Genomic DNA, 144,179 nt, shown 5'->3' with positions numbered 1-144,179 from the left:
TAACTCTGTCATTAAGGATTTGAATAACAACAAAATATTGCGCCAGTTGGGTTTTATCACGCACAACGCGAAATGTTTCGGCAATTTTCCCTGTTGTGTGTCGCAGTAAGCCTACATCTACTTCAGAGGGAGGTCGGGCGGGTACCACAACACACACAAAATGCTGGTTAACTCGAGTAAGACGCTTTAATGTCGAATACTTAACTTGGATGCAGTACATGTTCATTTGAATGACTATGTTATTATTACTGTCGCTTAGCAAAAGAAAAACGGTTTGTAACGTTGAATAGTACTAATTGACGTATCGGTGTACATCTGGTTATAAACTTCGGTACACAGCTCTGAATAATAATAATACTAGCGCTGTCAAAACTGAGTTGTGATGTTTCTGCTCCCATAATCGGCTATCACGTGGCGTGGCAAGGCCTCCTGTGCTCTGACGTAAGTAGTCTTCCGGCAGTGGCGACATATGGAACCTCTTGAGGGCGTACCTTCGCCGAAGTCTCTAATTCGTGGCTCCTTCTGGCAGCGACTGACTTTAGTTAATGGTTCCGTCGTGAGGTCCTTTCAGAGTATGCTGTTGCGATAGCTCCATACTTAACAATCACATAGAACCGCTCGCTCGACGAAAGACCCGCACCCAAAGACTGGAAAGTTGCACACGTCACACCAGTATTCAAGAGAGGTAATAGGAGCAATCCACTAAACTCCAGGCCCATACTCTTAACGTCGATATGCAGCAGGATTTTGGAACACACATTGTTTTCGAGCATTATGAATTACCTCGAAGAAAACGGTCTCTAGCTCTTTACTCGCACAAAGTGTTGAGTGATATTGACAAGGGATTGCAAATTGATTGCGTATTTTTAGATTTTCAAAAGGCTTTTGGCACTGTACCACACAAGTGCCTAGTAGTGAAATTGCGTGCTTATGGAATACCGTCGCAGTTATGTGACGGGATTTGTTGTTTCCTGTCAGAGAGGTCACAGTTCATAGTAATTGACGGAAAGTCATTAAATAAAACAGAAGTGATTTCTGGCGTTCCCCCAGGTAGTGTTTAGACCCTTTGCTGTTCCTTATCCATATAAACAATTTAGGAGACAATCTCAAAAGTTGTCTCAGGTTGTTTGCACATGGTGCTGTTGTTTATCGTCCAGTAAAGTAATCAGAAGATCAAAATAAACTGCAAAACGATTTAGAAAAGTTATCTTATGGTGCAAAAATTGGCAATTGACCCTAAATAACGAAAAGTGAGGTCATCCACATGAGTGCTAAAAGGAATCCGTTAAACTTCGGTTACACGATAAATCAGTCAAGTCTAAAGGCCGTAAATTCGACTAAATACCTAGGAATTATAATTACGAACAACTTAAATTGGAAGGAACGCACAGAAAATGTTGTGGGGAAGGCTAACCAAAGACTACGTTTTATTGGAAGGACACTTAGAAAATGTAACAGATCTTCTAAAGAGACTGCCTACACTATACTTGTCTGTCCTCTTTTAGACTACTGCTGCGTAGTGTGGGATCCTTACCAGATAGGACAGACGGAGTACATCGAGAAAATTCAAAGAAGGGCAGCACGTTTTATATTATCGCGAAATGGGGAGAGAGTGTTACATGGTACAGAATTTGGGGTGGACATAATTAAAAAGAAGGCGTTTTTCGTTGCGGCAGAATCTTCTTACGAAATTTCAATCACCTACTTTCTCCTCTGAATGCGAAAATATTTTGTTGACGCCGGCCTACATAGGGAGGAACGATTATTTTAATAAAATGAGGGAAACCAGAGCTCCCACGGAAAGATATAGGTGTTCGCTTTTCCGCGCGCTATTCGAGAGTGGAATAACAAAGAAGTATGGTGAAGGTGGTTCGATGAACCCTCTGCCAGGCACTTAAGTTTGACATGCGGAGTATCCATGTAGACGTAGATGTAGATGTAGACATAGATGTACCCAGTGGAGTGGCACAGCAGCTACAGCAGTGGACTTGGATTGGCGACATGTTGGTTCCAATGTCCCGTACCCGATTAAGTCCGCATCACGGTCACAGTCAACACAGAGCAGAGACATACGTCACAGCGTAAGTCCTAACGTTTTTGTGTTATCCTACCAGTGCAGTTACATCCAGAGAATGGAGCAGGTCTGTTGACTGAACTGTTGCGGTATATTTGTTTACTTGTAACACAACACGCAAACACTTCCGGATCTCTGCAGCGACAGACGTCTTTACACTGGTTATGATGGTGACTGTGAAGCGCAACTAAAAATGATTGAGCCTATGTTTGCCTACACATTCTGGCTGTGTGTCTTTACAAAAAGTGTTTGAATTTTAGCAACCTAGCTGGTTTCCTTTATAATGATTTACTGCTTGCATTTACACACATCAAAGGTATCAACATTATCTCTTCTTCAACCAAAACAGTCATCATTCAATACCCTTTAATCTATGCTCTCTGCTGTTAAGTTGTCTGGCCAGAAGAGGTACAGACATTGAAATAGTTGTGAATTGCACTTCTCGAAGGTCGCTGTCGAACATTCTTTTGAAGACTAAATATGCATGCTTCAGTATTCAGATATACTCATGACAACAGTTTCTTTCTATCGTTGTTGTTAGTCTAGCGAATAATCAATTTTCTCAGGAGTCTTCTCGATGTACACTCATCAGAAATGAAAGTCATTGAACTTCTTTATATGTTATAATCGTGTTAGTGCATGGTAGAAGACCAGGTGTGCATTCACTGCCTGACAAAGAAAATGAAGCACGTAGAAGTCACGGTCAGACGTCAAATTACGAGTATTGTCCGTAAAGTAAGGTCTCCAATGCGCTCCTGCCGCGAAGGAGCGAGCTAGCTTAAATTTGACAACGGCGCCATGTTCCTTGCTTCCCACACCACAGCACTATTATCGCCAGTAGAGATGGGCAAACTGAAACACAGAACTGTTTCGAAACAAATGAAACAGTACAATGTAATGTTTCGAAACGCTGTTTCTAAACAGTGAAACAGTTTGTGTTTTGTAATAATATAAGCCTTCACATTATATCATTTTGAGCGTCTACTGTTTAATATTGTCATAAAAACACAAATGAGGTGCGAGACTGCCAATCATATCGCAGAAAGTATGAAACTTTCACTTAGGCGTCTTTGCATATTTCCTGTAGCAAATGCGCTGCTTTCGTGTCATGTGACTTTCATACTTCCCACTTGGCCGAGGTCAGACTAAATATGTTTGACATAACAGATTTTGCCAAACTCGTTTCCCTGTATTCTAGTGCATAATTTTGATAGGTTTTGTAAGCGATAATCTATATGTGCTCTTGAAAAGAGCAAATCATGAGATATAATTTACTGAGATAACATACTGGGAAGCGAGGCACTGAATTAACATTTATGAGTGTGCCACTCACACTTTTACTACTCACAGTTAAATTTTCCATTGTTTGTCACACAGAGCAGGATGCAAAGTGACTGATGCACACAGATCAAAAAATTACCGTAACAGACTGGAGGATATAGCACAATAGTCAAGTATGGCAGTTTCACATCAAACATTCACAAGTTAGCTGGATACATCTCATAGTAAGTACACTTGATAGAATTGGAAAACATTTCAAGGTAACTGAAATGCAGAGAGAGGTATTTTTCTTGAAGTATAAAATTCAGACTAAAATTTAAAACATTTCATACAGTGTAATGCCTTTGTGATACCTATATCATGGCAGATCTGCCTCTACAGCACTTACAGTTAGTTCTTGCTAAATAAGTTTGTTTGAGGTACTGGTACATAGAGTTCCCTAACTTCCCCAGGAAATCAGCGATGAAGTTACGTTGCTGTTGAAATGCAATTATTATCCAAAAGTATCGAAGTACCATTGTTGATTTGCCTGATAATTATTTATCATACACAAGAATCAAGATGCCTAAAGTGTCATAACCAAACACAGAAAATTTACAAAAATCAACACACAAACATATACGTACACAAATCAGATAATTGTTCTCAAACACGTAAATGAATAAATAACATACTCAAAAAAATTAAACTCACTGAATGGTGAGCAAAAACGTGTCTTCTGTGTGCAACAAATTTGAGAAAACATGTACAATTTAGCTAACTAAACAAAATACAATCATATATAAATTCAGTGCACTCGGTCCAGAGAAGAACAAAATCAATTGAAATTTTACTGTTTCACTTCTGAGTAGATATGCTGTACCTATTCTAAGTTGTAGTTTAGAAATATCATTTTTGATACTTTTTCGCTTGAAAGACGGGATCGTCTGTCTGTTATTGTTTGCCCCTGCTTTGGAAATATGCGCTCACATGGAACAGAGGTGGCCATAATACAAAGACGTCGTTTCATTATTTCAAACAGTGTAGGAAACAACACATGATTTTCTTTCCACCACAGCAATGGATCTTGTGATCTGTGTATCAGTGGCATCTTCATATATTTATCAAGCTCAACTATACTTGCAGAACGTGGATTGTCTACACTTTGGATCAAGCCACCTACAGCTTGGTCAAAATCTTACCAAATGTTGCCACTGATAGAGGTGAATGTGCTCACCATAACTGGTTTGGCTGGTGGTGGATTTTCTGTAGAACACAGAGTGGGTTTCTGTCGTACTGCACAGCATTTGTTAATTATGGCATCTTTTGTTTCTTTTAATCGATGCCCAGTTTATGGAAAACCATGCTCCCTGGAGTGAGGATCCAATAATGTTGCTTCACAAGCAATTGATTTATCTGCAAACTTTTGAACGAGGCGGGTACAGATTCCGTCCTCAAGTTTAGCAATTACTGTATTAGTGGCTTCATTGCTGTGATCTGTGTTTTTCAGTCTCAGACAATGACTTCGTAAACCTTTGCTTCATAAGACAACTTTTGACAAAGTTACATTTCTTTCACTGCTAAAGTCTGTTGTGACTTGTTCAAAAGGTGATAGTATTTCACAAGATTTTTCAATAACTGAGCAGTCTTCATTGGACAGTTTTGTTTGTGAATCCACACTGAGGATGGCGAGAGTGCTTTGCAAAGGCTCTTTAATTTTCAAAAGCCTGTCAAACATTTCATACGTGGAATTCCATCTCGTAGGGCAATCTTGTTTCGGTGTTAAAATAGGGAAGCCCATTTGCTTCTGAATATTGTGTAATTTCTCAAGTGCTTAAGTACTTCTTTTGAAAAATTCCACTTTTGACTTCACTTTTGCCCTTGTGTCTTTAATTGGTTCAAGGCTTGCTTGCACAATTAAATTCAGTGTATGTGCAAAACAAGGTACATGCCACCATTTGCACATCATCACTGTCTTCACCATATTAGGTGTAGTGCAAGCTACAATTTTAATGGTAATACCCCAAGTTGAAGTCACATTTTGTACTTCACTGGAAATGTTTTCTGCTGTATGCTTGTCATGGAATTTAACACTAGATAACAAGTATGGCTTCAGACTGCAGTTTTCATCAATGAAGCGAGCAGTCACTGCAATATAATTCTCATTTTTCACAGATGTCCATTCATCAGTTGTAATGGAGATGTAGGACGCAGCTAACACTGCAGTTCTTACTCTCACTAATGTGCTGTCGAACACTTCAGAGAGTAAACTGTGGGAGGGTGTTTTTCTGCTGGGAGGTACACAGTTTTCATTTAATAAATAAGTCATTTTTCTAAACTCTAAACAACATCAAATGGAAGGTATTCTTTAACAACAAGTCTTAAAATCTGTTCGTCTATTTGGGTTCGTTTGGATGAAGTCACTGGTCTTGATGCAAATCCAGTAATCTTTGTTTGTCTTCCACACCTACCCAGAACTGAACTGGTGGAAGTGCTGGGTATTTCTTGCACAGATTGTTCATCTTGACGCACAGGCACTGAAATGGCTGATTCCTGAACAGTTGCTGTGGAAACTGAACTGGCTTCGTCACTGCCCAGATTCATAAAAACTGATTTCGAACGAGTTTCACTTAAATTAACTGTTGGATGCTTATGTCGCAAGTGTCTGTTTAAGCAAGAAGTTGAACTACTTTTAAACGACAACACTGCCGAGCACAAGTTACATATAATTTTCTCAGGATTTATCTTCATAAAATAATCCCACCGGGCTTCGTAATGCCATAGCTGAAGACAGAAGAACCAACACGAACGGTACTGTAGGCGGGAACAAACGGCAGAAACAAAGGATACGCTACTGGGATTCCCACATTTCGTTAGTATGGATAATATATACCCGGCCTGCTAATATACATGCACACAAAATACATCATTGTGGAGAATAGGCACATTGACTATAGACTCATGAATAAAGCCACATAATTTTAAAAAAATAACAAAATATAAGAGAAAACATTTTTGTCCCTCAAGGTGTTTCAAATCATTACTATAAATCCACCATGCTTCCCAGCCCTTCCCGTTCATCATTACATCATCAATGATCCGTCAATCACATTGCTTGAAAGTACATCCAGTTTACGTATATGTCTAAAAACTGCCACTCTACGCCTTTTTTTTATTCAAAATGTTGTAGCTTAACTTGCGTTTTTTAATGTGATGAACAGAGAAGCATATGTTATAGGAGATGTGTAACTTAACTGAATGTTTTTCACACTGTTATTATTTTGAATACGAATGGTGTGCTTTATTTTATTATTTGTTAGTATTTATAAAGCATATATTACGACATTTCGGAATAGAGCAGTCAATTAGAAAAGAAGCTTTATTTTCGGAAATCTTAAGCTTCATGCTGTTATGTGTCAAAAAGATTTCGACACTCTTGAAAGAGTTTGATGAAGTAGTACGTTAAACGTATTTCCGTACCTGTGCCGCGCCCGAATGTCGTCTGAGACAAAGCGAATCGAAACATCACAATTAGTCCGTTCCAAGCACAACTGTACTGAAACAGCGTTATTTTGAAACAACGATACAGTTTCTGTGGCTGGCTCGAGATCGAATCTGGTCCCGTTATCCGACACAGAGCGAAATGAAACACCACTGTTTCGAAACAGTGAAACATAGCAGTTTCGAAACACTGAAACAGTTCCACGTATCGATACACTGTACCGAAACAAAGAAACAGTGGTCATGTCTACTCGCCAGTCCCCACATCTCTGCAACGCTCATTCTTGGTGCAGCAGCCGTTAACAAAGTAAGAGAAAATCGCCCCTGCCGCCAAGTGTGGATTGCGTTCTGTGATTAGATTTCCGTGGTTTAAGGAGTAACCTCTATTGAAATCCATCGCCAGTTGACCGATGGGTACGAAGAAAATACTCTGATCATATACTATTATGATTATCTATTATTATTCGTCTGTTGGCTGATATTCGCAAACCAGACCGAAAAAGTCGATAATATCAAAAGTTCTCCAAAGATCTTTTAAATTCTGATGCTAAGTGATCCCCTATCTCTTGTAAATCGACTCCTGTTTCTTCTTATATCACATCAGACAAATCTTCCCCCTCGTATTCTTTCCACCTATCCGCTCTCTCCTTTGCATTTAACAATGGAATTCCCATTGCATTCTTAATGTTATCAGCCTTGCTTTTAATGTCACCGAAGGCTGTTTTTACTTTCCTGTATGCTGAGTCTGTCCTTCTGACAATCATTTCTTTTTCGTCTTCTTCACATTTCTCATGCAGCCATTTCGTCTTGGCTTTCCTGCACTTCCTATTTATTTCACTCATCAGCGACTTGTATTTCTGTATTCCTGAGTATCCCGGAATATTTTTGTACTTCCTCCTTTCATCGATCAACTGAATTATTTCTTCCGTTACCTGTGGTTTCTCTGCAGTTACCTTCTTTGTACCTATGTTATTCTTTCCAATTTCTATGATTGCTCTTTCAGTGATGTCCATTGCTCTTCAACTGTATTGCCTACTGAGCTATTCCTTATTAGTGTATCTATACACTTAGAGAATTTAAAGTGTATCTCGTCATTCCTTAGTACTTCCGTATCCCACTTCTTTGCATATTGATTCTTCCTGACTAATGTCTTAAAATTCAGCCTACTCTTCATCACTGCTATATTGTGATCTGGGTCTATATCTGCTCCTGGGTACACCTTACAATCCAGTGTCTGATTTCGGAATCTCTCTCTGACCATGATGTAATCTAACTGAAATCTTTCCGTACCACCCGGCCTTTTCCAAAGTATACCTCCTCCTCTTGTGATTCTTGAACATTCGCTGTTACTAACTGAAAGTTGTTACAGAACTCAATTAGTCTATCTCCTCTCTCATTCCTTGTCCCAAGCCCATATTCTCCTCTAACCTTTTCTTCTACTCCTTCCCCTGCAACTGCATTCCAGTCCCCCATGACTATGCCGGCCGCGGTGGCCGAGCGGTTCTAAGCGCTCAGTCCGGAACCGCGCGATTGCTACGGTCGCAGGTTCGAATCCTGCCTCGGGCATGGATGTGTGTGATGTCCTTAGGTTAGTTAGGTTTAAGTAGTTCTAAGTTCTAGGGGACTGATGACCACAGATGTTAAGTCCCATAGTGCTCAGAGCCATTTGAACCCCCATGACTATAGATTTTCCCTTTCAATACCCTCGTACACCTTCTCTATCTCTTCATCTTCATCTTGCGACGTCGGCATGTATACCTGAACTATCGTTGTCGGTGTTGGTTTGCTGTCGATTCTGATGAGAATAACCCTATCACTGAACTGTTCACAGTAACACACTCTCTGCCCTATCTTCCTATTCATAACGAATCCTACTCCCGTTATACCATTTTCGGCTGTTGTTGATATTACCCTATACTCATCTGACCAAAAATCATTGTCTTCTTCCCATTTCACTTCACCGACCCCTACAATATGTAGACTGAGTCTCTGTATTTCCCTTTCCAGATTTTCTAGTTTCCCTACCACGTCCAAGCTTCTGACATTCCGCGCCTCTATTCTTAGAACGTTATCCTTTCGTTGATTATTCAATCTTTACCTCATAGTCACCTCCCCCTTACCAGTCTCCGCCTGGAGATCAGAATGTGGGACTACTCCGGAATCATTTGCCAATGGAGAGATCATCATGACATTTTTTCAATTACAAGCCACATGTACTGCGGATACACGTTACGTGTCTTTAATGCAGTGGTTTCCATCGCCTTCTGCATCCTCATTTCAAAGCCGTGCTCTTGTTAGCAATAGGCCCTCTGGTCGCGTCCCAAAATGAGAAACCACATCTCGAATTGGCTTACGTCCAAGGGGTGAGCATGGAAATAAAATGAACCTAACTAGAAGATACAAATGGCTTGAATAATATCAATAAAATTGAAATGTTTAGAACAGTTGAATTAGTTAGCAACACGCTTGCTTATTTGCGAAATAACAAACGTTTCCGATTTCTTAATCTCGGAATTGTAAGCTGAGGCAAACGAGGCTTCTACAGGAAAATTTCATTCGCAAAACCACGTTTCATCCATATTTTGCCCTCTAGTTCTGTGGAACATAACATTCGCCCATGACAACAACCTCCACTCATGCAGACCAAAAGACAATAATAAAAATAAGTTTTGAAAAGAAAAACGAGAAACAAGAGATTTATATTAGTGTGCAAACACTAGACTAACAGCGAAAAGCTCCAAACTTAACAAGGTGCTATTCTATATATTCATAGCATAGTCTCATAAAGTATCGTTTCAGATCCTAGCGTAAAATTTGAGTTAGATCACTCACATTTATCGTTTCCACTGAAGTTTATGTAAACTAAAAATATCCTTACTGGGCAACGATTACGAAAGCGTTGTTTAGGTGCAAATATTTTTATTCGTAGCGTTCAAATAGTAAATGTTGCAGATCCATTAAACGAGAGCACCGTGTGAAATAGTTGGTCTTAAAGCCTCTAACCAGATGCAGCACCCGGCACGTCGACTTGAGCGATGCGCGGTGCTATCGTTGCTTTCAGCTGGAAGTAATCTACCGAGTGAGTTCCTAGACCCGAGAGAAAGTCTAGGTTAACTATTCCGGAATTATGTTTTGCACGCAAAACAATGCATCCTGCATGAAGACACCGTGCAAACACAGGATACCAAGGCGACGTGCATTTGTTACGTAGATCCGTGTCCGCCAATGCTCTATTCAGCAGAACTAAGAGTTAACTAGGTGTGTACCATCCCCGCGCCGCTCCATACATGCATAACGTCTAATAAAGTGCTGACATTGAGACCGCAGGACCGTAAACAAGGGCACTAGCCGTGTCACACACGCTTCCAAACTGCGTGGGTTATCTTCATCGAACTATTCTTGTTAGCATGAGCCGACTTGCGGGGAATGTAATGACGCAAAGCCACTGGGACGATAACCTGCAGTTGAAGAACTGAGAAACAGGTCAAATCGTTCCGGAGAATTCCTTAGGTTGTTGCTGCCTGTGTTGTAGTGGGGAGTGATCTCAAGGCTGCCGTTATGAACCCTCTTAGATTCTGAAATGAGTTTTCCCATATTTCACGAACACGATTCAGTTATTACGAGGTTCTTGTGGGGACAGTTTGTTTTAAGCTGGTGCGAAAGGGTTTTACAAAAGGTTAAATTAAATACAAGTCATGTACAGATACTTATACAATCTCTGTATTTACTGAATAATATAAAGAGTGTAAATTAAGAACAGCCTTACGTCATGAATAACTATGGGATTACATTACTTATATGTCACGATTTCTTTAATGGGCAGGTTTTTAATACAAACGTCTGGAATTTTTTCCATCGACGACAATATTCATGACGTGCAACGAAACTTGATCGCAGCAGATATCACTTAAAATTACATTGATATAACTGATAATAATATCTAAGACAGTTGTGTTTGCCTAGCTCTGGCGTAATTAATTTATATATCTTTTAATTTGATACATTTACTACAATCCAGAATGCCCAGTACGTTTACCTATTTAGTAGTTATGCATCTTCACCTCTGGACCTCCACTGCCAGAATCTGAACAGATTAAAATTCTAAGAAGTGGAAGAATAATTAATGGAAATATTACACGATTGTTATTGCACGAACATCTGTGCTTTGTGTCAGGTTTGGTACTCCGAGTTTATCGGGGCCTCTCGTACATATCATTGTCACACTGAACCTTTGAGCGTGTCGGGATTTGATACGATAATGCATCTCTATATTACAAAATCTTGACTAATACGCTTTTACGACTCATAGTGTACTTCGGTGTCGCATTTTTCTTCACTGCTGCCATGAATCGTACAGTATTTAATTAAAACAATTTTGTTACATTCATTCGCACTGTCACAAAGTACATCTCACATAGCGTTATGTAACCTGCAGACAACAGACGTTTTTGGAAAAATGGCATTAGTATTTCAAGAGCACTGCAATGGAGATATTCGTGTATTGCCAAAAATTACAAAGGTAATTATTTGTGTTTATGTACGATCCTTGCCGTACTGCTCAGGTGGGCAGTCTTTTTACATTACAGGAGTGACGAATTTTATTTCATTTCTCCAACATGCGGCTCACTGCAAATACTACCCAAATTACTTACTATTGGTGATTAATTATGATTTAAACTAACTGTAGTAATATTGTTGGCTGTTTATTTGCAACACATTACGCACCATATTGTCAAGACAGACACACAGAAACACTTATGTTGCCACCATTATTCTTTCCATGTTGATACAGGGAAGTAACTTTTTGTGGAACGTGTTGACAAATGTAATAAACACGTAGATAATCTATGGAGACACTCTGAAATGTAAAGGATATAATGGCACCGAATGAGACAAAGTATATTAATCATTTTATGTACAGTATTTTAGACACTATCTACACAGTTAACATTTTTTCGTATTTTTATTACATTATTACATGTTTTATAGAAAACTGGAGAAACTCTTGTAAAAGTTTATTGAGTTGGAATCTAATTTAGTATTTACAAATTTTTTCTGACGATTTTTACGATACGTCAGTATTTCAGTTTTTCTTACAACTTCATTAACTCTCGTTTGTTCAACTGGTGGAGTACAACTCAAGTGTTTTGTCCGCCTACATGTACAATACGATGTGAAAAGTAAATTTACTGTCAAATGATTCCAACAAAATCATTTGAGATATGAAGAAACGAAAGGCGCTGGAGATGGCGGTCATTAACAGAAATAATTAAAGTAGGCAGAAAAGTGGAACAAAAGCAATTTGCGAAGTTGTTTATAGACTTCTGCAGAGTGAGACAGTTCCACAGAGCTAGAACAATAGCGCAATCATAACATTTCACAAGAAAGGAGACGATTAGACATAACAAGTTATAGATTTATAAGTATGCTCTCCATATTTTACATAATAGTCAAGAAAATTATCGCGAAGTGCAGAGATAAGCATTGGAGTTTAACTAATCAAAGATAGAAGCTGACCTCAAAAGTGGATATAGTATATTAGACCACTTGTGAGTCGGGGAAGATTTCATAGAACGGAACGATGAATATGAATGAACACTTTGCTTGGAGTTCATAAATTTTGCGGAAGCTTTTGATACCGTCTCAACAGAATCTTAACTAATATTCCTTTACAAACAGTGGACTGATTCTGTTTATGTTACTATACTGAAATGCACAGATCAATGGTACAGATTGAATTAGCGTTCCCCAGGATAATGAGAAGTTCAGAACAGGAAGCGGAATAAGACAAGGAGATTTCATAGCTAGGAGATACTCTATTGGGTTCTAAGAGATAAGAAAGGACAGTGAAGATGACCAAGTAAAAGATGTGGCGGATGACGTTAGAAAAACGCTTTGGTGCGCACAGCTTAATACCGTAATGTCTGGAGGAGAGCGGAAGTAGAACCTCCTTTTACTGTCCTTACACCGTTTAAAATTTGAACAAAAATTTGAGCTACGTAATATTTGTTTGCGTTCTTGCTAAAGCACTGTGAACATTTGTCGGATTCTGGACAAATTTACCCGGACCCAACGGGCATTCCAATTCATCCTAAAGACATTCCATGTCGAAGTCAGGGATTAAATTCTACTTGCTTTTCTTTCAAACGCTATACAATGGTCATTTCTAGAGAGAAACTTAATACTGCTGACGGACCACGCCACGGCTCCAACCTGCAACCATGTTTCAGCGTCTATTTACCCGTCTACTGTGTTTCCACGCGCACCTGTGTCCGTTTTCAGATCGACCAGAACTTGTGGTCAGTTTCCAAACCGGGAGAAACACAAGCAGACCATCGTGCCACCTCCACAGGCGTCACACGTTCTCTGGGAAATACCTTGCGTAAGGTTCACACAAGACCATTTGTGTGCCCCATTGTAATGTGGACTGCACTACATAATGCCTTACAAACTGCATCGTTATTCAGTGCCAGAAATCCGATGTGCCTGACAGTCACGTCGACCTCCTTTACAGTAGCATACGAAATTCAAGTGGTTTAAGTACGACGAGACCATGAAACCAAACACAACATAGCAACTTATCTTAGAACATAGATTAAGGAAAAGCAAACAGACTTCTAGCATTTGTAGACTTAGAGAAAGCTTTTGACAATGTTGACTGGAATACTCTCTTTCAAATTCTAAAGGTGGCAGGGGTAAAATACAGGGAGCGAAAGCCTATTTACAATTTGTACAGAAACCAGATGGCAGTTATAAGAGTCGAGGGGCATGAAAGGGAAGCAGCGGTTGGGAAGGGAGTGAGACAGGGTTGTAGCCTCTCCCCGATGTTATTCAATCTGTATATTGAGCAAGCAGTAAAGGAAACAAAAGAAAAGTTCGGAGTAGCTTTTAAAGTCCATGGAGAAGAAATAAAAACGTTGAGGTTCGCTGATGACATTGTAATTCTGTCAGAGACAGCAAAGGACTTGGAAGAGTAGTTGAACGGAATGGATGGTGTCTTGAAAGGAGGATATAAGATGAACATCAACAAAAGCAAAACCGAGGATAATGGAATGTATTCGAATTAAGTCGGGTGATGCTGAGGGAATTAGATTAGGAAATGAGACACTTAAAGTAGTAAAGGAGTTTTGCTATTTGGGAAGCAAAATAACTGATGATGGTCGAAGTACAGAGGATATAAAATGTAGACTGGCAATGGCAAGGAAAGCGTTTCTGAAGAAGAGAAATTTGTTAACATCGAGTACAGATTTAAGTGTCAGGAAATCGTTTCTGAAAGTTTTTGTATGGAGTGTAGCCACGTATGGAATTGAAACGTAGACGATAAATAGTTTAGACAAGAAGAGAATAGAAGCTTTCGAAATGTGGTGCTACAGAAGAATGCTGAAGATTAGATGGGTAGATCACATAACTGAGGAGGAGGTATTGAATAGAATTGGGGAGAAGAGGAGTTTGTGGCACATCTTGACCAGAAGAAGTGACCGGTTGGTAGGACATGTTCTGATGCATCAAGGGATCACAAATATATAGCATTGGAGGGCAGCGTGGAGGGTAAAAATCGTAGAGGGAGACAAAGAGATGAATACACTAAGCAGATTCAGAAGGATGTAGGTTGCAGTAAGTACTGGGAGATGAAGAAGCTTGCACAGGATAGAGCAGCATGGAGAGCTGCATCAAACCAGTCTCAGGACTGAAGACAACAACAACAACAACAACAACAACAACAAGAAATTGTTGAAAATATTGAAGTCGAGATGTTACAGGTGAGACGTGTACTCTGAAGGAATGAGTCTGACCATGTACACCAGGTGTTCTGTCTTGTCGATGAGTCCACAGTTTTGCAAGAGCACTTCCACCTGCAATGCATCTCGTACGGCGGCTGCGGGGGTTAATTCCTGGACAGCACAGGCGCAGGTGCGAACAGTGGCGCAGTCTGCGGCCGGTTCCCAGCCAGCTCTACTGCTACCATCCCGTTACAAGCCTCCGAATGAAAATGCCATCACTCCGTCACTAGTGTTATTAACACAGCAGTTCCTTAGTGATGGTTTCTTTCTTTGGATATGCGCCCGAAGTGCCGCATCTGTCCGTCGATTACCTGGGGATATATATATGTATATATAAACGGAGTCGTCAACTTTCTTTTTCAGTTGTTGACAGAATTTACACTGGAAGCGGAAAATGCCCAACACATCTGTAAATATTGCATTATACATAAAAAGGAAATGTAACGAACATCTCCGAAAAGATGGAATGTACATAAATAAGAGCACATTCCGTTCTCTATAGATGAACAGAAAACGTTCAGCATTACTTCAGAACGTTAACATATATTCACTAACTGCCCAACATAAACTATGAAATTAACTTTAATCATTAAACTAATTAAAAACAAAAATGTTGTTAGTTTTATAATTTGTGTAAATTTCATATCATATTTAATAGTATACATACTTGTTATCTGCATGTAATTAAATGTAAAATACCAATAACTTGTCACAGGATCCAAGAGGCCACCCACTGCCACAATGTTTACGAATAAATTTCACAGTGCCTATTTTAACGGCACTAAAATATGTCAACGTAATTCACAGAAGAGGTCCCACACGATGGTTCCTGCGACATAACCTACGAAACACAACAATTTTTTTTCATACATCAGTGCAGGAATACTATCACTATAATTCCTCTGAACGTTCAGAAATTCTTCACCTAAGCAGCTACTATAATCATTAGCTGTGAATCACCTTCTCGTCAAAGTAGTATTTATGCCCATGTCGCAGTACGTCAGATGTACAGGTAATAAGACACTCTTTTCGCCTTTTTATACATGTAACTTGATATGTGGATGGTACTTTCCTTCGCACAGTACAGTTTTCTCCTATCTTTAATGGCTACGTTCACGTACCACACCACGCATCAGTTTTTCGGCAAATTCGGAAGACCCTCCATACAACCAGGGCACAAAATTTTTATTAAAGCAACACACGGATGCCGATGTTCCCGTATACACTTTTTAGATTGCAAAACGATAACAGCTCTGTTTTATTAAAATTGATTGAGTAGTTTCTGGTTGCTCTCTTAGTTTCAGTAAGAATTTAACAGTTTTGCGAATCAAGTTTGAAGATCCTTACCGAGCACATTCGGTTAAAAATAGGTTTACAACGTCAGCAGTTGGAGCGGGTAGTACACTGCGCTATCCATACAGCCTATAGTTTGGCTTGATGTTTTATTTCCTCGTTTATAAGCAGCCATATGTGCCTGACCTGAAGAATGTGATTCTGAAAGCGATGTTACAACGTGTACGTCACCTATCTTCCAACACTGTGTAAGTGTCTTTTAAAATGGATCGTGAGTGAGTTACACTAATGAAAAATGAGCACCTTTAAACAATATTCATTTTTAATGGATTCAAATTACACTGGTTGTACCCTCTGTTAATGACACATAACGTGTATGCACAGCTCATGTGGCGTGGGATTGAAAAAATATCATGACGACGCTCCACTGGCACAAGACTGAGGATTACTCTCCCATTCAGATCGCCTGCGGGGGAGGTAACCATGAGCAAAGGACTGAACATCCAACGAAAGTGTGACAGTCTACGAAAGTGTAACACGTCCAAAGTTTGAACGAGGTAGGGAAGATAGAAAATCTGAAAATGAAAATGCAAAGGCTTGATCCAGATAGAAGTGATATGGAAAGAAGATATCGATTTCTGATCAGACGACAAACGCGTAATATCAACAGCAGGCACAAAAGTTAGTTCAAGCATTATAGGGAACTGATATCAAAAATCAACACCTGAAAAGAAAAAAAAGACCGGATGGAAAAATAAATATTAAATACAGTTTCTTTTTCACGAAACTTGATCCAAGAAAGCGAACATGGAAAAAAGAAATAGCAAAGACGCAAAAAAAGTTTTTCCTAAAATAAGTAAAAAAGTATATCTCTGATCGAAAAATGTTAAAGGAGAAAGTTGTAGTGCTTGAAAAGACATATCGATTGTTATTTTATAAGTATAGATTGCTTTGTTATATTTGGAGATATATAGGAAAACCCGTTAAAAATCGCATTCCCTGTTACTCGTTAAAACCCACGTTCCCATACTTGCATTTTCAGCAAGTACATCCCGCGGTGAGTCAAATAAGGACTTGTTTGAAACAATTAAAAAATATCAACTATTTTTCGTAAATATCGAGTTTTTCAAGAAAAGACGCTTACGATAACTGGATAGATCTTCTAGGAGGATGGCCCTGCAACAACGGTTCCAGACTTATTTTCTTCCTACCATGCTATTTTGCTATCATGCTATTTAACGGTTTTTGCGATTTTATTAATTGCAAGGATCAAGAAACTACTTCTAAAAAGCTGCGCTTTTGTTAGGCGTGTTTTTATTAACTAACTGTCTCAGTTTTTATTTTATGAGAATAACTTTTAAAGAAAGAAACTGCTGTCATTTTTTCACAATTTGAGAGAAAAAATAGTTCCTATAGCCTTCTGGAGCTGAGATAACTTGAAAAAAAAATCTAGTGGAAGCAATTAACATTTGACAGGGATGAGCTTAATGAAGGTTAATACACACACCACAAAAGTTTTGCATCACCTCGGTTTCGAGAGTTCAGGTACCTGTACAGGAAATTGGATTAGATCAACATAAACATCATTTCCACCCCTTTTATTGCTCATGGAAATCACACACTGCATGTTTTACCGCCGGCCGGAGTGGCCGTGCGGCTCTAGGTGCTGCAGTCTGGAACCGAGCGACCGCTACGGTCGCAGGTTCGGATCCTGCCTCGGGCATGGATGTGTGCGATGTCCTTAGGTTAGTTAGGTTTAATTAGTTCTAAGTTCTAGGGGACTGATGACCTCAGAAGTTCAGTCACATAGTGCTCAGAGCCATTTGAACCATTTTGAACCATGTTTTACCACCATCCAGCGAATCCTTCATAGGTGGTAGTCCAGACTGCTGTACACACCGGTATCTCTAACACCCAGTAGCAACTCCTATCGCAGTGATGCATACCTGTATCCACAAGGCACTGTTGGTCCAGATCGTCCCACTCCTCAACGGCGATTCTGCGTAGATGCCTCAGACTGGTTGGTGGATCACGTCGACCATAAACAGCCCTTTCAATCTTTCTCAGGCATGTCCGGTAGGGTTCATGTCTGGAGAACATGCTGGCCACTCTAGTCGAGCGATGTCGTTATCCTGAAGGAAGCCATTCACAAGATATGCACGATGGGGGCGCGAATTGTCATCCATGAAGACAAATGCCTCGTCAATGTGCTGCCGATGTGATTGCACTATCGGTCGAAGAATGGCATTCACGTATTGTACAGCCGTTATGGCGCCTTCCATGACCACCAGCGGCGTACGTCGGTCCCAGATAAGGCCACCCCAAAACAGCAGGGAACCTCCACCTTGCTGCACTCGCTGGACAGTGTGTCTAAGGAGTTCAGCCTGACCGGGTTGCCTCCAAACACGTCTCCGACGATTGTCTGGTTGAAGGGATATGCGGCACTCATCGGTGAAGAGAACATGATGCCAATCCTGAGTGGTCCATTCGGCTTGAGGTTAGGCCCACCTGTACCGCGCTGCATGGTGTCGTGGTTACACAGATGGACCTCGCCATGGACGTCGGGAGTGAAATTCCGCATCATGCAGCCTATTGCGTACAGTTTGAGTCGTAACACGACGTCCTGTGGCTGCACGAAAAGCATTATTCAACATGGTGGGGTTGCTGTCAGGGTTCCTCCGAACCATAATCCGTAGGTAGCCCTTGGGTGGCCTCAGCGAGGCATGTCATCGACAATTCCTGTCTCCCTGTATCTCCTCCGCGTCCAAACAACATCGCTTTGATTCACTTCGAGACGCCTGGACACTTCCCTTGTTGAGAGCCGTAACAATGCGGACGCGATCGAACCGCGGTATTGACAGTCTAGGCATGGTTGAACTACAGACAACACGAGCCGTGTACCTCCTTCCGGTGCAATGACTGGAAATGATCGGCTGTCGGATCCCCTCCGTCTAATAGGCGCTGCTCATGCATGGTTGTTTACATCTTTGGCCGGGTTTAGTGACATCTCTGAACAGTTCAAATGGTTTGTAAGTAGGCTGTTTAGGTTTTTTTATTGTTAACGCCACCTCTGTTTGAAAATCACTGGCTGTGCTGTGTGCAGCCTGTGGCTGCTTTGCATTGTTGTAATACTCGCCATTGTAGTGTTAGGCAGCTGGCTGTGAACAGCGCGTAGCGTTGCGCAGTTGGAGGTGAGCCGCCAGCAGTGGTGGATGTGGGGAGAGAGATGGCAGAGTTTTGTAATCTGTCATGAACTGCTATATATATGATGATATCAAGGTAAATACATTGTTTGTTCTCTATTAATATCTTTCATTTGCTAACTATCCCTATCAGTAGTTAGTGCCTTCCATAGTTTGTATCTTTTATTTAGCTGGCAGTAGTGGCGCTCGCTGTATTGCAGTAGCTTGAGCAGCGAAGATTTTTGTGAGGTAAGTGATTTGTGAAAGGTATAGTTTAATGTTAGTCAGGGCCATTCTTTTGTAGGGAATCTTGAAAGTCAGATTGCGTTGCGCTAAAAATATTGTGCGTCAGGTTAAGCACAGTCGTGTAAAATTGTTAAAAGGGGACGTTTCATATGTCGACCCTTAGCCTAGGATACCTCACTGGAATCTTCTGATTTTTTTCTTGTAGTTTGTGTAATTAGTGTAGATTTTGTTTATTGCTAGCGCGTAATTGTAGAGAGAATCTCCATTGTAGTTGTAGTTTTTCATTGTTGTATAGTAAAATAGTTGTGGCATGCATGTAGATTTGCACCAAGTATTTCGCAGCTGCAATTAACTAGATATTATTTTCAGTGTTATGTTAATGTGTTCTCTTATTTTTGCTCTTCAAATTGTGTTTTTCTGTGTTGTCGTGTGAAATACTGTGACAATAATGGCGTGTGAAAAACGTAACACTAGGCTTCAAAGTAAATTGAGAAATGACAGCGAAGACGAAAGCAGTGTGTTAGCGCCACCGTGTAATGAATTAACTAATATTCAAAGTAGTAATTTGGTAACTGTGCATAGGGAAATGGAGCGGGTGGCAAACAATGGTGTAGACAGCGAAACAATTAGAGAACAGGGAAGCATTATCGATCGATCGGTCGGCGACAGCTCGCCTCAGGAATCCGAAATGACAGGAAACAATCTCGGAAATGCTGTGGATTCAGGATTTGGGTCCTCACGGTTTTCTCAAATAAGTCAAGACACATTTTCTGCTTGTCAAAATGTGAATGTTGCCGGTGAAAATGCACTGCCGAAAAGCACTGAGGAACATGTTCCAGACACCAGTGCATTGTTATTACAATTAATACAGCAAATGGGACAAACACAGCAAAAGCTTCAAAAATTAGACACAATTGAACAAAATCAGAAAGAAATGGAACAAAATCAGAGACAAACACAGCAACAGCTACAAAAGTTAGACTCATTGGAACAAACTCTTGAACAAACACGTGAAGATTTAACTACTGAGTTACATAACATTGAATCGAAATGTCAAAAAGCCTGTAATGACGTACAAACACAAATTTGTGAGCATTTTCAACCTATTTTTTCGCGGCATGCAAATGCATTACAGAATCACGAAGCAGCCATAAAAGAACTGCAAACTACTGTTCATGAAAATCATGAGACCTTGCAAGCTAAATTTGACTCAGTTGCATCTACCGATTCGGTTACGCAACTTGCAAAAACTCAGGAAAACTTAAAGGACACAGTAGATACTCTGAAACTTGGTTCAGAAAAACACACTGAGGAAATAAGTACACTATCGGATAAAGTAGCCGAACTTTCAGATCAGTTCACTAACTTATCTACAAAGGTAGATGATGATCTGAATGACACAACACCTGTAGCCTTCACTGACACTGAAGAGTATGAACAAATTAGAAAATTCAAACAAAATCAGAATCAAATTAATACGCAACACCAAAGAGAAATCCGGGAAGTACAAGATCAGCTGACACAGGTAATACAAGAATTACGTATTTCAGAGGACACTCGCGCCCCAACACGGGAAGAGGGACTTAGAAATACGGAAAAGACGCAAAATAATAACACAGGGCATTTCGGAAGTTATGAAAGAAACTGGCAATGTGCACCGAATTTCGAGATGGAACGGCCGACACGACCTAACAATGACCGATATGCGACTCGCCGACATGATGATTTTGACTATAAGCTGTTCATTACTACACGTAAATTCAAAACATTTAAGAATTCTGGCAACGACATTCATCCACAAGCGTGGCTCCATCAATTCTCTCATTGTTTTCCTCCCAACTGGTCGTTAGAACACATTAGAATTTATGTGTGGCTACTTAGAGAATGAACCAGCTGTAAGAATGCGATCGGTCATTCACGATTGCCACAGTGAAGGAGAATTTTATCATGCCTTCCTCTCAGCATATTGGTCTCAAGCTACACAAGACCGAGTAAAACATAGCATCATAATGACGAAACATTTCGAACAATCTGAATTCTCCAGTCTTGTGAAATATTTTGAAGACATGTTGCACAAGAATCAGTACCTCCAAACCCATACAGCCCCTCAGAATTCATCCGCATTTGCTTAATCAAACTGCCTGAACATTTGCGACATATTATTTTGGCAGGACGTTGCAAAGACGACATTGAAGCATTTCAAGGACTCTTACAAGAACTGGAAATTGACACTGACAATCGCGGAACGCACGAGCACAACAATTACAGATCACATCCGTCGCAATTCCGCGATGAAAGAAATAATACACGACAAGGCTATTCTTATAACGTAAATCGTGACCAAAACAGACACCACCCGTATAACAACCGTTGGCAGAGTAGTAGTAATTACAGGGAAAGTTCACCTCTCCGCGGTAATGACTATCACAGAGACAATCAGAGAAACAGGCAATATGGGAACCAAAACAATTATTATTACGAGAGACAGAATAACTTTAGACGCAACGGTCCAGCGCGCAGTTACGATTCAGGGAGAAATTCTCCACCACGTGACGGACAAGGAAGAAACTACGGAACCTACCGACATGACGACAGACGATATATTCGTAACGACAGACCTGAATTGCATCAGAACTGGCGGGATTTAAACACGGCAGGGCCCTCCCGGCAAGGCGAATTTGTAGAAGTTCGGTCTCCGAATCCCATTAACGACGCGCTCCAACATAGGAACAGACAATGACCTGCACCACAGGCAGCCACCTGCGCCGGCTGGCTCCGAGAAAAATAACATAGACGCTAACCTTGAGAAAAATTCCAGTATTCTTTACCGACGTATACGGCATGACAATTGCATTCAAGTTCAAACTCTGAGTACTATGAAGAGTAAAGGATTTCACCACACTTCACATATAAAACCGCTCATTGAGAGATAATCTGCTTTTTAACTTAGTCTTTGCTATAAAATTTTTCACTTTACATTACTAGTACTGCTAATGAGATTTTAATGCAACATTTTGGTTGATTTGAAAATACATTCTGAATTTAAAGTGCTTTCTGAGAGATACTAGATGACACAGTGGTTAGTTTATGTGACAGCTACACGATTTTATCACGACGCTACTAATGAGTGACAATTTACAATGTTGCTTTTGCAGTGTTTCTGTTTTATATCTGCACAGTTTTTCTGAATTCTTCTGGAAAGTAAAACATGTTTTAGTAGTAACTTTTGTGGTATAGCAACAATGAGGCAGCCTTTTCCGTAGCACAACAATACGTTACAGCACAGTACTTTCTTCATCACAACAATAAGCGTAATAACTAAGATATCTATACGCAAAGCATTTCACTTTTGTGTATCATCAGGTAAGTACATTGACTTCTGCAGAACTTAGCTTTCGGAGGACGATAACTACGAGACTTCCACAGAGATTATCTTACAACATGACGCACAGTTTAGCGCTACAGGACACGTATCCTCAGGGGGGTACACACTTACTTTGTGTACCATGTGTTTGGCGAGCACAAGGAGCCCTAGCTAATATGGTATTTGCTTATACAACTTTACACGTCGGTACCATATTTCTCTAACACACAAATTACACAGCTATCCGATTATTTAACAAAGAAACAAACATTTATTTTACCACATCAATGACAGATGTTTACACAATTACGCAGTTGGATACCTTCACACTTATGAAATTGTATTTTGTCTGTACTTTGTGAAATGCTCATATTTTTTCGGAACCATTGTGATACTATGAGAGCGTTGAATGATGTATTTGGTATGGGATCATAATTTTTAAAGTACGTTTGAGGTAGATGACACTATTGAAATGAGCAGAGAATTTTTTTAGGTTTTGAAATTATTGGAGGAAGCTACAACGATTTTGAGAATTGACTGAGATGTTATGATATTTTTACGACGACGATGTGTATTATGCTGCTGAGGTATGTTTATGGTCAAGAAGCTGATGCTATATGAGGAATTTGATTATGCTACGTATTTCATATGATGAATTATTAAAGAAGCGTCGACGAATATATATATGTGTAATAAGGTAAGGAGTAATGAGTAGCGGTTAGGAACTCTGCCTTGTGAAGACGTATGTTGGAAACCGAGAATCGTACTTTTAGAATTATGAAATGTGTGTAAATGCGTGAATGTATCACAATGCTGACGAATATTTTTTTTGGACACTTATATTTATAGGATTTTGTTTCTACAGATTTGCAACGCTAATTCTTGACCTGTGAAATATTTTTATATGAGACTGTCGCTGTAGCGAAAACTGCTGTCGTAAATATTTCGTTAGGAAAGGTAAGTGACCTTGATGTAATGCGTTGTGGCGCGCAGCTGGGCCAGCCGCCCGGAGAAAAAGCCATTAGGTGGAGAAAAAAAGAGGCCATTAACCTCGCTTCTGACATTCCTTTGTAGAAAGCATCGTAAAAACGACACGGTCGAACTTGAAAACATATGATTACACTGGATGCCTAATGAAATGACGAGAAATATTTTTATGTCTATACACCTGATTATGACTACTGTCTCTCTAGTTGATAGATTTTTCTACTAACTTATGAAATGTCACATGACTATTGACTGATATTTTTATGCTTTGCCTTTCATAGTTGCTTATTTCATTTGATATCTAGTTTCCAGCTGTGATGCAGCACGGGTTTTATATAAAAAAAAATAAAAAATAAAAATAAAAAAATTCATTTGCTAATGTGGACACTTTCTGTCAACAGATCTATTAAATAATTATTTTATGACCCACATTCTTCGAAAAAGGAGCTCTTGGAATGGAAAGAACAATAAGAAGGGACTAATAACAGGAACTGCATACATAATTTTCTTTTCAACTACTTGGTAAATTTTTTTTGTAGAGTAAGTTTTTGTGATGCATCACTCTAGTGTTAAGATGTGACATAGGTATTAGACATGGCCATTTTTACTGTAATATTTTTTCTGCTTGAGCTATGTCATGTTTAGGTATAAGTTGCTGCTGTTTGCCAGGCATAGTGTTATTGAATTTGACTTTGTGTTATTCTGTTAAGCCAGTTTTACTAATGATTTATTTTTATTGTTTGCTGCACATTGCCTTAGATTAGTTGTAATATTACAATTGCTTTGCTAATTTCTTAATGCTGCTTGCTTCGCAAATCTGCGTTTTTTTATTGCTGTTTATATTAATTGTTTTATGTGATGCTGCATTGCCTTGTCCCTTAGTTTAGCATCTGAGCTCAGTAGATTTAAGTTAGCTTAAGAGGGGGTAGACTATATAAGAAACTAACTATGATGGATTGGAAGAAATGCATTGAGAAGCTTAAAGAAAATGCTTTGGCCAAAAAAAAGGGTATTTTGAAAGAGGATATGAACCAAAAAAGTAGGGTTTAGGGACAACAGATATAGGTAGGATTTTCTTGGAAATAAATAATGAGTTAAGAAATATGTGAAATAAATACAGAAAGCATGCTTGGATAGGATTTTTTTGGTGGAAGCAAAGGTTGAAATAAGACGAAAGATCTACAGAATGAAGTTTTGCGTTGGACTGCAGTACCAAATGATACACTGGAAACAAACCCTGTCCTTTCCTTTTGTGTTATCCCACTATGTGTTTGTGTACCCTTGTGTATTTGTTTTCTTCCTGTCTTTGTGTAGTTTCATAGAATTTTTTCTGTTCTAGTACTAAGCTACATTCACTATGATGAGGAATACTGTTATCCTCAAATATAATTTGCATTAATAATGTTATTTTCTTTGTAAAAATGTTTATAGACATTATTTATTCTGGTTTGTTGCTCACATGTGAAGGTGATGTTTCAAAAGTTCTTCTGATCTTTATGTGTTTACTTATGTCATAATTCCTGTAACACTGTTGTATATGTTATTTTGATTCTTTTGTAAAGCCTGTACTACAAATGTTATCTGTATTGTTATGTTCTTTAATGATGTATTTTGTATCTTTGTAATTGTATTCTTATGTTATAAAATTGTAATTGACACCAGGTCATCAAATTAAGTAACTTGTAAGTTACATTTCACTGCACACGTTTCTGTTGGTCATAGTATATGGACAATATGTGAGAAGTAGGGACTGTTAGTGTTTGTATGTGTGTTAATAATTCAGCAAGGGACTGGATAACAGCATTGCTGGTTCTAAGGACGATTAAAAAAAAACTTTGTGAGTGCACAAGTGGTGGTTATGGACTTGCTATATTGTCCGCAAGACTCTTCGATGGTGATTGTGCACCTGCACATTTGCAACAGATGGCTGCTGGCCATCTCTACAAGGACTACAGTGGGTCTGCGTCTTTGCTGACTCACCAGTACCATTATTTCTACAAGGACTGCAGTGGGTCTGCGCCTCTGGTGGCCCACCAATACCGTAATCTCCACCAGGACTACAGTGGGTCTGCTCTGTGATGACCTACCAAACGATACTGTTCAAAACGTCGAATGACTCGGCTGTGGGTTTGCTCTGTTGTCGCCCATTACCTGTCAGCATGTCAAGAGTCAGCACTGTCTTTCCGTTGGAAGGGCAACACTACTCCTTCAAGACTGCATGGAAATCCACTACGTCTATGAGCATTGTCTTTTACTGCTCAGACTTTGAGAAAAACACTGATATTTTACTGTGATGAACGATTAGGACTGTCTTTATGGACTGTGAGAAAATTTTAGCTTCTGACCAACATTGTATCAATAAGTGTGTGCATTTGATTTCTTTGTTATTGTAATTATGAAAAATTTTTTCAAATCTGTATTGGGCACTGCCCAAACCAATTTGTAAAATTTTTTGTGGGTAGCATGGGGGCTATGTAAGTAGGCTGTTTAGGTTTTTTTATTGTTAACGCCACCTCTGTTTGAAAATCACTGGCTGTGCTGTGTGCAGCCTGTGGCTGCTTTGCATTGTTGTAATACTCGCCATTGTAGTGTTAGGCAGCTGGCTGTGAACAGCGCGTAGCGTTGCGCAGTTGGAGGTGAGCCGCCAGCAGTGGTGGATGTGGGGAGAGAGATGGCGGAGTTTTGTAATCTGTCATGAACTGCTATATATATGATGATATCAAGGTAAATACATTGTTTGTTCTCTATTAATATCTTTCATTTGCTAACTATCCCTATCAGTAGTTAGTGCCTTCCATAGTTTGTATCTTTTATTTAGCTGGCAGTAGTGGCGCTCGCTGTATTGCAGTAGCTTGAGCAGCGAAGATTTTTGTGAGGTAAGTGATTTGTGAAAGGTATAGTTTAATGTTAGTCAGGGCCATTCTTTTGTAGGGAATCTTGAAAGTCAGATTGCGTTGCGCTAAAAATATTGTGCGTCAGGTTAAGCACAGTCGTGTAAAATTGTTAAAAGGGGACGTTTCAGGTTCAAATGGCTCTTAGCACTATGCGACTTAACTTCTGAGGTCATCAGTCGCCTAGAACTTAGAACTAATTAAATCTAACTAACCTAAGGACATCACACACATCCATGCCCGAGGCAGGATTCGAACCTGCGACCGTAGCGGTCGCTCGGTTCCAGACTGTAGCGCCTAGAACCGCACGGCCACTCCGGCCGGCTCTCTGAAGTGACTGTGTCTGTGATACAATATCCACAGCCAACGTCCATCTTCAGGACTACTGGGAACCGGGGTAATGTAAAACTTTTTTTGATGTGTGTATTAAATGCTTACATTTTCAAGAAAAATTGAGCAGTAAAGTGAAGCGTGCAAGCGAGGATTCCGTCAGCTGGAGCGGGCGGCACAGTGCGGGGAACAAGCGCGCGTTTACCGTGAGAACTAGTTGTATTGTAAACGGCCGCGCTTGCATAATCTGTGATATCTCAGCTTTTGGACCACGAACGTGGAGTAGCTTGACGAGATAAATACTAATGTTACAGTCGATTTAGAAGCTCAGTAGCCCCAGGAATATTTAATTTTTTTGTAATTATATTTTGTTTATGCTTATCGCCAGTTTAATAATTTTTTATTGTTACAAAAATATTTTTCATGCAATACCTTAAATGCTGTGCTTAATAATTGATACTTACGCTATACTTGTTGCTGTTTCTTCAACACTAACTTCGTTACTTCAATGTCTAATTATTTTTTGTAGAAAATTAATTAAATACAACATATGAGGGCAAGTTTTCAAAGAATTTTATTTATTTACACAAATATTTAGTAGTACAACAATCTAAAAAATACGTATAACACCATTCTAATGAATGTCCTATATTGATAAAATCTCAGCAATTTCTTTCTTGAGAATTTATTTTCATAAAATAAAAATTGAGGCAGATAGTTAATTTGAAAAAAACAAGAAAAGTGCAACATTTTAGAAGTTTTTTCTTATCCTTACAATTAATAAAATCGCACAATTAGTAAACAGCATGGTAGCACAATAGCACGTTAGGAAGTAATAAGCCCAAAACGGTTAATGTAGGGCCGTCCGCTGAGAAGGTCTTACCCAGTTATCGAGAGCGCCATTTTTTCAAAAACTCGAGATATCGCGAAAAATAGTTTGTATCTACGGGCTATACTTCTTGTAAATAGTGAGTATGGATGCGGGAATGTGGACGAGTTTTAGAGAACCAGTTCTTCATCGGCTTTTCGATACACTGCATCTCGAAACATAATAAAGAAAACAATCTTATAAAAGAAAGAGTAGTCGATAGATCTTTTTAAGCCCTACAACTTTCCCCTTTAGCATTTTTCGATTGGTACTGTAGTTCTTTACGTATTTAAGGAAAATCCTTTTTGAAACGTTGGGAATTTTTTTGGTCATGTTCGCCATTTTTGATCGAGTTTCATGAAAGAGAAACTCTATTTAAAATTTAATTTCTTATCGGCTCGTATTTTCTGTTTTCGAATAATAATTTTTGTAAATTTAACATTAGACTTTCACAGGACGCTTGGACTAATACGAAGGTAGGGCAGAGAGTGAACTACTGTGAACAGGTCACTGACAGTATTATTCTCATGCGAATCGACTGCAAAACAACAGTTTACCAACAAGAAAATTTCCTATATATGTGGTGACGTCACAAGTGGAAGATGAAGAGATAAAGAAAGTACACGATGATAACAGATTACATCACGGTGAGGTAAAGATTATGAAACGAGATATTGGATTGTAAGAAGTACCCAAAGCAAAAAGAATCAGAACAGATTAGATTAGATAAGATTAGATTAGTTTTTCGTTCCATAGATCCATGCTGAGGAGATCCTCGTGGATGTGAAACATGTCATTTTTTTAAAGCTGAAATAACAATACTATTGGTATGAATATATACAATACATCATTTGTTTCTATTAAAAAATTCGTCAATGGAGTAGGAGTTGGCCACTAGTAAGTCTCTCAGGCTCCTTTTAAACTGATCTTTATTAACTAAATTTTTTGTTTGCTGGCAAATTATTGAAGATGAGTGTTCCTGAGTAGTGGACCCATTTTTGAACTAAAGTAACTGCTTTTAAGTCCTTGTGCAGATCATTTTTGTTCCTGGTATTGTATGTACGAACTGAGCTGTTTGTTGGAAAAAGAGATATATTATTTAAATCATTAAGGAATAAATATACTGAGAGGCAGTAGTTAGTCTACCCAGTTCTTTGAAGAGGTTTCTACAGGACGTCCGTCAATTTACTCCACAAATAATACGTATTACACGCTTTTGGACTCTGAAAACTTTTGTTTGACTTGAAGAGATACCCCAAAATATTATACCATATGACATTATGGAATAAAAGTAGGCAAAGTATGCAGGCTTTTTCATTTTTATGTCGCCTATGTCTGCTAACACTCGAATTGCAAATGCAGATTTATTAAGGCGTTTCTGCAGTTCTGTGGTGTGCTCCTCCCAACTGAATTTATTAACAAGTTGTAATCCCAGGAATTTAAGACTGTCAACCTCTTCTATCTGCTCTTCTTCGTACTTTATGCATATGCTGGGTGGAAACCTCTTACAGGTTCTAAATTGCATATAGTGAGTCCTTTCAAAGTTTAATGTCAGTGAGTTGTCATTAAACCATTTATTAATATCCATGAAAATATCTTTAGCAGATCTTTCTAGAACTACACTCGACATACTATTTATTGCAATACTTGTGTCATCTGCAAACAAAGCGAACTCTGCTTCTGGCAGTGTAACTGATGAGAGATCATTAATGGACACAAGAAAAAGCAATGGCCCTAAGATGGATCCTTGTGGGACACCACATGTAATTTCTTCCTATTCTGATAATGACTGATGACTTAATTCACTAGTCCCTTGCACTGACACCCTTTGTTTCCTGTTAGCGAGGTATGACTTGAACCATTTTGCAGCACTGCCCGTGTCACCATAGAATTCTAATTTATTTAAAAGGATGTTGTGATTCACACAATCAAATGCCTTGGAAAAATCACAGAAAATATCTGCTGCTTGTAATCTGTTATTTAATGAATTAAGTACATTTTCACTGTAGGTGTAAATAGCCTTCTCGATATCAGAACCCTTCAGAAATCCAAACTGTGTTCTTGATAATATGTTATTTGTGGTCAGATGGTTGAGCAGCTGCCTGTACATTACTTTTTCTAAAATTTTTGAGAATGCTGGCAAAAGTGAAATCGGTATGTAGTTTAATGGTATCTCTTTATCTCTTTTCTTGAATAGAGGCTTAACAACTGCATATTTTAGCCAGTCAGGAAATGTCCCAGTTATAATTGACTGGTTACACAAGAAACTTACAATTGTACTAAACTCACAAGAACATGCCTTAATTAACTCTGTTGATATTTCACCATAACCACTAGAATGCTTTGTTTTTAAAGATTTTATTATGGAAATTATTTCTTTTGCTGAAGTGAGTGACATATTCATGTACCTGAAGCTATTTGTAAAGGCTAGTTTCAGATATTCAAGGGCATTATTTACTGATCCTGACAGTCCCATTCTATCAGTAACGGATATAAAGTACTTGTTAAATAGATTTGCCACACTATGCCCATCGGTTACTAATATGTCATCTACCCTTAGTGCTAATTGCTCCTGTCTGGTTCTACAAGTCTCCTCTTTCACTATATCCCATATTGTTTTTATTTTGTTCCCTGACATTGCTATCTTCTTCTCGTAGTGCATTTGTTTAGATGTCTGAATTACTTTTTTTAATATTTTACAGTATTCCCTGTATTTACCTAAATCATCAGCAATGGAGCTATTTTTGGTCAACAGATACATTTTCCTTTTTGTCTTACAGGAAATCTTTATTCCTTGTGTAATCCATGGTTTTATTGTAGTTTAGTAATGATGAAGAGTAGACTGAAGTTCAGGAGAATCATCCGGAAGAACTAAAATGGGAAGAAGTGGGCGAGTGAAGTAATGAAGAATGATCAACTGTGTTTGAAGTTCTCTAATACTGTATATACTGTAGTAATGAACAACACAACAGACAGTAGCTGAAGAGGAATTGACATTTTTAAACGAATCAGTCACGGAAATATTGGCCAAAGGAAGGTAACTGCGAAGAAACGGCCGGTAACAGAAGAAATTTTTCACTTTATTGACGAAAACAGGAAGTAGAAAAATGCTCATCACCAGAAAGGAATACAACTAGGAATTTAGGAATGAAATAAATAGGAAATGAACCAAAACCAAGGCCAAATGGCTGCAGGAAAAAATTCAAAGAAATCTAAACAGGAGTTGTTGTTAGGACGACTGATTCAGCATAAAGAAAAGTTAAAAAAATCTTCGGAGAAATTAAAAGCTAAGGAATAAACATTAAAAGTGGCAGAAGAATTCTGCTGTATACAATACGCAGAGGAGATAGTGGATAGGAGTCACAGAGCCTTGCAACACTTGCGATAAAATAAATCAGGATAGGTAGATAAAATTCCATCGTAATTTCGAAAATCATTGGGTGAAGTGGCAACCAAACGACTATTCAAGTTGGTTCGCAAAGTCTATGAGTCTGGAGACACATCATCAGCCGGCCGTTGTGGCCGAGCGGTTCTAGGCGCTTCAGTCTGGAACTGTGCGACCGTACGGTCGCAGGTTCGAATCTTGCCTCGTGCATGGATGTGTGTGATGTCCTTAAGTTAGTTAGGTTTGAGTAGTTCTAAGTTCTAGGGGACTGATGACCTCAGATGTGAAGTCCCATAGTGCTCAGAGTCATTTGAACATACCATCAGACTTTCGAAAAAATATCAATCCCAAAGACAGCAAGGGCAATAAGTACGAGAATTATCGCAGAGTCAGCTTAAAATCTCACGCATCCAAGTTGCCGACTAGAATAATATACACAATATTGGGAAAGACAATTGAGGCTCTGTCATATGAAGATCAATGTGGCTTTAGCAGAGGCAAAGGCACCAGAGAGGCACTCCTCACGTGGCACGTGATAATAGGAACGAGACTTAAGAAAAATCAAGACAGAACGTAGCATTTTTGGACCTAGGAAAAAAAACGTTTGACAACGAAGAACGTTGTAAGATGTTCGAAATACTTGGGTAAATAGGTGTAAGCTACATGTAAACATGGGTAATACTTAATTTGTACAAGAACCAAGAGGAGAGCCCAAGAACGAAGTGCTCGGATTAAAAATGTTGTGAAGCACGGTAGTAGTATAGTAAGGAGAGAAAGGCCGTGATTTTCTGACGTAATTGATGACGTCATCGGTGCGTCATGGGATCTCCCCATTCCCTCCCTCCTCTGAAAAAGGCCAATTGCCCTCTGCATAAAATGACAGGAAATTCAAGATGACGCATTGTCAAGCTTGCTGATTTAGAATACTGCCCCTGTCTCTATGACAGCGAAAACTGAAATTTGGAATATGAGCACGAGCCTAATTATGACATCCGATTCCAAGATGGCTGACTTGGAATACAAGATGGCGATCTGAAGTGGCGAAAGGGGCATGCTGGCATAGCTCTATGATACACTGGCAAGCGTCAAATAGAACTGCAGGAACAGCGTTGTAACGTTCACCCCTATTTTTAATTCTTTGCTTCCCTCGCGGGTTTTGACGATGGTTTTACCCTTTCAGATGTGGATTGCCGTGTGCTGTCGGGACTCGTCTTTTGACAGAGTTTTCAGATGTCTTACTGACCATCTGCCGGTTCATCCACGATGTTACCAAGGACTGACACGTTTTTATGCGCACTTGCCCCTTGGAATTCGTGTCACTAGAAGTATTGGTTTTATATGACCTGAAGATATACCTCCAGGTTATCAAACTGGTCAACATATAGGGAGAAAAAGAATAAACAGCTATTGCGGATTTGGACTTTCACTCAATATAATATAGATTATTTTACCATCTTCGATTTTAAATTGTTTGAGTGTCCTTCACATTATGTACAAGTTCTTGAGCTGTGGTTGCCCGACCTATAGGCTATTTGTAACTTCGATCATGTTGTGAAGTATTTGTTGGAACACAAAGGTAGCGTTCCTGACTTCTGATCGGTGTCAAATACATATTGTGCTTTGGTTTGGTGACTGTTTTCGTGTTGAAATGTCACTGACAAGAGGGGAACATACTGTTACTACCGTAAGACGTCACTGTTTCGTCACATGCTTTTACCATGCTCGACGATCATTTTACAGGAGATCATGTGAACATACCACTACATCCGAACTATGATCGGATATGAGTTGCGTAAGTAGTTGGTGCTAACAGTTTCGGGAGCCTAAAAATGGGTCAGACAGAACCATTGTTGTGTTTCGTACCAAAGATAGTAATTCCACACCGTTAAAGCTTGCGACTCTAGTGTGCGGCACTCGCTAGCTGGCTGTATGTTTATGGACTGTTGGATGACGTTACATCACAATCAGCGTTTTTGAGTTGTGTTTGTTCTGCATTCCCACCTCGTGTGCAATTTCAAGAAAGACGGAAAAATGGTCTGCTGGTTCAAAAATTCCACTGCTCGTCAGAAGCATTGAAGACCTAAGTAAACATGCCGCCGTCCTGCCCAGAAATTATGGTAATTATCATGACAGTTGTTGCCCATTAATTATGGCAGAAACAAACAAGAAATGCGCCCAGATGAACAGTTTGTTTATACGAATAAAGAAGTTTCTGCGTCAGTATCTTGTTTATTTTGCCACTACGCATTTCGATGGTTCGCACCATCTTTTTCAGGTGGGGAATTGTTTATTTGCATGGCTGGTGCTGGTGAAGAGTTCAGACATCTTTCCACAGTCGCAGACCAAGGGCAGTGTAGGTTATTTTGCGTCTTTTGCTAACGATAATAATTTATTTATTTAGAAAAGACTCTTTAGAGGTTGAGAGAGCATGAATTTATGACAGTGAATTGTACTTACAGAGATGGTAATGTTGTAAAAGGTCTGCATACTGTAGCTTGATATGTGTTCTCTCCTCTGCTCATTGCATTTACATTGTCATTTCAAAGATGTAGTAGATGTTACAGATATGTTTGCTTACATTGGATGCAGAGATGAATGATTAAATGGTTGACATTTAAATAGGTTTTTCATTTTTATAAATATGAGTGGGCTGCACCACAATATTGCCATGTGTGCATCTCGGTTAATATATTAGGTACTTATATACCTTTTTTTGGAAATATGAATGTGCTGCAGCATTGTATACAAAATAATAATAAAATATTATTTAAATGGCTATGTACACAAATATGCTTTCCTTCTGCTTTAAAAACTATGAATGGGCTGCACTTCGATACAGATATGTGCAGACTTCAATTATTATAGTAATTTCTCATATATAAAAAGATTACAACTGATCATGTAAATATATTATAGGTTGGGCTTACAGAAGGATGAATAGAGTTGGTTAGATTAATTGCTGTGCATTGAAAATGAACATTATGAAGATACTTTAAGTACTTTGTCACAGCTTTTGGAAAAGTTGGTTGCGACTTTTCACTGTTGTCATTGAGTAGATGTCCAAATTTCTTTGTGTGTATATAGATTTCAAGCTGTTCATATAGAGACATTCTGGGTCCATTGTCCAGTGCATGTAGTAGTTCACAGTTGCTTTCTACATTGCGAAAAGGATGTACTGTGTCTCTTATATGGGAGGCTATTGCAGATTTTTGTCATGTCTTGTATCGCAAGGCACTGACGTCTTTTTTGAATCTGGTGTGGAAATTACAGCCTTTTCGACCTATATACTGAGCTGGGTATTTACTACGTATGATTTTGTATATGCTAGAGGATGAAAATTTATCTTGATCGCTTTTTTAGTTACGTGGAAGTCTATGGCAAATTTTATTGTTTGTTTGGACACCAATTCTTATTTTGTGTTGCACGAATATACCGGCAATTTTTTGGGAGATGTTGCTGAGGAAGGGGATGCATATTCTTAGCGTATTTTCTTGGTTCTTGGTAGTTATTTTGTTCATTTTAATTTTTATTTTCTAACTAAAATGTCTGTTAGTGTGGATTTGTACCAGTCAGCTGCAGCTATTTGTTTTATGATTTTTATTTCATCCCAGAGGCTCTCAAGACTCATTGGGATTTTTAGAGCTCTGTGGATCAGTGAGCAGTGAACTGCTAGTTTGTACATTCTGGGGTAGCAGGAGGAAGCATGTATTAGTAGTGGGGCACAGTTCTTTCTGGCACATTTTGTTTGTGCAGGTTGCACTTATTCGGGGGACAAGCATACATTCAGTGATTGACTAATGACCTTAGCCTATTGTTATGCTAGTTGATTTATGACTGCCTGGGGATAATCTGTCCTCCTGAGAATCCCCCACCCCTCCCCCTCACAATACAATCACACCTTTGATATCAAATTAATTGACTAATTAATTGAATTTATCATTTAGTTACGCCCTCCCTCTCTCTCCCTTCCACTATCTGGAAATTCGTGGGAAAAAGACTCGATGTGATCTGACACCCAAACCTTCAGATGTCAGACACTCAGATCAGTACCAAATGCTATATGCCGATTGATTATCAAACAAACTTCGATTTTAGTTCATGCGATGTGCTTCCATCCAGCAGAATGGGCATAAAAGTTAATTAAAAGTAACACCAGAACTACAGAATATAACAAAAGAATAACTGTTAGTAACACATACTTACAGATTCTGTGGGGAAGTTGGCAGAGCTCTGGGTCATTGTACCAATGGCCATGGGTTCAAATCCCAATGATGACAATTTTTTACTGTGTTATGCATGAAAGTGTCATATGGGACAATATGTTTATGACATGTAAACAGGCTGTTTGGAGTTTACATCAATTATCGTTTGACAGTCTGCTTTCGCTTCATGTCTTTGAAAGTAGTAAACATTCGTACACTTGTAATTTCACATCATAAACAATCAGAACAGAAAAATAAAGAAACAATTGCATCACATGTGTGGAAGTAGTAATAATAGAAGTACATAACATTCAAAAATCAATGCACTAGCTGCTTCATAATGAGTGGTGTCTGTTCTGTCACACGTGTCTAACAGAACTTTCAACTAACGAAGTGAAAGCAGACTAACAAAAGAATATTGCTACAAAGCCCAAAAGCTCCTTTTGCACGTTCTACCCTACAACAGTTTCACACATAAACAGTTAAAACAAATTGTCATCAGTGGGGTCTGAACCTAAGACCCCACACTTTACCAACTCACCTACACAAGATATGCAAAACAATCACTCACAAATACACTTTTTTCCGTGCTCCATAGTTATGGTGTTACTTTTAATTACCTTTTACATGTGTTCCACTGGTCAACAACACATAGCACAAAGTAGATCAGTGTTTCGGTTGGTAATCTACTTGCAGTGTTTGGTACTGATCTGAGTGACTGCAGTCTGGAGGTTTGGGTGTGAGCTGCTGGGGAAGAAGAATGGAGGGTATTTTATTTTCTTTATTTTGGGCATTACCCAGTTGAAAATTGGTGGGAAAAGCTCAGCCTCCCTCCTCCCATCCCCTCTCCACCTGGAGAAATGTTGAGAAATACACAGTCTGTGCTGAGCTGTTGGACTGGAAAGTGCAAGTATAACCTTGTCTAGCAACTACTACAATGATGCAGATTGAAGGTGTTGTCTTGTCGGATAAGTTTCGTGTGTGTGCCCACCTTGACATGCAGGGATCGACTGAACTAGTGCACAATGCCATCACCAGAGGATGACCCACCCCCAACCTTCGCCACCCCTCAACCAGAAAAAAATGGCGGGAGATTCAAATTTAAGTTGGAAAATAGAGCAACTGGGCTACTTCCACTAACGTAACTCCCCCCCCCCCCCCCACACACTTTTATGACATCACCCACCCCTTATCAGCTGTAACTGGGAGGAAAAATCGCCCAGGAATTGTTGGATTGTTTCACTGAGAGGATCTCATGACAGCAGGCTAATATATCGTCAGTCAAATTACAGTAAGCAATTTAAGGTATTGGAATATATGTTTAAACAATTTTTTGGGATATTGCTTATTTAAATAATTTGCAGAAGCCAAGGCAGTGTGAAATATTGTTTATTTAAAAATCTGCAAACATGCATTTCACGCAGTTCATTTATTTTTAATATCAGAATACAGCTTGGAACTGATGGTGTGTTATCCCCCATGAAAAAAAAATGCACAATATCACTCGAAATTAGGAGCAGCCAGCCTCAAACTGTGCTTAGAGTGCTCCCATCACCTCCAACTCGAAATAAATAAATAAATAAACATCTCTGTAACTCTAAATAGGACGCTCAAGGCTTTTTGAGTTTTAGCTGCTTGTTTAAAGAAATCAGGGATGTTAAAGCACTTATTTTTTATTTTCCTCACTTTCTGAAGCATAATGGTGTCTAATCACAGATGGGAAAGTCAGAACAATTACATATCTAAAAGTTCACGACATACACTCCTGGAAATTGAAATAAGAACACTGTGAATTCATTGTCCCAGGAAGGGGAAACTTTATTGACACATTCCTGGGGTCAGATACATCACATGATCACACTGACAGAACCACAGGCACATAGACACAGGCAACAGAGCATGCACAATGTCGGCACTAGTACAGTGTATATCCACCTTTCGCAGCAATGCAGACTGCTATTCTCCCATGGAGACGATCGTAGAGATGCTGGATGTAGTCCTGTGGAACGGTTTGCCATGCCATTTCCACCTGGCGCCTCAGTTGGACCAGCGTTCGTGCTGGACGTGCAGACCGCGTGAGACGACGCTTCATCCAGTCCCAAACATGCTCAATGGGGGACAGATCCGGAGATCTTGCTGGCCAGGGTAGTTGACTTACACCTTCTAGAGCACGTTGGGTGGCACGGGATACATGCGGACGTGCATTGTCCTGTTGGAACAGCAAGTTCCCTTGCCGGTCTAGGAATGGTAGAACGATGGGTTCGATGACGGTTTGGATGTACCGTGCACTATTCAGTGTCCCCTCGACGATCACCAGTGGTGTACGGCCAGTGTAGGAGATCGCTTCCCACACCATGATGCCGGGTGTTGGCCCTGTGTGCCTCGGTCGTATGCAGTCCTGATTGTGGCGCTCACCTGCACGGCGCCAAACACGCATACGACCATCATTGGCACCAAGGCAGAAGCGACTCTCATCGCTGAAGACGACACGTCTCCATTCGTCCCTCCATTCACGCCTGTCGCGACACCACTGGAGGCGGGCTGCACGATGTTGGGGCGTGAGCGGAAGACGGCCTAACGGTGTGCGGGGCCGTAGCCCAGCTTCATGGAGACGGTTGCGAATGGTCCTCGCCGATACCCCAGGAGCAACAGTGTCCCTAATTTGCTGGGAAGCGGCGGTGCGGTACCCTACGGCACTGCGTAGGATCCTACGGTCTTGGCGTGCATCCGTGCGTCGCTGCGGTCCGGTCCCAGGTCGACGGGCACGTGCACCTTCCGCCGACCACTGGCGACAACATCGATGTACTGTGGAGACTTCACGCCCCACGTGTTGAGCAATTCGGCGGTACGTCCACCCGGCCTCCCGCATGCCCACTATACGCCCTCGCTCAAAGTCCGTCAACTGCACATACGGTTCACGTCCACGCTGTCGCGGCATGCTACCAGTGTTGTTTAAAGACTGCGATGGAGCTCCGTATGCCACGGCAAACTGGCTGACACTGACGGCGGCGGTGCACAAATGCTGCGCAGCTAGCGCCATTCGACGGCCAACACCGCGGGTCCTGGTGTGTCCGCTGTGCCGTGCGTGTGATCACTGCTTGTACAGCCCTCTCGCAGTGTCCGGAGCAAGTATGGTGGGTCTGACACACCGGTGTCAATGTGTTCTTTTTTCCATTTCCAGGAGTGTATAAAGAAGTTCAATGACTTTCATTTCTGATGAGTGTACATCGAGAAGACTCCTGAGAAAATTTATTATTCGCTAGACTAACAACAACGATAGAAAGAAACTGTTGTCATGAGTATATCTGAATACTGAAGCATGCATATTTAGTCTTCAAAAGAATGTTCGACAGCGACCTTCGAGAAGTGCAATTCACAACTATTTCAATGTCTGTACCTCTTCTGGGGAGACCAAAGCACTTAACAGCAGAGAGCATAGATTAAAGGGTATTGAATGATGACTGTTTTGGTTGAAGAAGAGGTAATGTTGATACTTTGGATGTGTGTAAATGGAAGCAGTAAATCATTATAAAGGAAACCAGCTAGGTTGCTAAAATTCAAACACTTTTTGTAAAGAAGCACAGCCAGAATGTGTAAGCAAACATAGGCTCAATCATTTTTAGTTGCGCTTCACAGTCACCATCATAACCAGTGTAAAGGCGTCTGTCGCTGCAGAGATCTGGAAGTGTTTGCGTGTTGTGTTACAAGTAAACAAATATACCGCAACAGTTCAGTCAACAGACCTGCTCCATTCTCTGGATGTAACTGCACTGGTACGACAACACAAAAACGTTAGGACTTACGCTGTGACGTATCTCTCTGCTCTGTGTTGACTGTGACCGTGATGCGGACTTAATCGGGTACGGGACATTGGAACCAACATGTCGCCAATCCAAGTCCACTGCTGTAGCTGCTGTGCCACTCCGCTGGGTACATCTATGTCTACATCTACATCTACGTCTACATGGATACTCCGCATGTCAAACTTAAGTGCCTGGCAGAGGGTTCATCGAACCACCTTCACAATACTTCTTTGTTATTCCACTCTCGAATAGCGCGCGGAAAAGCGAACACCTATATCTTTCCGTGGGAGCTCTGATTTCCCCCATTTTATTAAAATGATCGTTCCTCCCTATGTAGGCCGGCGTCAACAAAATATTTTCTCTTTCAGAGGAGAAAGTAGGTGATTGAAATTTCGTGAGAGGATTCTGCCGCAACGAAAAACGCCTTCTTTTTAATTATGTCCACCCCAAATTCTGTACCATGTAACACTCTCTCCCCATTTCGCGATAATATAAAACGTGCTGCCCTTCTTTGAATTTTCTCGATGTACTCCGTCTGTCCTATCTGGTAAGGATCCCACACTACGCAGCAGTATTCTAAAAGAGGACAGACAAGTATAGTGTAGGCAGTCTCTTTAGTAGGTCTGTTACATTTTCTAAGTGTCCTTCCAATAAAACGTAGTCTTTGGTTAGCATTCCCCACAACATTTTCTGTGCGTTCCTTCCAATTTAAGTTGTTCGTAATTATAATTCCTAGGTATTTAGTTGAATTTACGACCTTTAGATTTGACTGATTTATCGTGTAACCGAAGTTTAACGGATTCCTTTTAGCACTCATGTGGATGACCTCACCTTTCGTTATTTAGGGTCAATTGCCAATTTTTGCACCATAAGATAACTTTTCTAAATCGTTTTGTAGTCGGTTTTGATCTTCTGATTAATTTACTGGACGATAAACGACAGCATCATCTGCAAACAACCTAAGACAACTTTTGAGATTGTCTCCTAAATTGTTTATATGGATAAGGAACAGCAAAGGGTCTATAACACTACCTGGGGGAACGCCAGAAATCACTTCTGTTTTACTCAATGACTTTCCGTCAGTTACTATGAACTGTGACCTCTCTGACAGGAAGTCACAAATCCAGTCACATAACTGCGACAGTATTCCATAAGCACGCAATTTCACTGCTCGTCTGGTGACGCTATAAAACCACAATGGCGAGTGGGGGACAGCAGCCCACCTGTCCCAACCAGAGGAGACTTGTCTGCCTGGACTTTTCTCTGAACACTCTAACGAAGAAGACATCACGTGCCTCTCTGACATCATGGACCTTTTCATAGATACCTTGTTTGCCCCTGTCTGCTTTGAACCAGTCTGTAGAGCCTCCTACACCCCCCACGAAGGATGTTTTGTAAGTCTCTGACGTCATGGAATTTCCTGGGAATGGAGTGTTCTGATCAGGTCTTACTGAATTTACCTGCCAAATTGCAGCTGCTGGTGTGGGAGCAGTGTCCATCACTTTCTACAGATGGACAAATTACGAGAACCTCAGTGGAAAACTATCTTGTACAGATTGAAAAACGTACAGCAATCATATTGCACTTGCAGTTGGTCTACAGATCACGAAATATGAAAAACTATTGCCAAAGACACTTCATCAATTACGCTGCTCTGATACTCTCGAGGAAAGCTTGAATTTTTCGGCGTGAAACCGGTTACCAACCAGGCTATATCACCACAAACTATTTTACCACCATACCATACCACCATAGTAAACAAAATTGGTATCCTGCACCATACAAAATCATCACTTTTGCATCCTGGACATAGCTGTCGACCACCAGACACTCTTACATGTACCGAAAAGACACACAGATTCCAAAGACATAAGCACATGTATCGCATACAGTCACAGCGCTAGATAACCCCCATGAGGTCGGTCGGTCGTCCACTATCGCCAACGGTCAAAAGGCAACGCAAGCTGGCCGGATGCGCTATCCACAGACAGCGGCCACTCTTTGAACTGGTGAGTAATGGCTGGGCTGGTTCCATTGGCACAAAGACGTGCACTTAATGTGCTGCCTCTGTACTGGCCTACTTGCTGCCATTGTTTCTGCAATGAGTTGTGGCCATCTCCAGACTCTGGGATTACAAGAACATTTACTACCTGTGTTCCGTCAATGACAAATGCTTCATCAATCGCGAATTAACTTACCCATCTCGAAACCGCCATCAGCTCCAATATCCGATTTTACAAGCCAAGAAACGACGTATTTGTGACACTTCCATGCTAAAATAATCGAGTAGAACATGAAAATTTCCAGAATTTCATGTATTTTCACATGGTTGACAGAATATCATACTATTTATGCGACTGTTCTCGATATCATCCACACAGCAATATGCTACCAATCACTTGCACAGTATAATTTCGAAGATAAAGAGTGGAAATTATACACTCCTGGAAATGGAAAAAAGAACACATTGACACCGGTGTGTCAGACCCACCATACTTGCTCCGGACACTGCGAGAGGGCTGTACAAGCAATGATCACACGCACGGCACAGCGGACACACCAGGAACCGCGGTGTTGGCCGTCGAATGGCGCTAGCTGCGCAGCATTTGTGCACCGCCGCCGTCAGTGTCAGCCAGTTTGCCGTGGCATACGGAGCTCCATCGCAGTCTTTAACACTGGTAGCATGCCGCGACAGCGTGGACGTGAACCGTATGTGCAGTTGACGGACTTTGAGCGAGGGCGTATAGTGGGCATGCGGGAGGCCGGGTGGACGTACCGCCGAATTGCTCAACACGTGGGGCGTGAGGTCTCCACAGTACATCGATGTTGTCGCCAGTGGTCGGCGGAAGGTGCACGTGCCCGTCGACCTGGGACCGGACCGCAGCGACGCACGGATGCACGCCAAGACCGTAGGATCCTACGCAGTGCCGTAGGGGACCGCACCGCCACTTCCCAGCAAATTAGGGACACTGTTGCTCCTGGGGTATCGGCGAGCACCATTCGCAACCGTCTCCATGAAGCTGGGCTACGGTCCCACACACCGTTAGGCCGTCTTCCGCTCACGCGCCAACATCGTGCAGCCCGCCTCCAGTGGTGTCGCGACAGGCGTGAATGGAGGGACGAATGGAGACGTGTCGTCTTCAGCGATGAGAGTCGCTTCTGCCTTGGTGCCAATGATGGTCGTATGCGTGTTTGGCGCCGTGCAGGTGAGCGCCACAATCAGGACTGCATACGACCGAGGCACACAGGGCCAACACCCGGCATCATGGTGTGGGGAGCGATCTCCTACACTGGCCGTACACCACTGGTGATCGTCGAGGGGACACTGAATAGTGCACGGTACATCCAAACCGTCATCGAACCCATCGTTCTACCATTCCTAGACCGGCAAGGGAACTTGCTGTTCCAACAGGACAATGCACGTCCGCATGTATCCCGTGCCACCCAACGTGCTCTAGAAGGTGTAAGTCAACTACCATGGCCAGCAAGATCTCCGGATCTGTCCCCCATTGAGCATGTTTGGGACTGGATGAAGCGTCGTCTCACGCGGTCTGCACGTCCAGCACGAACGCTGGTCCAACTGAGGCGCCAGGTGGAAATGGCATGGCAAGCCGTTCCACAGGACTACATCCAGCATCTCTACGATCGTCTCCATGGGAGAATAGCAGCCTGCATTGCTGCGAAAGGTGGATATACACTGTACTAGTGCCGACATTGTGCATGCTCTGTTGCCTGTGTCTATGTGCCTGTGATTCTGTCAGTGTGATCATGTGATGTATCTGACCCCAGGAATGTGTCAATAAAGTTTCCCCTTCCTGGGACAATGAATTCACGGTGTTCTTATTTCAATTTCCAGGAGTGTATTCCTAGAAAGTCGAAAATTTAGAGAGGTCATGATATGGGATTTGCTCCAAACAACTGAGTAACTAGAAACTTATCTCGTCTGTGAAGGTTTTTATGTGAAAACTCGAAAAATAGGGGAAATTGGTAATTCCGTTCCTATTGTTTAACGAATGTCAATGTATAATAGATTGCAGATCATCTTTGTACTTTACGAAGTCGCCTACACTTTTAATGCTCGTAATTGTATGTGTTTCTCATGTCTAGAGAACCAGAGAATGTCTCGTCCACTTGTGTTTCATCATCTCGCAAACAGCACATCACATTCGAAGTTCTCTCAACCAAATAAAGAAGGGAAATGTGTAGAATGGCAGTACAAGCAGTCAACTGGTCAATTTACATGCGGGGGGGGGGGGGGGGGATAATTGTCCAGTGCAAACACTCGCCATACTGAATATCCTCAAATTTTCACCTAAAAATAGGAGATACTCGCAACACAGGCGATGACAAAGGCTGCCAAACACATACTGAGTAATAGTTCGCTATTCGCCCACCCAGCGAGTGACACAGTTGGGCAAAGTATACTCCCATTCCACATCAGACCACCTCGGCAAGACCTGGTGCGGCTAGCGCCTCAAGCTAAAAATGTTCTTTCTTCCTCCACCATGCTCCCCGCACGCCAAGCGTTGTCGTCCTAGGAAACCAGCCACATATTTATCAGTATAATTACAATTAAGCATTACGGTTAGAGCACCAATCGGGTGACATTCGGCAATGAGGAAAGTATTAGAATTATCTCCTTCTGATGACTGTGGCACTGGAAATATCAATTTTCCATGTAAATCTACTCTGAAGAGCCGAAGAAACTGGTATTATCTATTGCTTGAGCCTTGTCCTGCCGTTACGCAGCGTCGGCCATGGTTAATCTGATTTGGCATGTCAATTTTGAGGGCTGGCCAGACATCCTTCCCTTCCTGCCACCACCCCGTACCCCCTGGGACGCAATTAGTGTACCCCAACTGTCTGTGTCTATAGTGCGCAGGGGTGCAATGTCTGTGAGCCGTGTAACTGAGGCGGAACGTGGGGACGAGCCCAGTATTCACGTTGCAGGAAGTGGAAAACCGCCTAAGAACCAAAAACCACACCCAGGCTGGCTGACACACCGGCACGTTGAAAGGCATCCCAGATATGTTCATGTCTGGGGAGTTTGGTGGCCAGCGGAAGTGTTTAAACACAGAAGAGTGTTCTGGAGCCACTCTGTAGCAATTCTGGACATGTGGGGCGTCGCATTGTCCTGCTGGAATTCCCAAGTTCGTCGGAATTCACAAAGGACATGAATGGATGCAGGTGATCAGACAGGATTCTTACGTACACTCCTGGAAATGGAAAAAAGAACACATTGACACCGGTGTGTCAGACCCACCATACTTGCTCCGGACACTGCGAGAGGGCTGTACAAGCAATGATCACACGCACGGCACAGCGGACACACCAGGAACCGCGGTGTTGGCCGTCGAATGGCGCTAGCTGCGCAGCATTTGTGCACCGCCGCCGTCAGTGTCAGCCAGTTTGCCGTGGCATACGGAGCTCCATCGCAGTCTTTAACACTGGTAGCATGCCGCGACAGCGTGGACGTGAACCGTATGTGCAGTTGACGGACTTTGAGCGAGGGCGTATAGTGGGCATGCGGGAGGCCGTGTGGACGTACCGCCGAATTGCTCAACACGTGGGGCGTGAGGTCTCCACAGTACATCGATGTTGTCGCCAGTGGTCGGCGGAAGGTGCACGTGCCCGTCGACCTGGGACCGGACCGCAGCGACGCACGGATGCACGCCAAGACCGTAGGATCCTACGCAGTGCCGTAGGGGACCGCACCGCCACTTCCCAGCAAATTAGGGACACTGTTGCTCCTGGGGTATCGGCGAGGACCATTCGCAACCGTCTCCATGAAGCTGGGCTACGGTCCCGCACACCGTTAGGCCGTCTTCCGCTCACGCGCCAACATCGTGCAGCCCGCCTCCAGTGGTGTCGCGACAGGCGTGAATGGAGGGACGAATGGAGACGTGTCGTCTTCAGCGATGAGAGTCGCTTCTGCCTTGGTGCCAATGATGGTCGTATGCGTGTTTGGCGCCGTGCAGGTGAGCGCCACAATCAGGACTGCATACGACCGAGGCACACAGGGCCAACACCCGGCATCATGGTGTGGGGAGCGATCTCCTACACTGGCCGTACACCACTGGTGATCGTCGAGGGGACACTGAATAGTGCACGGTACATCTAAACCGTCATCGAACCCATCGTTCTACCATTCCTAGACCGGCAAGGGAACTTGCTGTTCCAACAGGACAATGCACGTCCGCATGTATCCCGTGCCACCTAACGTGCTCTAGAAGGTGTAAGTCAACTACCCTGGCCAGCAAGATCTCCGGATCTGTCCCCCATTGAGCATGTTTGGGACTGGATGAAGCGTCGTCTCACGTGGTCTGCACGTCCAGCACGAACGCTGGTCCAACTGAGGCGCCAGGTGGAAATGGCATGGCAAGCCGTTCCACAGGACTACATCCAGCATCTCTACGATCGTCTCCATGGGAGAATAGCAGCCTGCATTGCTGCGAAAGGTGGATATACACTGTACTAGTGCCGACATTGTGCATGCTCTGTTGCCTGTGTCTATGTGCCTGTGGTTCTGTCAGTGTGATCATGTGATGTATCTGACCCCAGGAATGTGTCAATAAAGTTTCCCCTTCCTGGGACAATGAATTCACGGTGTTCTTATTTCAATTTCCAGGAGTGTATGTCACCTGTCACAGTCGTATCTAGACGTTATCAGGGGTCACATCACTCCAGCAGCACATGCCTCACACCATTACAGAGCCTCCATCAGCTTGAACAGTCCCCTCCTGACATGCAGGGTCCATGGAGTCGTGAGGTTGTCTCCATACCCATATATGCGATACAACTTGAAGCGAGACTCGTCTGACCAGGCAACATGTTTCCAGTCACCAGCATCCCAATGTCGGTGTTTACAGGCCCAGGCTAGGTGTAAAGCTTTGTGTCGTGCCGTCATCGAGGGTACATGACTGGACCTTCGGCTCCGTAAAGCCCATCTCGATGATGTTTCGTTGAATGGTTCAAACGCTGACATGTTTATGGGTCAGCAATGAAATCTGCAGCAATTTGCGGAAGGGTTGCAAATGGTTGAAACGGCTCTAAGCACTTAACATCTGAGGTCGTCGGTCCCCTAGACTTAGAAGTACTTAAACCTAACTAAGCTAAGGACATCACACACATCCATGCCCGAGGCAGGATTCGACTCTGCGACCGTACCAGCATCGCAGTTCCGGACTGATGTGCCTAGAACAGCTCGGTCACAAAGGCCTGCCCGAAGGGTTGCAGTTCTGTCACGTTGGACGATTCTCTTCACTCATCGTCGGGCCCGTTCTTGCAGGATCTTTCTCTGGCCGCAGCAATGTCGGAGATTTGATGTTTTACCGGATTCCTGATATGCAAGGTACACCTGTGAAATGGTCGAACAGGAAAATCCCCACTTCATCGCTACCTCGGAGATGTGTTCTCTCGATCTTGCGCCGACTATAACACCACGTTGAAACTAACTTAAATCTTGGTAACCTGTCATTGTAGCATCAGTAATCGGTCTAACAACTGCGTCTTATATAGGCGTTGCAGAGCGCAGCGCCGTATTCTGCCCGTTTACATAACTCTGTATTTGAATATGCTTGCCTATACCAGTTTCTTTGCCTCTTCAGTATATATCCTCTTTATGACTGAACATAATTTTCATGTAAAATCCAACACATACACATTTGCTATTATGATTTACAGGTGTACAGCCCCCGAAAAATTATGGTATGTCCACACACACCAGCTGGGTGTCATTTTGCAGAGCGTACCATAGCTTTCCAGCAGAAAAACCTCCCAGCACATCGTCGTTCTCACATTTTTTCGAAGAATAAATGGCGTAATTACGAGGGCAGTTTTTTTTCAATCTCCGATCGCTTAGTATAGAAGCTATGCAAGCGGCAGAAAGTTGGAATACACTGTAGGCTACTGCGCAACCCTCGCACTACACACTCCGCCATTGCCGACCTCGAGACATCAGTCTGCGTTGCGCTGCAGCCACGTAAACATGGCTGCCGTCATTGTTGATCCCGCCAAGTGTGAATTACGAAGTGTAATTCGGTTTCTGCAAGCAGAAGGGAATAGTGCAGCAGAAATCCATCGGAGAATGAGATGAGTGTACGATGATAACTGTATGACTGATGGTGTTGTACATGAATGGTGCCGAAAGTTTAAAGATGGCCGAAATGACGTGCATAATGAAGGGGACCAAGGACACAAGTCTGTCGTTACAGCCGACCTTGTTGAACCGGTTGACAAAATGGTTACAGAAAATCGTAGGTTCACCATAACTGCTTTGTCTATCGAAATTCAGGAAGTTTCAAGATCTGTTGTACACTGTCGTTACTGAACATGTAGGCTACAAAAAACTCGTTGGGTTCTGAAAATGTTGACGGACGCACACAAAAGACACCGAATGGCGTCGGCTTTGAATTTCCTTGACCGTTATCACGATGAAGGAGAGAACTTTTTAAAATCAATTGTTACTGGAGATGAAACTTGGATGCAGTTCGACACACTGGAAACAAAACGACAATCACAACAATGGATGCATCCAATTTCGCCAAACAAACCAAAAAGATTCAAACAAACATACAACAACAGAAAGGATATGGCTGCCGTGTTTTGGGACCAAAAAGGTGTGTTGCTTGTACAGTTTATGCAGCCCGGAGCCACCATCAATACAGCTGCTTACTGTGAAACTTTACGACGCTTGCGGAGAGCCATTCAAAATAAACGAAGAGGAGTGCTGACTTCAGGAATTGTGTTGATCCATGACAACGCTCGTCCACACACTGCTGGGACAACCCAATGGCTCCTCTAACAATTTCAATGTGACATTTTCGATCACCCGCCGTTACAGTCCTGACCTGTCACCCAGCCACTTTCACCTTTCCCCTGAACTGAAGACGTGTCTAGGGGGGCAGCAGTTACAGACCAGCGAAAATCTTCAAAACAACGTCAGCGCTCATTTGAAATCATTGGCAGCAACATTTTTTTGAAGAGGGTATTGCAAAGCTTGTCCATGGGTACGATAAATGTCTCAGTCTTTTCGGTGATTATGTTGAAAAGTAACCATAAGTATACAAAACTTTTGGTAATAAGATAATTGTTTTCTATGAACTTGTCTTTTATTTATAGCCTATCGAAGGTAGAAAAAAATGGCCCTCGTAAAAAGCCCTCAGGTCTCTTATTTATCCTACCAGATAACCGGCGTTTGACAGAGCAGGAAGAACTGACACTCCCAGCCAGGTCACCGATCACAACGAATTCTATCGAAATCCCATAATGTTCCAACAGCACTGTTCCATAACTTCAAAGGCTGTCTAGTCCTCCATCCATCGCTGACTAGACAGAGAGCTATTACAATGAGAAAAATAGCACACTAATGTACAGGAGGAAATTAACAACCATGCAGTGTACATGCAGCCTACACAAAGAAATTCAGAAGCATAGCATCTACAATTCATCGGTATCAATGGACGTTCTATATTTATAAATTACGTTCACACATTTCGTTTGCCTACCATGATTTTGAGGTCTGTATCAAGTGCTAAATTGGCATTAACTTCTTTCCATCCATCGGCTCTTATAGAAAGCCCGACATCGCGTGGTGTAAGTTAAGTTGTGCCCACAACATACAGGATGGTTGAAATGAAGGACAGAGGCAATGTTTGATATTGACAAAAACATGAAAGGCATCTCAGTATATGGAAACTGAAAAAGTTTGTGACATTACATAGCAGTTCCAAACAGCTATCGAAAGGTGATGAACGCTACATGTAATCTCGTCTTCCACAGTGACAGGGTACCAGATGTCTCGGTGTTCTGTTTCTGAAGAGACCCAGGCCACTGATTGCTCAAATTGGTGTTGTATGTTGTATCTAGGTATATCATTACTGTTTCAGTTTCCTAGGTGGTAGTCATCCTGATCTCCAAGTATTTGGACACTGCGGCTTTCGTTTTTATGAGTTACAATACATAACTGCATATGGGACAAGGGGGTATTCTGCAGGACTTAAACCCATAGAGCAAGGATAGTATACACCATCAGTTGCCAAGCCCACCAGTGGATGTTGTTGTTGTTGTTGTGGTCTTCAGTCCTGAGACTGGTTTGATGCAGCTCTCCATGCCACTCTATCCTGTGCAAGCTTCATCATCTCCCAGTACCTACTGCAACCTACATCCTTCTGAATCTGCTTAGTGTATTCATCTCTTGGTCTCCCTCTACGATTTTTACCCTCCACTCTGCCCTCCAATGCTAAATTTGTGATCTCTTGATGCCTCAGGACATGTCCTACCAACCGAGCCCTTCTTCTAGTCAAGTTGCACCACAAACTTCTCTTCTCCCCACTCCTATTCAATACCTCCTCATTAGTTACGTGATCCACCCATCTAATCTTCAGCATTCTTCTGTAGCACCACATTTCGAAAGCTTCTATTCTCTTCTTGTCCAAACTATTTATCGTCCATGTTTCACTTCCATACATGGCTACACTCCATACAAATATTTTCAGAAACGACATCCTGACACTTAAATCTATACTCGATGTTAACAAATTTCTCTTCTTCAGAAACGCTTTCCTTGCCGTTGCCAGTCTACGTTTTATATCCTCTCTAGCAAAACTCCTTTACTACTTTGTCTCATTTCCTAATCTAATTCCCTCAGCATCACCCGATTTAATTTGACTACATTCCATTATCCTCGTTTTGCTTTTGAGTGGATGTATACAGGGTGTCCCAGCTATCTTGTCCACCCAAAATATCTCTGGAACAATAACAGCTACTGGAAAACGACTTTCACCGGTATCAATGTAGGGCTGGGGCCCATGAATGTACATATTTGGAAACATTCTAAAACTTAAGCATATGTGTTTTTTAACACAAACATGTTTTTTTTTAAATGGACCTCCTATATTTTTTCTTCAGCAATCCATAGCATGACAAAGCACATACACAATGGCGTTGATTGCATCGCAATATTCACATTACATCCCGAGATATTAAGACGCGAAGTTGGCGCTTGAAACACCCGACATGCGCTGCTAGCGCACGTCCTGAGGCTCAGGCGTGAACCCCATGCTGTCCGTAATCGTGATGTTATTGACATGCGTAATCACACTTCCATACTTATCAAGAGGTCCGAAACGAATAATACGGTCTGCTGAAATCCTGCATAAACGTCGTACATTCTAGCAGGTATTTATCCCATAGGCTAGGGCTGATGCGGTTCTGTAACATATCTGTGTACCGCAACGTTAGTCACAAAGTTAACTTCGCTTATCGTTAATCCGTTACTAAAAAGGTAATGCCGTTCAACGTTAAAACTTTACTTTACTGTAGACCTAGCGCAAGTGACAGTTAATCATTCACTCGTAATAGTAAAATTCATGTTGATGGTTTTAGTGAAACGAGCAAGTCGACTAAAAGTTTTACCGTTGTTTAGGTAAAAATGTTTTGATTTGGAAAGTTCAGGTAGGACATAGAAGATGAATGTAAACATATTTAACCAATTAGTTTTATTATCAAATAATTATCAATGTTATGTTTATCTAATGCGTTAAATGACAAATTGTTGCAAACAAATGTTTCTTAACATCACTGGGTAAAATGGCCTTTTGTAGAAACTTCCACTGTGATACCAGCACTACATACTAAACATAGCGTGCACATATCATGCTCAAAGTGATGCCCATTGCCTTGCATACATAGGGTCACTCTGCGGATGAAGGATGCCCTACTTCGTGCTACTGTTTCCTCTTTGATGGCTGTACAAGCATCAATAATGCGTTGCTTCATGTCCTCTGGTGTAATTGGTTCATGTTGGTAAACAGCATCCTTCACTGCTCCCAAAAGAAAATAATCCAGCGGTGTAAGGTCCGGAGATCGGGCAGGCCACCTAACTGGGCCACCTAGTCCAATCCACCTACCAGGGAACTTAGGTTAAGAAGTCGTCGTGCTCGTAAGGCGTTATGTGCAGGGCATCCGTCATGCTGATATCACATGACCATTCTCCGGTTCAGAGGTACGGTGTCCAAGAGAACAGGAAGATTGTGTCGTATAAATCTGGAGTATTGTCTGCCATTTTGGATGCCATTTATAAAGAAAGGTCCGATAATGGTATCTCCAATAATCCCACACCAAACATTAACTTTCCACGGACGTTGATGCTCTACCTGACGGAGCCATTTTCGATTGTCTGCGGACCAATAATGCATATTCCTCATATTGACAATTCCTTTGTTGGAGAATGATGCCTCGTCGGTAAAGAGAACATCTACAAAAAATTTGGATTAGTCAGAAGTTTTTGCTGAGCCCACCGCCAAAAAGTTACCCTGTTGCGGAAGTCATTTCCATGAAGTTCCTGGTGTAAATGAACATGGTAAGGATGAAATTTATAACGCTTAAGAATACGCTGTGCACTTGATTTCGACACACCAACTTCACGTTCAATTTGACGTGTGCTGATTTGAGGATTCACAGCTATGGTAGCGAGCACAGCAACTTCAGCACGTTCATCTGTGCGTGTTCTAGGACGATGTCGAGGTCTTGGATTTAAGCTTCTCGTTTCACGTAGACGAGGTGTGAGACGACCAAACATCCGGCGCGAAGGCGATGGCTTGTGAGGGAATCGTCTTCTGTACAGTCGTTCTGCCTGAACAGCATTTCGTCCACCTACAACAGGGTACAGTACAGGTATGTAGAGTAGGGTAGAAAACAGACAAATCAACTTAATAATCATAATGTTCGCTAACAGTACTATCAACAAACAAGCAATCTCATAACGTATTTCCCGTCAACGTACATTCTCCATAGATCAGCAGCACTTCTACCATATCTTCATGTGTGTACATTATACTGTACAGTATAAGTTCCACAACACAACGTTTATTCACAATGTGTACTACCTCTGTGCCCTCACTAGATTACTCTGATGCACGACTACACTGGCAAGCGGTGTACTGCACGCCAAAGCAACAACAAATGGGATGCTCGGAGGGTGGTGGAGTACAGGAGTTTGCATGGGTTGCAAATCATAAACAAGGCGAAGTGGTAACTGTGGCAGTAGTGGGAACTACGTTGGACACTTGACTAGGTAGAGCCAGGCCCTGCGCGACAGGCACAATGGGTCATATAACGCATTAGATAAACCTTATTTTGGGTGTGCAGGATAAATAAGACAACCTGACGTGTGTACACCGATCGGTACTGGTTCATATTATGTACATAGATACGTAAAACGTGCAAGAGGGAAACCATTATGTGCTTATGAGAGTTGATGGCAGCAGACCGTATTATTCGTTTCGGACCTCTTGATAAGTGCCGGCCGCGGTGGTCTAGCGGTTCTGGCGCTGCAGTCCGGAACCGCGGGACTGCTACGGTCGCAGGTTCGAATCCTGCCTCGGGCATGGGTGTGTGTGATGTCCTTAGGTTAGTTAGGTTTAAGTAGTTCTAAGTTCTACGGGACTTATGACCTAAGATGTTGAGTCCCATAGTGCTCAGAGCCATTTGAACCATTTGAACCATCTTGGTAAGTATGGAGGTGTGATTACACATGTCAATCACATCGCGATTACGGGCAGCATGAGGTTCACGCGTGAGCCTCAGGACGTGCGCTAGCAGCGCATGTCGGGTGTTTCAAGCGTCAACTTCGCGTCTCATTATCTCGGGATGTAATGGGAATATTGCGATGCAATCAACGCCATTGTGTATGTCATGCTATGGATTGCTGAAGAAAAAATATAGGAGGTCCATTTAAAAAAAACATAAGTTTGTGTTAAAAAACACATATGCTTACGTTTTAGAATATTTCCAAATATGTACATTCATGGGCCCCAGCCCTACATTGATATCGGTGAAAGTCGTTTTCCAATAGCTGTTATTGTTCCAGAGATGTTTTGGGTGGACAAGATAGCTGGGACACCCTGTAGAATGATTTTCATACACCAGGCGAGCATGTAAGTATCCTCACCCCTCTACATTTTTTGTTCTGCTTCATCAGTTTGACGTATTCTGGTAATTTTACCAGGTATTCCATAATTTCAATGCATTTTACTCAATTATTCAAGGTCATAACTCTCTACGAGTTGTCACCTCAAAAAAATGTTTCATCGTATCATGACACCATAAGCCAATGACATTGCAGCACAGTTCTCACTCAATTTGTGTATCACTGCTAAATCATGCCCTCCCCCCATTACTTTGCAAGGGTCATATACATATGGACATATTGCACTGCCTACATTATATGACACAAATACTATTTTTAAGTGTCTGAATTAGATATCAGCAGACAGGAGGCGCAAAAACTAAGTTTCTTAGCCAAAACACTTTATACATTCGATGAGATTTTTTTACGATTTTCCATCTCCCCTTATGTGGATGGAGTCACAATGTATTCTCGCATTTGTGGGATAAAATCGGAAATTAAAAGCTGTAGCATTTTTTCCTCTGTTTCAAAACGAGCTACCCCTTCGTTGAACCTATAGGTTAAGGACCCTCAGGAAAACTTAAATCATACCTCATAACAGCCTCTCTCAACCAGTTACTCCATCTACTTTCTATCATCCATTAATGGCGATCCATGTCAATTTAGAAAGAAATGGTTCTCCTTTCCAGGACACCATCAAAGATAGCAGTCAACTTGCATATGTCTCTCTTATCTCAACAGAGATAAACCTTGCAGCAACTGTTCTGTAAGATATTTACACCTAGACAGTCCTCTACAGAGTCAAACACGCGATACATTCTGTAGTTGTATACTGTAGTCTCCCAGCCCGTAATACTACCCTAACTTTGGTGGTCATTCACGTTAAACTATCTATTCCAGCCATCTTATCGCTGTCCATGAAAATGACTGTTTCCCTAGTTCTCGGTGTTTCCTTGTAAACTTTTTCTCATATTCCTCTTGCGGTCACATACTCGTTTCCATGCACAAGAATTTTCCTGCACCAAGCAGAGACGTAAGTACTACCTCATCCTCCTCAATTTCCCTGCATTTTGGCGCATTTTCCCCCAATATATACGTATTTTCCGTCAATTTTCATAATTTTATCATTTTATGTCACTTCTGTCCATGCGCTCATGACACCACTTTTCGCCACGTATTCTAAAATTGCTTGTAAATGTAGTACAGTTGTTGACACCTAGCACAAACCACTATTTTTCTGTACGTGTGTGCACCTGCATAGGTTTCAAGTGGAGGCCATCCATACTGTACTCCAAAACCTACCAGCATTGAACCCACTTTCAGACATTGCCCTGGACATCTAGCGAATGGATTCACCTTCGAACCTTAATCTTCACCATAATTTATTGTTTCCGATAATGGTATTGCAAAGACAGTCTCATCAAATCAGTGCCCCATCTCCTGCAAATTGCTTAAGGACATAGCGCAACTAAGCTGAAATTTGAAACTTCTAGCTACTTCCAACATAATGGGCATTCTGCCGAATGACATTACTGTGCCAGTATCCACCAACAGGATGGAAGGAAAATATCTGGAAGGGGGAAGAGTAGGGTTTGGAAACAGGATAGCTGCGGGATCGAATCCTAGAATTCCCTGCCTCATACACCAGTCATGGTGCATGCAAGGAAAAACTGCCGACACATAAAGGGTATAGATTTAATTAATTAATTAGTCAAGCAATCTGATAGAGTGAGGGACTATTTCCAAGACACCCACAGCTGGGGATTTACCAGGTACCCACTACAATGTTCAGAATAGACGAGTGGTTAGTGCAGTACACGACAGGTGGTCATTGGGGAGGAAGTAGCCTCTTGAGAGAGGGAGGGAGGAGAGAGAGAGAGAGAGAGAGAGAGAGAGAGAGAGAGAGAGAGAGAGAGAGAGAGAGAGCATGTGTTTCGACAGGAATTTCCCTCATATGAATATCAAAGTGTTGCCGCCACCTGTACCAAAGAGGTGCCGCCCCCTGATGCTCTGTCTGACTAGAAGTAACTGGAGCATAAGGGATAGGAGAGAAGGAAATTGGATGAAGGAGAGGGGTTGCCACTCCCAGCGTCCTCTGCTGGTGGTATTGTGAACTATCTACATCCACATCTACGAATAAATATTTCGTCCGTAAGGGATGGCATTATGTGGGCTGCTACTGTTGATAAATGCAGATAAAAGTTTCTACACCTGTCACTTGTTTACTATGCCACTACGTGTTTCAAAAAAGTTCAAATGGCTCTGAGCACTATGGGACTTAACTTCTGAGGTCATCAGTCCCCTAGAACTTAGAACTACTTAAACCTAACTAACCTAAGGACGTCACACACATCCATGACCGAGGCAGGATTCGAACCTGCAACCGTAGCGGTCGCGCCGGTTCCAGACTGTAGCGCCTAGAACTGCTCAGCCATCCCGGCCGGCCTACGTGTTTCAATGGTACATGCCATATGATCTACCAGATTAACAAATCTGTATACTATTATCCCCATTCGAGATGCTTTAGCTGTTGTTAAATAAAACCTAATAAAATACAAGGTGCTCTCCCTGGCAGGAATCATAGAATTCTTTAACCTTCTGGAACTGATAATTAAACATAATTACTTCTCTTTCCATGGAAAACTTTACGAACAAATAGGCTAGCTAAGGGTACCAGCATATCGGGAACTATAGGCGAAATAATCCTCAACAACTTAGAGCACAAACTTTTCACAAAAAAGGCAACATGCATTCAAAACTTTCGGTTCTACAGAAGCTATGTTGATGATACATTTCTGATCATTGACAGGGAAAACAAATATGATCTCCAAGACATCCTCCAAACATTCAACAAATGCACAAGAATATAAAATTAATCTCTTAACAGGAAAATTAATAATTATATTAACTTCCTCGATTTAATTATCTGCAAACAAGGTATCAAATCTTCCAGATTTACAGGAAACCAACCACCACAGACATAAACAGACATGTTTTCCAGTGCAACCTCATCATGCATAAACTAGAAACTTACGTTCAATGATCCATAGAGCTCTAACAATCCCAATGAGCGATGAGAACCCCCACAATGAAATAAAAATCACAAAACAAATAGCTGTAGCTAATGGGTATAAACTAACACTAATAGACGATTTAGTTAAAAAATAAAAAACAAAATGATCAAAATAACCACAAAGAAACGAAAAAGCATGCATCGCCTTCGCTGGTAACATCTTCCAAAAAACTGCCAATATATTCAAGCAACACGATTGAAATGAAATGATCGTGTGGCATTTACTGGCCGGGATATCCCCTTAACGACTGCATTCCAATTAGAGTGAATAAAAACAGTGAAGTGTGAGCAGTCAAAGTGATAGTTACTGAACGTAAATCAGAAATAAGGTGTGAAAAGTGTCTAAAGTGTAGTTAGTGTATTTGTGAATAATAAGTTAATCTGATAAATATTTTAGACAATACCCAAACGTAAAAGAGGAGGCGATCTTGTCAGTTCTGAAGCAAAACAGCGAAATCTAAAAGAACGGCGAAAAAACGAAACGGACAGAGAGCGCGAAGCACGTTAAGTTCCCAATGAGTGAGAATAAGCACCATGAGAAACCGAAGAACAACGAAATGAACGGACTGAAGAATCAAGAATGGCGACGCAACCTTATAATAAAGGACTGTGAACTCAAGACAGCCATGGAAATGTAACCCCACAAGAAGCATGGACGAGCACAAGTAAACAGTACTAACTAACAAATGAAGCATTCTACTATGCCCAAGCGAAATAATGTAACAAATACAAACACATCGTAGTCAGAAAAATGGAAAACATCCGTCAAGTTCGCAACGCGAAAAAATTCAGTAGAGAAACACCAGGATTCTCTTGCATGAATGGAAAAATTCGATTACCGCCACTGGAAGCACCTCCACGGAATTTTTACATTATGTGACCAGGGGAACTCCAGAATCAAAATATTTTCTTCAAAATACAAAGGTGTATAATGCCTACTTGCAAATGACTTCTTTCGGTGCCACTTCGATCTAACGGAGACGAAATCGATTACGTTTTCTTCCATCCAAGTACAAATCTATCACAAAATGGGATCATTACTACAACTACCCAACGAAGACCATAAATTTCTTCAAGTATATTTCATCAGACTTGTAAAATCAACAATTGATCAACGATGCACAAATATCAGTGGACTGATACGAGAAGTAGTCTAAGATGTACGGAGGACCTTATATGAATACTATTAACTGATACACATATTCAAAACAGCACTAGACCAAATTATTTCTGATGACTATGAAGTTATAATTCGAGCCGACAAAAGACCACATGAAAAACACGAACGTCGACTTAATGCACCTCAGATAGACGAAGTCATCATCGTAATCATGGACAACGAAAACACAAGCCGTAACATAATTGTACAACGAAGAATAGAAAGACTGCAACGCATTGCAGAGACGCACTGTTCACATGATGCCCTCCAATATCCATTAATATTTCTTCACGGAGAGGATGGATATCGTTTTAAACTAAAACAAATCCAACCTGAAACATGTGTAGAAGGAAACGAAAAAGTCACTTCCAAGGAGTTCTATGCTTACTGCTTAATGATCAGAGAAGATGATAAATACTATCACATTTTCAACATTCGCCGTTTATTCCAACAATTCCTGGTAGATATGTAAGCAAAAACAGAACCATAACAGATGCTTTACATAAGACTGAAACAGAAGAAACTACACACGGAAGAATCCATCCACCTCCGAGACGCTATTATAAATGAGAGAAACGTTGATGACATTACCCTCATCATACATAGGAAGTCCGAGATATATGCACGAATACATTCAAAATGCCATGTCCTACATAAGAAAATATGGACGACCTGACTTCTTCATGACGTTCACATGCAACTATCTTAGCCAGAAATCAAACAGCAACTAAGATATGGACAATTCCCAAGCATCGACACGATATAACAGCCCGAGTTTTCCGAAGTCATCACAAAATACCACATTTTTGGAGCCATTAGATACTAGACGCACACAATCTAATGGCAAAAATGAACACTGGCTCACTCACACAATCTCATACGGCTGCATGACAGAATTCATCCCAGGAATATTGACAAAATCATCCAATCTGAATTTCCCAATCCACAATACGATCTGGAACTGGACGACATAATAGGGAAAAACATGATTCACGAATCATGCAGGCCATTAAACCCCAGTCAGTCATGTGTGAGGGATGGAAAATGTACAAAAACGTAGTCAAAACTATACTTCAACAACAAACAAACCGAAGTTGATGGCTATCCCAAATACAGAAGACTATCACCCAAAAACGGTGGCTTCACAGCAAAAATACAAATACGAGGCAGTGAGGAACCGGAAATAGATAATCAGTGGGAGATAACATACAACACACTACTTTCCAAAATGTTCCAAGCATACATAAATGTAGAATACTGCAATTTAGTGAAATCCATCAAATATGTCTGTAAGTCTGTGAACAAAGGCAGTGACAAGGCACTAGTTCAAATATCCAAAGACAGCGACCAACAAAACAGAAACGACGAGATCCTCATGTACCAAATGGGAAGATACATCAACAGTAAAAAAACAGAGTGGCGATTTTTCAGTTTTCCCATATACGAACGCGAACCAGCTGCGCAACATCCAGCAGTACATTTGGAGAATGGACAGAGAGTTTACTTCACAAAATACACCACCAGAAAAACTGCAAGTGAACCACCTCAAAACACAACATTAACAGCTTTTTGCCAACTGTGCCAAACAGAGCCATTGGCAAAAACATTACTGTATTTTGACGTCCCTACCTATTATCCGTGGAACACAACAAGAAAAATCTTTCAACAACGAAAACAAGAAGTTCAATTAAAAGATCACTCAGGAACCATAAAAACTGGTGCACCAGGCCGAGTATACACCGTACGTCTGAACAACGCCAAATGTCCAAATGTCGCTACACCAAATAGGGGACCGACAAGTTTCATAGATCTCAAGACTGTTGACAGTTACCTATGCCAGACATATAGACAAAAACGCTAATGCTTATGACTACTGCAAAAAGACAACAACTAGGAATTAACATTGCAAGAAGCCTCACTCACAGCCTCAGTTGAACAAATGAGGGACTTATTCACAATAATTGAAACAACATATAACCCATTGATTCCAAAACACCTATGGGACTCCTTCCAAGAGAGTATGAGTGACAACATTACCAAAACCGACAGGTTCATTCTGAACAGACCATCGAATTCAACGACATCTTCAATTAAACACTCATTCGCCTAGAAGATAAATGTTTAGCAATAAACAACCAGACCTGGGATGCAAGCACCCTGAAAAGCTGCTATCAGTGTGCTAAACTTTGAAATTACGAAAGAAAATAAGCTACAACATGAATGAACTACTTCAATACATCGCTCATAACAAACCTCTCCTAAGTGATTATGAAAAGGAAATTTACAATATTATCATGGACCAGGTCGACAAAAACACTGGCAGAATTATTTACTTGGACGCACCGGGAAAACGTTTAATAACTCTGTTGCTGGGGTAAATACATGCTAAACAACACATTTCACTTGAACTGGCATAATCCAGCTTTGCAGCCACACTTACTGAAGGAGAACGAACTGTCTATCCCGCCCTACAACTACTGTTGAATATAGCCAAAGCGCAATTCTCGATATGTAAAATCTCAAGAGCATCTGGATGGGGTGAACTTCTAAAACAAGCTAAAATCATCTTCTGGAACGATGCACAATCACAAATAAAAAGTCACTCAAAGTCATGGACAGAACACTAAGAGACTTGCGAGGAAGCTCTGAAGTGCCAGGAAGGGCTCTACTCATAGTTTCAGGAAATTTTCGTCAAACACTTCTAGTTATCCCCAAGTCAACATACAAATACTGCAACTAACAAAAATATATGAGAGTTGAAATATCGACAAACGAAACAACAGCAAATTTTGCTCAACAACTTTTACAAATAGGCGAAGGCACATCTCCTACCGACCAGACGACTGGCCTCATTAAACTCAACACTGCTTTCTGTAACATAGCCTCTGCTGAAAACAAACTCATCGACCAAATTTACCCAAATATTGCTCACAACAATCTGGACTGTCTATTCGAAAGGGCAATTCTGGCAACTAAAAATAATGTTCTCAACGATATCAACTTTAATATTCAAAAGCAAATTCCCAGAGAAAGAACATACAAATTGATCGACACGATGGTAAACGTTGAAGAAAGTGTGAACTTCCCTACAGAATTTCTAAATTCTTTACAAGGACAAGGAATGCCATTACGCCGCCTTTGACTTGAAACTGGATCTCTTGATCATACTACTCAGAAATCTCAACTAACCAAAGACTTGTGACTGGAAAGCACAGAGTCGTAACACTATTTATCCCCAGAAAACCATTGATCTCTAATGAACTGCCATTCCAATTTAAAAGACCGGAATTTCCAAGCAAATTATCCTATAGTTTTACATTTAACAAAGCACAAGGACAAACTTTAGAATATATATACCCTGGATAACAAAACAAAAAAATTTTGTTTATAAAAAAGTATTATAAATAGTTAGAATATATTTTCAATAAAAAATTTTTCCCTCTTATACTTTAAAGTTTATTCCTTTTCTCCAATTACAACAGTCTCCTATCAACTCCCTGTGTGAAACCAGGTACACCAGCTAGTCTTTTTATATATAAGAAACTAGTATAATAATTGAATGTGCACATATCTATAGTCAAGTGCAGCCCATTCACAGTTTTTAAAATAAAAGGAAAACATATTTTACCTAATATAATGACAGAGATGGACACATGTCAATATTCTGGTGCAGCCCATTCACATGTATTTAAAAATGGAAAATATGTTCATGTACAAACCATTTACTCTTTTATCTCTGTATGCAATGTAATGAGACGTATCTGTAAAATGGTCTGTATCTTTGAACTTACTATGTAAATGAAAAGCACAGTGGAGAGGACACATCCCAAGAAACAGTATGCAGAACTTTTACAACATTATTGTCACTGTAAGAACAATAACTGTCAGAAATTCGTGTATTTTTTAACTTATAAAGTGCTTTTCTAAATAAATAAACTCTAACCATTAGCAAAAGACCTACACTGCCCTCGGACTGCGGCTGTGAAAAGATGTTTGTACCCATCACCAACACAAGCCATGTAGATAACTAATTCTCCACCTGAAGATGGCAGTGTGAACCATCGAAACGCATAGTGGCAAAATACACAAGTGACTGACCCATAAACAGTTTTATTTGAATTTATCAACAGTCGCAGCCCTCATATTGCCGTACCTTGTGGACGAAATATTCAACAGTTTGCTTACATCTTTCTTTCTTTTGTTGGTGCCTTATCCCGCAGATGTGTAGGGTCAGCATAGTTAGGATCGGATTTGACAATGTTAGGCCGGATGCCCTTTCTGCCACCACCCCATACCCCCAGGACAGAATCAGTGTACCTCAGCTGTCTGCAGCTAATGTAATCAGTGGAATAGTGAGAACGTGTTCAGATGTCTGCGTGTCGTGTAACTGAGTTCGACGTGGGGACCAGCCTGCTATTCACCTAGCGAGATGTGGTAAACTGCCTAAAAACCACATCCAAGCTGGCTGGCACACCGGCCAACGTCAGTAATCCGCCAGGCGGATTCTATCCGAGCCAGCACGCCTACACGTCCAGGAAGCAGCGCATTAGCGGTCTCGACTAACCTGGCAGGTCAACAGTTTTCTTACATAAGGGACATTAAATTAGGCTAGTACATGTGGCTAGTTTGTTTACTTAAGAGGACAATGCCCTCATTGCACCAGAATGCCCATGCATAGCGATATTGCACCAGAATGCCCATGAATAGAGATAGGTGATTTCAGTTGCATACCATGTTCTTCATATTTTATCTTTATGGGGCTGAAAACAGTAATATGATACCACATTACTGTGAATCTCTGGAACTCCCAAAATAAACATGCTATTCACAAGCATGTACGAAGAAAACAAAAGAAAATTAATTCAGTTTTATCTCCATTATTAACACTTAACGATAGCACATAGACAACTGCCAATTATTATGGATATTGAAAGAACTGCTAATTCGAGCAAAAAGTAACTCCAGACAACTCTGTTAGTGAAACTACAATATCAATGGAAACTGCAATTCGCAGGGTGCCATGTTATCTGTTTACTGATGTGCCGTCAGTTAAGGACACATGTCTGTCATGCTGCACATGCACCATCTATTACAGCTATGGTAGTGTATACACTTCTCCAGCCACCTGGCGAGCTATGAATTTGGCAATTTTCAACATTGATTTTAAATGTGCTCACGATGTGTCTTAGCAGCTAAAATTTTGACATTGTTTCTTTCTGTGTGTTCTTCCCATATAAAAAATTTCAAGGCAGGTTTTGACATGTCGGATGGACCGTTCCCTTGTCGGTCATGGATCTGCCTTTCTTTTTATTAGTTTTAAGTGGTTGCTACACTTTAAACAGCTTCATATGCACGCATCTAGATATTTTATGGAATAATTGCTGCCAGTAATTGTTATGCAGTGCAATCATACCACAAAAGGTCCTTTGTGTATACGCAATAAGTTAAATTTGTTTACGTTCAGGGCCAACTGCCACTAGCTGCACCAAGCACCAACCCACTGCATATGTTCCATTTATTTTGCTACAGTTTTTTCCAGGGAAAAACCAACAACAAATGAAGATATTAGGAATTCAGTAGATATTTAAAATATTAATGAAAAGATTGAAAAATCACCTACAAACAATAAGCACAGAAAGCATCCTATGTCTGGCTGTGTTGTACTACCCAAGAGGAAGAAGGGATAGTTGTAACAGGCACACATTCCTCAGCCTTGAAGTGCAGAAGAAGAAAAAACAGTTCTTCATAAAATATTATGAAAATAGATATTCTGTTAATAATTGTGAGATACAAAAGCTAAAAAAAATAATTATGAGAGACATGTATACACAAAAATTATGGCAGTATATATTATGACAACTTACTGGCGATTTGAATTATGGTAATTATTCTATATTGTATAATATTGTATAACAGAGAAGTAATGAGGTAAAACCCTACATACATTGATGTCATAACAGTAGATATGAAATTAACATTCTGACAGCTTGTTGAAATTTTAAATTATTATAATTATTGTAATAAGATACGAATTAATCAGGCTGTTATACAGTAGGCCATGGATATGTATGAATGTTTTTATTGTCAGTGTGAGCTGTGTTTATTTAGGTTTCAAAACAGGTGGACAAAGTTATGAAGAAAGGTTGAATTTACTAATGTAATCCTTTCATCAATGAAATTATGTTATTTGCTTTTATGTATGTCTAACACATCAAGCAGATTCATGAGGCTGACGCTCTCAGCATGTTGCAAAAGTTGGAGTTATTCTTCATTGTTTTTCACTCAAGGCTCACTAAGAGTTGTGTGAATTGCAAATGCTCGATTTGATGTGTTATTCAAATATGGCATCTAGGTGTTCTTTGAATCAGGTTGCAAAACTTCTCCTGGTCTTACCCATAGTCAGTGAGACATCTTTAGCAAATGATTTGTATACGCCACAACCTTTATATGGAGGTCTATTATTCTTTAAGTTATGAATGGCTATTTGATGGAATTTACTTTTGTGAAAGGTTCGTTTTCTATTTTTATTTCTAAATAGACTGCTAATTTTATAGGATAAAATTCCTAAGGGAGAATATTTTCTACTGTTTTCTAGTGTGCCCGATATTGACTGCATAGGGTTTGGCATGAAGCTTTGTCTGCTCTTGATATATTTTTTGTAATAGTTTATCTATGATGGAAGGGATGTATGTACTGTTTGGAGCTATGAATTTATTGAAAGTATTTATGTTATTCAATGAGTTGTAGTGGAAATTCATAAAGGCAGTTCAGTGTGAAACTAAGATACGGCATATTGTGCTGGTATAGGTAGCGGGATGTGCTATTGATGCACACATCAATGGTCATTGGTTAACTATAAATATCAAAATAATGCTTACGACTTTTTCTTGAGATGTTGAAGTCCAAGAAGTTAATGCTGTTGCTGTTCGCACACTCTACAGTGAATTTAATATGTTTTTCTGTATGCTGCTCAGGTTTCCTGCCAGTGCATCTTGCTTTAATTGCTGTGTCAAAGAAAATAATTGTATCATTCACATATCTTTCACTGTATATGATTTTGGTGTAAATTGACTGCTAGCTTTGGAAAATGCTTGTTGTTAGTGTAAATATTGGGTAAGGTCCAAGCGAGGCAGCTATCCATTGACAAACCATCTTTCTGACTGTGTATTTTAGTGTTAAAGCTGAAGTAATTGTATGATAACGTTAACACTAGTACCGCAATAAGTTCACAGATCTGTGTCTCACGATATCGAAGTGCTGCAAATATCGCTGTCAATGGACCTGTCGGTTCGAAACCGATAATGGCATCATTTGTTCCTAATAATTAGTATTATTAATAGTGGCTGGCTGATGTTTAATTTTATTGCAAGAATTAACCTTATCTTTATTTTATCCATTTCTGTCAGTGTTTATTCCGGGGCTATAATACTTTCCTAAAATAAAGAACAAAACAGCTGCCTTCAGTCACAGTTGTGATTTTATTTCAATGCACGATGCATTTCGGGTCCTGGGGGCTCATCTTCAGATGCTTTGTCAGTCTAAATCGATTATTTTTCCAGATTTTGGTTCATTCAGATCCTGGGAAGATTAGAATGGTGTATAACAAAGAGGGCACATTGTGCAAATAAGTTTACAAAACTAATTCAAATCGAAAAGTAACTCACTTTTTCCAGTCGTGGATACATGGCTTTTGAAGCACAGTATGAGTAAACATGTTTATCTAGATGTGTACACTTTTCAATCTGCAGCACATTTTGTAAATACAAGTCAAAACAAGTCAAAGAATTTCAAACGTAAAGAAGCTGCATTTCTAGAAATACACAGTTATTATTTTGAAGGAGATGTAAAGCCATTATATTATTATTTATACAAGATAACTTTTCCAAAACAAATGAATGTGAATATGTCAAAAGTGGATTATGTTATCATGTGGTTGTACTATTAAATATTTGTTTGTTTAAAAAAAATAAACTTTTAAAATTACTGAAAAACTGTGGCTGCTAAATGATTTTGTTCATTTATCAATTTTTTCATAAGATTTTACTTTGTGTAACATTATTTTAAATTGCTCTGGTACATCAAGTTTTTTACCATGGTTTACTGCATATAGTAAAGTTAGGCCATTGTGGATGGCAGTCTGTGTCTGTTAAGGTCATGTGGTTGTCTATTGTCGATTTGCCAAAGTGGTTAAGTATGAAAGTATCAGTGTGCTCTTTGTGTCATGTGTGGAAAGTTCTCCTTGTTTTGTGTATGTAAAATTCAGGGTATCAGTTACATTGTAATTTACATATTTCTTATGAAGAACAATATTTTAGTATTGTTGTTTCTAAATAAGATATCAATGTTTGTGATTCTGTGGCTAAATAGGAAATCCTTGTGAAGAAATGTATTATGTCAGTTGCTATTCCTGTAGAGCTTCTGATACTGAAGTTGGCCTGCATTTTGTTGGATGGTCTGCCAACTGATTTTTCTGAATACCCGTTATTTACTGCAATTGCTTTGATCATATCATTTTACGGTGTGAATGCAATGAATTTCAAAGGGAATGTGTTTGCCCTGTTCAGCATGGATTTAAATGCAGTATACTTGTGTGTGTTTGGATGGTGTGATGATTCATGTATTGTGATATCAGTCTAGGTTGGTTTCCCATAAGTGTAACAATTTTTTTTTCATTGACAATTGTGAAGTCTAAGAAATTTATGGACTGATTTGTTTCATGTTCAACTTGTGAACTTTATGTTATATGTGAATAATGTAAGCAACTCAAAGTTGGTCTTTTGTGCCATCAAACCGGAATAGAGTGTCATCTGCAAATCTTGTGTAATATACAATTGTTTTCAGAAAGTTTATTTTACGCTTGAAAAAAAAATATTTTCTATGTGGTTGATGAATATGTCAGCCAAGAGGCTTGACATGTTACCCATACCTAATGCTTCTTGCTGCTGGCAGATTTTATTATTAAAAGAGAAGTATGACGGTTGTTCCAAAAGTACTTGTGCTGGAGTACGCTGGCGGATAGAGGCCAGCGTCAAGACTCGCTTGCATTGTGCTGCCAACGCTCTCCCGGCCGCCAGTATTTAAGACAGCTGCTGCAGACCGGCAGTTTAGCCACTTCGTTAGCCAGTCATTTCGGCCTGTTATGCCAGTTACTTCGAGTCTGTATGCCATGGAGTTGGAGCATGTCACCAATATGGAGACACAGACTTAGCCTCTAGCACAGAGACAGACAGCACATAGCAACATCACAGTGAACACAGCGGACTTCTACTTCAGCAGCATTGAGGCAACGTGGATTATACAGAAGAGAGCTTCTACTGCAGCACATGGAAACTTAAGTAGCTCTTTGCTTATGAATAAAGAACGCAGTTATTAATTGCGTGCAGTTTGTGTTATAGAACGAGGATACAGGCCATCAACTAGCATCCCCTTCTTGCTTCCCATGGTACAGATCTAAGGACACAACAAGATGACATAAAAGCGGATAAAGAGAATACAAGAGTAATGCCTCCTACTTTTATATATGGAAACCACAGGAGATACCTAAATCGCATCAGCACAGTTAAACAGAGCAATATTTCAGCTACATACTCATTTTTCCACAGACTCACCACCATTCGTTACGCACTTTTACCAATGATGAACCAGAGACTGCATGCTGCGCTTGTAAAAATCGGAACCAGCTGACGCCAACTACTTCCTTACAATTTTGACAATAGCATTCGAGTCTTGAAAATGTTCGCCATGTACTCAATCTCTAAGAGGCCAGAAGAGATGGAAGTCTGAAGGCGCTAAATCCGGACTGTTCGGAGCTTGTGGTAAGACAGTCCAACAGAATTTTGCAATGAGTTGCGTCGTCGCAAAATTTGTGTGGTGCCTGGCGTTATGATGTTGCAGGTGAAACTTGATCAACTTCTCTGGACTTACCCTGGAAATTCTGGCTTTCAGATTAGTTAGTGTCGTCATGTAGCGTGCTGAATTGGCAGTTTCTCCAAAATAACCACACCCTGGCTATCCCAGAAAACTGTCCACATCACTTTTCCTGATAACGGCTGTGTCCCGAATTGCTTCTTTGACAGAGAATTCGCATGTAGGCGTTGGTAGGAGGACTAGGCCGGTGCTGACCCACTCTCCATTGTTGCCAGATGCATCCAAGATGGCGACGATGACGTCATCCAAGGTGGCGGCCTGTGGACTTGGCAGCAGCATATGACGTCATCCAAGACGGCGGCCGTGACGTCATCCAAGATGGCTGATTTTGGTGGGAAGATAGGTCAATTGCGCTACCTCCATTAGCCTTACCCCCTCCCCTCCCCCAGAAATTGGCAGAAAGTTCAAATTCCATCAGGACAATTCAACACACTTCTACTAACCTAAGAAAGTGGTGGGAAAGTAGGTGCCTTCAGCTACCTCCACTAACCTAAGTCATCTAACCACCACCTCTTCCCAGGAATTGGTAGGAAATTTGAATTTTGGCGGTAAAGAATGGCCACTTGGGCTATCTCTACTAACGTAAGAAAATGGCGGGAAAGAAAGCGCACTAGCGATACCTCTACTAACCTAAGTCATCCGACCGCCACCTCTTCCTAGGGATCGGTGGGAAAATGACTCAGCTTGCCATGGGCTGCTGGAGAGAAGAGTGTACTTTATTTACTTTGAAACAATTTATTTAGGTATGGATTTTTACAGATAGTATATTTGACTGATACAAAACACATGCTCTGACTTGCTTGAGGTCAAGCCACTGAGCCTACAGACCTGTAAACTACTCCTAAATTACCGATATAACCCATCTGCAGACACGCTTGCTAGTTGTAAACTGTCAAAATAAGGCATTGCAAATCCTACAGACCTGCAAACAACTCGTAAATAATGCAATACATTTATGTCCAGAGAGTCAAACAACTCGTAAATTGTCAAAATAATAATCCAACTAAATGGCTCTGCAAACATGCTTGCTAATCATCAACTGTTGAAATCATGCATGCAGTCTTTATTTAAACAATTTGATGCACTACAGCCATACAGTGTGTTCGCCATGAGGTCTATAGTCCAACTGACGTAGTACACAGTACCAGCACCAGAGGGCACTGTCGTCCATTCTGTTTCATGACGTAATCCGAGATGGCGGCCATGACATCAGATGATGATGCAAGTACCATTATCAAAGATGGCGAATTTTGGCGGGAAACAATATTCACCACCAAGTCTGGACCTAGTATACAGTACTGCCATCAGACGGCGCTGTCGTCCATTCCGTGACGTAACCCAAGATGGTGAGGGGGGGGAGGGGGGAAATAGCGGACATAAATCTTCATTTTGCAGGCAGTGTCTCCACCACCAGATATAGAGTCCAAATGACTTGTCCATTCCATGATGTAAACCAAGATGGCTGAGGGGAAAATGACTCAGCCTGTGCTGGGCTGCTGGAGAGAGGAAGGAGTGTACTTTACTTATTTTGGAACAATTTATTTAGGGATATATTTGAAATAACAAATTTACCGCTCTGATACAATACACACTCTCTGACATGCTTGGGGTCACACCACACAGCCTACAGACCTGTAAACTACTCGTAAATTACTGATATAACAGTCTGCAGACATGCAAACAACTCCAAAATTACTGAAATAATTTCAGTACACAGCACACAGACATGCAAACTCCTCCTAAATAATGCAGTAAACTGATGTGCACGCACGAAATCAACTCGTAAACTGTCCAAATAACGCATAGCACAGCCTACAGACCTGGTCGAAAAATAATGCAACAGACACGCAAACAAAATGCTTAGGCACCGCCCGCAGCCCCCTGTCCACTGGACCACACAGGAGGCTACATCACATGATCCCAGAAGTCGGGATGCACCAGCAGCTGCGAAGCCACACACAGGTGCCCATTCGGGTCTCTCAAGCATGAGGCAGCGGCATCTCTTTCATACTTGACACGAGAGAAATTCCTCTTGAATTATCTGGACCAATATTCGGAGGCGGATCCACCACATGTCACATCCTGGTAGGACTTGCAGGTGCACTAATCACTCGTTATGTCCGAACACGTGCTCTATGTTGGAAGATTGGCAGATCCACACTCAAACGCTAGCTCGAATTTGGTATACTGTGGATCTGCATCCCAACACCGCTCCGTACATTGTGTGTGGCAGATCCACCTTCAAACCCTATCCCATGCAGGGCATATTGTGGATCCGCATCCCAACCTCACTCCGGATATAATGCGTGGAGGATCCACACTCGAATACTAACTCGGGTCTACTGTGGGTCGTGGGAGCCATCTGTGACACATGCATATACACAGACATACAGAAAACAGAGCAAACGCTCTCCCAATTTGGAGGTGACTGGATACAATCGAGTACAGTGCTACACTGTGCCTCTTGATCAGTGCATTTTGGCTAGGTGATGCCAGATGTACTACATTTATAAGCAATTTTAGAACACAGAACGAGAGGTTATGTCATGATCTCATGGATGGAACTTGTAATGCCGGAAATGCATATCCTCCTATTTCCATCTATTGTACTGTAAATTTTTTCCTTATTTTGTTACCTGAATATATGACATTTCTGTGCCTTTATATGTTGTAATTGTTTTACTATTTGTATATATATATATATATATATATATATATATATATATATATATATATATTTATACATTTATGTCGATGTATAATTGATTTGTTGTGTAAAGATTATTTGTATTTTTACGCTGGGCCTGGCCTAGGGAAAACTATGCTATCGAACGAATACATCGATAGGTCGTGTGGAGAACCAAAGTGTTTAGGATCTTTGGTAGTGTTAACTCTGCCGCGTGGAGCGCGGGCAGAGCATGAGAGAGTCTGGCTGGAGTAGCGAGTGGAGCAGGTGTGTGGTGTGAAGCTCCCGCGAGTTGCCGCGCTTTCGGGGTTTGGCAGCATGTAATTGCGCTCGACTTGCGATGATAGTTTCTGACACGGTGTCGCGGACGGGAAGCATTAGCTGGCGCACATCAAGAGCCCGTTTCGTCTGGTGACCGTGTCGAGAAGAAGGCGCGCCAACATCCAGCTTCTGCAACAGCGACGGCCGACAATGAGTGACTGTCGCCACATCCTCGATCGACGGCTTCAAACCTTCAATCAACCAACAAGGAAGACTGGAAGCACGTAAAGTTTTAGAACTGTATGGCAGACCTCAGCTTTTCAAACTTTTAAAATTGTTGCATCACAAAATTACAGCTACTTAGCATGAACCTTTGTTGCTCATTGTCCCAATTGCATTACCAAGCAGGGTCCCTTCCTTTTACGAAATGAACCCGAGTGTCGTTGAAATTCAAACGCCAGCATAATTCCATTTCACTGCTTTAATTTCAAAGTTCAGTTAAAGTATTTATAGCTGGCTACAATACTTAGATTACACAAGCACAAATTAAGAGTGCGAGTTTTGTTACCATATTTTAGCTTAACTGTGACTGCAGCTCAGCTTGGTACGTACTAAATTTTACTATTGTTAATTGTTCAGAATCATTTAATTCAAGTTCAAAGTTAAATCTCTTATTTCTAAATTGCGTAGATTCAAGTAGCTTTTGAAATGATTGTTGAGGTAGTCCAAGACTAGCCGTATTTTACTGAATTTCGATGTGCTTCAGAAAGAAAGCTCACTATTAACTTCAGTCACTAAATTAACTTTCGATTTTCCGGTTTTATTAATTCTTTTGCTAAATTAAGTGTAGCGAAATTTATTACTTCTGACAAACTTTCAGTTTTCACACTACACTTGTCAACCTTCAGTTGCCACGCTTCTAGTGCTAATTATATGTGTAATAATCTTTCTTTTTCAGTTACTATAGTAATTGTCCTTAGGACTGGCGACCGTAATTTCCCCCAAATCTCAAATATCTAATTACCGCTAGTTGATTGTTAACGTAACGCCCGCACATTTACTTTCTTTATTAACTTTACCCCTATTTCAAAATTAATTTCCACCCGTTTCATTTGCATTTTTCCTTTCATTTAGATGTAACCCTTTCCTCCCTCTTTACCGACAAATTAACCTCGGTGACGATTGCTTTTCCCAAATTTCCATTAGGTACACGCGGTTTAATTTTTTACTGTCATTAATGTCGATAAGTGAGGGGGAGGTTACACGTGGCGACCTGGTGACAGGACGATCTTCGGATTTGAGGTTGTTCTGGACACGAATTTTGCATGGTGCAAATCTCGTAACAAAGTACTGGTTACGTACAGGCCGTTACGTCAGCGAGAATAAGTAGTGGGAGTAATCCTAATTATATTTGAGATTTGGCATTTATATTGAAAATTATTAAAATGAGTGAAGGCAACAATTACCAAAATTTGGTAGACTTGGATACGGAACAATCGGTCGAACAGTGGGAAACGCGCACCGCGGTACCCATTGTTCAGGGGCAGGCGGCGAGCATGAAAGACGCGACCGCCGAAACGCAACAAAGAGCAGAAATGGAATTCCAAACTTTAGAAAATGTTTCGGAATCGGAAGTGAAAATCAAATCTGAATCCCTTGATGACGAATACGGGGGGACAATTAAAGAGGAAGCCGCTACGGAAGTAAAACCGGTAGTTTCCGGGAATTTAACTGATTTATTGATTGTTTTGATTAACGAAATCAAGAGTCAATCGGCCAAGCAAGAAGCTCAGGCTGCCAAGCAAGAAGCTCAGGCTGCCAAGCAAGAAGCTCAGGCTGCCAAGCAAGGAGCTCAGTCTGAAAAAATTGAACGGATGCTAGACAATCAGAACAAAGCTATCAACGTTGTTAACAACAATGTTGGAGTTGTTAACATAAAAGTTGATAAAATCAAAGAAGATATTGTTGTAATTAATACCGAAATCGGTAATCTTAAACAGGAAATGATAGGCGTTCAGGCGGAAATTGCGAGCATAAATACTCGTTTTTATTCCGAAATTAGCAGAATCGAGAAAAGTGTAGGAGAATCAGTTGCTCCGATCATCGAGAATAAGGTGACGTAACAAATTCAATTAGTGAAAAAAGAGGATCAAAAGAAGGTGGAAACTTTAAAGGCTTTAGTATCCGAAGTAGATACCAAAGTGACGAAGCAGGCTAATACCTGCGAAGAGAAAAAAAGGGAAGTAGAAACGCTTATGACAACCACTTGCCAAGTAATTACGAGAGTGTCGGAATTAGAAAAGAAACTTGACGAAAAACAGAGCTATGTGCCAATCTATGCACATAGTTCGGAATTGTTTACGAAAGAGGAGCGGTTCGACCCCTTGAAAAAAGGCGGTATAGACGCGACGGATTTCATTAAGAATTGTGAGAGAGTTTTACCCAGATCATGGACTAATGAGAGAAAAATTAATGCGATTATTGATGTGTTGGCTGGTGATGCCAAGCGTTGGGGCTTAAACCTCGTCCGCAGCTCGTGGTCGTGCGGTAGCGTTCTCGCTTCCCACGCCCGGGTTCCCGGGTTCGATTCCCGGCGGGGTCAGGGATTTTCTCTGCCTCGTGATGACTGGGTGTTGTGTGAAGTCCTTAGGTTAGTTAGGTTTAAGTAGTTCTAAGTTCTAGGGGACTGATGACCATAGATGTTCAGTCCCATAGTGCTCAGAGCCATTTGAACCATTTTTTTGCTTAAACCTCAACATTACGAACCTGACTTTTGACGAATTTAAAAATTTGTTTCTGGCTGAATACTGGTCAGAGCAAAAACAGCAAAGTGTCTGGCGCGAATTTGTCGTATCGAGGCCTTTCGATGCGAATTCGCGCGGTTCGATGAAGGAGTTTTGTGAGAGCTGGATCCGCAAGTTGGAATATTTGCGTGATCGCCGCACGGAATCCGAAATAGTCTGGGAACTCTACAAAAAGCTTCCAGATGATACAAAACGCTACGTAGGAAGCAATTACAGGACAATAAATGATTACCTGGAAAGAGTGGAGGACGAGGACAATTTACGCAATAATCGCGACAGTGGTAGAGGCCGTGGTAACAACAACGGGTACCACAGCAACCACAACAACGATAACCATGGGAATAATGCATACCGCAACCATGGCAGCAATAACAATAATGGTTCGGACCGTAATAACAATCGGTACAATGCAAATAACAACAGGTATGACGGAAACCAGTATCATACTAACGTGATACGGGCTTCACAGAATAGTAATAACGCCAGACGGTGTGATCAGCCGCCTCAGCAGCATCCGGGGAGCGTATCTGCTGGGACGAGACAGGGAAACCATTAGCCGCGCCGGTGAGGGGCCGACCGGGCGTGGAGAAATTTTGGAGGCCCAATAACAAGAGAAAACCCAGGTGTCGTCGTTATGAAAATTCCGTATGGAATAATCAACGGCGGGAGAGTGTGCCAGTGTTAAGAGAAAGGAGTGCGCCCACAAGTAGTAGATCAGCTGTATACACGGCAGTAGAAAATACATTCACTGTCAGTGAGAACAATTTAAGTAGTGTTCCGGAAATCGATTATAAAGTGGCAGCTGTAATACCCACAGCGGAACTGGAGATTAAGTTTAAGAATGATTCGCAATTGTTGAGAGAAGATCAGACGTCGGATAACACGTCCGTCATTGAGCGAGGGGATGCAGAGAGGGATGAGGTCTGGTTAAGGCAGTTCGGTCGCTTATACGACGAACTAAGAGATTATAGGGGCTTGTATGGGAGAAGTGTTTATGGGGAGCGCGTGCAGGATTTTCCGCGTCTCGTCCCGCAGGAAGATAGTGTTTGTGAAATGATAGAAAGTTCTGGCCCTAACCGGCAGACTTTACTAGAAATAGTTGATGTTAATGGGGAGTACGAGCAAGATTCGTCGTGTCTCGTCCCACAAGAGTTGGATGTTGAAGTAGTAACGGAAAGTTCTGGCCCTAACCGGCAGACCTTACCGAAAGTCGTAGTGGTAGAAGTAGCCGACCCATCCGACGCAAACCTCCAGTTTAAACATTGCGAGAGTATTAAGTAGAAAGATTATGAAAATTTTAGTGATAGCCGGACAAGATTGGTAGAAAAGCACGCAGATTACAGAGTGTATGAGGTTAGAGCTGACGTTATACGGTCAGACGATAGCAGTGTGGGTTGCGCAGATCTAGAGGAAGTAATTGCAGATACTACTGGGCACATTCCTCCAGGTAGATTGGCGGATGAGATCAATCTGGCCAAAGTGGAATCAACGAAGGTGACAATTAGTGAATCGATAGCAAAGCAACACTCTCTAGTTGACGAGTTACAGGAAAATGTTTCGGTATTGGAGGCGAAGGTACAGACTAAGCCTCAGGACAGACGTGTTGAAATTAAAACTGTATTTGAACAGAGGCTGAAAAAGCCGCCAGATAAGCCGGATTTAGGATCAAAGCCGGACGGTTTTTTCTGGAGTGACCTGGATATAGACGAGGATTTACTGTGGGAAAATAAAGAAACAGTCGAGGACAAGTGTAGGCAGATAGTAGTGTCTGTTAATATGCACGACCTACAACTAAACGTGTTGATTGACACCGGTGCAGAATTGAGTGCTGTATCTGGGAAAATATTTGAGTTACTGAGAGACAGACCCGGCATCGTAGTTATGCCAGTAACAGGAGGGAAAATTATCGGTGCTACTGGGAAGGCCAGTAAACAGGTCACAAAACAGATTTTTGTCAACTTCGAGATATGTGGGGCACGATTTGAACAAGAGTTTGTCGTCGTGCCAGACTTAACTACGGAAGTAATTATTGGGTTAGATTGGCAATTAAAGTACCGTGCAGTGATTAATTGCGAAAGCAAAACTTTGACATGTACGTCACAAGATAAAACAATAGTAGTTAGTTTTGACGAGGCAGGACACGGTGTGCTTAGGCAATACCAGCCTATACACATTGTTAACTGGCCGGATGACATTGACGTAGGAATGAGTTTGAACTGCCGTAACGTGAGGATTTTCGGCATTGACAAAAGTGTAGAAAGTGAATTGGAAGAGATAATCAAATTCCCTCGGCGGATTGACATTAGTATTGGTGTGAAAAAAGATCGTTTGCGAGAAGTAATGAAGCTAAAAGTCGATGCTGGCATACGTCGTCATGACGCTAAAGCGCGTTTTGCTAAGTTTGCTATTGGAGACTTAGTACTTGTAAAAGCTCATGAGAAATCGAGCGAGATAGACCATGAAATCTCTAAATTTAAGTTTGTTTATAATGGACCATATAAAGTCATTGGTATACCTTACACAAATGCTTATTGCTTAGAGTATCCAAGCTCTGGAAAACTATTAGGTATACGGAACATTGTAGACTTGAAATTGTACCGACCTAGGATCGATTAATACCACACAATGGGTAATTTGTACAGTATGTAAAATAGAGTGTAAGATTTAACGATTTGCTAGATTGCCATGCTTTTGACTGACCAAGGTCATTAACGAAGTTGTAATTAATGAGTAATTAATTTTTACTAAATGATTTAAGAGAGAGTGATTATTTATCAATTGAAAAATCCAAGCTGCTAGTTTAAGTTTTCAGCTGAGTCACACTATATTAAGGAATGGAAATATGATTTTGTAACAAGCTTTAAGATTTCATGAATATGTGTTTTACTAGTCATTGCCGATGTACTTAGACGCTGTTTTAAGTTTCAGGCTAGTACATGCGTGTGATGATGGACAGTGTTGAGTTATCCACTGTGATAGTATTAAGGGACTCCTTGAGATTACTCGGGAGTGAGTTTTCCGAAAGAATTCAGTGAAACGGACGTTCTGGAAATGCCGCTACACAGGCGAGTGAGATCAAGCGTGCCGCACAGGCGGGCGCAACAATACTGGCGAGGTGGAGCCGCTGTCTGCTCATGTGCCGCTGTCGGCATTCTTTGCACTTGCGAGTACGGAAGGCGGTATTGTTTTTCTTCCCGGACAGCTGATGTAAAAGAATTCTACTGTCAATTTTTATGTTTTTGTCGATCTGCTGTATATTATTTTCTTGTTTAGCGTTAAGTGGAATCTCGTGACGAGAATATTAATTATGAAAAGGTTACATAAAAATGTGTATAATATGTAATTAATAATTAATTTGCGTATTTTGATCTACCTGTTTTTATGACCATGTACTCTGGTTAATTTTGTAAATAGCAGTACGTTTCTTGATACTGTTAGGAATTTTGACGATTTTAGAATAGCTAAACCATTTTCTATGCTTTCTATGAATTTTAATATGTTGTCAACCTGTTTTATTTTGTGCAAGATGACAGAGTGGAATAAGATTAGGACTGTCTCCACTCAATTTTTATGGTCTAAAAATTGATTTATGCTTAATTAGTCGAATGCTAAATTTTGATGATCTTTTGAACATATGCATTTCCGCTGTTTCTTTTTTGGGACATTTTCTGAGTCTGTTTAGGTTACACGAACATCCTCAGACAATGTGGGGCACGTGTAACGCCGGAAATGCCTATCCTCCTATTTCCATCTATTGTACTGTAAATTTTTTCCTTATTTTGTTACCTGAATATATGACATTTCTGTGCCTTTATATATTGTAATTGTTTTACTATATATATATATATATATATATATATATATATATATATATATATATATATATACATTTATGTCGATGTATAATTGATTTGTTGTGTAAAGATTATTTGTATTTTTACGCTGGGCCTGGCCTAGGGAAAACTATGCTATCGAACGAATACATCGATAGGTCGTGTGGAGAACCAAAGTGTTTAGGATCTTTGGTAGTGTTAACTCTGCCGCGTGGAGCGCGGGCAGAGCATGAGAGAGTCTGGCTGGAGTAGCGAGTGGAGCAGGTGTGTGGTGTGAAGCTCCCGCGAGTTGCCGCGCTTTCGGGGTTTGGCAGCATGTAATTGCGCTCGACTTGCGATGATAGTTTCTGACACGGTGTCGCGGACGGGAAGCATTAGCTGGCGCACATCAAGAGCCCGTTTCGTCTGGTGACCGTGTCGAGAAGAAGGCGCGCCAACATCCAGCTTCTGCAACAGCGACGGCCGACAATGAGTGACTGTCGCCACATCCTCGATCGACGGCTTCAAACCTTCAATCAACCAACATGGAAGACTGGAAGCACATAAAGTTTTAGAACTGTATGGCAGACCTCAGCTTTTCAAACTTTTAAAATTGTTGCATCACAAAATTACAGCTACTTAGCATGAACCTTTGTTGCTCATTGTCCCAATTGCATTACCAAGCAGGGTCCCTTCCTTTTACGAAATGAACCCGAGTGTCGTTGAAATTCAAACGCCAGCATAATTCCATTTCACTGCTTTAATTTCAAAGTTCAGTTAAAGTATTCATAGCTGGCTACAATACTTAGATTACACAAGCACAAATTAAGAGTGCGAGTTTTGTTACCATATTTTAGCTTAACTGTGACTGCAGCTCAGCTTGGTACGTACTAAATTTTACTATTGTTAATTATTCAGAATCATTTAATTCAAGTTCAAAGTTAAATCTCTTATTTCTAAATTGCGTAGATTCAAGTAGCTTTTGAAATGATTGTTGAGGTAGTCCAAGACTAACCGTATTTTACTGAATTTCGATGTGCTTCAGAAAGAAAGCTCACTATTAACTTCAGTCACTAAATTAACTTTCGATTTTCCGGTTTTATTAATTCTTTTGCTAAATTAAGTGTAGCGAAATTTATTACTTCTGACAAACTTTCAGTTTTCACACTACACTTGTCAACCTTCAGTTGCCACGCTTCTAGTGCTAATTATATGTGTAATAATCTTTCTTTTTCAGTTACTATAGTAATTGTCCTTAGGACTGGCGACCATAATTTCCCCCAAATCTCAAATATCTAATTACCGCTAGTTGATTGTTAACGTAACGCCCGCACATTTACTTTCTTTATTAACTTTACCCCTATTTCAAAATTAATTTCCACCAGTTTCATTTGCATTTTTCCTTTCATTTAGATGTAACCCTTTCCTTACTCTTTACCGACAAATTAACCTCGGTGACGATTGCTTTTCCCAAATTTCCATTAGGTACACGCGGTTTAATTTTTCACTGTCATTAAGGTCGATAAGTGAGGGGGAGGTTACAAACTGACATAAATCCGAATATACACCGACACGCAGGGAAATTGAGGAAGTACTTGCATATCTTCTGGTTGGCACAGAGCAATTGGTACATGGGAACAAGTATGCAGCACCAAGAGGAATCCAAAGAAACGTCGACATGGAAGCGAAGGGAATCAGGGAAGCAGGAACTTTTTTTTCGTCGAGGCAGCATTATACTGTATGGCTACTGAGGTACCAATGACACACACGAGTTGACTACTGTATTTCACGCTTTTCAGGAAGACAGAGAGCCATCTGCCTCTAAACTTACAAGCAGCTCTGTCAAAGGATGACAGAGAGTGGACGGGGTGATCGATTGAGATGGAGCTGTAACGATGTACGATGTAATGGTAGACTGATGATGCGTTCTAGAGAGGGAGAAGTTGCTGTAGGTCAATTTTTCGACTGTTCTGTCAGGATACATCAGTTGCGGGACATAGCCTACGTTCGACTCGTATACAGCCACGTGTTCTGTATGTGATTTAAAGGACTGTCTACTTGTGATCGTTTACGGTAAACCTGTCGGTCATCAGAGGACTTCCATCTCATGTGTGATGAAACGTGACACATTCCTCTAAATGAACTATGATTTATGCGATTTACTCCTGTCGCATCTTGGGTGTAAAATTAAGACTTCAGCTTCATAACTAAGTTAGCGATAGGTGCTTGTGAGGCACTGCAATCCCTGTGTATACATTTGCATGACAGATGTGCTGTTTACAAATTTAGTGGAGGAATGACTTGTAATTTCACATGTCGGACTCTGCTGCTATGCGTTTATCTGTTTCCTTGTACGAGGTATTCCCCGTTCTTAACGGTAATTTTATATAGGGCTGATGCAGACATAGTATAATTTCGGAAGCGTGATCGGATGTGAGCAGTGGACGCTATACATCTCTAGAAAGCTATATTGTGCTTGTATCACACAGAGCCAATGTTTTAAGGAAGAGCCGGCCGGAGTGGCCGAGCGGTTAAAGGCGCTACAGTCTGGAACCGCACGACCGCTACGGTCGCAGGTTCGAATCCTGCCTCGGGCATGGATGTGTGTGATGTCCTTAGGTTAGTTAGGTTTAAGTAGTTCTAAGTTCTAGGGGACTTATGACCACAGCAGTTGAGTCCCATAGTGCTCAGAGCCTTTTTTTTTTTTAAGGAAGTAGTTTTCTCGTTTTGCAGTTCGATTACATACACTCCTGGAAATGGAAAAAAGAACACATTGACACCGGTGTGTCAGACCCACCATACTTGCTCCGGACACTGCGAGAGGGCTGTACAAGCAATGATCACACGCACGGCACAGCGGACACACCAGGAACCGCGGTGTTGGCCGTCGAATGGCGCTAGCTGCGCAGCATTTGTGCACCGCCGCCGTCATTGTCAGCCAGTTTGCCGTGGCATACGGAGCTCCATCGCAGTCTTTAACACTGGTAGCATGCCGCGACAGCGTGGACGTGAACCGTATGTGCAGTTGACGGACTTTGAGCGAGGGCGTATAGTGGGCATGCGGGAGGCCGGGTGGACGTACCGCCGAATTGCTCAACACGTGGGGCGTGAGGTCTCCACAGTACATCGATGTTGTCGCCAGTGGTCGGCGGAAGGTGCACGTGCCCGTCGACCTGGGACCGGACCGCAGCGACGCACGGATGCACGCCAAGACCGTAGGATCCTACGCAGTGCCGTAGGGGACCGCACCGCCACTTCCCAGCAAATTAGGGACACTGTTGCTCCTGGGGTATCGGCGAGGACCATTCGCAACCGTCTCCATGAAGCTGGGCTACGGTCCCGCACACCGTTAGGCCGTCTTCCGCTCACGCGCCAACATCGTGCAGCCCGCCTCCAGTGGTGTCGCGACAGGCGTGAATGGAGGGACGAATGGAGACGTGTCGTCTTCAGCGATGAGAGTCGCTTCTGCCTTGGTGCCAATGATGGTCGTATGCGTGTTTGGCGCCGTGCAGGTGAGCGCCACAATCAGGACTGCATACGACCGAGGCACACAGGGCCAACACCCGGCATCATGGTGTGGGGAGCGATCTCCTACACTGGCCGTACACCACTGGTGAGTGTCGAGGGGACACTGAATGGTGCACGGTACATCCAAACCGTCATCGAACCCATCGTTCTACCATTCCTAGACCGGCAAGGGAACTTGCTGTTCCAACAGGACAATGCACGTCCGCATGTATCCCGTGCCACCCAACGTGCTCTAGAAGGTGTAAGTCAACTACCCTGGCCAGCAAGATCTCCGGATCTGTCCCCCATTGAGCGTGTTTGGGACTGGATGAAGCGTCGTCTCACGCGGTCTGCACGTCCGGCACGAACGCTGGTCCAACTGAGGCGCCAGGTGGAAATGGCATGGCAAGCCGTTCCACAGGACTACATCCAGCATCTCTACGATCGTCTCCATGGGAGAATAGCAGCCTGCATTGCTGCGAAAGGTGGATATACACTGTACTAGTGCCGACATTGTGCATGCTCTGTTGCCTGTGTCTATGTGCCTGTGGTTCTGTCAGTGTGATCATGTGATGTATCTGACCCCAGGAATGTGTCAATAAAGTTTCCCCTTCCTGGGACAATGATTTCACGGTGTTCTTATTTCAATTTCCAGGAGTGTAGTTTCTCTTAGAGAAACCAGGAAGAAGGATACGTGACGCGCTTGAAATATATTTCTTACACTGGAATATTAACAGCGCTACATTCCATATAACTGATAGGTCGGAAACTCAACCGATCTAACATTATAGCCTGTTTTAAGTGCGGAACGTTGTAGCCTTACGAGTGCATGTGTTTATGTTCTCTCTTACCAATACCTTCCAGATACTGATCCTAGACTCTTGAATAATACTTTAAAACTGATAGCGCGGTTGATTTATGTAAAAATGCTTCGAACTCCATCCGTCTGGAGCTCCATTGCGCATAAAAATCGCCCATTTCTTGTTCTTCTTCACCGTCTGCTATTACATCACAACACTTTGAAATCTGTTACTATACATCGATAATGAGTGCTAACCTCCTCGACATGGGGGCATCTCGAGAAATCTTGTGCACTTGGATGGGTGAGGACTCGGCAAGCTCCATACATTCACGAGATGTGGAGTGTAGTGGTCTACGTCTGGTTGGTTGCATATTAAATCGGTAATGGTGCTGCAGGGCGGGTTGGTCAGTGACAGTGTGAAGGGGGAGGGGGGGGGGGGCTTCAGTCCCTAATTTTAACCTAAGACTATGAGAATGCTCTGTGACTCCCATCAGCATAGGGGTAGATCGTAAATTAAGCTCTATGCTTAAAGTGTTAGAAATATGTAGTGCGCTGTTTGATATACTTTGATGATGAATGTGTTCAAGAATTAACAATACATTGACGTACTGCACAGTCGTCTATCCACGTTCGCAATGACACTTGCAAAGAGGGGAGGGGGTGGTTTAGCTATGATACTGAAATTGGGAAACATGCTGTCACATCATTGGTCAGTGTTGAAATTACTGTAAAAATGGTAAAATTGTTCACACAGTCAACTCTAATGCTTATTATTTCAGTTCATCGGGGTTGTCTTTTCCATGTCATCCGTCCACTGGTACGCTGTTGGTTACCACATAATGATTGACTGACATCGCTTGTTTGAGTTGGAGAAAGAGTTTTGGTGGAGGGGCAACACGTGGGGACGGATAACACCGAAACAGTGATTGCGTATATGACTGCGATATGAGGAATCAGTCGAAACGGAACGCAGAGTCATCAGCTATTCCGTCACTGTGACAGCTGAGTTCACATGTAGAGGTCGTCGGTCACTTTTGGACAGCAGTTTGGAAACTCTCCACAACGCCGCCAAACTCTTCCAGTTTCCTTATGTTGTAAATTTCTTTTATTTAAAATCATCCAGTAGGTGTGTGGTGTGTTATGGTAGCCAGAGTAACAAGATGATTTATGCCGTGCAACGTCTAATTTTCCGCGAGAGGCAATGGATTAGAATGTGTTAATGTCAGTTTAGAACCTGACACACACCTCAAAGTCGTGGCGGAAAAACAAAATGTATGGCAGTGTATAAAGCGTGTTATAGCAGAAAACAACAATGCTTCAAACAATGACACAGGGTCATAGGGAGAGTCTCTTGCGACTTAGAGTATGGTCTGCGGTATACGGTCAACCTCCTACAGTACAGGTAATGAAACTTTAAACTGGTCTGTGCCATGGATCAATACCTGTATGTTTAATAGGATCGTGACATGTCCTCGATGCCAGCATGCATGCGGTATTTGTTTTCGATGTATGGGAGGAGAGAGATGCAGTAAAAATCTTATTGAGTTCTCTACGGGATGATGCCCGCATCTCGTGGTCGTGCGGTAGCGTTCTCGCTTCCCACGCCCGGGTTCCCGGGTTCGATTCCCGGCGGGGTCAGGGATTTTTCTCTGCCTCGTGATGGCTGGGTGTTGTGTGCTGTCCTTAGGTTAGTTAGGTTTAAGTAGTTCTAAGTTCTAGGGGACTGATGACCATAGCTGTTAAGTCCCATAGTGCTCAGAGCCCTTTTTTTTCTCTACGGGATGAAGTTAGTGGAGCTTTTATAGTTCGTAATTTTTCTCTGGTAGATGGAATAGAATAACTGTTGGGGTGATAGACGTGAATGGGCCTTGAGGGACGTGTATCTATAGTACCTGCTTGTAGTTTGGAAAAGCATCATAATGCAGTAGCAAAATCCACGTCCTTCCTCAGTTCCCGTACTGTCTTTTGTACTACCTCACATTGCAGGAGCAGGCTTCATTTCCGTCGAATGGTCAAAACACAGTTCTGTCGAAGTAACTCATCTTCGCCTGTTTCTACTCGGGTTACAGAAGGTGGTAAATATAGTTTTCCTCCGACCCCTACTCCGTTCTGACTTAAACTGGAACGATCACGTGTGCAAAGCTGCAGGGATGGTAGTGCAGAGTCTGAGGGGGCAGTTGCAGGATGCATAGGGGCTACCTAAAACGAGGTGGAAATTTTACTGTAGCAGATAGGTTCGAGAAAGGTGACTCGTTTAGAGTTATGTGAGTGCCAGAATCATGATTCACTTGTGGCTGTAATCATTAAAAGACTTCTCCATAGGCTCCAACGCACGTATGTGGTCGAGTGGACAGATTTGATTCCAAATCATAGACATCATTTCTACCGGAAAGTATAGCACTAGAGATCTGAAAAGCTAGTGTACACTTCTTATGCACCTTGTACTACTGTTTGTGATCCTTCTCAATTAGTCATCGCCTATAACTCAGTGGATATACAGCAGAACCTCTGACATGGTATCAAGCCAGAATATGTTACAAATACTAGAGAAATATCTAGTGGCGGGGGCGTGAGGGGGCTGCAAATAGCGGTTTCATACCATGTTCCTTAGCCGAATCACTTTCGAAATTCAGCGATTTTATGACGAGGTTGCATCGTGGGCTACGTGTAACCGGACTGCTGGTCTGATAATATACACTCCTACCACCACTGTCCCGGTTTTTGTCTGCAGAAACCACGTGATTCGTAGGTAATGCCATACGTAGATTTATAAGGCCAGTATAGCTTTTAACATGGATGCTTGTGTGCACATGTAGACCCAAGACCACTTGTGACAGTAACATACAGTAGATGTTGGGATCAGGTTTTTATAACATCTGGCAGTTTGTAAGACACTGTGGTAGGACTCACAAGAAAAAAACTTATGAGACAAGTCCATCCATCGTTGATTTTCAGTCAGTATTATTTCATATCGCCAGTGATCAGTTACTGATGAAGTATTATACTTGGAAGTAGGTGGTGTGTGACAAGTTCGCCTTGAGCATCAGGATTATAAAGTATGTGTTTGTGTTCCGACATGTACAAAGGAAATGACTATGTCCATTAGCAAGGAAAGTATGGATTTGACATCGAGTACTCTCATAACAAAGGGAAGAGTATGTCAAGTCATAAGAATGGTACTCATATTCCTATTTCCACAGCTGTCAACAGGGTGTACTTCCGGTATTTCGCTCATTGTCGAATGTCAATCGACTGAGACCACAATCTTATCATTTAGTTGTACGTACGAGGACAACATATATATGTGACCGATTTCTTAAGATGATGATTTTACCTGTGCATGCTTGGTGTGCAGCGCCAGTGACCTGTGCGTCGATGATCCACGTTTCCCATTAACGGTAAGAGCTGTCCGAATGGAGAGGCTTGTTGGATTGTAGGAATGTAGATGACTTAACCATGTTGTCCTCTACACCATCGAATGGCGAACTAATACTTCGTATGTGTTGCATAGCTTTCGTGATCGCATGGATATTTGAGAAGACTGAATATGGAGATGTGTCTGCACTGGATCGTTATTCTTCCCATGTAAATTGTTCGGTTGACTGCTTCTGCTCATTTCGCACCTTTATTTAGTTGAGAGAAGATCAACAGTGGTGAGTGCATCTAGAATGCAGAAGACACGTTTGCCGGTTCTCCACACATGAGAAACACCTTAGTTGACCTTGTAAATTATAGGGATGATTTGGAATCTGCTACATCATCGACATCGGCATTTGCGAGAGGAAATATCAGTTTTCTCCATTTTTTCGAGTTTCCGCGGAAATGTCTTCGCAGACACGACAAGTATGTAGTTAGTCAGTGGTTTACAGCACGCTCCACCTAGCTAAAGTTTCGGGTTTGTAGAGAAATAATTTCCAGTCTATATCTTGGGAATTATGTTGCGCAAGCGATTGGTAGGCTACTGCTGTGTGCTTGATATCGAGGAGTACCGCCAAAATGTGTAATATAATGGCAAACCATGCGAAAATACATGTGTTATTGTCATCCCAGAACCTGGAGGTAGGTGACTTAAAAGCAAGCAAGCAAGCAGGTCCAGACGAGAAACAGTAACGCGTTTGTGCCCAGGGGGAACGAGCCCCAATTTGTAGAACAGTTTTGAGAGTGACTTTGGTCCACTGAGGGTGCCCTGGTCACCCGTCGAGGTGGATGACCGCCGACCTCACAGGGGAATATCTACAGCTCCGAGGAGTGTATACTGTGTTGTCTGACTTCACAGTATATGTACGAATGATGTAAAAGGGCTGATTTTGCATGGCGCAGGATACGTATGTTTACTACATCGACATGGTACACGGTGATATATTGCTGGGTTGGAGATCTGTTTTGCGCTCTAACATTCGAGCTCCTGTCCTCAGTGGGAGAGCAGAGTAATTGAGTAAGAGTCTTTCCGTATCTGACGATCTGTAAGCCACTTAACATGGTTTAATTGTCAGTACACTATGGTGATCTGTATAAAATACAATCATAATGCTCTATTCTTTCTCAAGACATCCTTTGTGCTGGGACATTGGAGCATCTACAAACTGATTCGAACAAGATGTAGGCAAGGTATGTACAGAAAGTTCTGGCGGGGATGCCATCACTCTGAAATACTATCGTTAATAAAGTAAGAGATCCTGGCAGGGGATGCCAAATGAAAAGCTTCTACTTATGTTTCTAATCTAGACTAATAATAAAATGGGAAGGAACTGTTAATGCCGGCCGTTGTGGCCGAGCGGTTCTAGGCGCTTCAGTCTGGAACCGTGCGACCGCTACGGTCGCAGGTTCGAATCCTGCCTCGGGCATGGATGTGTGTGGTGTCCTTAGGTTAGTTACGTTTAAGTAGTTCTAAGTTCTAGGGGACTGATGACCTCAGATGTTAAGTCCCATAGTGCTCAGAGCCATTTTTGAGAGTCGTGAAAGCGGCAATCGTATTTGGCCATCGTGTTTCGCCATTTGAACCATTTTGAACCTTTTTTTTCTTTTTTTTTTTTTAACTGTTAATCAGAACTCAGGGAGAAGTTTTGATCTAAATGTCACTAGATTTATTCATTCTTAACATTACAAGACAACAAAAATGGCGAAAGAAACATTACACAAACCTTTTTTATTTCACAAATGCTTTCACTAACATGGGGTCTATGGTGTACAAAGTGATCACTTGCGGATCGACACACGACACCAACCAGAACACTAGGCATACGGCGACTTAAGTCGTGGACGGCAGCAATCTGTTATTAATGGCGCGTTCCCAAAAAATGTAAGTACGTGGTCTCGTGTTTGGTTACCTCGGAATGCAGCTACTTTCCTATGAGCCTCTGAAAGCCCGGAGGATTCCAGTGCGCAAGTGGACCCGTTTGTTGGTCTGTCAAACCAATTTGACTCCGTGCCACGACTGTGCATTACGGAATATGTCAAATGTTTTGACGGCCGATTCAAGACAAATAAGTACACCCATGTTTCACTCATTGTGAGCGTGATGATATAAGCAGTACCTCTGACAGTTCAGAAGGTGACTGGCACAAGCTCTAAGTGGCACACTAGCAAAGGACACAAGTCTCATCATTTAGGTAGAGACCTACAGTTCTTTACTAGCGAAGCGCCAGTACAAGAGTGATTTCTCCCTTTCTACCCGCTTCCTCCTCAGTTCGGTACCAAAAGCACATTTACATTTTAGACTCACCCCACTTTCGCACAAGCCAATCACGAGCTGGAGCCCGGCATTCTTAGCTGGGAGAGCGGCCTTTGCTCTGCAAACACCGATTTGACCTATCGGAGACTTTAAAGTTAATTGCGAGAAAAAGGAAAAAAGATTCAGCTTCGCAGCCTCTTTCCCACACGTTTGCTGTGTCTTTTGCTAACAAAATACTCGTTGCTCATAATGGAAGCACAGCCCGCCATAAACAGCTTGTTATCTTCCCTGTTGCGTCCATTTCAAAGTTTCAAAAGAAAAGCCATAGACTCGCTAAAAGCCTCATGCTTTCACAAATATGTTTTGAAACAGAGTCTGGATGTTTGGGTGCCAGTCGCCCTTTCCCATGGAAATTCACAGCACGTTCACATTCTTTAGTCAGCTTCCTCCCTAACAGGGGCCAACCTCTGCTTTATTGACGGTCTACAATGTGCTGGCCAGTGCAGCGGCGACTTCTCGGCGCTAGTCTGTATAACTGGATGCGCCTGCCTCCTGTCCAGCGCCAACTAAATGTGTATTCACAATTAGACTGCGGAACTCGGCCATCCGGAAATGTCTCCACATGTTCCTCAGAAAAATGCGCTTTGCTGGGTCCACCATCACCGCAGCTTTTACTGCAGTCGTTTCAATTGGCAGGTAAAGCTTACCATCATTCCTTCCCTAGAGCACGCAAACAATATCATTAACTACTGCCCACCATTTCATCATAATGTATGAAGTCAAATCGCAGTAAAGATCATATTCCGTAAGACCATGAAGCAGCATGACACCGAATCAGAAGTGAGAGTGCCCTGCAATCTCTCAACTCATCCGCCACTGTGGCATTAGGACATCTCCAGCCCTGTAGCTGTAGGGTACCGAAAATTCCACCCATTTTTTTTTCTCTTCTATAAGACAGTGATTCGAATTCTGTTTGCGTAAATGTTCTGATTTCCTCCTCGCCTCCTCCCCCCCCCCCCCTCCTCTCTGTTTAGAGAGTGCTCTGTTTCCAAACATCAAGAATGCTCTTATGATTAATGCACAGGCTTTTAGCGGTGAGAACGTTTAATGTTTCTGATACGTATATTGATAGCAGGACGAATATTTCACGCGATGTGTCAGCCATGCTTGGTACGTGTGCACGGCTAGTCACAGCATGCATGTCCCGTTAGGATCGCTAGGTACAATGCACCCTGTGGTATTCTGTGACGTCATTACTACAGGTATCGCATCAGCGACAGTAAACACACGTGATGCCCAGAGGCGTCTCACGTATGGGACCAGCGTCAGCATGCCTTGAAGTTCTGTGATGTCAGTGTATACCCGAAAACAGAACCAACTTACACCTGCTCGCTGTAGGCAGCAGCGGCGGCGTGAGAGTGATGGCTCGCACTGGCCTGCATCTGGCGATGGTTCGTGGCAGGGTCGATGCGCATGCGCCCTTGGAGCATCTGCGCTCCGCAAATAGGTCTTCGTTCCCGTCCGGTCGCGTCAGCAATGGTGCCTAGCTGATCACGTACTTCGAGAGGAAATTCTCAGGTGTCCAGTATAAAAGGGACGCCACCGCCTCATACTTGAGGGAAGCAAATGGGCGCCTGTGTGTGGCTTGGCAGCTGCTGGTGCATCCCGACTTCTGGGATCATGTGCGGTAGCCTCCTGTGTGGTCCAGTGGACAGGGGGCTGTGGGCGGTGCCTACGCATTTTGTTTGCGTGCCTGTTGCATTATTTTGCGACCAGGTCTGTAGGCAGTGCTATGTGTTATTTGGACAGTTTACGAGTTGATTTCGTGTCTGCACATCAGTGTACTGCATTATTTAGGAGGAGTTTGCATGTCTGTGTGCTGTGTAATGAAATTATTTTGGCAATTTTGGAGTTGTTTGCGTGTCTGCAGAGCGTTATTTCAGTAATTTAAGAGTAGTTTACAGGTCTGTAGGCTGTCTGGTGTGACCCCAAGCATGTCAGAGCGTGTGTATTGTATCAGAGCGGTAAATTTGTTATTTCAAATATATCCCTAAATAAATTGTTCCAAAATAAGTAAAGTACACTTCTCCCTCTCTCCAGCAGCCCAGAGCAGGCCGAGTCATTTTCCCTTCCCGACAGCCATCCTGGGTTACGTCATGGAATGGATGACAGCATCCTCTGGTGGCAGTGCTGTGTGATAGGTCAGTTGGACTCTATATTTCGTGATGGAGACACTGCGGGCAAAATAAAGACTTACGTCCAGCACAGGCTGAGTCCTTTTCGCACCATTTTCCCCCACTATCTTGGGTTACATCACGGAACAGATGACAGCAACCTCTGGTGGCAGTATTGTGTACTAGGTCCAGACCTCATGGTCAACACTGTTTCCCGCCAAAATCCGCCATCTTGGATAATGGTACTTGCATCATCATCTGACATCATGGCCGCCATCTTGGATTACGTCACAGCACGGAACGGACAACAGTGCCCTCTGGTTGTGATACTGTGTACTAGGTTAGTTGGACTCTGGATCTCGTGGCATACACACTGCATGGCTGCACTGCATCAAATTGTTTAAATAAAGACTGCATGCATGATTTCGACAGTTGATGATTAGCAAGTATGTTTGCAGAGTCTTTTATATGGATTATTATGAGTGGTCTGCAGATCTGTAGGCTGTGCAATGTATTAGTTTGACAGTTTACAATTAGCATGTGTGTCTGCAGAGCATTATGCATGGGTTATTTCGGTAATTTAGGAGTAGTTTACAGGTCTGTAGGCTGTGTGGCATGACCCCAAGCATGTCATAGTGTGTGTTTTGTATCAGTGTAATGGATATACTATCTCTCAAAATCCATTCCTAAATAAATTATTCTCTCCAGAAGCCCAGTGCAGGCTGAGTCATTTTCCCATCGATCCATAGGAAGAGGTGGCGGTCGAATGACTTAGGTTAGTGGAGATAGGCCACTTTCCCGCCATTTCCTTAGGTTAGTAGAGATGTGTTGCATTGTCCTGATGGAATTTGAACTTCCTACTATTTTCTGGGGGAGGGGAGGGGGTTAGGTTAGTGGAGGTAGCCCAATTGACATATCTTCCCGCCAAAATCAGCCATATTGGATGACATCTCAGCTGACATCTTGGATGATGTCATGCACTGTTGCCAAGTCCACAGCCCGCCATCATGGATGACGTCATCGTCACCATCTTGGATACATTTGGCAACGATGGAGAGTGGGGCAGCGGCCAAGTCCCCCTACTGCAGTTCTGTGGACTGCCGTTTGGATTCTGGCTTTTAGTGATGTAACAACGTTTCATCTCTGGTGATGAAAAATTCAAAAATTTTTCAGCTTCAGATTCATATTGGTCCAGCAGATCCCGACAAATTTCCATTTGATGATTTTTTTTGTTCTTGTGTAAGAATCAACAGGACCCGTCTCGCACAGACTTTGCGATAACCGAGATCTTGCAATATTGTTTCCAAGGCATTACAACCGACATTCAGCTTTACACACAATTATCTGGTCGTTATCGCCCGTCAACACAGATGAGTTGATGAAGACGGTCTTGATTGCGATGGATGGCAGCTGTGCCGGAGCGACCGGGCCGTGTCCTGTCATGCACACCCATTTTACCACCTTCAAAATGCCATACCCATCGCCTCACATTGCTCACATGTATTGTATACTCTCCATACACGTTTAACGAGCGTCGATGGATTTGAACGGCGCAGTTTCTTCAGTAGCGAGGAATTCAGTCACACAATGCTGTTTTATAAGCGCGTCCACATCAGGGTCCATTATGGAACATTGCTCTGCTGGTACCGCCTGCAAATGAAAGAGGAAGGTTCCAGCACTAGCACTGCACCAATGGCATCTGGCGCGGACGTCCAGTCACCACAAAAAAGTAGGGGGCGTTATTTTCGGAACGACCCTAGTAGTTATGGCAGAGTACTCCTTCTAGCAGATCGACCAACTACCTACTTTGCAATATACCACTGTAATTTTACCAGGATCAGAATTAAGCTAAATCTGGAGAAATGACCGATGCAGACTGTTAAAGCACCTGAAGATGAGCCCCCAGGGCTCAATATGCATCGTACATTGAAATAAAATCATAACTGTGACTGAAGGCGGTTGTTCTTTATGTTATGGAATAAACGTTATTTTGTTACAGCTACGGTCTCATCATCTGTTTTCAAAAAAAATTATAATCAGCGTAGGATGTCAAATTAAACACCTTTCGGCCGTCTAATTTCCATATTTAATTTGGCTATCATTTCCGGCGATTTACTACGCCATCTTCAGTTCCCTGTCCGACGTGAAGGAAGACTCCACCTCGGTTCTGCTACAGCAAGCAGAAATCTACTAATACCCTGTCTCGATCATGTGGAATCTCCATACACGTCGGTCAAGGTCCTAAAAATGGCGTAGTATATCGCCGGAACTGGTAGCCAAATAAAATAAGTTTGGAAACTAGACGGCTGAAAGGTGTTTAATTTGACATCCTGTATCGAGAAACCTAGTCCGGCAACCGTATATGAAAAGTTGGACGTACAGAGACATAATCGTGACTGCTGTCGAGCGAAGGCACGTTTTACATAGGTGTCCTGCACACATCAGACTCGCAAGGAGGTTATTTTAATCGTGACCGTTGCGAAGTCGATTCCGAAGGAGTCTCGCACGAGCGGCGCCCGTGCATTCTAGGACTGCACGGTCAGCGCGAAGTAGAAGTGAGCGAGGAGAAGTGGCGCGTTGTCGGCACCTAGTATTCCAGTCGGCAGCGGAAGAGGGCAGCCAGACACGCGGCAAAAAGTGGAGCACCGCGGCAGCCACCGGCCAGTAGCCGGCGGCCAGCAGGATCGGCGGCGTCGGCGTCGCAGCCAAGGCCGCGCAGCCGCGCACCGACGCTGACCCACATCGCGCCGCCAGTTTTTGCCAGCCGCCGCTTCCCGGCACACCAAGGTGACCCGCCCGTTTGACACTGGTCAGTTATGTTGACAGTGTCTGCCTTTCGCCTGCACACAAATCACCATTACGTAACCCAGACCCCCGTGCGTCCACGGTTTCTTATGCGCTTACCTTATCTGGCCTACGATTGTCGGTATAAACAACACACGACAGCTGTCAATCGGACGAGCTTATACTTTACAGAAGAAACCGGAACCCCGCCGACAAATCTCTGACGATGTCCGAGGATGTTTTCTGAGTGTTTTGGAGTAAGTCATCTTTGCTTTCCAGTGGATCCTTACTGAGTAATGGTTAATTCTGACGTATTCGGATTGTTTCTCAAATTCGCTTTAAAAATACATTCTCAACAGTGAAAAAGCGTATAATGCGCTCTCACGAAAACGTACGACACATAACACAAAGTAGTGCAACAGCTTTCAGACGAAGCATGTGACCGAGCGAGGAGGCGTAGCGGTTAGCACACTGGGCTGACATTCGGGAGGACGACGTTTCAAACCCGCGTCCGGCCATCCTGATTTAGGTTTCCCGTGATTACCCTAAATCGCTTCAGGCAAATGCCATGGTGATTCCTTTGAAAGGGCATTCGGGCAAATTCTGGGGTGGTTCGTTTGAAAGGGCACGGCCGATTTCCTTCCCCATCCTTCCAAGCAATGACCTCGCTGTTTGGTCCCCTCCCCCAAACCGACCAACCAAACAGGTGGTTGTCGCTGCTGTGGCGACAGCCCAGCACAACGCCACTCCAAGCCACACACTCGGAGCACATCGACCGAGTCTTCATCAGAAACCTGTCCATACTGCTGAAAATCACTGATAACGTACAACACTGCCGGAAAACCAAAACCGAGAAATAAACGACCTGTACTGAACGCATGCTTCGGCGTGGAGGGAAAAAACTGGATGTTACTGCTCTTAGCAGCAAGCATCGTGAGTGATTGGAAGAAGTGTGTTTACAAACCAGATAGACAACGTATACCGTCGCCATTCGTATTGCTGTGCAGATATTTTTAGTACGATACAGAGATTAGTGAGGGTAAAATTCAAACTAATTGCGATTATACTACAACAAGCAAGCGCGGATTACGGGTTCTTAGTAACAAGTATCGGTAATCCCTACCATCTTTAACCATAAATGAGGCAAATACCAACTTCTCTCCTTCAGCTAAGTCTAGAGGGGAGCACGTAACTGCAGTCTGCGAGAAGGCATCAGCATCTCCCTATGGCCAACAAAAATATGAAAAGCGATCCCCTATTTACGTGCAAAAAAAACTCGTGCAAATATTTTTACTTCCAATTATTCATTACCGCGATATTATCCTGCCAAATCTTGCTCAGGAAAGCTCACGGCGCCTACAATTGCTCATGAATGACGGTGTTCGTTATATCTGTGACCTTCGACCCTTTGATGATATTACACTATCATTTGCACAGCTAACCTGGGTGTGTGCAGGCAAGCGCAGAGATTTCCATACCCTCTGTCTCCTGTACTGTCTTATCAACGAACACTGCCACTCATATCGCTCCTAGACATTAACGCTCTTATCTGAACAACGTGCCAGAAACACGCGTTCCCCTCAGACCAAAATCCTTTCTGTACCACACCATCGTTAAGTCACTTTCTCGAAGTACTTCTCGGTAGCAGGAAACCGACTGTGGAATGATCTCCAGTATTATATTAGAGAACTGAATAACATCTACAGCTTCAGAGCACAGTTAATGACATAGCTACTACAGCAACAATAAGGATTACCATTATCCCTGTGCGCACTCATTACCCTTTTACATCCTTCTTTCCAACGAGATCTCCCTCTTTTTCCAGTATTCTTAGCTTGTACCGTCTCCTTAAATTTCCTTTCCCCAGGTCTCACCTACTCGTATAAATTCTTCTCATATGTGACACTATCATTATTGTTATTGTTACTGTTATTATTATTGCCTTTGTTAGTGGCAGTAGCTACAGTAGTGCCAATACTACCAGGATTAACTATATTAGCGCTTAGTCATCGTATTTACTCACATTGCCACTTCAGACTCTCAGATCATTTTCATACTATTTGTCACATTACAATTGTTATTTCTTAGGAAACTATGATGTAAAAAACTTACTGTATGTGTGAAACACTGGTCCGACGTAAGACAGGCCTGATGGCCCAAATGAGATCAGGTTAAATAAATAAAATAAGGTACACTTGAAATATCGCTGAACATCATATGAAATTTCAGTGCCGGAGTTCCGGTTCACCTTGTCCACTGGAAAGAAATGTATCGCACGCTCAAGATCTCAAACCACTAATCAACTAACGAGCTGGGCGCAAGAAACCCTGTATTAACTCTTGCTACACGAGTGAGGTCACTTCTAAAAGTGTCGAACCTTAAGTTTTCCATGTAAGTAAGTGAGACCGCTGCTCCTACACCAAATATCGCTAATATTCGCTACTTAGGTACCGCTCGATGCAAGGGTAGCCATTTCGAAACTAGTTGATGGAAGTATCATAGTTAGTACTTCATCGCCTAGAGACGGTGGCATACAGCCCCCGCTCACTATACTGCTCGCACAGTCTCACTGTGTGAAGGCACACGATTCTGTAGATGGCGATCCCTTTGTTGCACGCGAACTTTACGCTCGGAAGAAGTCACGATGCTGTTCCCCCACCAGATAAGACTAACAGGAATACACATATAGAAATAATGGCAGCACGAATCGTCGCAGGATTGTTTGATCCATGGGAAAGTGTCACGGTGATGTTGGTAAAACCAGTACCGTCTGAAGCTTGGTGGTAAGTTCCTATGGGAACAAACTGCTGAGGTTATCGGTCCCTAGGCTTACGTACTACTTAACCTAACTTAAACTAACTTAGGCTAAGGACAATACACACACCCATGGCCGAGGGAGAACTCGAACCTCCGACGGGGGAACCGCGTGAACCGTGACAAGGCCCCCTAGACCGCGCGGCGCTGAAGCTTGAAGACGAACCCTAAGTACTCCGAGAAGGCCTTCTTACAGAGTCCCAAGAACCATTACGCTCACGTAGGGACCGCGAGGACAAGATCAGACTCATTACAGCGCACCCTCAGGCGTTTCAGTGATCACTCTTCCCGTGCCTCACACGTAAATGTAACGGGAAGGCATCCTAATACTTGGTACAGTGACAAGTACTCTCTGTCACCCGTTTCACAGAGGTTTGTGGAGTTCGATGGCGAACCAGATGTAGATGCAGAGCAGCGGATTATGTGCTAGTACCGTGGTCACCCTTTCCTTTAATTTCCACATTAATCCATGATAGTACAATAACAACGCTATACATCGTAACAGCTCATCGCAGCCTTTCACATCAGATAAAAATAAAGGTTACATTAACTCTTGCTACACGAGTGTTGTCAGTTCTAAAAGTATCGAACCTTACCTTTTCCCTGTAAAGAAATGAGAAACCGTTGCTCTCACACCGTGACATGATTGTTTGGAATGTATGACAAGGTGTGGAAGTAGACGGAAAGAACCGTTAAGGAACAACCCAGTGAAATTATGAGGGTGACTGGACGCGGATTCGACGTCTCTCTTCCCGAATACGAGTCCAGTGTTTTCAACATTGCGCCACCTCATTCGATCACTCGGTATAGATATAAGAGTGACACTCTACAATCGTGAAATAAGATAGACCCTAATTTCTACATAGATATCTAGAAATAAGATAATACCATAGTATTTCAACACACCTGCCGGACACCCACGCTTAAACGGTCATGATTTTTCAGTACCAACTAATGGCCAAATCAAACACAAGAATCTTCCTTCGTTTCGGATGTTTAGGGGAACGAGGATTATTTACACGCACACGTGAAACATTTTACAGTCTGAAGGCAGCGCAATTGCCGCGTAGCTCGTCTGCGATGGACAAAGCGCAGGGTACCTCGTCAAATTGCAAAGTGTTGCGAAATGACAGAACGGTCTGAGCAAAAAATAGTACAACAAATTTAATCCAAATGCTGGCGATTCTCTGGTGAACATCAATCTTCTCGAATGCTTTAATGTAGATTTAGTGGACACAGAATTCGCGAAACATGAGACTCCACACTAAAAGGCTCTAAATACATCGCTTTACACCTTTATCAGCTAAGTAACAATATACGAAGTAAGTGCGGTCTTCGATCATGCAGCTGTATCCCAGCGCATTGATATATAAATTTCGTGAAAGTAAACATCTGATCGAACAATTTTATTCAGTTTCGATCGATGATTTGCCCATGAGGAACGAAAAGTTGTAAACCAGGAAGAGAAAGCCACTTTTTGAAAAACGTACAGGACGCGAGAACCACAGGAACCACTGAGTTACTGAACATCGAAAACACGGGTGGGTACGACGCCGAAACCAGGGTGCAATCACAACGAAAACATTTATCACATCCGCAGCCAGAAAGGATGACCAGTCTGCACTATTGTTATGACACTGGTCGTCACGACCTCCCACCATCACGAATAGCTGCACCAGCTGTCGCTACTTTTCTACGTAATCATCACCAATACACATACAGATTCTGCTTTCGGGTATGAGGTTTTCTATTCTGGCATCGTAGAAGTTTTCAGTTTACACCCCTCTTATAATTTAGTGCAGCTTCTTGAACTCCATCATCGGCTCAACAAATGCTTGCATCCATATTATGTTAACCATGAAAAAAGATTCTTCGCTATATGTGTCATCGATTCTCGACAGGTTTGGTACTGTCCTTCATCTATTTCTGTCTTCTAACAACGTTTTTATCTCCGTACAATAATTACACTCAACATTGTATATAACCTGATTCGCGTTTTCTAGTCGTTGCCTTGCAACACATTTTCTGCGCTAATGCTCCTTCTGGGGTAACTGTTCTTTGGATCCATTCCAAACGTCTAACTTGCCTCCTTTTGCTAAGATTTTTCGATAAACTTCTTTCCTTTCTTGTTAACTGCTTAGTCCCTGGTTCGTATTTCACTACAGTTCTAGATTACATCCCCAAGGTCGATCTGCCACTTCGCAAGACCGGCTGTATCGAATCCTCTGGCAATGAGGCAAAACGTACATGGGATAGACAACACTCACTGACAAAGACTGCTACCGATGGCATCAGCGTCATACTCGTCTAATGCAGCACAGGAACTCAGAACCGTCTCCATCTATATCGTTTGACACCATATAATTCCGAATGGATTCGGTTCCGAAGTGATTCCACAAGGTTGTGCAACTACGCCGCGAAACACGATTAAATCCAGCAACTTCACATGTCGTGTGGCCACATGTGCGGCCAAATACGATTGCCGCTTTCACGACTCTCAAAAATGGCTCTGAGCACTATGGGACTTAACTTCTGAGGTCATCAGTCCCCTAGAACTTAGAACTACTTAAACCTAACTAACCTAAGGACATCACACACATCCATGCCCGACGTAGGATTCGAACCTGCGAACGCAGCGGTAGCGCGGTTCCACACTGTAGCGCCTAGAACCGCTCGGCCACTCCGGCCGGCTTTCACGACTCTATCACGTCCTTACATGAACCCATGTTTTTGTACAATATCAGCTATCTTTTTTTGGCCGGTGAGCTTACATGGCATGGAGTACAAAGCATGAGGTTCCTGGCGCGAAGATCTTATCAACGAGACTCCCGCCCCCGCCCCTCACATAACTAGAACATTCTATCGACCACATTGGACAGTCACTCAGACTGCCAGTGTCAGAGGGCTGTTCCTTCAGAAGATACCCTACTTCCTACAGTTACAGAACACTACGTTTTAGCATGCCCCCAGCGTTGCAGTTTACGGATGAATGGACATGGTTTTATAGAACATATGGAAACGTAACGTACACAATAATTTTGATGTGTTTGTTACAAATATGTTTAAAAATTATTATCGGAGCGATTATCTTTAAACAGGGAATTAATCACACATCATTGTATGCAACAACTTTAATGCGGTGCTACGGGATGCTTTCGACGTTAGATGTGGATTTACATGCACCTACACTGACGGGAAAAAATCGCGACACCAAAAATTAATTAATGTAGAGTAACTGAATTTCGGGAACGCATTTGTCTACGCTACATTTTTATGCGATTAACATTGCAATATCACAGGTTAACGTAAGCGCGAGATAAGTTATTGTAAATATGAAATGCTGGTACATTAATAACCGATGTAATCATGAGAATGTTGAATGCAAGCATGCAAGCGTGCGTGTATTGTGTTGCACAGGTGCCGTATTTCAATTTGTGGGATGGAGTTTGTTGTATTCCCGGATCCGACCAACTCGCGCACGCGCGCCCTGACCGTGGCATCGCTGGCCACAGTTCCTGTCGCGGCCGTCGGCGTCTCAGGGCGTCACCGCCGACGGAAGAGGTCGCGCCATGGCTGAGCTCGGGTCCGCAGCGCCCTCTGCCTTTTGCGTATGAGGAGGAACGCTGGCCCCGAGACGGGCAGTCTGTTGTCGATTGTCTATTGCTAGCCTTTCGTGGAGTTCATAGCGGAGCCATTGCAGTGTGATATTTGCTATTGTATTAGACTATGCTCAGTCCACGGATTGTATTGCTGGTGCCCGTTTCGTCAGAAATAAAGATAAGTTATCTCTTCATTCTAGCTGGCGCAATTCTTGTCATTATTTTTCGGCCAACAGACATAGCTACATCCTGGTCACTACCCCGCTTTATACAATTTGTGGTGGCTGCCCCAAAAGTACCGCCGAGGACCTCGGGTTTGGGAGCCGTCACAAGAGTTCCCTGACTTTTGCACTTATTCGGTCAATACAGGGACCGTTAACTCTGTGGATGACGCTGGAGTTGTCGTCCGTTGGTATCCCCATATGTGCTCTACTGGAGACAGATCTGGGCTACAACTGGGGTGGGTGGGCGAGTGTTGTCCTGTTGGAAAACAACCCCTGGAATGCTGGTCATGAATGTCAACAGAACAGGCTGAATCAAGTGACGTGCAAATTTACAGTCACAGCGCATGGGATAACCACGGGAGTACTCCTGCTGTCGTATGAAATCCTTTGTTTTCGGATTGCATTTCCTTAGGATTCTTCCAATGAATCTCAGTCTGGCATCTGCTTTACCGACGATCAACTTTATATGATCATTCCATTTTAAATCACTCCTAATGCGTACTCCCAGATAATTTATGGAATTGACTGCTTCCCGTTGCTGACCTGCTATTTTGTAGCTAAATGATAAGGGATCTATCTTTCTATGTATTCGCAGCACATTACACTTTTCTACATTGAGATTGAATTGCCATTCCCTGCACCATGCGCATTCGCTGCAGATCCTCCTGCATTTCAGTACAATTTTCCATTGTTACAACCTCTCGATACACCACAGCATCATCCGCAAAAAGCCTCAGTGAACTTCCGATGTCATCCACAAGGTCATTTATACATATTGTGAATAGCAACGGTCCTATGACACTCCCCTGCGGCACACCTGAAATCACTCTTACTTCGGAAGACTTCTCTCCATTGAGAATGACATGCCGCGTTCTGTTATCTAGGAACTCTTCAATCCAATCACACAATTGGTCTGATAGTCCATATGCTCTTACTTTGCTCATTAAACGACTGTGGGGAACTGTATCGAACGCCTTGCGGAAGTCAAGAAGCACGGCATCTACCTGCGAACCCGTGTCTATGGCCCTCTTGAGTCTCGTGGACGAATAGCGCGAGCTGGGTTTCACACGACCGTCTTTTTCGAAACTCATGCTGATTCCTACAGAGTAGATTTCTAGTCTCCAGGAAGGTCATTATACTCGAACATAATACGTGTTCCAAAATACTACAACTGATCGACGTTAGAGATATAGGTCTATAGTTCTGCACATTTGTTCGACGTCCCTTCTTGAAAACGGCGATGACCTGTGCCCTTTTCCAATCCTTTGGAACGCTACGCTCTTCTAGAGACCTTCGGTACACCGCTGCAAGAAGGGGGGCAAGTTCCTTCGCGTACTCTGTGTAAAATCGAACTGGTATCCCATCAGGTCCAGCGGCCTTTCCTCTTTTGAGCGATTTTAATTGTTTCTCTATCCCTCTGTCGTCTATTTCGATATCTACCATTTGTCATCTGTGCGACAATCTAGAGAAGGAAGTACAGTGCAGTCTTCCTCTGTGAAACAGCTTTGAAAAAAAAAAAATAAGTATTTCGGCCGTTTCAGTACCATTTTGGTCACAGAGTGTCTGGACATTTTGTTTTGATCCACCTATCGCTTTGACATAAGACCAAAATTTCTTAGGATTTTCTGCCAAGTCAGTACATAGAACTTTACTTTCAAATTCATTGAACGCCTCTCGCATAGCCCTCCTCACACTACATTTCGCTTCGCGTAATTTTTGTTTGTCTGCAAGGCTTTGGCTATGTTTATGTTTCCCTTTGCTTCCGCAGCAGTTTTCTAACTCGGTTGTTGTACCACGGTGGCTCTTTTCCATCTCTTACGATCTTGCTTGGCACATACTCATCTAACGCATATTGTACGATGGTTTTGAACTTTGTCCACTGATCCTCAACACTATCTGTACTTGTTCTAGAAACTTTTAGAACTGTGTTGTGAAGCTGATCTAAGACGGAGATAAATATGGACAGCATCGGTAACGAATAAGTTGATTTGGTTTGGTGGCAATAAGACACGAACTGTGACCTCATGTATTGTTCGAGTAGGAACTGTTGTTCTGGTAGTCAGGCATCAGAAGTGTGGTATGAGTAGTACACGTGCACGACCGGTCCAAGAGGTGAGCAGATGTTACGTCATTCTGAGTAAGGTTAGTCTGTAAATGGTGCTTTAATAGAAGGTTGTCTTTTCTTTTGTTGTCACATCTCACTGTTGACGGCTATATAGTAAACTGGAATTTTTCTTGTTTGAGGACTGTTTGCCACGGCTGCAAAATACCAACACGAATTCTTTACAGACGAATAGAAAAACTGATAGAAGACGACCTCGGGGAAGATCAGTTTGGATTCCGTAGAAATATTGGAACATGCGAGGCAATACTGACCCTACGACTTATCTTAGAAGATAGATTAAGCAAACTCATACCCAACGTTTTTAGCATTTGTAGACCTAGAGAAAGCTTTTCACAATGTTAACTGGAATACTCTCTTTGAAATTCTGAAGGTGGCAGGTGCCAATTACAGGGAGCGAAAGGCTATTTACAATTTGTGCACAAACCATATGGCAGTTATGAGTCGAGGGGCAGGAAAGGGAAACAGTCACTGGGAAGAGAGTGAGACAGGGTTGTAGCCTATCCTCAATGTTATTCAATCTGTATATATTTATACCAGGCACGGCCTACATCTCAACAGGAAAGGGAAGGGGAAACTGGCTGGGGTAATAGCAGGAAATTTAAGGGGGGGAGGCACTGCCATGAATGGTAAAATACCAGTGGTTACAGGTGTTGGAGCAGCACCTTTTTTAGGATAGGTAAGACAGAAAGATGTCAAGTTCTACGAGAGGTCAGGATTGAAACAAATCTTCAGTTTAGGAAAGAAATTAAACAGCACAATTCTAGCACATTGGATCACCAATCACAGCTATCAATTATAAATTTTCACCAATCACCAGAAATTTTATTTCCACCAAGTTGTAGCTCAGTCCTAGGTAATTGCATTGATGAATTAAAGTCACCCAACCCAGTTGACATAATCTGCCTCTCTGAACACCGTGTGACCAATGGTATAGGAACTAGGCCTAAGCACAATGAGAAACTCAGACAGGAGAGTACTGCAAATGTTAGAATAAGGAAAGGTTCTCATAAAGGTATAATTAAAAATAATGTAAGTATATTTCATCAAAATATTGGGAGTTTAAAGAATAAAGTAGATGAGCTTCTGGTTTGTTTAGAAGATTTAGAAGCTGAGAATGAAATAGATATACTATGCCTGTCTGAGCATCACATTGTTACTGATATGGATAAGGTAAATGTAAGTGGATATAAGCTCTCTGCACATGTAATGAGAGAAAATATGGAGAAAGGAGGAGTTGCCATATATGTCAAAAGTTATCATTGTGCAAAAAGTATAGAAACAAAAAAGTTTTGTGTAGAGAAACATATAGAAGCATGTGCCTGTGAGCTTAAATTAAATAAAGGCACATTTATAATTGTAACTGTATATAGGTCCCCATCAGGAAATTTTCATCTATTTCTGAAAAATTTGGACTCCTTGTTGTGCTATCTGTCAGACAGGGGGAAGCAAATTATTATTTGTGGGGACTTCAATGTAGATTCTCTGAAAGAGGGTAATAGGAAAAATGACCTTGAAGTATTACTCGGTTCTTTCAATTTGACACCCATTATTGATTTTCCTACTCGGGTGGTAAAGGATAGCAGCTCACTGATAGATAACTTCTTTATAGACCAAGATAAGTTTAACCAGATAAATGCTCAGCCTGTTGAGAATGGTCTTTCTGATCATGGTGCACAGCTAGTTACAATATATGACATAGCTCCATTCAGCAATACTAAACAGTCCTCCAAAGTGGTACGTTCAGTCAACGATTTAACAATTGCAAATTTCAGGGAAAGCCTACAGCAGTTAGACTGGGATGAGGTGTACCGTGAACCTGATGCCAATTTAAAATATAATTTATTTCATGACATTTTTGTAAATGCATTTGAAAACTGCTTCCCCAAGAAAATAGTTAAATATACTCGTAAGAAACCTTGTAAGAAACCATGGCTTACTAAGGGTATAAAAATATCTTGTAACCGCAAAAGGGAAATGTATCTGACAGCAAGAAAGAGTAGTGACCCAGAAACTATCAAAAATTATAAAAACTACTGTGTTATATTAAGAAAAGTTATTAAAAAATCCAGGAGTATGGGTATCATGTCTGAAATCAGCAACTCTGATAATAAAATTAAAACAATTTGGAATATTATTAAAAGAGAAACAGGTCAACCAAGAGCAGAGGAAGACAGTATTACCATCAAATTGAATGAAAACTTTACGAACAAAAAGTCAGAAGTTGAAAATATTTTTAATAATCATTTTCTAAATGTTGTGGATATTGTAGGATCCAGGTGTTCATTAGAAGATGCTAGGCTGTTAATGGAAGAGGCCATACCTATGCAATTTGATACAATTGAAATCTCACCCACTTCTCCCTTTGAAATTAGGAAAATAATAAACTTGCTTAAAAGCAAAAACTCACATGGAATTGATGGCATTTCCAGCAAAATACTAAAAGCTTGTTCTCAACAGATAAGTAAGATTCTCAGCCACCTGTGTAATAGCTCTCTGGAACAGGGCATTTTCCCTGATAGACTGAAATATGCTATTGTTATACCTTTGCATAAAAAGGGGGATAGATCTGATGTCAACAATTACCGTCCAATCTCCCTTCTAACAGCTTTATCCAAAATTTTTGAGAAAGTAATGTATTCAAGAGTAGCTTCACATATCTGTAAAAATGAAGTACTAACAAAATGTCAGTTTGGTTTTCAGAAAGGTTTTTCAACAGAAAATGCCATATATGCTTTCACCAGTAAAATTTTGAATGATCTGAATAACCGAACACCACCCATTGGGATTTTTTGTGATCTCTCAAAGGCTTTTGATTGTGTAAATCATGAAATTCTGCTAGACAAGCTCAAGTATTGTGGCATGAGTGGGACAGTGCACAAATGGTTTAATTCGTACCTAACTGGAAGAGTGCAGAAAGTTGAAATAAGTAGTTCTCGTAACATGCAAAGATCAGCACATTCCTCAAACTGGGGAACTATCAAGAATGGGGTTCCACAAGGGTCAGTCTTGGGTCCTTTGTTGTTCTTATTATATATTAATGACTTGCCATTCTATATTCATGAAGAGGCAAAGTTAGTTCTCTTTGCTGATGATACAAGTATAGTAATCACACCTGACAAACAAGAATTAACTGATGAAATTGTCAATACTGTCTTTCAGAAAATTACTAAGTGGTTCCTTGTAAACGGACTCTCACTGAATTTTGATAAGACACAGTACATACAGTTCCTTACAGTGAATGGTATGACGCCATTAATAAATATAGACCTTAATCAGAAGCATATAGCTAAGGTAGAATATTCCAAATTTTTAGGTGTGTCCATTGATGAGAGATTAAATTGGAAGAAACACATTGATGATCTGCTGAAACGTTTGAGTTCAGCTACTTATGCAATAAGGGTCATTGCAAATTTTGGTGATAAACATCTTAGTAAATTAGCTTACTACGCCTATTTTCACTCATTGCTTTCATATGGCATCATATTTTGGGGTAATTCATCACTGAGGAATAAAGTATTTATTGCACAAAAGCGTGTAATCAGAATAATAGCTGGAGTCCACCCAAGATCATCCTGCAGACATTTATTTAAGGATCTAGGGATATTCACAGTAGCTTCTCAGTATATATACTCTCTTATGAAATTTGTTATTAACAACCAAACCCAATTCAAAAGTAATAGCAGTGTGCATAACTACAATACTAGGAGAAAGGATGATCTTCACTATTCAAGATTAAATCTAACTTTGGCACAGAAAGGGGTGAATTATACTGGCACTAAAGTCTTTGGTCACTTACCAAATAGTATCAAAAGTCTGACAGATAACCAACAAGTATTTAAGAAGAAATTAAAAGAATTTCTGAATGACAACTCCTTCTACTCCATAGAGGAATTTTTAGATATAAATTAAGAAAAAAAAGAAAAAAATATTAAAAAAATAAAAATAAAAAATAAAGAAAAACAAAAAACACAAAAAAATAAAGTTGTTATATTAACTTAAGTATGTTGTTAAATTAACCTAATTATGTCATGTATTGGAAAATTCGACTCGTTCCACATCATTACGAAATATCGTATTCATGATCCATGGAACTAGTATTAATCTAATCTAATCTAATCTAATCTAATCTGTATATTGAGCAAGCTGTAATGGAAACGAAAGAAGAATTTGGAGTAGGAATTAAAATCCATGGAGAAGAAATAAACTTTTAGGTTTGCCGATGACACCGTAATTCTGTCAGAGACAAAGGATTTTGCCGATGACACTGTAATTCTGTCGGAGACAAAGGATATAAGATGAACATCAACAAAACCACAACGAATATAATGGAATGAATCCGAATTAAATCAGGCGATGCTCAGGGAATTAGATTAGGAAATGAGACACTTAAAGTAGTAGGTGAGTTTTGCTATTTGGGGAACCAAATAACTGATGATAGTCGAAGTAGAGAGGATATAAAACGTAGACTGGGAACGGCAAGGAAAGCGTTTTTGAAGAAGAGAAATTTGCTAACATCGCGTGCCGATGTCAGATCACTTAATCAGGCAGGCAGGTTAGAAAATTTAAAAAGGGAAATGAAGAGGTTACAGTTAGATACAGCGGGAATTAGTGAAGTTCGGTGGCAGGAGGGACAAGACTTCTGGTCAGGTGAATACATGGTTATAAATACAAAATCAAATAGGGGTAATGCAAGAGTAGGTTCAATAATGAAAAAAAAATAGGAGTACGGGTAAGCTACTACAAACAGCATATAGTGAACGCATGCCACATGCAACGGTTCGAATATGTACTTAAAAATAGAAAGCTAGCTTAACCGCTTCCCGCTTGCTGTATGATGTTGTGCTTTCGAGAAATCTGCAACAATGTTGACAAGGCGCGAGGTAAGTGAGAATTTTGATTAGTGCCAGTCTACAGGGGAACATCGTAAATCTAGGAATATGTGATACTCCTGTTGCCCTTCACTCATAGTTCGCAGGATATCGTTTGAGAAAATGGTAAGTTGAGTTTCGCACGGGCGATCTTTTCTGAAACCATATTGATTTGTGCCCCCCCCCCCCCTTCCATGAACCATGGACCTTGCCGTTGTGGGGAGGCTTGCGTGCCTCAGCGATACAGATGGCCGTACCGTTCGTGCAACCAAAACGGATGGGTATCTGTTGAGAGGCCAGACAAACGTGTGGTTCCTGAAGATGGGCAGCAGCCTTTTCAGTAGTTGCAGGGGCAACAGTCTGGATGATTGACTGATCTTGCCTCGTAACACTAACCAAAACGGCCTTGCTGTGCTGGTACTGCGAACGGCTGAAAGCAAGGGGGAAGCTACAGCCGTAATTTTTCCCGAGGGCATGCAGCTTTACTGTATGGTTAAATGATGATGGCGTCTTCTTGGGTAAAAATTCCGGAGATAAAATAGTCCCCCATTCGGATCTCCGGGCGGGGACCACTCGAGAGGACGTCGTTATCAGGATAAAGAAAACTGGTGTTCTACGGATCGGAGCGTGGAATGTCAGATGCCTTAATTGGGCAGGTAGGTTAGAAAATTTAAAAAGGGAAATGGATAGGTTAAAGTTAGATATAGTGGGAATTAGTGAAGTTCGGTGGCAGGAGGAACAAGACTTTTGGTCAGGTGAATACAGGGTTATAAATACAAAATCAAATAGGGGTATTGTAGGAGTAGGTTTAATAATGAATAAAAAAATATCAGTGCGGGTAAGCTACTACAAACAGCATAGTGAACGCATTATTGTGGCCAAGATAGACACGAAGCCCTTGTCTACTAGAGTAGTACACGTTTATATGCCAACTAGCTCCGCAGATGACGAAGAGATTGGTGAAATGAATGAGATAAAAGAAATTATTCAGATATTGAAGGGAGACGAAAATTTAATAGTCATAGGTGACTGGGATTCTACACCAGGAAAAGGAAGAGACGGAAACGTAGTAGGTGAATATGGATTGGGGGGAAGATATGAAAGAGGAAGCCGCCTGGTAGAATTTTGCGCAGAGCATAACTTAATCATAGCTAACACTTGGTTCAAGAATCATCAAAGAAAGTTGTATACATGGAAGAGGCCTCGAGATACTCGAAGGTTTCAGATAGATTATATAATGGTAAGACAGAGATTTAGGAACCAGGTTTTAAATTGTAATACATTTCCAGGGGCAGATGTGGACTCTGACCACAATCTATTGGTCATGAACTGCAGATTAAAACTGAAGAAAATGCAAAGAGGTGGGAATTTAAGGAGATGGGACCTGGATAAACTGAAAGAACCAGAGGTTGTAGTGAGTTTCAGAGAGAGGATTAGGGAACGATTGACAGGAATGGGGGAAAGAAATACAGTGAAAGAATGGGTAGCTTTGAGGGATGAAATAGTGAAGGCAGCAGAGGATCAAGTAGGTAAAATGACTAGGGCCAGTAGAAATCCTTGGATAGCAGAAGATATGTAGAATTTAACTGATTAAAGGAGAAAATATAAAAAATGCAGTAAATGAAGCAGGCAAAAAGGAATACAAAAGTCTCAAACATAAGATCGACAGGAAGTGCAAAATGGCTAAGCATGGATGGCTAGAGGACAAATTTAAGGATGTAGAGGCTTATCTCACTAGGGGTAAAATAGATACTGCCTACAGGAAAATAAGAGATCTCTGGAGAATAGAGAACTACTTGTATGAATATCAAGAGCTCAGATGAAAAACCAGTTCTAAGCAAAGATGGGAAAGCAGAAACGTGGGAGGAGTATACGTATAGAGGGTCTATACAAGGGCGATATTATGGAAATGCAACAGGATGTAGATGAAGATAAAATGGGAGATATTATACTGCGTGCAGAGTTTAACACAGCAATGAAAGACCTAAGTCGAAACAAGGTCCCGGGAGTAGACAACATTCCATTAGAAGTACTGACAGCCTTGGGGAGCCAACCTTGACAAAACTTAAAATAACTCTGAGCGCTATGGGACATCTGAAGTCATCAGTCCACTAGACTTAAACCTAACTAACCTAAGGACATCACACTCATACATGGCCGAGGCAGGATTCGAACCAGCGACCGTAGCAGTAGCGCGGTTCCAGATCGAAGCATCTAGAACCGCTCTACCACAGCGGCCGGCCTGACAAAACTCTTATGTATGTATGAGACATGCGAAATACCGTCAGACTTATAAGAAAGATTAAGGAAAGGCAAGGCAAACCTACGTTTCTAGCATTTGTAGACTTAGACAAAGCTTTTGACAATGTTGACTGGAATACTCTCTTTCAAATTCTAAAGGTGGCCGGGGTAAAATACAGGGAGCGAAAGGCTCTTTACAATTTGTACAGAAAACAGATGGCAGTTATAAGAGTCGAGCGACATGAAAGGGACGCAGTGGTTGGGAAGGGAGTGAGACAGGGTTGCAGCCTCTCCCCGATGTTATTCAATCTGTATATTGAGCAAGCAGTGAAGGAAACAAAAGTAAAATTCGGAGTAGGTATTAAAATCCATGGAGAGGAAATAAAAACTTTAAGGTTCGCCGATGACATTGTAATTCTGTCAGAGACAGCAAAGGACTTGGAAGAGCAGTTGAACATGTAATGTAGTCGAATTAAGTTGGGTGAAGCTGAGGAAATTGGATTAGGGAATCAGACACTTAAAGTAGTAAAGGAGTTTTGCTATTTGTGGAGCAAAATAACTGATGATGGTCGAAGTAGAGAGGATATCAAATGTAGACTGGCAATGGCAAGGAAAGCGTTTCTGAAGAAGAGAAATTTGTTAACGTCGAGTATAGATTTAAGTGTCAGGAAGTCGTTTCTGAAAGTATTTGTATGGAGTGTAGCCATGTATGGAAGTGAAACATGGACGATAAATAGTTTGGACAAGAAGAGAATAGAAGCTTTCCAAATTTGGTGCTACGGAAGAATGCTGAAGATTAGATGGGTAGATCGCGTGACTAATGAGGAGGCACTGAATAGAATTAGGGAGAAGAGGAATTTGTGGCACAACTTGATTAGAAGAAGGGATCGGTTGGTAGATGTTTTGAGACATCAAGGGATCACAAATTTAGTATTGGAGGGCAGCGTGGAGGGTAAAAATCGTAGAGGGAGACCAAGAGATGAATACAGTAAGCAGATTCAAAAGGATGTAGATTGCAATAGTTACTTGGAGATGAAGCTTGCACAGGATAGAGTAGCATGGAGAGCTGCATCAAACCAGTCTCAGGACTGAAGATTACAACGAGGACTATGTGCGTCGGCACAGTGTAGTAATTACGGGAAATAGCGGAAAGCTCTCAGGTTAATATGTTGTTAACTGTTCTCGGCAAATTGAATTTTATAAATTGCATTTCTTTTGCTTAAATAACTAAGTATGCTCTTGATATTGTTAGTTTATAGGTTTTGTAAAAGAACTATCTTGTAGTACTAAGTTTTTTTTTTAATTTCCACTTAAGGGACTGAAAAGCAACTTTATTTAAATCTTTTAGAGTATTCTCTTTGCATATTCTCTTGTAAGTGAATGTTAGAAAACAAAAGAAAAGGGTTTCATTGTAAGATGGAACTGATTAACTAATGATTGTTGGGTCTTAAATAAAGGAAGAGACTAACACTTGCCGTTAGTGAAATAAAAGAGATGGTAGGGCACAGTGTTGACTGTTCAGCCAATGTATAAAAATGGAGGTCGGGCAACTGAAAATTAGTAAACCTTTGTAGTAAGGAGTGTTCGATTTTCAGTGTATAAGCAGTCCGCTGCACTTCGCCCCTAAATCCGTGTCTCTGCCTTTCAAATAACTTCGTTCTGCGTATTTGCAGAGGCTTTCCAGGCCTGACTCAGTTAACACAAGAGTTTTCTGTGTATATATCCGCGTCCTGTCGTAGAATATCTGTAACTAAATGGATGACACAGACGTTTTCGCCACTGTATCCTGGCCGATATGTAGTGTTTTATCCATTTAGTGACTTACTTTACAACGTGATGCAATATACATTTAGAAAACTTTTACATCTAGTTCTTCATACACGCTTTATATAAGGCCGAGGGGTGAAACTGCTGCCAGACACTCGAAACATGCTTCAGTCAAAAAATGATTCAAATGGCTCTGAGCACTATGGGACTTAACATCTGTGGTCATCAGTCCCCTAGAACTTAGAACTACTTAAGCCTAACTAACCTAAGGACATCACACACATCCATGCCCGAGGCAGGATTCGAACCTGCGACCGTACCAGTCGCGCGGTTCCGGACTGAGCGCCTTAACCGCGAGACCACCGCGGCGGCATGCTTCAGTCCACGGAGCAGTAAACCTCGATGTTGAGCGCCCATAAACCCCAACACACACACACACACACACACACACACACACACAGAGCAGTAAACGTCAGTCATTACCAGATATTGCTCGCTCAATAATAGAGATTGTGAAAGGTCCGATACACATGTCAGACGCAAACAAGTGCTGTGGTCTCCATGCAGACTGTGCAGAGTCATAATACAAATGTCAGTTCCTGCTGATCTCTAGAAATTGGAGCTTGGTATTAACTAATGAGTGGCCTACGTGATCCCATGGAGAACCTCCTGAAGCACGAGAAAGTAAAATGTTGTGGAGAATCAGCACGAGATAGTAAAATGACGGTCTTCACATGTACGATGGAACCATCGTACACTCGTCACTGCGCAGGCGGCCTGGCTTATCGCATTACTTGGAAATCGGCGTCCGCCGCATTCAGGGAGCAGTATCAGCAGCTGTGGTAAACACCTCGGCCAAATGTGCGCTGGCCCGAAACAATTTACTCGATCACCTTTTTAGAACTGGTTCGATTACCTGACGCGGCAAAAAACATTCTATTGCTGAATCGCAAATTGACAAATACATCATGTCAGCGCATTTCTCGTGCGAGAGGGATGCGTTTATTACGAGAAATACAGTTGCTCCGTGGTGCACGGTCGGATATCTGTATAGCGATCAGAAAAACGATTCGCTGCAGAGAAGTGTTAATGTATGGACCTATGGGGCTCAGATGCGCATAATTGTCGACTGTTTATCACAATTTTTTAGAAAATAAACTGGTACAGAGTTGTACAAAGAGACAGAGAGAGAGATCTGGGATTTTGTCACTGCAAACCCGTGAGAGAATATATGGAAATTATGTAAAAGATAATTAATAGATCTCAATTATTTTCTGAAGTTAATTTTGAGGAAGTAAACTGTGATAAACTCTACGTCTACGTGGTTACTCTGCTATTCGCAATAAAGTGTCTGGCAGAGAGTTTAATGAACCACCTTCAAACTGTCTCTCTACCGTTCCACACTCGAACGGCGCGCGGAAAAAACGAGCACTTAAATTTTTCTGTGCGAGCCCTTATTTCTCTTATTTTATCGTGATGATAATTTCTCCCTATGTAGATGGGTGCCAACAGAATGTTTTCCTAATCGGAAGAGAAATGATTGAAATTTCATGAGAAGATCTCGTCGCAATGAAAAACGCCTTTGTTTTAATGATTGACACTCTCATTCACGTATCATGTATGTGGCACTATCTCCCCTATTTCGTGTTAATACAAAACGAGCTGTCCTTTGAATTTTTTCGATGTTATTCGTCAGTCCCGCCTGATGCGGATCCCACACCGCACAGCAATACTCTAGAATAGGGCGGACAAGCGTGGTGTAAGCGGTCTCAGACCTGTTACACCTTTTAAGTGTTCTGCCAATGAACCGCAGTCTTTGGTTTGCTCTACCCACAACATTACCTATGTGATCGTTCCAATTTAGGATATTTGTTATTGTAATCCCTAAGTATTTAGTTGACTTTACAGCCTTCGGATTTGTGTGACTTATCGTGAAAACGAAATTTAGCGGATTTCTTTTAGTACTCATGTGAATAACTTCACACTTTTCTTTATTCAGGATCAATTGCCACTTTTCGCACCATACATGTATCTTATCTAAATCATTTTGCAATTACTTTTGGTGATTTGATGACTTTACAAGACGGTAAAGGACGGCATCATCTGCAAATAATCTAAGAAGTCTACTCAGATTGTCTGCTATGTCGTGAATATAGATCAGGAACAATGAAGGGTCTATAACACTTCCTTGGGGAGCGCCGGATATTACTTGTTTTACTCGATGACTTTCCGTCTATTACTACGAACTGTGACCTTTCTATCAGGAAATCAACTAATCCAGTCGCACAACTGAGGCGATATTCCATAGGCAGGCTGTTTGGTTAGAAGACGCTTGTAAGGAACGGTGTCGAAAGCCTTCTGGAAATCTAGAAATATGGAATGAATCTTACATCCCCTGTCGATAGCAGTCATTACCTCATGAGTATAAAGAGCTAGACGTGTTGCTACTTCCCTTTTTGGGTATTGGTGTGACTTGAGCAATTTTCCAGTCTTTAGATACGGATCTTTCTAAGAGCGTATATAATTGCTATTGTATATAATTGCTAAATATGGAGCTATTGTATCAGCATACTCTGAGAGGAACCTGACCGGTATACAATCTGGTTCGGGGGCCTTACCTTTATTAAGTGATTTAAGCTACTTTGCGACACCGAGGATATCTACTTCTATGTTTCTCATCTTCGCAGCTGTTCTTGATTCGAATTTAGGAATATTTTCTTCGTGTTATTTGGTGAAGGAGTTTGGAAAACCATGTTTAATAACTCTGCTTTAGTGGCACTGTCATCAGTGACTTCACTGTTATCGCGCAGTGAAGGTATTGATTGCGTCTTGCCACTGACGTGCTTTATGTATGACCAGAATCTCTTTGGGTTTTCTGCCAGATTTCGAAACAGTTTAGTTGTGGAAATTATTAAAAGCATCTCGCATTGAAATATGCACTATATTTCTAACGTCTGCCAAACTTTGCCAGTCTTGGGGGATTTGCGTTCTTTTGAATTTGGCATGATTTTTTCGTTGCTTCTGCAACAGCGATCTGACCCGTTTTGTGTACCATCACGTATTAATTTATGTTATATATATCTCTCAACTGCTGTCGAAAGTATCTCTTTGAAATCATTCCACAGCTTTTCTACGCTTGCATGATCTGATCGGAAGGAATGCAGACTGTCTCTTAAAACGGTGTTAAGAGCATTTTTATCAGCTTTGTTCACTTTGAATAGTCCCAGTTATTTGCAACAACGGTGGCATTCAACAACGGTGGCACGCTTAAACTAATTTCTCTCAATGGAGACTCTGTTTTGTATTCAAACACTGGAAAGGTAGTATCTTCATAAGTAAACAATTTTTTAGACGCTGAATGTAATAGTTCTGTTTTATGCCTGCTGTCGTCAGTCGAAACACCAGAACGACCCACGTGTGACTGAGTGGAAGGTTCGCATCCGTTCCTTGACTTTATATAAAATAGGGACAATCTTAATTGGTTCAAATGGCTCTGAGCACTATGGGACTTAACATCTATGGTCATCAGTCCCCTAGAACTTAGAACTACTTAAACGTCACTAACCTAAGGACATCACACAACACCCAGTCATCACGAGGCAGAGAAAATCCCTGACCCCGCCGGGAATCTTAATTTGCACACAACTGTCTTCTATGGAAAGGTAAAAGTTGAGGTTGTCACATGACTTCAAATTTCCTCTTTCTGAAGTCTCCGATTGAGAGCTATCGTCGAATGCACTCTAGAGCTTCAAGTTTTGTTAAGGTAAGGTGCGCTAACTAAGGTGTATAATAAAAGCAGACACGTGAGAGATTGTAAACAGCTCGTCTTGTTCTAATCTGCTGTACGCTCGAAGTCCAAGTTCTCAGATCGTTTGAAGACTGATTGCATTCTCCTAGGATCCTACTACTGAGGCTATAAACAGACGCTACGTACTTGTAAACAGCCGAAGACGAATCATTCCCTAAGGCGGTTACGCAGCAGCAGAGTAATTTGTGGCGTCCTCAGGTGAGTACTCGTCGGGCATATCGCCCTGGACGCCGCATCCCACGCGGAAGCAGGAGTCGGTGCGTGACGTGTGTGCCGCGAGGAACACAATGGTGCGCCCGGAATGAGCCTGCGTCTCGACACTCGACGCCGGCAGTCAGCGGGAATAAGAGACCGAGCTGGGCTGGGCTGCGCTCAAGGTCGGCCAGAGCGCTCGCGAGGGCTGCACCAGCGATCTGCCCTCTTCCCAGCTGCCTGTCCTTGAGCACGAACCCGCAATACTGCCCACAGCGGCAACTCTCTTATTCACTTCCCGTAGGCAACTAACTGCAAAGTTCGCTTTCCTCTTCCTGTCATCAAACAAATGTCGCACGATCTTTATCTAAGTGGTCCGAGTTGTACAAAATAGCTTTAAGTCGTTTAGTGACGTAGTTACTCCACGATCGGCAACGGAAGCAAACGTTGGAGCTGGATCGTCTTCCTGTACTTGTGAAACTGGTTAAATTTCATGGAGAACAAATAAAAACTTTGAGGATTGTCAACGACACTGCATTTCTCTCAGAGAAGGCAAAGGAACTGGTAGATCAATTAAAAGGAATGGATAAGAGTCTTGATAAGAGGTTCTAGGATGAATACCAGCAAAAGGGGAACAAAAGCAATGGAATGTACTTGACGTAAGCAAGCTGATGCTGTGGGAGTTGGATTAGGAAATAGGATACTGAAAGTAGTAAATGAATTTTGCTATTTGGTCGTCTACGTAACTACGGAGGAAGTACAGGCAATATAAAATGCAAACTTAGCAATAGCAAAAGAGCGTTTCTGTAAAACGTAATTTTGCTAACGCAGAAAGTAAATTAAGGTGATAAAAAGTCTTTCCTCAAGGTATGTGACAGGAGAGTAACCCTACATAGAAGTGAGACATGAAAGATAAACAGTTCAGACAGGAAGACAATATAAACTTTTAAAATAAGATCCTAAATGGTTCAAATGGCTCTGAGCACTATGGGACTCAACTGCTGAGGTCATTAGTCCCCTAGAACTTAGAACTAGTTAAACCTAACTAACCTAAGGACATCACAAACATCCATGCCCGAGGCAGGATTCGAACCTGCGACCGTAGCGGTCTTGCGGCTCCAGACTGCAGCGCCTTTAACCGCACGGCCACTTCGGCCGGCAATAAGATCCTACAAAAGAATTCTGGAGATAAGAACAATGTTTGTTAATAGTTACAACAGGATTCTGAGTCGACGTTTAGTCTGTAGGTTGCTGGTAAATTATTGGGCAAGTCAGTTAAAAGGTCGGAGGAAGGCAGTGGGGTACTATCCCTATTACGACCGAGCCTAGTAAAGACATGCGGTCTTGCTAACAGCTATTTGTAAAATCGAGCGGATAAATAAACTACGAAACGAACAAGTACTAAAAGGAATGTGTGGATCTACGAAAGAGCGGTAAGAGGGAGAGGATCGTGCGACATTTCCTACGGCATCAACGAATAGTTGACCTGCCTTCGGAGGGTACAGAGGGGAAAAGCAGCAGCGGCAGAGAAAGACAGCTTACAGGGGATTGATGATCATTCCTACCTATGTAGGTTGGGCTCAACAAAATATTTTCGCATTCGGAAGAGAAAGTTGGTGACTGACATTTCGTAAATAGATCTCGCCGCGACGAAAAACGTCTTTGCTTTAGTGACTTCCATCCCAACTTGCGTATCATATCTACCACACTCTCTCCCCTACTACGTGATAATACAAAACGAGCTGCCCTTTTTTGCACCCTTTCGATGTCCTCCGTCAATCCCACCTGGTAAGGATCCCACACCGCGCAGCAATATTCTAACAGAGGACGAACGAGTGTAGTGTAAGCTGTCTCTTTAGTGGACTCGTTGCATCTTCTAAGTGTCCTGCCAATGAGACGCAACCTTTGGCTCGCCTTCCCCACAATATTATCTATGTGGTCTTACCAACTGAAGCTGTTCGTGATTTTAACACCCAGGTACTTAGTTGAATTGACAGCCTTGAGCTTTGTACTATTTATCGAGTAATCGAATTCCAACGGATTTCTTTTGGAACGCATGTGGATCACTTCACACTTTTCGTTATTTAGCGTCAACTGCCACCTGACACATCATACAGCAATCTTTTCTAAATCGCTTTGCAACTGAAAATGGTCTTCGGATGACCTTACTAGACGGTAAATTACAACATCATCTGCGAACAACCTAAGAGAACTGCTCAGTCACCCAGGTCATTTATATAGATCAGGAACAGCAGAGGTCTCAGGACGTTTCCTGGGGAACACCTGATATCACTTCAGTTTCACTCGATGATTTGCCGTCTATTACTACGAACTGCGACCTTCCTGACAGGAAACCACGAATCCAGTCGCACAAGTGAGACGACACCCCATGGGCCCGCAGCCTGATTAGAAGTCGCTTGTGAGGAACGGTGTCAAAAGCTTTCCGGAAATCTAGAAATACGGAATCAACTTGAGATCCCCTGTCGATAGCGGCCATTACTTCGTGCGAATAAAGAGCTAGCTGCGTTGCACAAGAACGATGTTTTCTGAAACACATTTGAACATTTGTAAATAAAGGCTGTCCGTATTACAGTTCCTGCGATGGCGTAGGTCTAAGTGGAGACGGCGAAGTGTTGTAATACCACGAGGAAACGCAAGGTACTGTTCGCACTAGGAAGCAATAGTTGGGTGTTGCTAGTGTGACAGTTGGAGGCAGGAAAAACGTAAATATCCTCGTCCATTTCAGTTACAGGTAGGCTGGCCTACTGGTCTCGAGTGTCGGAGCTGGGGAAGAAGGGTGCTGAATGCAGAGCAGGTGGAGGTCGCCGTGACCGTGGCTGAGCCTGGCGGGGGGGGCCGACCTGGCGCGCCCCCGCCCCCGCGCCCCCGCCCCCGCGCCCCCGCGCCCTGTGGCGGCGCGAATCCGCGGATCTAGCCCCAGTGACCCAGACTGGCCGCCCGGCGGGGCGCTCGCATTCCCCGGAAGTCCCGGCGCTCGGCTGCCGCGCCAGCGCTGACGAGCCTCAGACGGCAGCACTGCGTAAGCTGTACGGCGTTCGCGTCCACAGTCAAACACTCCGTAGACGGGCCCTCAAAGCGTGCCGCAGGGAACGCTTCCTTCCACTGTTAGTCACCAAAATTCATTGTATAACTAGATGTGGAGCAGTAAACTGCGCCCGTAGATTTCGTGTTCCCAACAAAATTCGGACAAAGCAATTATACAGAGATCGTTACCAGATAGGATTAACAAATACGTCGAGAAAGTTCAAAGAAGAGCACCACGTTTTGTATTATGGCGAAATAGGGGAAAGGGTGTCACTGATATGATACAGGATCTGAGATGGACTTCATTTAAATAAAAGCGTTTTTCGTTGCGGCGGAATCTTCTCTTTCGAAATTTGAATCATCTACTTTCTCCTCCGAATGCGAAAATATTTTGTCGACGTCGACCCACATAGGGAGAAACTATCATCATAATAAAATAAGGGAAATCAGAGCTCGCGCGGAAAGATATAGGTGTTCGTTTTTACGGCGCGGTATTTTAGAGTGGAATAATAGAGAAATATTGTGAAGGTGGTTCGATGGACCCTCTGCCAGGCACTTAAGTGTGATTAGCGGAGTATGCGAGTAGATGTGACCTATAAGGTACCCCCTGGATACCAGTGCCTCGATCCGCAATAATAAAGAAGTAATTTTCATTTATGCATTTAAACTGATTCAAATGCGGGTTCTCGATGAGACATTCCATATTGTATACACTAGAAACACTTCTTTGACTTGTTCCACAAAACGTGTCTTTCGTAGGATCTAGGTCTCGGTTTATATACGCATTTTCCAGTAGAGATGTAACTGTATCGCAATTAAGGTTGTCAACAAAGATCAACTGTGTGGCTTAATTCGAGAAGTGGTACATTAAGAAGATATATTTTTATCTCTGCTCGGTTGCCGTGTTTGGAATCAACTGTGTGGTCGAAAATGGGCTTACAATCAGGAACTTAGGTCGTACGAAAGTAAATTTTGTGCAAGATAAAAACTATTTCGTTCATTTTATGCAGTATGACTCATTCGCTTCGTTATCCCTACTACCTTCGTTCCTCTGAATATACCTGCAAAACAGTGGAGTAATACGCAGTCATCAAAACCTTCAACACGAGACACAGAAGCAAAAATGCTTTGCCGTCACTGCGGGAACAGGTCAGCACAGCGTCGGTGTGCTGTTCTTCCGTTACACCCACGAGCTGCACGCCTGCGATCTCTTCGTCAGTGCACCTGTCCAAACTGCAGTGTGTCGATGTTAACGTACGACTAACGCTGCAGGAAAAACAAACCCGAGGCAGAAGCTGCAAACTACAGAGTGAAGAGTAAAACAGTCGTGACTGTTGCCGCCGGCAGCTGCAGTGAGTTGACGGAACGTGTCAGACAGCTCACAAACAGCGTATTGTTTACATTTGCACCGTCGTGAAGACGTTTTCTCGCATCACAGATACACAGACAAACGGGGCTAGGGTATCATACGAAACGCAACGAGCACTGGATGCGACGGGTCCCAACGCTCGGATCATGTCCCTGAACGACTTCTGGAATTTTGCCTCCGGTGCTCGGGTCCACGCCGTAAATCACAACAAGGGACACCACTAAACACTCAAACATTTTTTGTGAAAAACCTTTTTGCTTTTGACGTAGTCTTCTTTCGGGTCTACTTATTTTGTTTGAACAATTCTGCGGTCAGTGTGTTCAATTTCTGGCGTGCGATTATGGAAGTTCTGAACACCGCTCGTCTACGTTATCCAACGGGCTCCCAACGTTTCCCACCCGCAAAATATTTCAGATGTGTGACTACTCCAGAATCTATCTAAATCTGGTTAAGGGGCTCCGGAACGCTCTATACTTGCAATGTTAAAATAACGCTTATAAATTACATCTTTCCTCACAAAGTATTTGAGGTAGGAAGTTGAACATTTTACAGATTATTTATTGGAATATGGGCTACAACTTAACACAGGGATTTTACAAAATTTTAGTTCAGTTATTAAATATGATTTTTTTCAATTGTAATGAAAATTCACAACATTTTTTTGCAATTTTCTATTTATATATTCAAAAATATACAGTTTTTTTGGAAAAAGGCTGTGTTAAATTATGCAGAAGGTACTGTGTAACATTTACTGAAAGTTTGAAACAAATACTGTATGTTTGGAAGATCCTTAGAAAACATGTAATTAAGTATGAGAAAATAAAAGTTTTGGGAATCGAGCGACAAAGATTGGATTAACTTTTTAGTTCATTCCAGGTCCATAGGATGGATTATCTTCATCCTCTGCAAACTCCTCCTCCAGCTTCCTCTTGTTCCTCCTCCTGTTTACTCTTGCTTGTATTTCTCGACTCTTTACAGCCCTGTCTGCAGCCCGAAGGCGTTCCTTGTCTAAAGCAAGCATCGCTCGTACCATGTTAGAACCTATCTTCATTCCCATATTTCTAAATACCTTGCACCTTACAATGTTGCCATCATTGAAAGTCGCAACAGCATCATACACACCAAAGTGAAGTGTTTCTATTCCAACAAATACTATTTACACTTTCATTGGGGTTTTGAGTTTTTCCGTGAATACACTTTTTCAACAGTTCAGGTGCTGCTAAGTCTCTGAAAATAGGTTTCATCACCTCCATTATTGCATGAGGCAGACTATGCTTATGAGTGTACACTTCACCAGTTAGCAATCCTTTGTTATATTTACACCAACTGTCTTCTTCTTTGGGACACAAGCTATGTTGGGGATTTTCATCGTCTTTATTGTTTACAGTAATAACACATACCTTTGGCTTTCCAACATTTCTCCTTTTCTTAAAAGCCTTCAGAGGATTTCTAATAACTTTACTTTTACTCATTATTATACTTCAACAAAACAGAGACTCAAGAAACAGAATTAATTACGAATATTTTCGAGATAACGACAGAGTAAATAAACATGAAACAATCGACAATCACACCAGCGATATATATTGAACCATCACAGGTTAGCCACAACACATACTTTATCTCACATCACTAAAATGTAGCTGATGAACACAGACGTTAATAATAACACCATTTGACAGCAGTTTAACAGCGCCACAGTGGGTCACGCCCATGTAGAACACATTTCAAAAAAAATTTAAAAATAGTTGTAGTCTTCGGAATTGAATAAATTATATATCTATTAAAAGGTAATAGTCTGCAGATTCAGAAAACGCAAAAAAGTAAAAAATTGAACTTTTCATGATTTTGAGCCTTTCCGGAGCCCCTTAAAAGGACAGTTGTCAACACTGAACTTCAAATCCTACACAATTTCCTCTTGTCAAAGCACCAGTGTTGGCTCGTGCATTGTCTTCACGTACGATCACTAGTTTTTCTTTTCTGTCCTGGCCTTTTCCTGCGGTTTTTTTTTTTTTCAATGGGTGCTCAAGACTGTTTTCAACTCTGGAACGTTATCAACAAAAAGAAACCTCTTTCCAAGGGGGAAAACGCTGTCCATAGCCCTTCCGTCGGATCCAACTGACTTTACCTTTTTTGGTGCAGGGCTTTAACCGCTGCTCCGTTTTGTGTGATCTAGTGGCGAACTCACGTCTCATTCTCAGTGATGAATTGTCTCCCAAAATCAGTTGGATTCTTTTTAAAACATAGTTGATAAATTCGTTTCCATATTTGTGTTTATTAACTAACAAATGTTGCGCTTAGTTTCTACAGAGCTTTTTCAGAGTTAATTCTTCATGAAATATGTGACATATCGTTTCTTCTGATTTGCCTAAAGCGTCAGTTATCTTACTCACCTTCAATCTTTGATCATCCGATAGCATTTTGTGCGCTTCGTCTATGTCGTTTGAATTTTGGCGCATCCTTCACACGAATCAACTTCATGACACGTGTGGCTTCGTTAGAATTCAGTTACCATTTTTTCTGTTAAAAATATGGAAACAGAGTTTGTATAAATGTGCAATGTAGTAGAGAACGATTAGAAGATCCAGATGCGTGAAGCAACAAATCCACAAGGAGACACACAGTCCATTTAACATGAAGAATCGAGTGTGGGAAAGTTCCCAGCATTATGAGTTTTACATCTGTTAAATATTAACCAAAATCAGCTGCTAAAATAATTTTTTCCGAATAATTTACACCACTTTAAAAAGAAATCAGCGGATTCTAGGCTCAGATATGTTTCTCTGCCTCCATCACGGCAGAAACGAAAGAGCAACGAAGTGTAGAGTGCAAGGCACTGATTGAGCACGAAAAAAGACGAAGTCAATTTCTCCGTCAGAAAGGTTACGACCAGTGTTTCCTGGAAAGGAGGGATTGTTCTTATTGGTTGACTTGTAGAGGCTAAAATAAAAACTGTGAATGAAAAGATACGTGAAAGAGGGCAGGAATACTGGAAAAATGAAACGTATTTAGAAAACCTGAAAATAAAGTCCGTCTTCTGTCTTTTCAATAGTGTCATTACTTGGCCAGAGCACAGCTTCATCGTCAGAGCTTTCGTTGAACATGGAAGGCCATCCATCACAGCGATGTCATTTACAACAGATATCAGCAAAATTCACAAATACGCTTTTGTGTCGTGTTGACATCATAGTGTGAATGACCCTTCATCTACATCTACAAGGCTACTCTGCAAATCACACTTAAGTGCTTGGCAGAGAGGTCATCGTATCATCTTAACACTAGACCTCTGTTATTCCGTTCTCAAAGAGCGCGCGGCAAAAACGAACACCTATATCTTTCCGTGCGGGCTCTGATTTCCCTAATTTTATTCTGATGATCGTTTCTCCCTATGTAGGTCGACATCAACAAATATTTTCGCATTCGAAGAAGAAAGTAGATGTAAATAGTTTTCATGGGTTTGCCGCCGGATCGTGTTGTGCTAATTCCACAACATTTCCTCGGAGCAACTGTCCGACATCTTCAGGTGGTTCAACCTTGCTGGTGCTAGATACGACTGACGGTATCCGCACGTCGACGCCCCGTTTCTAGAACACGAGTGCGAAGAATGCGCAGGCGCGGAAATCGCGCATGCGCAATGATTTGCAGATAGATGGTGCCATATTCAAACGCCCTCTACCGAAAATCGCAGAGCGGCTGCCCTGCGCGTGCGCTATGCGCAGTGTTTGCTAACACTGCGGCCAGACGTTACTCACCGAAGGCCGTACTAGACCAGTGTTATGACGGGCCTGTTATCGAAGAATCTTGATTTTCGCGTCGTGATTTGATAGCAGACAATGCAGGGTTCCAGGATGTGCTCAGTTGAAATCACGCGTCCCTGTTGATGAGATTATCAGCTGTACGGATATGTATTGCTTCCTTAATGACGCAAGATGATACAGGGGATAAAACTTCCGTCTTTTCATAAATCATACGATATTCAGACAGTGTTCCGCAATTGCCGAGTTTTCCAGTTGACGAGGGCGTGTATGACGCTGATGATGTTCGCAGCGCGCGACATGTCTGGCCTATATATGCTGCCCCACATTGACGAGGAATATTTCCTCAGGCCAAGATCATCCTCAACCGAATGCTGCCCTTCGATGCATTCCGTCAGTCCTATCTGGTAAGGATCCCTCATCGCGCATCAGTACTCCACAAGGGGACGCACAACCGTAGCCTAGGCAGTCTCTTTAGTAGAGCTGTTGCATATTCTAAGTGTTTTGCGAATAAAACGCAGTCTTTCGTTTCCTTTCCCCGCAATATTTTCTGTGTGTCCTTTCCAATTTAATTAGTTCGTAATCGTAATTGCTAGAGATTTAGTTGAATTAACGACCTTTACATTTGATTGACTGATCGAGTAACCGACGTTTAACGGATTCCTTTTAACACTCATGTGGACGACCTCACACTTTTCATTATTTAGGGTCTATTGCCAATTTTCGCACCAGAGAGATGTTTTCTAAATCGTTTTGTAGTTGGTTTTGATCTTCTGATTGCTTTACTAGACGATAAACGACAGTATCATCTGCAAACGACCTAAGATGGCGGCTCAGGTTGTCTCTTAAATCGTTTATATGGATAACGAACAACACAGGCCCTGTAAACTACATAAGGGAACGGCAGAAATTTGTTCTGTTTTACTCGATGGCGCTACGACTGTGACCTCTCCGACAGGAAATCACGAATCCAGTCGCATATGAGACGATATTCCATAAGCACAAAATTTCACTACAAGGCGCTTATGAGGTACAACAGTGTCAAAAGCCTTCTGAAAATGAAGAAATATGGAACCAATTTGAAATCCCATGTCAATAGCACTCAGCACTCCGTGTGAGTAAAGAGCTAGTTGTGTTTCACAAGAATGATGTTTTCTAAATTCGCTTTGACTATATGTCGATAGTGTTCCCTTCGAGGTAATTCATAATGTTCAAACACAATATGTATACGTTCCAAAATACTGCTACATTTCGACGTTAAGTATGGAGCTATTGCATCAGTATACTCTGAAAGGAGCCTAAGTGGTATACGTGAGGAGAGGGTATCATGAGGGATCATCTACGACGTTTGTTAATTTATTTGGTATAAATCTCTCAACTACTGTGCCGGCCGGAGTGGCCGAGCGGTTCTAGGCGCTACAGTCTGGAACCGCGCGACCGCTGCGGTCGCAGGTTCGAATCCTGCCTCGGCCATGGATGTGTGTGATGTCCTTAGGTTAGTTAGGTTTAGGTAGTTCTAAGTTCTAGGGGACTGATGACCACAGCAGTTAAGTCCCATAGGACTCAGAGCCATTTGAACTCAACTGCTGTCGATACAATTTCTTTGAATCCAAGCCACATCTGGTATGCACTTACCCTCGAGATACTCTCTCAGGAAGGCGTCAAGCGTACTTTTATCTGCTTTTCTGAATAGATATATTTTTCGTTTATTTTTAGTGGATTTGGGTGTTACGGTTTTCAATCTCGCTCCGACAGCACTGTATCCATTATGATGCTCGTTTTAGCTCAGGATTATTTGGTGCTAAGAGGCTAAGTGTGTTTTCACAACCATTTACTGCTCCATAACCAACAGAATCCCTAATGATGAAGGTGTGCTTCGAAATTAGCAGTGGCGAAGTAAAGAGAGCACAAAAAGGCAGCAGACGGATTTTGTCGCGGGGTTTCGCATTCATTTCAGTTTGCCAAGAACAGCAGCTATGAGCATTATGAGAAAACGTATTTGAACAGGGCAGTGCATCAGCTGCATCAGTGGTTCTTTGCCAGTGGGACAACACAGGGACATTCAGAGGGAATGGGCCTCAAACGCTTGTTCCCCGCTGCCTGCGCTCGACAACGCCCGCATGCCGACACGGGGAGCACGTGCAAGCGACGCACGGCTGCCACTGCGTCGCACCTGACCCCTGCCACTGGAATTACGGCAGCCTCGCTGACAAAGCCGCTTCACGTGTTACAAATATTTGTTTATTTCCATTAACTACGAGAGTTGCCCAGAAAGTAACGCACAGCATTTTTTTCTTCGACAATTCTTTATTGAACATAATGAGAATCACACACACGGAAGAACGGTGTTTTCACTACATACCCTATTTTTCCACGGAATCTCCATCCCCGTTCTATGGCCTTCCTGCAGCCCGAAACAAGAGTGTGCCCTGTCGGAACCAATCCTTGTCCTGGTGGCGGCATCCTCTACTGGCCCAAATAAGTCGAAGTCCGAGGGGGCCAGGTCAGGCGTGTCAAGTTTGACAGCTGAGATGGTCTCCCTGACCGTTGCAAATGGTGGAGCTCCGCCGAACCGCCTCCTCATGACCTCACCCTCTGTGCCCAGCGACTAACTCTAGGCGCGCAGTCCGGAACCGTGCGACTGCTACGGTCGCAGGTTCGAATCCTACCTCGGGCATGGCTGTGTGTGATGTCCTAGGTTAGTTAGGTTTAAGTAGTTCTAAGTTCTAGGGGACTGATGACCACAGCAGTTGAGTCCCATAGTGCTCAGAGCCATTTGAACCATTTGACTAACTCTATTTCTGTCGACAGCAGATGCTCCATAGACTTTTCATAACCGTTTGTGAATATTTCAAACAGTTTCTTTCTCTGCAGTGAGAAATTCAATGAAGCACGTTGCTTGTAACGTGCATCACCTACAGACGCCATTTTGAAACTGTCCTGCAGCTACGCTATCTGTCGGAAGTGACGGAAACTTGTCGCTCTCCCTCAGGAGACTTCAAATAACACATACGTAACGTTTCGCATTCGTGGCATTGTTTTCGGCTGACAAAAAAAATGCCGTGCATTACTTCCTAGACAACCCTCGTAGTTTTGAATTCTTTTTTAGGTTCATCTCCAAGTGAAGTGTGCAGAAGTTAATGCTGCTTGTACTTCTGCAGAAAGCAACCTCGTGACGTAATACGGCATCATACATAAACATGAATATGTAAGTTCTACAAGCTTCGTCTGAAGATCGACCTCAAAAGTGCTCGAAAACTAGTTTATGGAAATAAAGAAATACTTCATAAGTGACTGGTCGCAGTTATCTATATGTAGAATGGTTATATAGTCAGAGTGTTCTGCAACATCTAGAGGTCTGCGCGCATGGAAATGAAATGATGATATGATCGTATGGCATTGTTGGCCGGGAGGCGCCATGCGGGGAAGTTCGGCCGCCGTATTGCAAGTCCTTTTTAGTTGACGCCACTTCGGCGACTTACGAGTCAATAATGATGAACACACAACACCCAGTCATCACGAGGGAGAGAAAATCTCTCACCCCGCCGGGAATCGAACCAGGGACACCGTGCGCGGGAAGCGAGAACGCTACCTCAAGACCACGAGCTGCGGACTGCGCGCATGGAGACATCCACAGATTCATGAGCGGCTATCCGCAGTAATAATTACCTTGCGGATGGAAGGTCATGCCATTGTGGATATTTCTGCTGATATCTGCAGTAGTAGTTACTTTGTGATTAAAAGGTAAGGGCAGTGTCAGTATTACGATTTTGGTCTATTTGGGTTACGTATGATCAATAGTAATAATTGTAATTGTTGCCCAGCCGTGACCAAGAGTCAATATATTGGCTGGAATGCACGGTGTCCTGAAAAGGGTAGATTCGTTCTTGATATCTGCAAGGGCTGCGGGCGGTGATATACTCATGCCGTTGTTTCCTCTTTTCCATAAAATTACTGGTATACCGACTAGCAGCTGCCTTACGTCTAAATCGTTCCTGTTTCGTTTGCACTGACAGTTGTCACTTACCAGTTACGTAAAGCTGCCACAAATCTAAAGTCTAGCCTTGGACACTCCATACTTCGGAACCTTTACTACATGTTATTACTCTTCTCTATCTTCCACACAGAATTCAAATAAAGTACGGTACAAAATCAGTTTCAATCTCTCAATATTTTTCTTAAGAATATCTACGACTACACATTGTAATGCTGATTACATTGAGAAGTATTTGGACAGTATGAAATGGGTGACGAAAACCTATTACTACTTCATTGGACTTCGTAGTTTCCACACAGATATTCACGGGATGTCATCCGCCCTATTCTGAAGTATTGCTGTGCGGTGTGCGATCCGCGTCAGGTGGGACAGACGGATGACATCGAAAAAGTTCAAAGAAGGGCGGCTCGTTCTGTGCTCTCGCGAAATATGGGAGATAATGCCACAGACACAACACGTGCGTTGCAGTGGCAGTCATTAACACAAAGGCGTTTTTCGTTGCGACGGGATTTTCTCATGAAATTTCAAACATCAGTTTTCTCCTCCGATTGCGAAAACATTTTGTTGGCATCCACCTACATAGGGAGAAATGGCCATCACGATAAAATAAGAGAAATCAGGGCTCGCACAGAAAAATTTAAGTGCTCGTTTTTCCCGCGCGCCGTTCGAGAGTGGAACGGTAGATAAACAGCTTCATTTTTTTTTCTTTTTTTTTTTTAAGGCGCAAAACATTTAAGGTCATAAACGCCCAACAGCTTGAAGGTGGTTCATTGAACCCTCAGTCAATTTGTTGTGAATAGCAGAGTAATCACATGGACTTAGAGGACGTTCTCAATAACCGCTTATGGGGCACATCAAAAATATGGCTAACTGTGTTGCACTAAAACGTGGTCACGGCAGATCTCAACGCTCTTAATCAGTGTAATGTGAATTTAGGGTCTCACTTCCATGGGCAAAAATTTCGTTCAACACGAGACTACCTTCAGAGCTCAGGCGAGACGAACGGCTTAAACAGGTGTGTAGGATTTTAATAACGGCGTGTGCGGGTAAAAGACTTGGGGGTGCCGTGTGGATTTGAATGACACGAGGATAGCATTTCTCTCAACAACGGAGACCTCTAAGAGTTTCCGTAATGAATACGGTTAATCTGTTTACGCCATTTTGTCGAAAACCGACATTTTGACTCCGTGATTGTGTACAAAATACAGGTTGATTCTTGGAACGACGGTATTTATTCACATAAATAGTGACGTCACCGGTTTCGAATCGACACTTCCATCATCGGACGGCAGTTCACAATAGGAAAGACATTTGTTGATGGTGTTAGGACAGCAACCAGCCACAAATTTACTTTCAGTTCCTTTATTCAAAGGGTACCGTTACCGGTTTCGAATCGTTGTGATTCATCCTCTGACGGTTTACACGCTTTCTTTATGACATGTGGTGTGTTTTTTACAGGTTAATTGTCCTAAAATATAAATAATACATAATTATAAACACACCACACACAAATGGTTGCGTTACAGATTTTCGTTGCATGTGACTTACGTGAAACGTCGGTTTGGAGTATTTGTTTTCATAACATTCGTCCAACAGATATTTGTTGTCGTTTCATTAATTTTCACTTTTCATTCCCCCTTTTGATGACAATTCCTTGCGGCGGTGGTGCCGTCGAAAATCCCTCGACATTACGTTGCAACGCTGACTGCTTGCGTTCGCGCAGTAATCAATACTGTACGAAGCATTTTAAGATGCGTCTACGCACATAGTGCAGACCACTACTTGCATAGACCAAAAAGTTCTGCTGCGTGGAAGAATCTATCTACACACATTAAAAAAAGTTTTGGGTCACCTAGGTTCCGAGAGTTCCGGAACCTGTACACAAAATTGGAATAGAGATCAACATAAACATCATTTACGCCCTTTTTATTGCTCATGAAAAGCACACATAGCATGTTGTACCACCATACAGCGAGACATTCAGAGCCGGTGGTCCAGACTGCTGTTCACACCGGTAGCTCTAATACCCATTAGCACGTCCTCTTGAATTGTACTGGTCGTGGCATAATATCCACAAGTTCATCAAGGCACTATAGGCCCAGATTGTCCCACTCCTCAACGGCGATTCGGCGTTGATCCCACAGAGTGGTTGTTGGGTCACGTCGTCCATAACGAGCCCTTCTCAATCTATCTCAAGCATGTTCGATAGGGTTCATGTCTGGAGAACATGCTGGCCACTCTAGTCGAGCGATGTCGTTATCCTGAAGGAAGTCATTCACAAGATGTGCACGATGGGAGGGCGAACTGTCGTCCATGAAGACGAATGCGTCGCCACTATGCTGCCGATATGGTTGCACTATCGGTCGGAGGATGGCATTCGTGTATCGTTCAGCCGTTACGACGCCTTCCATGACCACAAACGGTGTACGTCGATCCCACATATCGCCACCCCAAAACAGCAGCGAACCATCACCTTGCTGCACTTGCTAGACAGTGTGTCTAAGGAGTTCAGCCTGACCGGGTTGCCACCAAACACGTCTCCGACGATTGTCTGGTTGAAGGCATATGCGACACTCATCAGCGAAGAGAACGTGGTGCCAATCCTGAGCAGTCCATTCGGCATGGTGCTGAGAACATCTGCACCGCGCTGCACGGTGTCGTGGTTGCAAAGATGGACCTCGCGATGGACGTCGGGACTGCAGTTGCGCATCATGCAGCCTATTGCGCATAGTTTGAGTCGTGACACGACGTCCTGTGGCTGCACGAAAATCATTATCCAACATGGTGGCGTTGGTGTCAGGGTTCCGCCGAGCCATAATCGATAGATAGCGGTCATCCACTGCAGTGGTAGCCCATGGGCACTCTGAGCGGCGCATGTCATCGACAGTTGCTGTCTCTCTGTATCTGCTCCATGTCCGAACAACATCGCTTCGGTTCATTCCGACACGCCTGGACCGTTCTCTTGTTGAGAGTCCTTCCTGGCACAAAGTAGCGACGCGGACGCGATGGATCCGCGGTATTGACCGTCTAGGCACGGTTGACAACACGAGCCGTGTACCACCTCCCTGGTGCAATGACTGGAACCGATCGGCTGTCAGGCCCCCTCCGTCTAATAGGCGCTGCTCATGCGTGGTTATTTACATCTTTGGGCGGGCTTAGTGGGGACTGTGTCTGTGATACAATATCCATAGTCGATGTCTATCTTCAGGAGTTGTGGGAACCGGGGTGATGCAAAACTTTTTTTTTTTATGTGTGTGCTACAAGACACATAGGGACTTCACAAAGCAAGTTACGCTTGTCGTCCTATGCTTGATTGCATTTTGAAAGGCTAACTTGCAATCTATCATACTGGATCCACATGTTTTGAAAATATGACGTGTGTTGCAATCTGCTGACTTCGCTTTGAATCACTTTTTCTGTGCGAAATTGCGCGCATGTAACTTCTCCAAAGAGTGCGTGCGTTCTCTTTAGTGTTGGTTGATTTGGGGGAGGGGACCAAAGAGCGAGGTCATCGTTTCCATCGGATTAGGAAAGAGGGGGAAGGAAGTCGCCCGCGCCATTTCAAAGGAACCATCCCGGCATTTGCCTGGAGCGATTTAGGGAAATCACGGGAAACCTAAATGAGGATGGCCGGACGCGGGATTGAGCCGTCGTCCTCCCGAATGCGAGTACGGTGCGCTAACCGATGCGCAACCTCGCTCGGCCTTTCTTTAGGGCAGAACAAATTTTTACGAGTGCGTTGTGGAGTCCGGAGGTTAGGTTTTGTTTCTGAATGACTTCAAATTAAGTACGAAAATAGGACAGGAAGCTGATCTAAACTGAAGAGCTGCTCAATGAAGCCAGACAGCGAATTGAAAATGGAAAAAGGAAACAAAGGTTGCTGCTGCAGTTGGTACGAAGGAGTCTGTTTTAAAGAAAAGATTGAAAGCTGTGAGTTGAGAGCACAGACTTCGGCATTTCCACGGGCTGGATCCAGTGCGTGAAGTGTGGGAAAACAGTGCTCTTCATTTGAGGGTGATACTGCGTTCATTTGTGACATTTGCTACACGAGTCCTCTTTGCGCCTGCTTTGCATACTCTTAAGCGCAGGTGAACAACAGAGTGCGCATTTACCCTTAATTGTATTTTTTAAAAGTTCAATAAAAGTATTACCTCCCTGCTGCTATAGTTTTCCGGGCATGTGTACGAGGTGGAATCTAAAACTTTCGGGACTGGTGCTGCCATCTGGAGAGTAGGAGTAACAGATCTTTGAACCGCTAGGTGGCGAGAGCTGCATGTCTGATGAGTGCGGAGTGGCATTCAGCTGGGAGGACGTGTTGCGTGTCCACAGTGCTTTCCGTAATACTCTGTGTTTGGTGTGTGGCGCTTTTAGGACGGATCCGCGAACAGAACAGCGCGTGTGTATCAAATTCTGTCCGGATCACGGGAAAAGTGGTACGGAGATGTACGGTTATGACCCAGAGACAAACCAACAACGGTCCTAGTGGAAGATCGCGGGATCTCCGAGACCCAAAAAAATTGAGACAGGTGAAGAGCAAAGGGAAGAGCACGATCATCGTTTTCTTTGATACCGAGGGAATCGTGCCCAAAGAATTCGTCCCACCCAACCAAACAGTGAATTCCGCGTTCTACTGTGACGTTTTGCGACGGCTCCGTGAAGACGTCCGGCGACGACGGCCTCAACTTTGGCGTCAAGGGAACTGGCTGCTGCATCACGACAACACGCCCAGTCACACGTCCTTGCTCAGCAGGACCTTTTTGGCAAAAAAAAAAACAATATGGCGGCTGTACCCCACCCACCGAACTCGCCGGATCTGGCACCTTGCGGCTTCGCGCTATTCCCAAAACAAACTCAAGCTGAAAGGCCGTCGGTTCGACACTCTAGAGAGGATTTAAGAAGCATCGCTGGCGGTGATAGACACTCTCAAAGAACAGGACTTCCAGAAAACGTTTGACCAGTGACAGAAGAGCTGTAACCGGTGTGTACGTTCGGATTAGTCCAAAGGTAAGGTTTTCAACAGATCAAATGGTTCAAATGGCTCTGAGCACTATGGGACTCAACTGCTGAGGTCATTAGTCCCCTAGAACTTAGAACTAGTTAAACCTAACTAACCTAAGGACATCACAAACATCCATGCCCGAGGCAGGATTCGAACCTGCGACCGTAGCGGTCTTGCGGTTCCAGACTGCAGCGCCTTTAACCGCACGGCCACTTCGGCCGGCTTTTCAACAGATGGCAGCACCAGTCCCGTAAATTCTGGATACCACCTCGTATTTTGTCTTAATAAATGTAAACCTCAAATGGTTTTGTTTTCCTTTTGGCAATAACCTTAACTGCGCACTCTTTGGTATGGTTCCTCTATGCATCTTATCGTGAACAGCGCTCTGCTGATGAACCTGTCAATTCGAAATCGGTAACGGCCGTATTTGTGTGAGTAAATACCATCCTTAAAAATGTCTGGTCGCTGATTTCATCTGTGCGAGAGTAAACCTGTACTAATCTGTTTTAATCTGACGGCTAACTTGTAGCGCAGATCCAGTTCACACTGGCTAGGCCGGCAGCAGCGGACGTAGACAGATACAACTGAGGCGAGCCCTTTGTTGCGAGCGCGCTGCGTGCCGCTGCATTGTGCCGGCGCGGCGTGGCGAATGCCGGCAGCAGCGCGAGGAGGTAGCCGGCACAGGTGGGCCGCTCTGTGTCCGCGCTGCCGGGGACCTTCCCACGCCCCCCGGCTCAAAGTGGGCCGCCTCCCCGCGGCGCATCCCAGCAGCCCGCCGTTTGTCGATGGCCTACAGCGATCGCAAGCAACAGCGCTCGAATGCCGCTGGAAAACAGCAAAACCCTTTAGCTACCAATTGGACGTATGTGTCCCAAAATAGGTCGTCAGAGAACCAATTACAATGTGCTGCTCGTTACTGTAACGACCGCTGTTCCACTGGTAAAGCGAAGCCTACTGACGGCTAGCAGAACTCTTACATTTACACATCGCAATCGTAAGTCGTGTTGCCTTCAAGTTTCGTTGCTAACCCTCGTCACCGTATTGCCATACATATTTAGCACCTGCATATGCAGATTCCCCGACACATCCTGCATCTGCCTAGTGATGACATCACAACCATATTGAGCAACTACAGTGCGAGAGATGCTCTGAGCAGCGATGTCTGCCTGTTTTCAGTATGTCTTTTAGTTTTTGCGCAGTTGTCTTTTGAAACCTGTCGGTACTTATGAATAAACCTGTAAGCCTGTATGATCCACCCCACAAGGCCCTTGGGAAACTAAACGACGAGAAATAGTGTTTTCATATTGTTACTTCTAAGATATGAATTAAAATAACCACACATTAAGGTTTTTGAAATAAAATTGGTAGTCAAAGGGTTAACCAATGGCTGCATCCATAAACGTGATAAAATCGCTATCTGGGCCGCACACACGTGATGAGAACCTACTACCGTTACCATTACTACTACTGCTGCTACGAGGGGCGTTCATAAGTAACTCGACACTTCTCTTTCTCGGAAAATTTCGGAAAAAATGTGGAATTTGCTGTGGGACATGGTGGAATGTTCCCGATTAACCCCTATAGTTTCATGAAATTCCAATAGGTGGCGGCACTACACATAGCGTCTGAGGTGCGTTCCGAGCAGAGAGCTGTCATTGGGTTTCTTTTGGCAGAAAATCAGAGCGTCGCAGGTATTCGTATGCGCTTACAGAATGTCTACGGAGACGTGGCACTGAACAAAAGCACGATGAGTCGTTGGCTGAGGCGTTTCTTACCATTGTAACAAGGTCGCGCCAACCTGTCCGACCCCACGCGCGCCGGCCGGCAGCACTCGGCTGTCACTCCTGCAATGTTGAAACGTGCGGACGCTCTCATTCGAGGTGATCCACGGGTCACTGTCAAACACCTCGCTGCACAACTGGACGTCTCTGTTGGTAGTGCTGACACGCTCGTGCACCAGTGGGGGAACTCAAAGGCGTGCGGCCGCTGGGTTCCTCGCCGCCTAACAGAAGACCATAAAGAGCAACGGAGGGCCATCTGTGCGGAATTGCTTGAGCGTTACGAGGCTCGCCGTAACAATTTCTTGTCGAACAATGCCACAGGCGATAAAACCTCGATTCTTTGCTTCGAATACGAAACAAAACGGCAACCCATGGAGTGGCGCCACACAACCTTAAAATTAAAAGCCGCACTCTCAACCGGTAAAGTCACGGCAACATCGTCTGGGACTCTGAAGGAGTTATTCTGTTTGATGTCCTCCCTGACAGTGCAACGATAAACTCCGAAGTGTACTGTGCTACCCTCTGGAAATTGAAGAAACGGCTTCAGCGGGTTCATCGCCACAAAAATGCAAACGAACTTCTCTTCGAGGCATGTCCTCACGCAAGTCCGTGCATCGAAGATAAACTCACAAAACTTCACCGCTCTGTTATTCCTCATCCACTCTACATCCCCGGTCTGGCAGCTTTCCGACTTCCATCTATGTGTTTGCCCGTATGAAGGATGCTCACCGCGTGGATGATGCGGAGGTTACCGGTGCGCCAGTAAGGTGGCATTGAGCGGAGATTATGTTGAAAAATCGGGTACTGTAGCCAATAATATGGTGCATTGCAATTCTGAATGAAATCAACCTGCTTTCAGGGGAAAAACGTGTTGCTTACTGAACGCTCCTCGTGCTATGTAATATCTCTGGCTTATTCAGCCATCATATTAGGGTCCAGGAAGCTATTCCCAGGGCAGTGGAGATGCAGGAAGCATAGAGATGACGCAATGTGGGATGAGGTACCGGTGACAGATGTAAGATTCGGTACCATTCCCGTGAGAAAGACCGCCTGCATGATGCTGCTGCTCTGTGATTGGCTGCCGTGTTCGGCGGTAGGGCGCCAAAACATTAAACTTTAGTTGCTATTATTAATTAAACCTGTCATCCAAATTACTTCATTTTTTTTAAATAAACATCTCTCAACGGCCAGCTATCAATCAGTCGTTTCAAAATTATTAAAATCAAACTATTACTAAAACAAAAGACTGACGATATTACTGCCGATGCACTTCGGTGGCGATCGGGTCACGCCATGCTGGCTTCGCGCGCGAAGTGTCTCGGGCAGTCCGGCTCTCCAGTTCTGACCGTTCCAGTAGACAGACATGTTGTCTGTTATAGCAGTATTTGTTTCATGCAATTTTATTTACTACAGTTCCGACCGTCGCTAGGTACAGACATGTTGTCTGTAATAGTAGTATTTGATTCGTGTAATTTTATTCTCCCGTTCTGACGGTATCAGTAGACAGACATGTTGTCTGTCGCAGGATGTATTTCATGTTATTTTAGTCAGATATAATGACTGTGGAAAGATATGTTCAATACGTTGTGATCAAGAATAGTTTCTCGTGTCTATATCAATAAAAACGCGAGTGGCATCCCAAATGAGTTATAGTTTATTTGTAGCAGCAGTTCCTTGCGAAGTTAATTTCAGCCTCAAGAAAAAGAATCCACGACCTGCGTGCTGTTTTTCTGCGCTGGGGACATCATCATCATGAAGACAGCATGTTAGTGAAGTGTACAAGAACTTAGGTATTCTACACAGGGCAGTGGAAACAACTAGGCACCTCGCGTGTACTGCATGCACAGTACAAATGTGCTCAGTGACACGTCATCTGCAGTAATACAGAGGAGGTAAAGAAGGATGAAAGTATTAACACTATCTCACTTTTATTCCTTTTCCTTGTCGTAACTACTATTAATGTTATTCCTGCTACTATATCTATATTCCTCAAGGTACATTACGTTATGTAGCGGAGGTTACTTCGGTACCATTGTCAACCCCCCCCCCCCCCCCTTTCATCCTGTTCCGGTTGCGAATGATACACGGAAGTACTGTTGGTAAGCTTTCGTATGAGGTAGAATATGTGCAGTGAATCTTTCGCTCTCCAGCGCAGAGTGCACTATTCAGAAACATCGTGGCAGATTAAGACTACGTGCCAGATAGGGACTCGTATGCGGAGCCTTGCCTATTGATGGCACGAGTGTACGGATGTCCCAAGGAACACTGCATCCTACTCCTCAACAACACAGGCACTGCAATATCGTACCAAGTGGACTGGACGGCTCCGACTTTACATGAAATCAGCTAAAACACAACTAATTACAGGTCGCAATGTTTATTTATATGTTGTCTTGCCGGCCGGTGTGGCCGAGCGGTTCTAGGCGCTACAGTCTGGAAGAGCGCGACCGCTACTGTCGCAGGTTCGAATCCTGCCTCGGGTATGGATGTGTGTGACGTCCTTAGGTTAGTTAGGTTTAATTAGTTCTAAGTTCTAGGGGACTGATGACCTCAGAAGTTAAGTCCCATAGTGCTCAGAGCCATTTTTTTATGTTGTCTTGCGTTTACTTGGTAAATTACTATAGTTAATTACGGTGGTAGTCGTTGGAGTGTTAATACTGGGTACAGTCGTGGCCACGTGGCCTAATCTAAGTAAGGGCGAGGGGAGAAGGAAGTGGGGGCTCTTTGGTCATTGGGCCATTTTGAGTGAGGCTGGCTTCCGACGGTCACGCTATCACGGAACTGATAAAATTTGTATGTGATATTGCGTGGCCTAAGTATCTTGTTTGGATTCAGAAATAATTTTAGGTCATCGCGTCTTTGAGACTTTAACTTTTCCGATACTTGTTAATATTTGCGTCAGTGAATGCCGATTCTAAAAGTGATTATTCGCGAGTAGTGTTCGGAGTTAGCGTTCATTTGAGATTACGTGAAATATATTACATTCAAAGTAGTTTGGGCAGCAGTGTACAGTGCTATTGCGCTGCATCTCATTTAATTTCGCTGTGGAAGGGTTAAGATTCAGTAAGCTAAGGTTTCGATTCCTGCTTTAGAAATCGCGTGGGGAACTTTAACGTTCAATGACAGTTTTGTTTCGCCACCCGTTACTGAATACACAGCGGCTGCACGCGTTAACTTCTGCTCTCGCTCTGCTCGCACTACGCAAGTATTACTCTGCTCTGTCTTTTGTAAACCGCCATCGTCATATCATTGTTAGACGAAAATATATTCAGTTTAAAGATACTGCTGTTGTTTGAGACGTTTCTTTCCTTTGGGACACAAACTCTTTATTCCACTGTCATTCCTTAATTATCCATGTCGTTTATCAATTTATTACTTCATTGCCAAAGGTTGTAGTAGTATGGAAGTCCAGATGAAAATAATGTCTTATCCTTGTTTTTGTAAATCGTTTCTTCCATAAGTTGAAAGGGTACAGTACCGCCCGACATTGAAAATAGGTACAACATACTTCATTATTTTTGTCAGAACAACACATTTTTTTCTAATAATAACTCAATTTCAATTAATACAGCGAAGCCGGATACCAGTGTGGGAGAGAATGACTATTTATTTAATTGATCACATGTGCACTCCCACAAAATAAATCCCTACATCCAGTTAGGTGAGATCTGTGAAATGAATGAATGTATGGTCGTCTGCTAACCGCAGATAGTGAATGTGAATATATGATCACCTTTGAGACGGCCCGCATCTCGTGGTCGTGCGGTAGCGTTCTCGCTTCCCACGCCCGGGTTCCCGGGTTCGATTCCCGGCAGGGTCAGGGATTTTCTCTGCCTCGTGATGGCTGGGTGTTGTGTGATGTCCTTAGGTTAGTTAGGTTTAAGTAGTTCTAAGTTCTATGGGACTGATGACCATCGATGTTAAGTCCCATAGTGCTCAGAACCATTTGAACCATTTTTTTTTTCTTTGAGACGATCCTTTAGCTACCTTTGGTGGAACCAAAGAGATTAAACTTACCGGAGCTTTCAGCGCCTGAAATGTGGCTGACCAATACGGTAGCAAGGTGCTCCCCCACTTCAGCAGAGGTGCGAGAGGACCTGAAGAACGGCCATGTTTCGGCACTCTGCCGCTGGATCTTGTGCTGTTAAGACCTGTCTTAGTTGTGCTCCGTAAAGACAAAAGAGTGGAGACATGGGATGCATGTGGAATATTTAAGAGTAGTTTGAAATAATAATTTCTCTATTTCAGGAACTTTTGTGGGGAGAATTAAATGTCAGGCAGGTAATATTAATGGGATCGTAGTAATCTTCGGAAGTGACCAACCGTCACAATGAAACCACGTGTAGCAATAAGTTGAATTACTTCCGTGTGCTTGAGTTAAGCTGAATTACTAGCGTGTGTACTATAAGTTGAAATACACTCCTGGAAATTGAAATAAGAACACCGTGAATTCATTGTCCCAGGAAGGGGAAACTTTATTGACACATTCCTGGGGTCAGATACATCACATGATCACACTGACAGAACCACAGGCACATAGACACAGGCAACAGAGCATGCACAATGTCGGCACTAGTACAGTGTATATCCACCTTTCGCAGCAATGCAGGCTGCTATTCTCCCATGGAGACGATCGTAGAGATGCTGGATGTAGTCCTGTGGAACGGCTTGCCATGCCATTTCCACCTGGCGCCTCAGTTGGACCAGCGTTCGTGCTGGACGTGCAGACCGCGTGAGACGACGCTTCATCCAGTCCCAAACATGCTCAATGGGGGACAGATCCGGAGATCTTGCTGGCCAGGGTAGTTGACTTACACCTTCTAGAGCACGTTGGGTGACACGGGATACATGCGGACGTGCATTGTCCTGTTGGAACAGCAAGTTCCCTTGCCGGTCTAGGAATGGTAGAACGATGGGTTCGATGACGGTTTGGATGTACCGTGCACTATTCAGTGTCCCCTCGACGATCACCAGTGGTGTACGGCCAGTGTAGGAGATCGCTCCCCACACCATGATGCCGGGTGTTGGCCCTGTGTGCCTCGGTCGTATGCAGTCCTGATTGTGGCGCTCACCTGCACGGCGCCAAACACGCATACGACCATCATTGGCACCAAGGCAGAAGCGACTCTCATCGCTGAAGACGACACGTTTCCATTCGTCCCTCCATTCACGCCTGTCGCGACACCACTGGAGGCGGGCTGCACGATGTTGGGGCGTGAGCGGAAGACGGCCTAACGGTGTGCGGGACCGTAGCCCAGCTTCATGGAGACGGTTGCGAATGGTCCTCGCCGATACCCCAGGAGCAACAGTGTCCCTAATTTGCTGGGAAGTGGCGGTGCGGTCCCCTACGGCACTGCGTAGGATCCTACGGTCTTGGCGTGCATCCGTGCGTCGCTGCGGTCCGGTCCCAGGTCGACGGGCACGTGCACCTTCCGCCGACCACTGGCGACAACATCTATGTACTGTGGAGACCTCACGCCCCACGTGTTGAGCAATTCGGCGGTACGTCCACCCGGCCTCCCGCATGCCCACTATACGCCCTCGCTCAAAGTCCGTCAACTGCACATACGGTTCACGTCCACGCTGTCGCGGCATGCTACCAGTGTTAAAGACTGCGATGGAGCTCCGTATGCCACGGCAAACTGGCTGACACTGACGGCGGCGGTGCACAAATGCTGCGCAGCTAGCGCCATTCGACGGCCAACACCGCGGTTCCTGGTGTGTCCGCTGTGCCGTGCGTGTGATCATTGCTTGTACAGCCCTCTCGCAGTGTCCGGAGCAAGTATGGTGGGTCTGACACACCGGTGTCAATGTGTTCTTTTTTCCATTTCCAGGAGTGTATTTAAGAAATAGTGTGTGCAGAATTTGAAATTAGAGGCGAGTACTTCCACGTGGTGAGTACTGTGTGAGTCTCAATCTGTGTATGAGACAAAGGATAAAGAGAAGTACTCGTCCATGGTATCAGTTGAGGACTTGCGTGTGTGATGAATATGTTCTTAATATTACTTTGCATGTTATGTTTCCGTGTGACGCTGGATTCAAACTATAATGCTCTGAGAGAGAAGCAAGGTGAGTCAGCCGTCTATCCAGCAACGCCACTTGGCTTGCATTGCACAGGAAGACGTGCATGTATCTCTAGAGTTCATAGTAGGAAAGAAGAATTACGAAGTAGGGCAGTGTCGTGTGAAACTGGGATAAATACTAATTGAAGTGGGAAAGCTGAAAGTGATAGTGTTGTGACTATTTATTGTGTTGTATTCCTTGTTGTAGCGTGGTGTATGTCATGTAATTTGGGTATGTGTGGTTTGCATGGGAGAGTAACTAGGTAGTTGCAGAGGTAGTGGGTTATGCGTGTTCCTTCTGTACTGCTCGGTCTGGAGGAAAGTTTCGTGATGATGATTGTGAGAGTGGAAGTGTGAGATATAATAAAAGATCCACCATCCTATCCAGAAAGTGCACTGTAGCGTTAAATAATTACGAGACCATAAGGTAGAGAATCACCAATGTTAAGCCATGCCCACTGGGCGGAATTTCTCATGTGTTATTGTTGTAGGTTATAGAATTTGTGTGTTTAGGATATAGAATTTATCGGAACAAATAAGTTAGTGAAAAGAAAAAGATTGGTGGACTTTTCCTTCGAATTGTATGTTGACATGATGTCCCGAATTTACAGGGTGATTCAAAAAGAATACCACAACTTTAAAAATGTGTATTTAATGAAAGAAACATAATATAACCTTCTGTTATACATCATTACAAAGATTATATAAAAAGTTTTTTTTTCACTAAAAAAAAGGTTCAGAGATGTTCAATATGGACCCCTCCAAACACTCGAGCAATATCAACCCGATACTCCAACTCGTTCCACATTCTCTGTAGCATATCAGGCGTAACAGTTTGGATAGCTACTGTTATTTCTCGTTTCAAATCATCAATGGTGGCTGGGAGAGGTGGCCGAAACACCATATCCTTATACCCCCATAAGAAAAAATCGCAGGGGGTAAGATCAGGGCTTCTTGGAGGCCAGTGATGAAGTGCTCTGTCACGGGCTGCCTGGCGGCCGATCCATCGCCTCGGGTAGCTGACGATAAGGTTTCATAACTAACCTTTTTCGTAGGACTCTCCATACAGTTGATTGTGGAATTTGCAGCTCTCTGCTAGCTCTGCGAGTCGATTTTCCTGGGCTGCGAACAAATGCTTGCTGGATGCATGCTACATTTTCATCACTCGTTCTCGGCCGTCCAGAACTTTTCCCTTTGCACAAACACCCATTTTCTGTAAACTGTTTATACCAACGTTTAATACACCACGTATCAGGAGGTTTAACACCATACTTCGTTCGAAATGCACGCTGAACAACTGTCGTCGATTCACTTCTGCCGTACTCAATAACACAAAAAGCTTTCTGTTTAGCGGTCGCCATCTTAGCATCAACTGACGCTGACGCCTAGTCAACAGTGCCTCAAGCGAACAAATGTACAACTAAATGAAACTTTATAGCTCCCTTAATTCGCCGACAGATAGTGCTTAGCTCTGCCATTTGTCGTTGCAGAGTTTTAAATTGCTAAAGTTGTGGTATTCTTTTTGAATCACCCTGTATAATGTGTGCGCCATTCATATTCAGTGCGGTGGCCACGTGTTGATAAAAGCCGTTAAATAAAAGACAAAAAGAAAATGTGGTATTGCCAGTGCGTAGAGAACAGAGTTCTGTAAATCACTGATAGTCAGATGTGCGTTTCCGTTGCGTATTATTCATACAGGAGGATAATTTGTAACTTAATTGTGAGTACGAGAGTTCATGTTACTCGATAAATAAGAATGAATCCACTCGCTTGGTTGACCACTCATCTTGCAGGCCTGACTGCTTGATGCCACAGTATGAGCAAGGCATGTGGGTGCCTCTCAAAGTTTTCGAATCCAAATTCTTCTTACTCCAGGATCGGCACCTGAGATGGCAGGTAACGACGAAAAGGTAGTAAATTTTTAATGAAAAACGTAGTAAATTCTTGTGGCAAAATTCTTATTAGTTTCGTCTTATATTTTAATTTCCAATTCGAACTTATTTCCTTCCAGATTCGTATCTTACCCCAGGGTAGCCATACGAGACTATTGTGCGATTTTGTCATCCAGAACAGTCTTGAAGTATTGTTAGTTTCATTAGTTAGTTAGGTACTTAGTTTCATGTTCCACAGATCATTTGAACGATTCTTTTATGGAAATGATGTGGAACGAGTCAGTTTACTTTTAATAAATTAGTTATTTACTTCTTCTTCTGTATTCTTTAAATAGGTTTCCACTAGATTATATCGGCCTTCGTTTGCTCTATCTGACGTGCTAGTACATGATTTACAGAGCTTTCAGTTGTCGGAATCTCTTACCTCCTGCAATTACTTTGTGGTAATTTTCTTACGTGGGTAATTATTTCACCAGAGTAAACCATTTTTAGAAGTTTCAAATTTTCTCTTAGTCTTGCTTTCTGTGATTTCACCGCCAGATGTCGCTACCGTCTGCTTGAAGTGGTTGTAATCTTACCATCGCACTTTATTTTAATTCCCAGTTTCGTTTTTGTTCCTCACTTGAGTACTTCGGAAATGGGGAATGTTCGGGGTTTATTCTGCAAGATAACTCGTTCGACCATGTGGCTCTTTTCTGGTTCTTGTTACGTACATCCGTATTTCTGTGCATTATTGAGTCTCTGTTATCGATTTGAATATTATTTCGTGTCTTTCTTAACTTTTACTCAATTTTCATCAATCATTCGTCAGGCTGGTGAAACCAGACCCATTTATTTATTTTCTCATTCTACATCGACGTGGATACTCTGCAAATCACATTTAAGTACCTGGCAGATTCATTTTATAATTGATTGTCTGATTAATGGTGTTTAACCTGAGAGTCATCCGCTTTTAGCCTGCCCTACTCCCAAAAGAAATAGTATTTCGAATATCCACTATCCTTTGATGACAGAGGCTTATACTCTGCTTGTCAAATTCAAATTATTTATTATTGAGTGACAAAATTACATTGTTGCTGAAGATACTCCCAATTGACACTAAGACTTATCCAGCACTGCACCACTGCCTCATTTAATCTATTACTTTTAAATAAATCAAGTGATCAGGCAGCTGTTATCCAAATAAAAACGACATACTAACAGCTACATCTTGATAGCGACCATGAATTATATCTAATATAAGAACTAAATCTTTATTGAATATATCCTCAGATGAACTAGTAATTGGTCATACAAAAATATATATAATGTATATACGAGTGACAACTCTGAATTATATCTTGTATATATCTTACATGAACAAGTAAGCCATTTCACAAAAAATATAACATATAAATATTGTATACGAATGACGACCCTGAATTATATCTTTGTAAGATTAAATCTTTACGAATATATCTTTAGATGTAAAAGTAACTGGTTGTATAAAAAATATATAACATACTCGTATCACACACACACGAGAGAGAGAGTTGGGAGTTAGATTGTTCGAGCTAATATTTTCAACATGGCACCTGACTGGACAGATATCTAATGCTTCATTACGAGTCTTTCTTCGGGATCTACAGTGCACCTCTTCTGCATCCCCCTCCGCCCAGCCACCAATACCTTGGAGTGGTGGGGCCAAAATTGCGTGCACAAAAGTGAATTGGGACATTAGAAGACTTGTGGGGGGGGGGGGGGGGGGGGAAGACCACAGCAACACCACAAATACTGGATGTCAGAAGTACTATCTTCGATATTCCACCATCTTGAGGAAACTCTGGTAATATTGCTTGGGCAACAAAGATCAGACGAAACCTAGCAACAATGCAGCCAACATCAGCTTAAGGCAGGCTCGTCCAAACTGTGCCCCTGGGGCGCTAGCGCCCGCGATCGCCCGCGGCCAGTGCCCCGGGCGGATTCGCATGTCGTCGCAGTGGCCGAGTCGTGTCGCTTAGCTGGCCGTGCAGACCGACCCGCCGAGCCTCGCCATGCCGCTGTACGCAAATATTGTAACAGATAAAAATTTATTTCGCGACCACACATCGACCTAGTGTAACAAAGGATGGAGCCCCTGCGCTACGAGGGATACGCACTGGATTTCTGAATTACGTGAGGTCAAAAATGGCTGAAGTCGGCTGTTCCTTATTCGCGGCAGTCCATTGTATGATACACCAGGAGGCACTTTGTGCGAAGATTGTAAAGATAAAAAAATGATGTGGACACAGTTCTTCGAACGGTTAATTATCTTCGCTCGCATGGACTCACACATCGCCAATTTAAAGAATTACTGGCTGATATCGAAGCGGAATACCCGGACATCCCCTACCACACCGAAGTAAGATGACTGAGCAGAGGAAAGGCTTCATCGGTTTTTCTCCTTGAGGGGTGAAATAAATACCTTTTTGGAAATGAAAGGACGTCCAGAAGAATTACTTTGTGATCCTAAGTGGGTGGCGAATTTGGCTTTTCTGAGTGACCTTACTGGTCATTTAAATACTTTGAACGTTTCACTCCAACGCGAAAATCACTGTGTCGTTGATTCTGTGCAGACGATTCAAGCATTTCAAAAAAAAACTTATTTTGTGGGAAAAACAATTGCGCGAGAAGAATTGTGGACACTTTCCTTCACTAGACAGCGTAAAAGAAGATGTGGATTTTTCAGATTATGTTGCAATCATTTGCGAATTACACCAACGGTTTGAAAACAGATTTTTGGAGGTAAGTGAGCTTCAATAGGCCTTAGATATATTTGTTCGCCCTTTTTCCCTTCGGGCACAGGACGTCTCACAAGTGCTGCAGCTAGAGCTGTTTGACATGCGGTGCGATATCCGCCTGAAGAACCGCTTTCTCGTGTGTACAACTTTGGATGACTTTTACAGCTGTCTTCCACGAGAGAAATATCCTCTTTTGCACAAGCACGCAGCCTAAGTTCTCTCAGTGTTTGGTTCCACGTATATCTGTGAGCGCTTTTTCTCTCTTTTAAAGCTTGGTAAAACTACGAATCGTTCATTACTTGGCGATAAAAATTTGACTAATTCTTTGAGGTTATTAGTCTCAGGGAATATTGTACCAAACATTGACAAAACCGTTTCCTCGAAACAGAAAAAAGTTAAAATGTTAATTGTCTTCTTTAACAATGTTGACTGTAAGAATTAAAGAGCTTTATACCTTAATTCTATTTTTTAATAAATTTTCAAACTTGGTCGGTTAAAATTATTACGTACAAAACAGCAAACTAAGGCTCCGATTTCTAAACTCTGAAAAGGAATACAAAGAGATGTAGCCCGAAGTATAACAAAAAATATTTACTTTTAACTGCTGCCGGCCGGTGTGGCCGTGCGGTTAAAGGCGCTTCAGTCTGGAACCGCGTGACCGCTACGGTCGCAGGTTCGAATCCTGCCTCGGGCATGGATGTGTGTGATGTCCTTAGGTTAGTTAGGTTTAATTAGTTCTAAGTTCTAGGCGACTGATGACCTCAGAAGTTAAGTCGCATAGTGCTCAGAGCCATTTGAACAATTTTTTTTAACTGCTAACAGTAAGAATGAGACTCTATATCCCTTACATAAAGTTATTTCTAAAATAGAATATTTATGACTCTAGTTCATTTACGAAACTGATATATTTTTCAGAAGACGCCTATTGTACATATGGCGAGTGAGCTTGTGCAGTACTAACAGAACTGACCTGTGGGTCAGAAAACAACTAAGATGTTCTTGGAATCTTGTTTTGGATATTGTCTAAAGCTTTGCGTAGTAAACAACACTAGTTGTTACCTAAACGGTAAATGGTTTGCTTATTTTACCGCTCATCGGCCTCTTTTACAGAGGTGCGCATCCTCTGTTATTTTGTTTGCGTCGGAT

This window comes from Schistocerca nitens, chromosome 5 (genome assembly GCF_023898315.1).
Source record: "Schistocerca nitens isolate TAMUIC-IGC-003100 chromosome 5, iqSchNite1.1, whole genome shotgun sequence".
NCBI classification, from domain to species: domain Eukaryota; kingdom Metazoa; phylum Arthropoda; class Insecta; order Orthoptera; family Acrididae; genus Schistocerca; species Schistocerca nitens.
This window is presented reverse-complemented; position numbering follows the sequence as displayed.